The sequence below is a fragment of the Carassius gibelio genome, chromosome A12 (assembly GCF_023724105.1).
Source record: "Carassius gibelio isolate Cgi1373 ecotype wild population from Czech Republic chromosome A12, carGib1.2-hapl.c, whole genome shotgun sequence".
NCBI classification, from domain to species: domain Eukaryota; kingdom Metazoa; phylum Chordata; class Actinopteri; order Cypriniformes; family Cyprinidae; genus Carassius; species Carassius gibelio.
Genome location: NC_068382.1, coordinates 7,914,777 through 8,025,881, shown reverse-complemented (window position 1 = coordinate 8,025,881; position 111,105 = coordinate 7,914,777). Strand labels below are relative to the sequence as shown.

Below are 111,105 nucleotides of genomic sequence, written 5' to 3'. Positions count from 1 at the left end.
AATATCACTTCCGGGGTGTGGCACATCATATTTAACAACCTTACAGTGAACTGTGATGGTAAGTAAAATGACATAGCATTCTGAGGTAAATCATGTTAAGGTTATAAAAATAAAACAACTCATGGACGATTTATAATTGTTACATATTTTGTTATAGGATGTAATGGTGAATCAGAATTTTAAAAAATCACATTCATATTAATCTTCTTGGGGTTTTTTTATGCTATTTTGACACTGTCCCAGTTTGCCAATAGCATATTGTTAAATTGGGACAGGGTATTGAATTTGCTGTACCTGCACCCCTTCTTAAAAAAAGTGATGTTTATATTATTGTTGTTGTTGTTGTTTATATTGTTGTTTATATTGTTATTTTGTATTTAATTTATAAGGCCGACACTTGAATAACAACTGAATGTGTTTTAAGTGTCCCAGTTTTCCAATAAAGGTGTCCCAGTTTGACAGTAGCGTCTTGAAAAATGTGGTTTGGGGTCATTGTTTGTTTGAGGAAGAGTCATCCATCCTGTGTTTAATGCTTCTTTCTTTTTTATTGTCTATAATGAATACATAAATAAATAAATAAATAAATAATCTTAACAGGAAAGTGATATTACACTGGCCTTATTTTACCTAAATGATTTACAATTTATTATAATATATATAAAAAATGTATAAGATGTGCAATGTTGTTGTGACCTAAATGAACACATTACAGTTGTTTTTATGACTGTAAGTCATTTTCCTCAAATGCTATTGATGTTAGAAAAGTATATACCAATATCGCATGTAACTTTAGAGACGTTTTTTTTTTTTTTTTTTACTTTCGTTTTCTTTTCCTTTCATCGGGTTTCTGATGTGTTTTAACTGGGCATAGATGTCCATCCATCAGTTATGAACATTCAGCCGCAAACATGAGGTGCGAGCAGTAAGCGAGCGCGGGGAATGGCGCATGTTTCGTCTTCACACACAGACGAAACTTACTAAAGAAATGTGACATAATTTACCTCTATAAATAAAGACAATGTAATTTTTTTCAAAAATCTGTGTTAGTGAGCACTTCATCGTGAGAGATAATCCATCCACCTCACAGTTGTGGCATATCAAGATGCTAATTAGACAGCATGATTATTGCACAGGTGTGCCTTAGGCTGGCCACAATACAAGACCACTCTAAAATGTGCAGTTTTATCACACAGCACAATGCCACAGATTTCACAGGTTTTGAGGGAGCATGCAATTGGCATGATGACTGCAGGAATGTCTACCAGAGCAGCTGACTTTGAATTGAATGTTAATTTCTCTACCATAAGCCGTCTCCAAAGGCATTTCAGAGAAATTGGCAGTTCATCCAAGCGGCCTCACAACCACAGACCACGTGTAACCACACCAGCCCAGGACCTTCACATCCAGCATCTTCACCTCCAAGATCGTCTGAGACCAGCCACCCAGACAGCTGCTGCAACGATCGGTTCGCATAAACAAAAAAATTCTACACAAACTGTCGGAAAACATCTCAGGGAAGTCGTCCTCACTGGGGTCTTGACTAGTGTTGCTTTCATCAATGAAAATTATGACTAAATATCATCGTCCACAAACCTTTATCACTTGACGAAAATGAGACAAGACACAACGTGAATGCTGGTCATGTGACGATGACCATAATTAAATGTATAATGCAATATTATAGACGAATAAAAACGAGACTAATTGGGGGTTACAAAACTTGCAGCATTATGACAACAAACAAAGTTAAAGGGATAGTTCACCCAAAAATGAAAATTATGTCATTAATGACTCAACCTCATGTTGTTCAAAACCCGTAAGACCTCCGTTCATCTTCTGAACACAGGTTAAGATATTTTGGATTTAGTCAGAGAGCTTTCTGTCCCTCCAATGAAAATGTATGGACGGTATACTGTCCAAGTCCAGAAAGATAAGGGGTCAGTTCGAATTTGTTGAAGCATCGAAAATACATTTTGGTCCAAAAATAACAAAAATTATGACTTTATTCAACATTGTCTTCTCTTCCAGGTCTGTTGTGAGTGCGTTCACGACGCTGCTGACGTGTTTTCTGGTGCACCCAATAACAAAGATAACATGTCAGCAGCATCATACGTCTGCAGCGTCCCTACAGTGTTGTGTTGGGATTTATACTTTCGCCTGGCTCCGCTGACTGCGTGCTCACCCTCACAAATGGAAGCAGCTTTTATACTTTTCGTGTTCGCCGTTGTACTTTTCTTTGAAACGACGGGGAGCAATGAGGAGTAATTGTCCTCTAAAACCATCCAGAAGTCATTTGCCAGTACAAGTCTTGGGATGAATGAGTTGATGAATTAATTATTTATTTACAAACTTAAAACAACCTTAAACTATTGGCTGTAGCCTATTTCGCATCAAAACACAAGACAACTGTAAGCAAATAGTGTATAATTAATATCTAAATGAATTCTTATTCTGTTTTATACAATAAAAATAACATAACTTACTTCAAATAAGAAGCCTTGGGCGAACTATACAAAAAAAAAAAAAAAGCCCATGATTGAGTTTGAACTTCACATTAAACTGTTTCTGTTTCACAGCCGGCACAGACTTGCATGTTTTGCTATAATTGCTCTGAACTCGTGCATGTTCAGATGCGAAGCTATGCGGAAAGTTAAAAAAAAAGTTATGCACTCCGCCACGCGAAAGCAAACTTCTGGCAACACAGCATGTATGGCGTCGTGACTGGTTTTCGGACCCCCCAATACAGTACAACTTTTTTTAGAGTGTCCTTTTATTGTGGCCAGTCTAAGGCACACCTGTGCAATCATCATGCTGTCTAATTAGCATTTTGATATGCCACAACTGTGAGGTGGATGGATTATCTCAGCAAAGGAGAAGTGCTCACTAACACATATTTAGACAGATTTGTGAGCAATATTTGAAAGAAGTCCTTTTGTGTACATAGAAAAAATCTTAGGTTGTACTCAAACTAGGTGTTTTGATCCGAGCGCGTTTGACCTTCAAAGCCTGGTTCAACGTCATTTGTTAGATAGCCCTGTCCCGGTTGGAAGAGTGGGCCAGGGCATGGTTCGGTTGGGCTCGGGTGCAGTGCGCATGCAGTGTGAGCGTTAACTGCTATTTTGTGTGCACTACTGTCATCATTATGACTTCAAACATATTCTATTACCACTACTACACTACGCTTTTCAATAAATTTAATTAAATCAAGTATATTTAGGTTTATAATGGGTCTGTTACTTACCTTATTGATGAACAGGAAATGTAGTTTGCAAAAATAAGCTCTCATAAAGCTACAAATTATTTCATCAACCTCAGCTCTCAGTAATAATTTTCTGATACATACAAGTGAAAATCAAAATCAACGGCATAAATTATAAATTAAGAATTATAAATTATTCGGCAGAATATTAGTGAAAGTGGTTTTCTTCATCATCCCATACATGACGTAAGCGTGCCTGGCCAGAAAGTTTAGGGCATGTGTGAGTGCAGGCCAGCAGGGGAGTGTGGAGTGGGGATTGGGGATAATCGCGCTCGGTTCAAGGCAACTTGCCTAGTGTGAGTATACCCTTAGATATTTGAGTTCAGCTCTTAAAAAATGGGGGACAAATTGCGTTTATAATTTTGTTCAGTGTATAAACCACAAGGACATAATTAAGTTCTAGTAAAAAAATATGTAAATGCCAGGCTCCTTTTAGAAGGCTCTTCAAATAAAATAAAATAATAATACCATTAAATTAAAAATACATTATAAGCTTAAACCAATTTGAATGCATTTCTTTAAAATGCCAGGATGAAGAGATAAGTTTCTTTTCACAGGTGTAACACGTGATTTCAGCTCAGAGTCACTATCTATATCAGTTTGATCTGTTTTCATCTGGTGACTGAAAACTATTTAAAAACTTGCATAATACTTTTGTGAGCTGCCTATTTGCTGCACTGCCTACGCTCACCTGACGTTTAGGCTACCTGTTTTTTTTGTTTGTTTTTTTTTTACCACTCAGGTTTTTCTGGTTAGCATTATCCCATTAGCCCTTCTGACAGATGATGTGACTCCCACCATCTGACTCTCTCTTATATATATATATATATGTTTTATTTATTTTTTTATTTTTTTTTGCAACAATAAATAAATCTCAAATACTTCATAATGGTATACAGATACAGTATTTTGAATGTGAAATGGTCTTAAAATTTCCAGTCTGTTGCCTTCACAGCTCAAAATAGTCTCTAGTCTCACATCACAGCTCAAAATAGTCTCTAGAGTTTGGCTGTGTTTGGTTCTTTTACTTTTTTGATGGCAAATTTAAAAATTGTATATAAAGGAATCTTGTTACCAGTGAGAAATTGCTACAAGGTGTTTAGGCATGAACAATGCCTCCGCATATTGATGCCCAAAGGAGACTAAAAAGGTATAAAAAGGTTTACCTCTTAAATGGGAGGTAACTGCTTTCATGGAGGTGGTGTACAGTTTTCTGCATTTAAATCCTTCACTTTTGTCCTCACAGTTGTCCTTTAGAAGATATTTTAAGGAAACTTGCTTGGAAAAAAATTTTTTTTATATATATATTTACATATTGGTATAAAAGAGTTCATCATTCCTTGAACTTTTGTTTCAATTTGTGCATCTGGCTGTAAACTGTAAGTTAACTTACAGACATTGATTTGTCATGGCCTAATGGTTAGAGAGTCTAGCTTGTAACCCAAAGGTTGCAGGTTTGAGTCAAGTACCAGCAGGGATTGTAGGTGGGGGAGTGAATAACCAGAGCTCTCTCCCACCTTCAATACCAACTGAGGTGAGACCCTTGGGCAAGGCACTGAACCCCCAACTGCTCCCTGGGCGCTGCAGCAAAAAATGGCTGCCAACTGCTCCGGGTGTGTGTTCACAGTGTGTGTGTGTGTGTGTGTGTGTGTGTGTGTGTGTGTGTGTGTGTGTGTGTGTGTGTGTGTGTGTGTGTGTGTGTGTGTGTGTGTGTGTGTGTGTGTGTGTGTGTAAAAAATAAAATAAGTCTTTCAAACTCTGATTACTTTCATTTTATGAATCTCTATCTTGTCTTGCAAGATGCAGTGCATTTTTGTAGGGCTGTGACTTTTAATGATCTGTATCAACATTATAAGCGTTCTTTCTCTGAACAACATTTGTCATGGGGTCACGTAACATCTATATTTTATTACTAAAAAAATCTTTGATGGATGGATGATGAAATTATACTGATTATATTAACTACATCAAATGTTTACATCAAATTTACATTTACTGTATTCTGTTTATTGGTTGGTTGTATTGTTTTTTTCTAGCAATTTCAATCACAGCCAAGTGTTTAAAACAACAAAAAGTTTTGTAAGTTGAAGTTATGTCAGCTGGCATTAAACTCACAGCTCTGCCAGGAATTTTTTTTCTCTCTCTTTGTCTTCTCTTTCAATCTTTTCATTTTGCATGTATATGCTCATACAAAAGGAATAAGGTCATGTGCTTTCAGTCTTTGATTTGCACAGTGGAGGGTTTCAAGTGACCCATAAATATGTTTGTGAGTGTGTCAAGTCAAGTCAAGTCACCTTTATTTATATAGCACTTTAAACAAAATACATTGCGTCAAAGCAACTGAACAACATTCATTAGGAAAACAGTGTGTCAATAATGCAAAATGATAGTTAAAGGCAGTTCATCATTGAATTCAGTTATGTCATCTCTGTTCAGTTAAATAGTGTCTGTGCATTTATTTGCAATCAAGTCTATGATATCGCTGTAGATGAAGTAACCCCAACTAAGCAACCCAGAGGCGACAGCGGCAAGGAACCGAAACTCCATCGGTGACAGAATGAAGAAAAAAACCTTGGGAGAAACCAGGCTCAGTTGGAGGGTCAGTTCTCCTCTGACCAGACGAAACCAGAAGTTCAATTCCAGGCTGCAGCAAAGTCAGATTGTGCAGAAGAATCATCTGTTTCCTGTGGTCTTGTCCTGGTGGTCCTCTGAGACAAGGTCTTTACAGGGGATCTGTATCTGGGACTCTAGTTGTCCTGGTATCTGCTGTCTTTCAGGGCAGTAGAGGTCCTTTCTAGGTGTTGATCCACCATCTGGTCTAGATACGTACTGGATCCGGGCGACTGCAGTGACCCTCTGATCTGGATACAGACTGGATCTGGTGGCTACGGTGACCTCGGAACAAGAGAGAAACAGACTAATATTAGCGTAGATGCCTTTCTTCTAATGATGTAGCAAGTACATCAGTTGTTATGGGAAGTGTTCCCGGTTCCGGTTTACCTAATTAAAGCAGCCTAAAAATCCTTTAAGGGGATTTGGATATTAGAAGCATATTAGTATGTTATGTGTAAACCAGGTTAAAGAGATGGGTATTTAATCTAGATTTAAACTGCAAGAGTGTTTCTGCCTCCCGAACAATGTTAGGTAGGTTATTCCAGAGTGTAGGCTGGAGGAAAAGGACTCAACATTAAATATGTAGCTTATTCAACTTGTCTTGCAATGTCCTCCACTACTGGCACCCTTGGTAAATAAGTGGAAAAAAACTGCATTTACTGTTATCTTATTTGTCTTTCATTAAAGAAAATTTGATTAAAATTTGCTCACCCTCAGGGCATTCATGTATTTTTGGTTGGTCAACTCTCTAAAAATTCCTCTAAAACATGCAATGCACACCAGCTTAACCAGCTTTGTCATTTCATGAAACCAGATAACCAACTTTTTTATAGTAGGGTAAACATATCTGTGGCGAGTGGGGCGGGGCCGAGAGGCGTGGGAACGAGGAGTGAGGCCAGGTGTAGTGATTGAAGATGAGCTGCACCTGCGCCCCACCGCCAGTATCGAGTCCCACGTAGGAGATGGAAGGATATTAAACTGGAGCGACGACCGTGAAGGACGAGAGAGGATCAGGTCTGGGACATTATTTTATGTGTTTGCTTTTTATTTGTGTGCACCAGTCGTCCGTGAGGGGCTGGTGCGCCGTTTTGTATTTATTTTTGAATTATTAAAGTGTTTTGATTGTGCGCCGGTTCCCGCCTCCTTCTTCCCGATGAGTATGGAGATTTTATTGTTACAGTGGTGCCGAAGCCCGGGAGAAGGAGGGACGCGCTGCTGAAGATCCCTCGCCGCTGTGGTGAATCCGAGGTGCCCTCGAGCAGGCGATGTATGTGCCGCCATGGACGCTCGAGGCGGTGGGCTGGAGCGAGTTGCCGGGGACAGGCGAGCTCGCTGCCGGCCGCCCACGATATGGAGGGGCGGCTGCCGTCCGTGAGGGAGCGGAGGAGTCGGCGCCGTTCGCCAGGGGGCCGGAGCCTGCCGCCTCCGTGATGGAATCCGGAGGGGCAGTGAACGAGGGACTTCTGCCGCTGCCCAAAATCGGAAGAGCCGTTGACGTCCTTTGGGCGGCGGAGGAGTGTCGTGCCGTCCGCCGAGGGCCGTCCAGTGCCAGAGAGAGAGACCAGGCCTGGGACATTATTTTATGTGTTTGCTTTTTATTTATGCGCACCAGTCGTCCGTGAGGGGCTGGTGCGCCGTTTTGTATTTATTTTTGAATTATTAAAGTGTTTTGATTGTGCGCCGGTTCCCGCCTCCTTCTTCCCGATGATTACGAAGGTTATATTATTACAATATCAAATGCAATATCTTTAGAGCAATGTCTTTGCTTTTCTTTTCTTTAATCTTTTTGTCCTAGAATATACTAAAATACATCAATAATGTAACAATATTTTTTAAATTGGCAAGAATTTCTGACTGAGTAAAATAAAAGCTTTTGTATTTAAATGACATGCATAATTTTCAGATTAGGGTCCCTGATTGGATGGGTGCTGTAGGATGTGCTCAGTTGTTCCTGTGTGACCTGAAGTAAATATGGAGGAAAAGACAGGTCTAGTTCATTATAGGTCTCTAATTCATCTTATTTATGGCTCACACTATACTGCATACATTTCAAATGAACAGTCACCTGCGGTTGAGAGTGGTGGAAGAATAGACCACGCGATTGTTCAGCTGTTGCTGTGGCCGGTACACATTGTCAAAGGAAATTTGTGTTGGGAACCTGAGCAGCTGCAGGAAAAAAAAAAAAAAAGTGAAAGAGAAAAAAAAGTCACAAGGAGCTGACCTGGAAAAAGATATGACAACATTCATCATTTTACTGATTGCACTGATTTAGCAGAGGCGCGTGTGCATGTGGTCACGTTCAAATCACAAGGGCTCTGCACCTGCTGCCAAAGGAATTTGGTTCAGATGTGTAGGATTCTTTAAGAGATGAGTGTGATAAAAGTCAATGACAGAGGAAAGAGAGTGTTGAAAGAGGGAGGGAAATGGGGGATATGTTGGAGACAACATGACGGTAATATGACAACAAGATAGAACAAATGATATAGGCTACACATCACCTGAGCAGCAAACACATGTGGACCTGTCAATCAAGCAATGTTATGTAAGCAGATATGAGATTCCCTCTGTAGGCTAAAGACTGGTGATGTGTTTAAACAATTATTAACAATCAAAGTTTTTTTTATATTTCCGTTAAAAAAAAAAGGTTTATTTATAAAAAGTATATATTTACAACACCACATAAATGAAAAAAAAAAAACTATTTCATATCTTACTCTCTTCTGACCACTAATGTCAAGTTTAATTCCACTTTAGTTCTGCTAAGTTTATTTATTTATTTATTTTTATTATTTATTTATTTTTAATATATTTTTGCAATAATAACATTACAAATGTTGGATGCCAGCATAAAAACCAAGAAAAAGATTTTTTAAAAAAAAAAGAACAAAACACTCAAAGGATACAAGTACAGTAAGTAATTCATACTTCAGGGTAACTTAAAAGGAACATACAAATAAACCCCAGCAGCAAATTGTCATGGTTGGTAAAACCGTCGTCTCTATTAATCACTGTGTTGGTGGAGTTTTGTGTGTCTCTCCTCAGCCCAGATCATTTCATGTGGGCGTCTCCGTTAATTGTTCATCAGCCACAGCTGCCACTCGTTACCTGCTCCCTATATATTGCCCTGTCTTTCATCTTGTGTTTGTCAGGTCATTGTTTGAAGCTCCCTGTGGTATACCTGGTTTCTCGTTCCTGATTCTTCCTGTCTCATCTCCTCACTGGATCTTTACCTATTTGGAGAGATAGGCCCTACCGGCTGCTTGTATCGGACTACGTGATTTGGGGCGCCCGGTCGGGAGGGCTCGAGCCATAGCACAACCGGAGCACCTCACTGCATTGGAACGGATGAGCCCTACCGGCCGATAGCGGAGGAGCAACGTGATTGGATAGCCCGACCAGGAGGGCCCGAGTTGCCTCAACTGGAATAGGTCACAGTGTTGGCGTACGGGCCCTACTGGCTGATGAGCCCCTGCTAGTCAGTGGGCAACCAGGGCAGATAACTGACCGAGAGGACCCATGAAGCCTCCGACTTTAGATCAAGTCTCAGGACGACGGATGTGTAGGTCCTCTCAGTTGAGCAGATAAACAGGCTTTGGGCCGCCGACAAAGAGGACTCTTGCAACACCCGACGGGAGATCAATACTCACGGCATCAGATGGATAAGACCTGTTTGTGGGCAGCAAGAAAAGAAAACCCAACCGGGAGCACTCTCGCCGACACCTGACACGAGCACAATACTCAACTGCATCAGACAGGTAAGCCTCGCCGGCCGGGGAGCGGGAAGAGGAAAACCCGACTGCGCGGGCTCTCGCAGCATCCTATGGGACATCAGGATTCAGAACATCGAACGGGTAAGCCTCACCAGGCAGGGGGAAAAGATTTGGACAGAGTTTAGCGGGAGGTGGAGACTCTTGTCGTCGTACAGCGAATACTGTCACCCGTCAAACAAGAACCAAAAGTTAAGTGGCCGTGAGACTCTCGCCGACATCCGATGGGAGCTCAGTAATAAAGGCACCGAACGGGTAAGCCTCCCCGACCATAGCATGGAAAAGTAAAGTTTATGTGGCTGGGAGACTCTCACCGACGTCCGATGGGAGCTCAATACTCAAGGCACCGAACGGGTAAGCCTCGCCGACCGTAGAAAGGAAAAGGTAAGGTTGTCTAGCCGGGAGGCTCTCGCCGACGTCCGATGGGAGCTCAATACTCAAGGCATTGAACTGGAAAGCCTCTCCGGACGTAAGACGGAAAGGGTAAAGTTGTGTTGCCAGTAGGCTCTCACCGGCGTCCGATGGGAGCTCAATACTCTAGGCATTGGACGGGTAAGCCTCGCTGACTGTAGGAGGAAAAGGTAAGGGTGTGTGGCCTGGAGGCTCACGCCAGCATCCCATGGGAGCTCAATACTGACGGCATCGTATGGGTAAGCCTTTTTTGACCAAGGGATGAAAAAAGTTGTCTAGCCGTGAGACTCTTACCAACATCCGACAGGAGCTCAATACTCAGGGCGTCGAATGGGTAAGCCTCGCCGACTGTAGAAAGGAAAAAGTAATGTGGTCTAGACGGTAGACTCTCACCGACGTCTGATGGGAGGTAAATACTCACGACATCAAACGGGAAAGCCTCTCCGAACATGAGACAGAAAGGTAAAGTTGCATGGCCAGTATTTGGCCAGACAGTGAAGGAGGTTTTTTTTTTTTTTTTTAACGGAAAAGGCAAAGTTTGGATCAACCGGGAGCACTCTTGCAGTGCCTGACAGGGGTTCAATACTAAGAACAATTTGGTTGTCTAAAGGGTAGATGCTATGAGGATTACTGCATAATTGTTTAACGAATCCCATGAGCTGCTTCCGATATCAACTCAGAAAATCTTGGTGCAGTCATTGTATTTGAAAAATGAAGTGTACAAAAAATAAATAGAATTTCCTGTGCCAGTATACCCCAGATGAGTGCCATGAATCAGCGATATGGCCATTGTCAATCGTCATCTCGTCGGTACGTGAGATCGACAATACGTATCGACGATGTAATCATGCTTCGGTGGAGGAAGAGAGAGACTCTGTTCTTGTCATGGCATGACTTTTTGCTGTTTTATACCATGCAGGTGAAAGAAAGAAAGCCTATGGAATCACCGATAGTCTAAAAGAATATATACTTTCAGATGCACTGATAAACTGATGTTAAATATAAAATTATTATATTTAAAACAGCTAGTTCATGTAATCGTGTACTACTGTCATCTCGCCTGTCTTGTGAAAAATTTGCCGCATCTGCACATGGAAGTTATCTATCTAAATAATCTGGAAATCGGTCAATGGTGAAACAATAGAGGATTTCATTTAAAGTTCAACAATTAAACCCTAATATGGACGTAAACGAACATGTTAAATATGGTATTCAAAACAGGTAAATATATTTGGAGTAAGGTTTAGTTGAAACTGATGTATTGGGCGTACGCGCTCTGGACCATGCGCCTCATGATGAGACTGACACAACACCACAGAAACAAAAGAATGAGATACATTCTAACATAACTGTGGCATTAAACTTAGTTAGTGAGGCTTATTTAAAATATTGCGCATACCAGATAACTTGTTAAAGTGCAATGAAATACCTTGTATCTGCAGACGATGTACGTCTGTTTGTGGATTGAGACTTCTTCACCACCTACAGGCTCGAATCATCCTTGCAAGCACGGGCAAGCATGAAATGAAAGTGAAGTGACATTCAGCCAAGTATGGTGACCCATACTCAGAATTTGTGCTCTGCATTTAACCCATCCGAAATGCACACACACAGAGCAGTGAACACACACACACACTGTGAGCACACACCCGGAGCAGTGGGCAGCCATTTATGCTGCGGCGCCCGGCGCCCGGGGAGCAGTTGGAGGTTCGATGCCTTGCTCAAGGGCACCTAAGTCGAGGTATTGAAGGTGGAGAGAGAACCGTTCATGCACTCCCCCCACCCACAATTCGGTCCGGCCCAATTGTGGGTGGGGGGAGTGCATGAACGGTTCTCTGGAATAACGGAGCAGTTTGGTAGCTGAATTATAGTACGCCGCCTAATAATGATAATAAAATACAATAATAGGAGAATGAGTCTAATATCATCTTGACTATAATCGATACGTAATACTATCACCACCACCTAGGATGAATAGGCATAACTTCGAAGCAGAGGTGACGTCGACTTTTGCCAGAAGAGAACAACGATCCATTGAATAATTTTGGGCACCCCTGCTCTATTATTATTAGGGATCAGTCGATTAACTTTTTATCTAAGTAATTACATTATTTGGCAATTTATTAATCCAATTAGGGTCTATTTGGTTGACAGCTATTTTAACCTTTCTTGGTATTTTCTGGAGATAATTGGTCCGTATTTAGATTACAGCCCGCAATGTACCATGTAATTAAACAGAATTTACAGCGTACCTATTTGTAACTATGGAGTACCTCTACAGTACCAACTCTTAGCTATAAGGGAACAATATGCAACGTTTGGGGAATAAGGGGTAATAACCTAAAAATTTTTTTTTTTTTTATTGAGTTTTTAAGTTTTTTTAAAGCTAATCGGCCCTAATCTGAAATTACGTGGTATGTAGAGACCGTGATTTTCCGCATAAGCATAACCTACAGATGAGCACACGTGTACGTAAATGGAAACAATGTGCAACGTTTGGGGAATAAGGGGGTATTGGCATGGAAAATTAAAAGTATTAATACTGTAATATTTCATTAGTAAGGTAACTATTCTAAAATTACGTGGTATTTATGACCTACTGTGTTAGGCAACAATATTATTTAGAACACATTATTGTTACAACACAAAATGATGCAGCATATTTTTACACCATGTACTGTGTACTTATGGTATTATTACATCTTTCATTACATTCATCTTAACATGAAATTGATATAAATAGTAAATTATAGTATACCATAATTAAGTAATTATAGTGAAGTTAAAAACCACTGTAGTTTTTATAAAACATTATTAAAGAATATAATATATAGTATTTACTTGGTTGTTGTTGTTGTTGTTTTTATTTATTTTTTTTATTTTTATTTTTTTAAGAGGGATCATGGAGATTACTGAACAACTCAGCTGAAAGTATGGGGTAATTTTGCAATGAGCTTCTGATATGATTTGGTTTAAAAATTTCCATATGATAATTGACCTGATGAAAGAGTATTACTTATGGTCATCTCAGCAGCGTGTCACGTATGCAGCATTTTATTGTCCAGGTGCAGTATACAGTGGAAACTAGATTACCTGTTTCCACCTACTCCCAGGATATAGAATACAAATATAACATTATAATACACAACACATATATGATTACTGTATAATTGATGTTTTTTGATACCTGTAGTGCTGTTGGTGCACATTGGGCTTCCATATGTTGTTTGAGGCAATTAGAATAAAATGTACTACAACATTTTTCTTAACCACTGTGCAAACATCCTTTTTATGCATCCTTTTTATATGTAGTTATTGTGTAAGTATAACTTCTGGGGGCTGTAATTTAAAGTGACCCCTTGTTACCTTCTTGTTATGTGTAGTTACTTTGTAGGTGTAACATCCGAGGGCGGTAATTTACAGCGAACCCTTATTACCTTCTTGTTATTTGTACTTACTGTGTCAGTGGAACATTAAACAATTTTAGTTACGTTACAATAGATGTGTTTCAAAGTTAGTAACAATAAACTGTTTTACATCGTTTATATGCAAGGTCCAAAGAACCTAAATTAACAAATAAATATTTTTATTATTTAAATACATTTTTACGAATTTAAAAAAAAAATAGAACTAGAATGCAGAAAAAAAAAATTTTTTACATCCACTTATACAAAGAACAGTAAAAAAAACTAACCAAAAAAAAGTGCATCATATTATACATTTATTTTTAATAGGCAACAGCCTATTCATGCTCTCTTCATTCTCTCAATTTTTTCTTTCATCTGTGGGCAGGAGTCAAGAAACTTCTGTAATTCTTTGGCATATACTTGCAAAGTTGTCCCTGCACTGTATGATCCCCTGTGATCACAATTACAGAAAAATACATTGCAAAAAAAAAAAAGAAAAAGAAAAGAAAATACTGTTAATACATATCGAGTTTCATAATATAAAGAAGTGTTGCACAAAGCTTATATTTAACCAAATTAAAAAAAAAAAAATAAATAAATAAAGGACTTCTGTGAGGACTCTGTGTCAAAGAAATGTTCCAAGGCAAATCTGTAGGTATTGCAAATTACAACACTGTGATACAGTAAAGCTATAAACAATAAAAGAACAAAGGACTACAAAACTCCAGTCAACTCCACTCTGATGGGCTCTGACTTACGTAAACCCTGGGTATACCATACCAGGACTTGAAAACTAAAAATCGGTTCACTCCGAGCAGAATCAATATTTTTACATTTCTGTTCTGCATTCCTCTGATATTATTACCATTCCGAAACCGGTTCGGGTGGAAGAAATGCCAGTTAATAATATTATTTTTTAATAACAATATTCTTTGCCTATAATTTGCCTATAATAATAATAATAAGTTATAGCGTTTTCTTTACTCAAACAGAAAAGGAAAAAATAGAGATCTAACGTTTAGTCACAACCAATACAGGATCATCTTCTCCAGATTTTCGCCAAATGTAAGCAACTTAAAAACATTTTAAAATGTTTGCTGCATTGTTAAAAACAAACTAACACTTGTATACAGTTTTTTACAATCACTTTGTTACTATTTTCAGAACCTTGATGTCATTTTTCACAACTCTAGGCACAAAACTCACAACCAATGATCAAAATGCATATTTTTCAAAACTCTAACCCTTATCTCAATTGCTTGGATGCAATCCACATAAAACTTAGATCATTTGTTCATTCAACAAAAATCACCTGTTCAATATGACACAACTTAACATCAAAGTGCTACTATTTCAAAAGGCAATTCACACATTACATTTCAAATGAGTGTCTATTCATTTCCTTACAATGATAACTATCAATTGATACAACTGCTCAAAATGATAAGAAACTGTTGCATTACTCTTAATGCATAGTTGTATGGAAACAGACAAATAATCTGCCATGTTTACTGTAAATCATGAACGTTTCAAGATAAAGAGATTCATTGTCACCAATTAGCGCGGAGCATAAACCAATTAGACTACAATATCCATGGATGTAGCCTAATATTTCATCATAATGCTTCATCAGACACTGTGTCTATCGCCCCAAATACTGTACCACTTTTTCAGACTATTTACAGTATTGACAGTACTGCACTGTATAGATGCAGGCCCTTGTAATTGCTTGTCCAATTCTGCCAACTCTGATTGAGTGCACACTGTGGAATGAGTAAATAGTGAAGAGTTGATTGGGATCCAATTCCAAGAGTATAGTTATACGTAACATGGAGCCAACAGGTGATCCAGGTCACAATGGAGGTCAAGCAGTGGTGGGAGGAAGACGAGGAAGACGTGTTGGTCAAAGGAATGGCAGGGGACAGGCCCCCCTTCTGAGAGGTGGTCATGGGCCTCGTTTGAGAGGTGTGGGGGAACGTGGCAGAGGACAAGGCCATGGACCAAGACAGTGGAAGCAACAGCCTGAAATGAAATCACAGCAGACCAGTGTCAGGCCTTGATTCACCATGCCCGAAGGTTTTTTCCAAGATGTTTGACTAATGAAAACATCCATTGTGATGTAGATGAGAACCTGTGGCCAAATCCACAACACAGAGTTGATGACAGTGTAGACGTACAGTAATCACTCCTGTTTTGTTTCTTACAATACAAGCAAGCAAGTTGAAGAACTCTGCATTTGATGTTTTACAGTACTGTCTTTTCTCTTCTATTTCAAAGCTAATTATTTTTGCTTTGATTCAAATAAACCTATGGTGTGATTGTACTGTAGTGTTTTGCATCAATATATTACAAACTTTGTTCAATGATTCCACTGTGTCTATAGTATTCTCTCTACTACTGCAGTACTTTTACAGAGATGTATTAACTGTACATGTAGTACCATAATGAAACCTGTATCACCTCTTTTGTTCTACAATATTTAATGACTGTACGAACAATGACACAGTGAAACCATTGGTTGCTTGTGTGTGGGTGATCTATAGTTATGTTTCAATGGTATTTCACAGTAAATTTGTGTTTTTAACCAATGATTGTGCAAGTGCAAGATTTCTTTAAAGATGTGAATGCGCAAGGCAATGTTTTGAACATTAGACAGCCTGTGTTACAAGTGATAACCATTTTGAGTTTTGTGTCTAGAGTTTTGAAAAATGATTATAAAAAGTGATTATTGAAAAAGTGATTGTAAAAAAACTGTAAGATTATGTTTTGAGAGTGAAAACAAAAAACAAAAAAGACAACCTTTGCTCAAGTCGCCCTATTACTTTCCGAAATAATGAAGGCTAAAATGCGTGTAGTCTAAAGTAAAATGTTTACAAACATTCTAAAAACAGTTATTAGTTTCTCTCCAAAACAAATCCTCTAAAGTTTAGGCTATGAAAAAGTCAATCCAAAAACAAATTAATCTAAGGTGAAGCTGATGCCTACATCTCTCATTCGGCACGAATCCAAATGTTTCCATGTTCCCGACGTATCTGGATGCTAAAATTTTATTTATTATATAGTGTTTTTACTTTCAATTATTATTATTCAAAATAATCTTATCGGTAAATGGTTAATAATGGGTTAAGGAGCATCGGTTAGGAAAAATAACTATTTTAGTTCCCCTCACTCCACAACAAATCATTTCAATTAAGAGTATTTAGAAAATAACAAGAATTACAACTATAAGAAGCTAGCAATATTAACGACAAACCAAAACTAATTAATTTAGACTAAAACTAAACTGAAACCAACATTGGGTATCTCATTCGACACAAAATCAAATGTTTCCCTATCCGCGATGTATTTCAATGCCAAATAGCCTAGCTACTGTATGTTTACAGTGTTTATTATAGCCTAATATTTGTAAACATTCTGTGTCTACATTTGTTATGTCTATTCTGAATGAAATAATATTTTTCTCTAAAAAACTTTTGTGAAATGAAAAAAATTTGATAATTTACTGAAAATTAATAAATTACTTTTTTAACCAGCTCATTATGCAGGCCTTTGTCTTCTCAGGTGTAAATCACAATAATATTCATGATAGTTGACACCTACACGTATATGACTTTTACAAACAAAAAGGTTCTTAGAAAATTTAAATCAATCTATTGTTTTCTGTGAGTGAGTAAACAAGATGATTTCCACATCATTCTGAAGTGAAAATTCTAGGCTAAAATCTCCAGGTGTGACAGTCTTGTGAACAAATGTTCTGTATGTGTTGTATTATTTCAGTGACTTCAAAATTTTAGTTTTTCATTAACCAAGCATAAACGCTGTTTTCTCTCTATATATATATATATATAATTGTAGTCCAGTTTATGCTGAATACAGTGTTTTCAGATTTTAGCCATGAATATATTTATAAGCAACTTAAAGTACAAAAGTCAAGGCATGTCAAATTTTTTCCAGGCCCCAAAAACCCCCTAGACTTCAGAGGGTTAATCCATGGAACACAGGGAATATCAACACAAGAGACAGCAAGAAAACACATCAACGTCACGAGCAGACCCAACAAACAAGAACTGAATAGACTAGGCTTTTAAAGGCAGCATAATTGGGGAAAAACAAGGTACACCTGGGATCAAATTAACACAATCAAGAGACAGTCACAGGGAGCAAAACATACACAGACATGTCCATAAACCTCACAGTATTCAACAAAATGGCCTAAAACATGAATTTAGGATTTGGTTAGAGTAATGGCTCTAATTTTTGCACCTATTATTTTCTGTGAAGCTGCTTTGGGACAATGTGAATTGTAAACAGTCCTGTAAAAATAAAGAATTGCTAATTAAATAATTAATAATTAAAACAATTGCATTGCTATTCTGCTACATTGGCTATTCAGGTCACAGCTTAGTGACGTGACATTCAGCCAAGTATGGTGACCCATACTCAGTGTGCTCTGTGCTCTGTGCTCTGCATTTAACACATCCAAAGTGCACGCACAGAGCAGTGAACACACACACACACACTGTGAACACACACCCGCCGTAGTGGGCAGTCATTTATGGTGCGGCGCCCGGGGAGCAGTTGGTGGTTCGGTGCCTTGCTCAAGGGCACCTCAGTTGTGGTATTGCCGGCCCAAGACTCAAACCCACAACCATAGGATTAGGAGTCAAACTCCCATTAGTTAGTTGGGCAAATACAAACAAATAGACAACAAATAAATGAACTGACTTGTTTTTTCTGACTTATTTAGACCTCTAGTATAAATTCAGTACCAAATATAAATGCTAGTATATCCTTACTTATGGATGAATGTGACTGCTTAAATAAGGGAATTGACAAGATGAAGTCTGCTGCCATGTCATACATTCATACTGCTCCTGCAGTGTCAGGTCCTTCAGGTTGGTTTCTTGCATTCCTTTCAGAACAACATGTTTCTTTTACAGCAAACAAATCAATGAGGAGAAATTATCATAGTTTTACACCAGCTAAAATTAGCTGAAATGCAGGAAAACTATTTCACACTATACGCAGCCTATGCTTAAACAATTTTAGATGCATTATAAGAATTCTCACAATGAAATTTCACAACAAAAAGTGAATCAAGAAGAATAAAAAATAAGGAATGTAAATGCAACTTTTATACAGTTTAATTTAAATGTAGAAGTGTATGTCTGTTTTAGAAAACATTCATGTTTCCAATAAAGTTCATAGAATCTAGGTGGTTTCTGTTTCATACACATACCCAGTAACTACATGTAACAAGAGGGTAACAAGGCATTACTTTAAATTACAGCCTGCAGATGTTACACTTACACAATAATTATATATAACAAGGATGTATGTTTGCATTGTAGTTAAGAAATATGATATAGTACATTTTATTCTACAACTTGCCTCAAACCACATACAGAAGCCCAAAGTGCACCAACAGCACTACAGCTACATAAAAACATAAATTATACAGTAATTATACATGTGTTGTGTATTATGATGTTATATTTGTATTCTATATCCTGGGAGTAGGTGGAAACAGGTAATCTAGTTTCCACTGTATACTGCACCTGGACAGTACAATGCTGCAGATGTGACTCGTTGCTGAGATGACCATAAGTAATACCCTTCCATCAGTTAAATTTTCATATGGAAATTTTTAACCCAAATCATATCAGATGCTCATTGCAAAATTACCCCATACTTTCATCTGAGTTGTTTAGTAATCTCCATGATCCCTCATTAAAATAAATAAATAAATAACTATTCCATGGTGGTTTTTAACTTACTAAATTATAGCCTACTATAGTATACTACAGTTTACTATTTTTATCAATGTCATGTAAGATTATTGTACTGCAATAATACAATAAGTACACAGAAGCCTACGTAGTGTAAAAATATGCTGCATCGTATATTTTATGTTGTTACAACAACATGTTCTAAATTATAATACTGTAACCTAACACGGCAGGTCTTAAATACCACGTTATCTTAGAATAGTTACACCTTACTTATGAATTACTAACAGTATAAATGTTTTTAATTTTCCAAGTCAGCCCTTATTCCGCAAACGTTGCACATATTTCCTTTTACCTACACGTACGATTAGCTGTCAATTATTCTTACGAGGAAAATCGCAATCTCATACCACATAATTTTAGAATAGGTATCCCCATTTTAGTTATTAAAAAAAAAACTTACAGTATAAATAATTTAGAATTTCAAAGGTTATCACCCCGTATTCCTTAAACGTTGAATATTGTTCCCTAACAGCTATTATTGGGTACTGTGGAGGTACTCCATAGTAACAAATAGGTAGACTACGCTGTAAATTCTGTTTAATTACACGGTACACTATGGGCTGTAACCTAAAGTGTTACCAAAAAAAAAAAAATGAGTGTGATGTATTGTTGACAATTTTCTCTGAGATCTTTAACAAACAGTTTGATTACATTGGGTACACTTACAATAGGCAGACATGGCAAAATGTTGAATACTTCCTAAATAAATCATAAATAAGTCATTTAAAATGGTAAAACAGTACTTCCCTTAGTGGATAAACCCTGTAAATGGGACTCACAATAAAGAAGCCCATCACAGCAAAGCCATCTTGAACTTTTGCTGTGGTGCTGTCATTAAGATCACTTCTCAAAATCTTCTATATATTTTACACACACACACATATATATATATATATATTTGTTTTTTGTTTTTTTGTTTTTTTTTTTTGTTTTTTTTTTTGTTTACATAAATACAATTAAACCCACTAACCGGAAGTTATAGCTCAAATATACTCCTCATATATTCTGATTAATGAACTGGAGGGCACGGGAAAGAAAATGTAAAAAAATAAAAAAAAAAGCCTAGTGTAAAGAATAACAATAAATACCTCATTTTTTGAACAAGTTTGGAAGGAGCCATATACGTGGAAAATATTTGAGCTATAACTTCCTGTTGCAATGAAATGACTTCGGGACACACTGAAAATGTTTATGCTGTCTCACATGTGAGAATGTTTGAAAGTGCAGTCTTTGTGCAGGCACAACAGTACGTGGGTATTACAGGTTATATGCAAAGAGTTTCTATGTAACCGCATGTCTTTCATATATTTGCAAAGATATGTGCAAGTGATTCACTTGTATGCACAAGTATTTCAGTGTGTATTGCAAGTGTTTCAGTGTGTATCGCAAGTGTTTCAGTAAGTATCGCAAGTGTTTCAGTGTGTATCCCAAGTGATTCAGTGTGTATCGCAAGTGTTTCGGTGTGTATCGCAAGTGATTCATTTGTACGCACAAATGATTCAGTGTGTATCGCAAGTGTTTCGGTGTGTATCGCAAGTGATTCATTTGTACGCACAAGTGTTTCAGTGTGTATCACAAGTTTTCAATGGGTTTCGCCTCAAACGGCCTCCCATATATATGGAATTATATACATAACAAAAAAGTGTGAAACAACTGAAAATATGTCATATTCTACGTTCTTCAAAGTAGCCACCTTTTGCTTTGATTACTGCTTTGCACACTCTTGGCATTCTCTTGATGAGCTTCAAGAGGTAGTCACCTGAAATGGTCTTCCAACAGTCTTGAAGGAGTTCACCGAGAGATGCTTAGCACTTGTTGCCTTCTGTCTGTGAAAATGAAAATGAAAATGAAGAAAACTCTTTGAATGAGAAGGTGTGTCCAAACTTTTGGTCTGTACTGTAAATATATATATATATATAAATCATCAGTATTAAAACAATAAAAGACCTGAAATATTTCAGTTGGTGTGCAATGAATCTAAAATATATGAAAGTTTCATTTTTATCATTACATTATGGAAAATAATGAACTTTATCACAATATGCAAATTTTTTGAGAAGGACCTGTATATATATACTTAGATTGTTTTAGAAGGATTCACTCCAAAAAAAACTTTTTTTTTTTCATCTGAATTGGGGATTCTTGTCAAAAATGATGTTTGGATATCCCAGCTTTTTGTTTTGGTCATTGGTTCCCCTTTTGGTTAAATATTTTTTTTTTATTAAAATAAAAAGCCTGTGTGTGCACACAAAAAAGCCATGAATATACTTTTAGGTTTGCATTTTTTTCAGGATGTAATTAATGTCATGCTCACCTCAACGAAGAATCCAAGAACAGCCAATGCTGTGCTGTCTTTGGCAGCTAGAGCAGCTGACACACTCCCGTTGTATTTTGAATGGACATTTACAATGTGCAGCTATGAGACATGAAAGAACACACAGTGAATGAACACAAACTCTTAAAAATAAAGGTTTTTATTGACATCAATGGTACCACAAAAAACATTGAACACCCAAGGAACCTTCCCTTTGTACAGTACAACATTTTCTTCATGGTGGAAAAAAATAATTTAGATTTTTTAAATGTACTTTAGACTTTGAAAAAAAAAAAAACATCTTTGTGAAACCAAAATTGTTTCTTCTGTTATAGAAATTTCAATACCATATGTAAGCGAGACGTTCCCTTTCAGTCGGTCACTGTTGATGTCATGTCGGATGACCGACAAATTGGGATCCCTACCAAAGCACCACAGCGACTGACCCTTCCATTGTCCTGTTTAAGCCACCTGCACCCCTATTATCTGGTGCAGGCCAGGGCTCAGAACAAGAAGACCAGCTACCGCTACTATGACACTACCTATTCAGTAAGACTGGATAACACTGGGAAAATGTAACCACCACTCCACTTGGAACAGGGATGCTGCGTCGGCCCCAGCCTTCCCGAAGGAGGTTTCGGATGTAATTACACATATGAACAACCGTTAGGTGGATATGGAAGATTGGAGGTGATTGTAACCCTCTTAGAACTGGCAGAAGTCTGCTGGGGAAATACAGGTTCTGAGGCTATACTGTGGACTTTACACATATGGGATGGAACCCAACGAAAATGCATATAGGTCCCCTACCCTCTTGATGGAGGCCAGGTAAGCAGGACCAGAGTCTTCATTGACAGAATCTTCAGCATGACTGTCAAAATGGCTCAAATGGGCCCTGCTGTAGTGCTATGAGCCCTAGAGTCAGGTCCTAAGAGGATATAGAGGGGGGCTGTGGAGGATTTAGCCTCCTTGCCCCCCTAAGAAACCTGAAGACTTAGTGTTTACCTGGATAAAATGAATATACTCATTCCAACTCAGTATAGATTTAGGAAAAAGAGCTCTACTTTTTTGGCAATTTTGGATCTCATCGAGAAAATCAATGATGCTATAGATAATGGTGAGACTGGTATTGGTGTATTTTTAGATTTATCAAAAGCCTTCGACACCATTGATTTAGAAATTTTAATTGGGAAATTGCAACACTATGGTGTGAGAGGGAAGGCACTCAGCTGGTTCAAAAGCTACCTAACTGAAAGGGAGCAATTTGTCCAAATAAACAGTAGTTATTCAGAGTGCACAGAAATTGTTTGTGGAGTCCCTCAGGGCTCCATATTAGGTCCACTTCTTTTTATTTTCTATGTAAATGACATTATAAGTTCATCAAATATTTTTCATCAGGTTGTCTTTGCAGATGACATCTCTTTTTGTCCCATAAAAATCTTGACATTTTACAAAAGCTTGTTAATGAGGAATTAGTTAAAGTAGATAGTTGGTTTAAATACAACAAATTATCTGTAAATGTATCTAAAACCAAATTTATTATATTTCGTTCAAATAGAAGTCAGACAAACATTGAAAGTATACAAATCAAAATACATAATAAAGTAATTGAAAGAGTAGAGAACATCAAATTCTTAAGAATTTATTTGGATGAGTCCTTAAACTTTAAAAAACATATAGAGTTTTTAATAAAGGAATTGTCAAAATATGTTGGTCTGTTTTATAAATTAAGATATGATCTTCCTTTTGATGCTCTTCTAACATTGTACCGATCACTTTTTGAATCACATTTAAATTATTGTAATATTATATGGTGTAACACATACATTGAAAATTCTATAGGAACTACCTTCTGTTGATATATTTAAAAAGCATTTTAAACACAAATTGTCACATTATGCTTGATATACACCATAAGGCTGAAGGTTTCATATTTTATTGACAAACTTGATGTTTGAATACCCCTATTATTGGCTTTGTTTGAGGGATGGGTGAGATGTGTGATGTATGTTGACTGGTTGGAGGATATCTTGTGGTGAATGGTGTTGTTGTTGTTGTGGATGGGTATTGGGTGGGTGGATTATTATTTGTTGTTATTAGTGCTGATTATATGTCTTGAAGGGCCCTATTTATAAGCCGGTATGGCTTCTGGGTAGTCCTTTTTTACAGGAACTTGTTGTGTACTGTGAATAAACTGTGAATAAATGATCAGGTCATGCTTCCCCAACATAAACTTTAAGAGTGAACAGTTAAGTTGAAAAGCATAAAGTGACCTCAGATGCTTCTGACTCCGAAGGAGGAGGTGGCAGACGAATTGCAACATGCGACAGGAGGGCAGACCACCTTGTCGGTTAACGTATGCAGCGGTCGCAGTGTTGTCCATGCAGACTAGTACATGCTTGCCCTGTAAGCACCCTTTGAGATGGATCAAGGCAAGGTGCACCGCCATCAACTCGAGGCAGTTGATGTGCCAGTGCAGTTGGGGGACCTTCCAAACCACTGAAACTCCAAGCCCATTGTACGTAGCCCCCAGCCAGTGGTTGAGGCATCTGCATCTGGAGATGGGTCTAATAGATAGATTTAAACTGCAAGAGTGTGTCTGCGTCCCAAATAATTATGTAGGTTATTCCAGAGTTTAGGCGCTAAATAGGAAAAGGATCTTCTGCCCGCAGTTGATTTTGATATTCTAGGTATTATCAAATTGCCTGAGTTTTGAGAATGCAGCTGACGTGGAGGATTATACTGTAGCCCTTAAAGACAACCATCCAATAAAGCATTACAATATCTTTGTAATATTACAAAATCTAACCTTGAGGTCATAAAGGCATGGATTAACATTTCATTATTTGACATTGAGAGCATAGGCCGTAATTTAGATATATTTTGAGATGGAAAAATTCAGATTTAAATAGCACACCTAGGTTCTGATGAATTACTGTTCATCCAGTTTTTTTATATCCACTATGAATTCCGTTAGTTTTTCAAATTGGTATGTTTCGCCGGACCACGAAGAAATATAGAGCTGAGTATCATCAGCATACCAGTGAAAGCTAACACTATGTTACCTGATGGTGTCTCCCAAGGGTAACATATAAAGCATGAAGAGTAACAGCCCTAGTACTGAGCCTTGAGGTACTCCATACTGCACTTGTGATCGATATGATGCCTCTTCATTCACTGCTACGAATTGATGGCAGTCATATAAGTATGATTTAAACAATGCTAATGCACTTCCATTACTGCCAACAAAGTGTTCTAGTCTATGCAAAAGAATGTTGTGGTCAATAGCGTTAAACGCAGCACTAAGATCCAATAGCACTAATAGAGAGATACAACCACGATCAGATGATAAGAGCAGGTCATTTGTAATTCCAAGGAGACAATACTATGATACTATGAATACTATCAATACTATGATACTGTTTTAAATCCTGACTGGAAATCCTCACAGATACCATTTTTCTCTAAGAAGGAATATAATTGTGAGGATACTACCTTTTCCAGTATCTTGGACAGAAAAGGGAGATTCTAGATCGGTCTATAATTAACTAGTTCTTTGCGGTTTTTGATGAGAGGCTTAATAATAGGTTTTGGTTTCATATCCTAATGACAATGAGGATTAATAATAGTCAGAAGAGGATATGATTTCTGGAAGCTGCTTTTTTAAGAGCTTAGATGGAGTAGGGTCTAACATACATGTTGTTGGTTTAGATAATTTAACAAAATGTATACAATTCTTCCTCTCCTATAGTAGAGAATGAGTGGAACTGTTCCTCAGGGGATCTATAGTGCACTGTCTGCTGCGATACTGTAGCTGACGGCTGAATGGTTACAATTTTATCTCTAATAGTATCGATTTTAGAAGTAAAGTAGTTCATGAAGTAATTACTGCTGTGATGTTGGGAAATGTCAACACTTGTTGATGCTTTATTTTTCAGCAATTTAGCCATTGTATTGAATAAATACCTGGGGTTATGTATTTTTTATTCTTTTTTATTTTTTTTAAAGATACGAAAAGTAATCAGATCTAACAGTTTTTAATTATTTTCTGTAGGATAGGTTACTTTCCCACCAAGCAATAAAAAAACCTCTAGGTTTGTTTTCCTCCTGCTGTGCTTCATTTTCCAGGCTGCTGTCTTTAGGGTGCGAGTGTGCTCACTATACTATGGTGTCAGACTGTTTCCTTTAACCTTCCTTAAGCATAAAAGAGCAACTAGATGCTAGAAATGCTAGAAAAGAGAGAGTCCATAGTTTCTGTTACATCATCAAGTTGTTCTGAGGTTTTGGGTATGCTAAGGAATTCGGATACATCAGGAAGATTACTTACAAAGCAGTCTTTTGTGGTTGAAGTGATGGTTCTACCATATTTGTAACAAGAAGTAGAATTGACAGTTTTAGCTATATAAAGTTTGCATAAAACTAAATAATGATCTATCATCACTTGGCTGCATAATTTCAACAAAATTTCATTTTGAAGCCTGCCCTCTGAGAAATCCTGAAAACATTCTTATAAATTGAAGCAACACCTCCCCTTTTACCTTTTGGACGCGGCTTATGTTTATGACCGTAATCTTGGGGAGTAGACTCATTTAAAATAATGTAATCATAGGTTTTTTAGCAAGGTTTCTGTCAAACAGAGAACATCAAGCTTATGATCAGTTATCATATTATTGACAACCAGTGCTATCGTAGAAAGGGACCTGATATTCAATAAGCCAAGCTTTATCATTTGTTTATCCGCATTGCATCTGTTTTTTATTTGTTGAACCTCAATTAAATTGTTACTCTTAAATTGGTTTGGACGTTTTTTTGTATTTTCTAGTTCAGGGAACAGACACAGTCTCTATAGTGTGATATCCAGGTGAAAGAGTATCCATTTGCTGAGAATTAACTGACTTCTGTGACATGATGCGGCTAGCAGAGGTGGATTAGCTAGTCTGTCTGCTTCCTGAACTGGGCCCAAGTTAGTACAAACTCTAATATTATGTGCCATATTTCTAGAGACGAGAGCGGCATCACCCCAGGAGGGATTAAGACCATCTCTTTTCAGCAGGTCAGGTCTGCCCCAAAAGCACGTCCAATTGTCTATGTAATCTATGTTATTCTGCAGGCACCACTTAGACATCCAGCCATTGAGTGATGACAATCTGCTATGCATCTCATGTCCATGGTAAGCAGGGAGGGGACCAAAACATATTAATGAGATTTTGGTTTGCACAAGGAGTCTGATAGCAGTCAATCTGATCTCATCATCATATAGTCTGTCTTGAAAGGAGACTTTGCCACAGTTCTTCTGGATTTAGTCTGCCTCAGTTTATTCTGTTTCTTCATGTTATTCCAGACAGACTGGATGATTGTGCTCTGTGTGGAGCACTGGCTATTGTCAGACTCACTGTGCACACAAAAATCTCACTGGATTATTACAATTAACTGCAAAATGAAAATATAGTGTCCTAAGACTTACACAGTACTGTATACTTACGCTGTGATCAGCAGCAGCTGGATGCAATAATCACATACCAATGTGCATTGGCTCATTTAGTTTACACTCAAAGTAGATATTGTCTATATTGTCTTGCAAGATGCAGTGCATTTTTGTAGGGCTGTGACTTTTAATGATGTGTGCCAACATTATAAGGGTTCCTTCTCTGAACAAGATTTGTCATGAGTCATGTTACATTTATATTTTATTAAATAAAATAAATAAACGGGAAGTTTGAAGAATAGATGGATAGATAATGAAATTATACTGATTATATTAACTACATTTACATCAAATTTACATGATCCATTATTTATTATAAAAAAAATGTTGAAGTTATTAATCATTGTGTATCTGTATTTTGTTTATTGCTTGGTTGTATTTTATTTTATTTTTTAGCTACTTCCATCACAGCCCAAGTGCTTAAAAACAACCAACTGTTTTGTAAATTTAAATTATATAAGCTGGCATTAAACTCACAGCTCTGCCTGTAATTTTTATTTTTTATTCTTTGTCTTCTCTTTCATTCTTTTTCTTTCGCATGTATATGCTCATACAAAAGGTCATGTGGTTTCAGTCTTTGATTTGCACAGTGCAGGGGAGGTTTTAAGTGACCCATAAATACGTTTGTATGTGTGCAACTCATCATTAAATATGTAGATTATTCAGGAGTTACCATTTTAGATGAGTTTATTTCTTCATCTGAGCATATTTAAAATTACATCACTTGCTCACTAATGGATCTCCAGTGAATGGGTGCTGTCAGAATGAGAGTCCAAACAGCTGATAAAAACATCCACAAGCTGCGTATTTGTAATGAATGATGCACTGCATCATGATATTTTTTACTTCATACCATTGCTTCCAGCTAAAATGAGTCCTCTGTAATATAATTTAATAATAATAAATCAATCAATCAACAAACAAATAAATTATTTAGTTTTTCTCTCAGTCTGGCTTAGCTGACATTTGTATGTTTAGTTGGTCAACTAGCTAAAAATCCCTCTAAAACTTGCGATACACACCAGCTTAACCAGCTTTGTCATTTCATGAAACCATCTTTTTTTCAAACAACATATTGAATGCATTATCCATATTGCTTCTTTTATTTTCTTTAATTGTTATGTCCTAGAATATAATAAAATACATCAATAATGTACCAATATTTTTTTTAATTGTTGCAAAAAAATAAATGAGCATATCTTTTTCTGACTGGCAATGAGTAAAATAAAAGCTTTTGTATTTAAAATACATGCATAATTTTCGGATTAGGGCCGATTGGATGGGTGCTGTAGGATGTGCTCAGTTGTTCCTGTGTGACCTGAAGTAAATATGGAGGAAAAGACAGGTCTAGTTCATTATAGGTCTCTAATTCATCTTATGTATGGCTCACACTATACTGCATACATTTCAAATGAACAGTCACCTGCGGTTGAGAGTGGTGGAAGAATAGACCACGCGATTGTTCAGCGGTTGCTGTGGCCGGTACACATTGTCAAAGGAAATTTGTGTTGGGAACCTGAGCAGCTGCAGAAAAAAAAAGTGAAAGAGGAAAAAAAGTCACAAGGAGCTGACCTGGAAAAAGATATGACAACATTCATAATTTTACTGATTGCACTGATTTAGCAGAGGCGCATATGTATGTGGTCACATGTCCAAATCACAAGGGCTCTGCACCTGCTGCCAAAGGAATTTGGTTTCGATGTGTAGGATTCTTTAAGAGATGAGTGTGATAAGAGACAATGACAGAGTGTGAAAAAAGGGAAGTATATCGGGGAGATAAAGGCTAGACAACATGACGGTAATATGACAACAAGATAGAACAAATGATATAGGCTACACATCACCTGAGCAGAAAACACATGTGGACTTGTCAATCAAGCAATGTTATGTAAGAAAATAGCAGATTGTGAAACATACAGATTCCCTCTGTAGGCTAAAGACTGGTGAAAACAGTTTTTACAATTTTTTCGCAAGTATATATTTATCATAATGAATCTGATTGACAATATATGGTTCCAATCGTAAAACCAATTCCAGCTGTAAAAAAAAAAAAAAAAAAAAAAAAAAAAAAAAAAACTTCCCTCCATTATATAAACATGAAACATCAATATAACATTACACATCCAAAGTTTTCAAAGCTAAATGGAATGACACACAGCAGGATTTTTAGAAGAAGTCATTTTAAAAGAGAATGTAGGTTATGAATAATTTGCTGCCATTGTGTGAAATGTAATCATGTCCATAAAAAAGTCACTGTAATCTGATTATAAACATGCTGTTCTTTAAAAAAAAAAAAAGTATCCTTAAAAAAAAGGTTTTCCACAAAATATGAAGCAGCACATTAAAATGTTTTTTTAAACAAACAGCATTTTAAAATGATTTCTGAGGGATCATGTGACACTAAAGACTGGAGTAATGATGCTGAAAATTCAGCTTTACATCACAGGAATATATGACATTAAGAAATATATTACAATAGAAAACAGATATTTAAGGGCCAAGCACCGAAGGTGTGTAGGTAACTATTGTATCCGTTGGAATTCTTATTCTTCTTCCGTTTCAGTTTCTTGAGTCTATGGCAGCCTATAGATCCGGTTGTGGGAAAGTTGTGAAATTTGGCACACTGACAGAGGACAGTCTCAACATTAACCACAGTGAATTTGAGTCTCAAACTCTCTAGCACCACCACTTGTCCAAAGTTTCCCTCATGTTTATGTTAATAACTTTTAAACCATATGGCACAGAGGGACATTTTTTCCTCTGAAACCTCGGCTCATGCTAAGTGGAACAAACAACAATATCACAAGGTTTAGTGTTTTCACTATTTTTAATTGTCCAAAAAACATACTTTTTCAAACTCATCCTAGACGGTTTGTCTGATTCTCACGAAAATTGGCTAAGATTATCTTTAGACCATGCTGTCAAAAAGCTACAGAATTCAAGTTTATTGCTTTCTTGAATAACATGCAAAAGAATTCGACAAAGAAGCATGCAAAAATGGATCTGAGACTGTATCTCTGCCACAGTTTGGCGTATTGAGAACAAACTTGCATGGTGTGTGTTATAACCAGCATGACCTGAGACTACCTGCAGTGTTTCGTTTCTGTGCCACCTAGTGTTCAGGAGATATGACAAATTGCTATTTTTGCCTATAACTTCTGAATGGTTTGGTCAAAAATCACAAAATTGGTCTCTTTAGATTCGTTGCAGCATGACAATTTACCCAATGTTAGCCATTTTGGGCGTCAGCCATTTAGAATTTCGTAGTAAAATGCTATATTTTATGAAAACATTGACGTATCATTACAAAATTTGGTATGGGTCATCAGCATAATGCCCTGGAGGAGCCTGAGAAGTTTCAACCCTAAAATCATATATTCATATCCTTATAACTTTGGGTGTGGTTGAATTATTATCACAGGAGTCACCTTTAGATACATACATTCTTACCAAGGTCACCAATAACAAAACAAGTTTTACCTTATGGTTTGTGCAAGGTTAAATTTTAGTACTTAAAAAACATTTTCCAATATACAAACCGTTACTCCGATCGGCACGAAACCACCGTAGGAAATTCAAAAAACATAGTGTGTTGGCTATAAACTCATGCCCAATTGCCAACATGCAAAAAATGCAAACAAAGTCAGCCATCAAGTCATTTTTTTTCTCTTCTCATATACAAAATTGTCTATAACTCCAAGACAAAGCAAATGTATGGTCACACTCTAAAGACACATACAAATGTGGTGGTACAGAGTATTATGATATATTTTGGTATAAATTATATATTTTACTAATTCATCTGTGTACTATTACAAAACTTTGTATGTACCATCAAGAATAAAATTTCAAATAAATGCTAATAGCTTTCTGTGAATTTTGTCTATAATAATGAGACTGGTATTAATAGATTCCTTGGGTCATGCTGGGAACAGTGATACAATCTTGCCATAGTGGACCAAACTTCCTGTCTGCCATTTAGATTTTCTTTAAATACCTACCTTTTCTAACTTCTAGACCGTTGGTACGATTTTCACCAAAATCGAATCCTATCATCTTTAGACCATGCTGACAAAAAGTTATGGATTTTGTGTTGATAGACAAAACCGTTTTTGCATACCACATTAATGGATTTGAGGCATGATGCCAAAATGACACTTGAGGCTGTATCTCTGCAATGCTTTGACATATTGACACCAAACGTTGTGTGTGCCAAATCGATTTAACCTATTGGTCAAACATGATAAGCCAATAAATCATATTACTAGAGGTTGCATTTATGATTTTTCAGTCGTTTTGACTAAAATCATCAAATGGCTTCAATTAGTCATTTCTGTAGTGCTTGGCCACGTAATTGCTGCTTGCAGCTATATTTAAAATTGAAATAGTACTGTTTTTACTGTATTTTTAACCAAATAAATGCAGCCTTAGTGAGCAATGCAGTTTGGGCTTGGTAGATATTAATTTATAAAAGTGGAATTATTTGGAAACAGAATTGAATTTGTCTGTACCTGATCTTTGCTGATCCTAATTGGGTCCTTAAAGATGGTCCAAACCACAGCTTCATCACAGGGAGGGGTGGTCAGTGAGCCATTGTAGCGGTAGTACTTGCTGAGATCAACCCCCTTTAAGAGCTGATGCATAGAAAAGGGCTCCATAATTCTGACTTTGTCTCCTAGCAGTAAAATAACAATGAGACAACAAAATACACAAAATAGGCTATTTTAACAATACAGCAATAAAGGTGGGGTCTCATTAGGGAAATTTCAAGGACAAAAAAATTCAAATCTATGAAGTCCCGCACTTTCACAAGCAAGCGGCTTTCTGTTCGTCACTATGGTGAATTTGTGTCAACAAACTGAACCAGTTGCGAAATCTGCATGAGAAAATCTTTTGTGAAATTCTCAATTGAGTAAAATCTTAATGAAATTACTGCATTTCACCCGCAACAAAATTTGCCAAACAATTGTAAATATATATAAACAAATAACAAATGCAATCACTTATTCTCAATCTGTGGTACATTTATAATGCAGGCGTATAATGCAAAAATATATAGTTACTATATTATTATTATGGATTTTTTAATCTAATTAATTGCATTATGTGGCAATTTATTAATCTAATTAGGCACTATTTGGCTGACAGCTATTTTACCCTTTCTTGGTATTTTTTGGAGATAATCGGTGAAGCTTTCCCAGACTTGTGACATGTCCTTTTGCTTTTCGTTTTCATTGCTCTCCTAAAGGGTAAAAAAAAAATGAGTGTCATTTATTATAACAAACTGTTAGATTAGGTACCTAATCTACATTGGATACACTTACAATAGGCAAATATGGCAAAACGATAATAAATTGTCATTTAAAATGCCAATGCTGCCCTTTAGTGGATGAACCCTGTAAATGCGACTCACAATAAAGAAGCCCAATACAGCAAAGCCATCTTGAAGTTTTGCTGCAGTGCTTTCATTAAGATCACTTCTCCGGCTGACAATGTGCATCTGCATAGGAAAATACAGCACGTGATTCTAAATGCTAGCAACATTTTTGATGTCTTTCACAATTTGATCTTGCAGGCCCCATCTCTAACTTCTAGAGGTGATCTGTGTCCGTTCAGAGAGTGCTCGGATCCTGGATGGTTCACCAGGTCCTTTCCACCCCAGTGGAAGTGAAACTGCAGGACGGTGTATTTGTGCTTCAGACCTCCTCCTTGAACTCCCACTGCTCCTGCCTTCAGCTCACACTCAACTGCAGGGACAGCATGCAGGAGAAAGCAGATTAGACACGCAGGTGTGTTTCTTATGTGCATACAGTAGACTGAATTACTGATTCCAAACCTGTGTGTCCGTTATTCTTCAGCATCTTCATGGTGTGAGGGAGACTGAAGTTAATCAGGTCAACAGATGCCAACTCTTGGTTTTTAACGATTTTCTGGGTGTTGATGTTGATTGGAGACTGTTTATGCCCATTACATTTGGGATAGTATTTGCCCCAGTGTGGGAGCGATTTTTCTTTAAAAAATAAAATAAATATATAAATGAGAGACGCACCGATCTGATATTAAAATCGGGTATAGATACTCCGATACTGCCATTTTTCTCTGATCGGCCGATACAAATACGAGATCCTTTTTTTTTTTATTAATAAAAAAAAAAAAAAAAAAAATTTGATTGTGTAAATTATTCTGTGTTACTTCTGAAGCCTTACAATAGCTTTCCCCTGTTCTCCCTTCCAGTCCTCGTGGCCCCATGGTGGATATTCCACCATGATTCCGAAGGGAAATGTAGGCTATATGTTCCACTGAATTGTGTGAGACGTGAATTTAAACTGTTACTTGTTACTGGGTGTCTGTGAGAACAAAACACGGGCGTAGAAAAGACTATAAATTGTTTTTAACGTGCACAGTAACTGAAATATAAAACTGTTAAAAGAAAGACTCAGTATCTGTTGCACATATATCATACACTACGCATCAATGTCTAATATGCTAAACATTTAAATGTATTTTAAATTGATAGTATATACTTATATATAAATACACTCATGAATGCTTTTAATGAATGGATTTTATAATAATACAAACAGCAATGTGTTACATTTTACTATATTTAGTGGAACACATTTATTTGTTCCCCCAAAAGTAGTTTTTTCACTTAATGTCTGGATTTCTAAAATTATTGTGCAATTATTTTTCTAGAATAACTTTTGCTGCCGAATTATCCACTAACCTAGTTTATTATATATTTTTGTCATTGATTATGAATATGCATAGGCCTATATTTTTCCATATTTATTATTTTATTTTTCTTTATAATATACTAGTCGGTATCTAGTTTATTTAAATGGGGGGGAAACTTCACTGGAATTGGATCGGTATCGTTATCCGCCAATACTTAACCCTAGGTATCGGAATCAGTATCGGAGGCAAAAAGGCGGATCGGAGCATTCCTAATATAAATAAAAATAATAAGTACTGAGTCAGGAGAAGACAAGTTATTTACATTTCAAAATAACTATATAAGCCTATAAAAAAATAATGAAAATGAATCAATGACTCAAAATAACTAACTCATAAAAAACTATAATAGCATCTCTGATATTAAAATATGGCAATATGACAGTCATAATTACTTTCCTTGTATGTATTAAATACAAGTATTTAGGGTTCATATGATGCGTTTTCAAATTGTCCTTTCTCTTTGGAGTGTTACAAGCTGATTGTGCATAGATAAGATCTAAAGTCTGAAAACCAGAGAGATTTCAGTCTCAGAGTCTTTATCAAAGTTAAGACCCTAACACCCCCCCCCCACCCCCCATTCAGATACACTCCCACATCTCTACATCACTAAGTGGAAATATTTGCGTAATGTCACCCAATTGTTCACGCAAAGAAAGAAGGCATGGTTTCAGTAACACAGTTAGGGTTGAAGCAGTCATGCCAAATGTGGAGTTTTGCGCATCACGTGTGTCTGTATGTTTGTGCTCGCGCAAGCGTGTGTGTGAGAGAGAGACAGGGTCACACACCGGAGTCATCTGTCTTAACCATCCGTGGCTTGTGTACTGTCTGCAAACACATGAGCTTCATCGCAGAGTCTGTCACGTGACTCTGTTCCTCTTTCGGGCTTGAACTGATGGTAAAACTTAAGACATTATTAACTGTCTTTACATTTATTTTGAAAGAATAAGCTTGTGATTATGGAAAGGGACTTTGTAGAATACAATGTGTTTGAGAGAGGCGGGGCATAGAGGACCTACAATAATCTACAGTATTTGAAAAAGAATGTTTTTTGAACATTAAAGCTTGTCAGCATATTATGTTACACCAAATACACCAAATAATGATCTTTTTTTTTTTTTTAAAGGCATCATAGTACCCCTTTAAATGTCTTTCTATGGAAGTATTATTTTTTACTATATTACTCTAGACATTACTGTAGACGAGGTGGGGGATGAACTTTGCACTCTGGATTAGAAGCGGCATTGTAATGCATGATAAATGTACAAAATCCTTGTTGTTGTACTACATAAAGTCTGTAAGATTGTATGTTTTACATTATAGTTTTTTAAATAGGCTATTAGAAATTAATTACGAATGAGTTCGATGCCAGATATTATTTATTAAGCTTTGGCTCTGGATAATAGATTTTTAGAATAGAAATCACCATTCTACCATGATTCTGAAAACAAAACATTAGACAAAAACTAAATAATATAAAGGCTAATTCACTTACGTGTCTTACAAAATGCTTTTTTTATTATTGTTATAAATGAGTAAAAATATAATATATATATATTTGATATAAATGAATGAATTAGATTTGACTGTTTTTTAACAGATCTATTTATTGAATAAATTAGACATCAAATGCATTTCAACAGTCCCTGGTCGCTAACTGGCATAATATAACACACAGTCTACAATCTTTATTTGAAGCGTAATGAGTTCCAAAGGTCAGTTTGGACTATAACCTTTAATCCCAATAGTTTCGTTATTAGTCTTTAATGATTGCAACACAGAAATGTAACCTACTGTGCAGACTGTTTGTGAAGCTGTTTCAAATATAAAGCTTACATGATGACGCTGATCTCTCTTGGTCAGCGGCTGCGCGAAAGCAGGTTTAAATATTCCGATGTGATTGTGATTTCAAATGTTTAATATAGGCTACATAGAGGAATCGTCGTCATAGCATGATAGCAATAAGATGATGATGATTAATAATGATTAATACACGTGAGCCTATAGCCTGTGTATATTGTATGTCATAATTTGGACCAGACCTCCAAGTTGAATACAACTTGGCATGAGTACACTTGAAGACAGCAATGTGTAGGCTACTACTATAGAAAGAAGGGGCAATTTTTCATTTTAACTGAACAGCAATAAATAAAGTCATTTCATGCAGCATGACAAATGTTTTTTAATATAATTTTGATATATTAAAATGGAGGTAACATTTAATGATCTTTAAGTGTTTTGGAGATCACAAACTTTGGCATTAATTGGACAAATGGTCTAGGACAGGGATAGGTAACTGGCAGTCTGCTGGCCGTATAGTGACTTCTGGATCATATTATACTCAGTATAATATGTTCAATTTTAAAACATTTGAAAAGTAAGTCATGGAAGGATTGCTTTCGAGGGTAATGGTGGCTTCATGACCAATTTGAATGTTCTGGGCAACTGCCATTAGGTGGAGAAATGCGACAATCATATCCAAATATCAGAGACTGAGGGAAGGCCGCTTCACTCTCTTCACATGATCATCGTGTGTGGTGTGGAGCAGAGCAGATGTTTCAGAGGAGACCATGACCACAAATGGTCGCAGTCTAGGATTCTGTTAGGGTTTCTTTAAAAAAACTTTAATTATATCAAATTTAAGATCATAAACATTTCTAAATGGTACAAGAAAGTCTTGATTATGATTTCAAAATGTCTTAATTTTGGGCACGGAAAGACAAAAGTTGCGATATAGCTTAATGTGGTGATTAAGCTTCAAAATGCTCTGATTTCACTGCTAAATAAGTCACGTGCTGCGCTGCGTTGTTTACAGTCATTACTGGGGAAACTGCTATATTTCTGCCATTCCAAAAGTGCCTCCTGCTGGCAGATAATGAATTTGCATTTTCAACAAACCAAAAGTGAAACTTGACCCATATTTCTATGCAGCAAACACGCAGTTGTTAATGTGAACTGGTCGATCAACAAATAGATAATGCATTATAAAGATCTGAACAATTAAGACACTAAGATATATGTATAGGTTATTTAATTAATATAATAATTGATTGATAATAATTATTTAAATTTCAATAACTGGAATGTTTGAGTCATTTGACCATTTTCTTTAAAAAAATGTTTTAATGCTGAAATGTGAAGTTTATAATTTTAAGTTTTTATGAAAACCTGTATGTGAACTATAAATCATGCTTTTTACAGTCATTTTACAGTTTAATAAGTTAGCACAAACATTGTCCTACCCTGCTCATATGCAATTCATTTTATTTGTGCAGGTCTTAAAAAGTCTTACATTTGATTAAACAAATCCTGCAGATACCCAGTTATATTATGTATCACGTTTTGTTCCACTTGACTCGGAGAATCAGAGGAAAATAACATTGGAATTGGAACCAGTTTGCTTGTGGCGATATTAACTTTTTATGTGTATGCACCTTTTTTTAGGCCAACTTGATTTGGGCCAAATTTGGTGTTTCTAGGACTTAAAGTTTTGGTTGGCCAGACACTTTTATGACAGAAGAAGAAAATCATTTGAAACATTAGGGTACTGGCACCTTCTGTGCTTGAACTCCTAATAATAATAATTGCAGCAAAACATACAACTTCCCCTAGCAAATTTAGAGAGTAATATCTTATGACAAACAGTATAGAAAGATGAGCTGATGTCAAGCAATAGAAGAATTGAAAAACTGACAGAGTCACCAAAGAGTAAAAGATCATTGACCACCTTTACAAGAGCAGTTTCAGTGCAGTGCTGTAAACAAAAACCAGACTGCATCATTTTATACACAATTTGTATACAAATGCTAAGTTAGATATTGGACGGTAGGTTTCCAGCATCCAAATTAGATTTCTGTATTAAATCAGTAATTAGAGGTGGATTTGTCAAGGAAAAAATTGTCAATGAATGTTTGCTCAAAATTGGTTCCTCATAAAAGGTCCCACATAAAGCCTTGAACTTTCCCTGAAAGTTTCATATTGAGAAACATTATTTTAAGCATATTTTAAGGAATGAAAATGTAATGTTGCTCACCACAGCCAAAATAGCACCAATCTAAAATAGAATTGATAGACAAGGGAAAACAAGGTCAGCTCTATGAACTGCTTAAGACTCTTCTTCACACTTGGTTGTGATGAAAGTGAGAGTGCTGAAAGAAGAGACATGCCAGAAGGAACTGTTAAATCAACTAAAGTATACATTTGACCTGATTTCCCTATATACTCCTGTGTTCTGGGACATGTTGTTCTTAGAAATAAAAATTATATGAATAAATATATTTATAGCTCTATTCAGTGACAAAGAAAATAAAGCTTATTCAACCACCACAACAAGAAAGCGACAGACAATGCTCACCTTTTGCAGTGCTGAAGTCAGACAATAAAATAACAACCACACATGTCTTGAAAAGCATCTGCTTGTTAGAAATAAGCATTTTTAGCATATTTCCACATTAAATCATAAGATATTTAATATTTTGTCAGTGAAAATGTTTCCAGGGTTTCACTACATTCAATTCTTAAAACATTTTAGCTATTAATAAATGTTGAAAACATGTAGTAAAAAAATAAATAAAAATTTAACGTGGAAACTTACCTTTGCACAAGCTACAGAAGCTGTTATTTATTTATTTAACAGACCACAGTATAACAACCGGTTGGGCTATTCAGACTGTCTCTGCCTCTGAATGTATGTAGGCTATATACCAGTCCACAGAGTGAAAAAAAAAATATTTCCTGTGAAGGAAATGGGTTAAGGTTTATGCATTCACACATGCAGTTCCATATAAACATTTGACATTGTCACTCACATTTTTGAACATTGACTTTGTAGTGCACGATCCAAACTTAAATTTGTATTATTCATGAATGAAAATATTTTGTAACATGATATTGATGTACCATTTACATGGTAATGCGATGTCTGATTTTAAAATGGGTTTTAAAGGATGAATTGGGAGATTTTAAGTTTTCAGTCGACATATGATTTCTGATGATTTCTAAAATGTTAAAATGTGCAACAAAGAAGTATTTTTTTTAATTAATTACATAATTTTTAACAAAAAATATCGGTAAAATATATATTTGGGAGACCTTTCCAACGATATATAGTTTGTCAAGATTAGATTAGATTGAAATGATATGCATTGTTAATTCTTGAAATGCTCAGTCATAATAACAAACAGCTTATTTCAGAGCACTCTCCATTACACGACTTTTAGAGAAGGGAAGAACTCAGTTTCCACTCTCTAACCAAGTTTTCACACCTTGAGAGGGAGGTTTGTGTTGTTATGAGCAGAGCATGACAAAGTGCAGCTGTTAGTCATTTAGTTTTAATAATCTGAATGAATAGTGCAGACACAATTGCATTAGAAGCTAAAAATAAGTGTATAAAAATATGGATGAATTAATATGCAAATGTTGAAGTCATTTCTTTATTACTTTTCCTCCATTTGAAGATCACCAGTCGTATTACCAGACAGCAGTGCCTTTTGAAGTACAGCAGTGCAATGAAAACTACTACAGTATTTTTGCCTCTATTCAGAAAACTGTGATATGTCATTTTCCTGCATTTGTTTCCCAACATGAATTATTTCCTAAATTATAGTTATAGTTTACCCCCAAAAAAATCAATTCTGTCATCATTTACTCATCCTCAAGTTGTTCCAAACCTGTAGAAGAATATGACTAACCAAACAGTCGCTGGTTCCCTTTGACCTCCGTTTGGTTAGGCATATTCTTCAAAATATATTTTTTTGTGTTCAAGAAGAAGAAATTCATGCATGTTTGGAACAATGAGGGTGAGTAAAAACGTATTGAGTATATTGTATCTGTTTATTCACACACTCATAAATGATACATGTTTATTTAAATTGACACTGATTAATCTGAAACCAGAATGCCATTTGATGATTTTAGCTGTACAGACAGTATTGACACATTCGTGTTGACCTGAACTTTTGTTATAACTGTTATTATTCAGTGTAAATTACTCCATACATGTACAAAAGTTTGGGGTCAGTAAGATTTTATGTTTTTGAAAGAAAGTTCTTATGTTCACCAAGACATTTATTTGATCAGAATACAGTCAAAACAGTAATATTGTGAAATATTTAGTACTTATATTATATAAATAGTAAATAAGATAATTTGCATGTAATTTGTTATTCATTTATTGAAGCTTGTAAAGTCACCTTTAAAATGTCATTAAATAATGAACATGAGGGTCCTGACTGTCCCTCAGTTATATTTAAGATAGGTTTTCTACCCCCATCCTTGGCCTAAGGGTGAAAATCCCAAGATCTCGCCAGCCAAATAGACAGGCCTACAAGTGAATGATCTGCATCCTAGACTGTAGTTCCTCTGTTCACCAAAGATGGCGCTGTGAAGAATGCGGAAAGTATTCAGAGCAGCGTGCTCACTGTGCTGGAGGTCAAGTTGAGGACAAAAAATAAACACAAATAAGGCTCAACATAAAACTATGCTGATAACAGGTATGAATACATTCATAATATGATTATTTGGCAAGTATTGTTTTGAACAGATGTTGTATCCTTACTGGTAGAAAGAACCACTCAGTACATCAAGAATTCCACCTAAAAATAAACAAACAAATAAACATTCCACAAATATAATCCAAAAATACTTTACTTAACACATATATTGCTAACAAATAGTGTTTGAATCTGCATAAGCTACTTTTTTTTTACTTTTTTTTTTACTTTGGTACATTTGCATTAAGAGTGTGCATCCTATTAATATCAGCTTTCTACCTGGCTGGCAGACTGTTTCACAGATCACAGGACAAATGAAACAGTAGGAACAATCCTGTGAAAGAGAAGGCAAGAGGATAGGTCATTTTTTTAATCAACTTTAAAATTCAACTTTAAGATTTGAAGTTAAATTAGGTAGGCTATAGTGCTATAGTGCTTGGGTGTCCACATATACTTTTAACCTTTATTAATATGAATTTTGATCATATTAATAAAGAAAAAAGACCTACGTCACAGTGATTGCAGTGTGTTGACATGTCTCCTTCATCACAGGGACATTTGTCACAGGTACCGCAGTGCTGTGAAGAAAGAGAGAGGCGGACAGAGATATAGTAGTAAGCTACACCTCTAAGGTTTAGGAAGGGATCACACCAAACCTATACTTTCATTAAGTTCATGGTGAGACTACCTCATGCACTGATCATCGTCATGATGTCATCAGGGTCAGATAAGAAATTATTATATGATCTTACTTTTGTAAGTGCATTTTTTAGGATTACCTTATTAAATCTATTTGTGTTGTACTTTATACTGTAGACTGTTTTACATTTACACATAATATTTGTGACCCTGGAGCACAAAAGCAGTCTTAAGTCGCTGGGGTGTATTTGTAGCAATCGAGAAAAGTACATTATAAGGGTCAAAATTATAGATTTTTCTTTTATGCCAAAAATCATTAGGATATTAAGTAAAGATCATGTTCCATGAAGATATTTAGTCAATTTCCTACCATAAATATATTAAAACTTCAGTTTTGATTAGTAATATGCATTGCTTACAACTTCATTTGGAAAACTTTAAAGGTGATTTCCTCAATGTTAGATATTTTTTTTTGCACCCTCAGATTCCAGATTTTCAAATACTTGTATCTCTGTCAAATATTGTCATATCATAACAAACCATACATCAGTGAAAAGCTTTACATCATTTATTCAGCTTTAATATGTAGTACAAATCTAAATTTTGAAAAACTGACACTCATGATTTGGTTTTGTGGTCAAGGGTCACATTTTATCAACATCAACAAAAGTATCTTTACACTGCAAAGGTGGAAGATCATTTATTTCATTCTGCTTAAGTGAAGTGACATTCAGTGACATTCAGCCAAGTATGGTGACCCATACTCAGAATTTGTGTGCTCTGCATTTAACCCACCCGAAATGGGTTAAAGGTGGCATGCATGTATTTACACAAGTGCAAAATGTTGAAAACTGTAAATAGCCTACTTAAAAGTATATACATTCTAGAATTAAAGGAATTCATTACAGAGCAGAACTGAAGTATTATGATAAATTGATAATATGATAAACAATCATATTTTTAATTCATTTTCTCAATACATTATAATAGGTTTTGTTCAATTGTGCAGAGGTCATTTTTGCTTCCTTATCTTGAATTTGAGAGATATTTTTGTTCATTTTGGTGGCATATTTGCCCAAAGCCCAATTGAGAAAACTCTCTAATGTGTAAGGACTATGGCATGTGTGAGTCAGTAATGTAAGAGCAGTGTGGTAGAAGTTGACTTACCTCACAGACTGAGCAAAGAGCACAGAAAGAGCCTGAGCTATACTGTATGGAGACCAACTCTGCATCTGCATTTTCTTCCGTGGCAGTTTCTACAAAGAAAGAAAGATTAGGTTTAACAAAGATCTTAATTAGTGGATATCATTGAACTGTTGTGTTTTGAACACTCTCACAACAGACACGGAAGAGAAGAACATGCTGAATAAAGTTGTAGTTTATGCTATTTTTAGACCAAAATGTATTTTCGATGCTTCCAAAAATTCTAACTGACCCTCTGATGTCATATGGACTACTTTGATTATGTTTTTCTTACCTTTCTGGACATGGACAGTAGACCGTACACACAGCTTCAATGGAGGGACTGAGAGCTCTCTGACTAAATCTAAAATATCTTAAAGGGGGGATGAAATGCTATTTCATTCATACTGAGTTTTTTACACTGTTAAAGAGTTGGATTCCCATGCTAAACATGGACAAAGTTTCAAAAATTAAGTTGTACGTTTGAAGGAGTATTTTTGTTCCCGGTTTGTCACAAGATTAGGAAAGTTTTTTCCGAGTATGGCTCTGTGTGATGTTAGATGGAGCGGAATTTCCTTATATGGGTCCTAAGGCACGTCTGCCGGAAGAGCGCGCTCCCGTATAGCAGAGCACTGAGAGCACAAAAAAAAAAAAAAACAGCATTAAGGGACCAGTGGATGGAGTTTATTTTTACAGAGCATCAACGGAGTTGTGCAAGTGTTTTTGTTTGTTCCCTGCATTTCGAAGATGCTTGTTTTACAAACAAGGCCCAGTTTGATGCCGGATTTGCACATTGTTTATTTCTTAAGTATGATGCAAAACCCAACGAAAAAGGGTCACGATCGTGTGTTGGAACCGCAGGCGGTGAGTAAAACTGCTTCAAATATCTCTGCCTCCTTGTTAGTGCGTCCGCCTCCCTTGCCGGAGAACCGGGTTCGAGCCCCGCTCGGAGCGAGTCGTTGCTGCTGCTGCTTTCGTTCAGTTTCTGCCTCGCGATCTGATTCTGGATCATAAATAAATGGCTGAATCTGACTGTAAGCCATGGTTTGTTTTGGATGATGGTTTTTTTTCCTCACGCTAATGTCACAACTTCCAAACGCTCTCAACGCAAAAGCCTACTGGCGCTCGTGATTCTTTAGCTCCGCCCACACGTCATGCCTCCAGCCGGTCGTGTTTTTCCGGGAAAAATCGGCACAGACTATCTTTCTCTTATGAATATAATAAAACTAAAGACTTTTTGGAGTTATGAAGGATGCAGTACTACTCTATAGGTACTCAAGATTAACAGGATATTTAGTGAAAACGAGCATTTCACCCCCCCTTTAAACTGTGTTCCGAAGATAAACGGAGGTCTCACCGGTTATTAATGTTATTAATGACATAATTTTCATTTTTCGGTGAACTAACCCTTTAAGCATTTTTCCATATAGAATAAACTGTCTACAACTCGTCTATATCACTGTCTTTGTCCATTAAAGCTGCTGTAGGGAACTTTTGACGCTCTAGCAGTTAAAGGGGGGGTGAAATGCTCATTTTCACTCAATATCCTGTTAATCTTGAGTACCTATAGAGTAGTACTGCATCCAAAAAGTATTTAGTTTTATTATATTCATAAGAGAAAGATAGTCTGTACCGATTTTTCCCGGAAAAACACGAGCGCCTGGAGGCGTGACGTGTTGGCGGAGCTAAAGAATCACTAGCGCCAGTAGGATTTTGTGTTGAGAGCGTTTTGGAAGCTGTGACAGCTGTGAAGGCTGAAACTGAACGAGAGCAGCAGCAGCAACAACTCGCTCCGAGCGGGGCTCAAACCCGGGTCTCCGGGAGGGGAGGGGAACGCACTAACAAGGAGGCAGAGATATTTGAAGCAGTTTTACTCACCGCCTGTGGTTCCAACACACAATCGTGACCCTTTTTCGTTGGGATTGCATCATCCTTAAGAAATAAACGCTATGCAAATCCGTCGTCAAACTGGGCTTTGTTTGTAAAACAAGCATTTTAGAAATGCAGGGAACAAACACAAACACTTGCTCCGATCAAACTCCGTTGATGCTCTGTAAAAATAAACTCCATCCACTGGTCCCTTGCTGCTGTTTTTTCTTTGGTAATCTGTGCAGGGTTGTCTTGCCCTGGCAACTAAAAACACACTCCTTTTGTGACATTTCGCGACGCTCTCGCTCTGATCAGTGAAGTCTGTTGTGCTCTCAGTGCTCTGCTCTACGGGAGCGCGCACTCTTCCGGCAGAAGTGCCTCAGGACCCATATAAGGAAATTCCGCTCCATCTAACGTCACACAGAGCCATACTCGAAAAAAACTTTCCGAAACTTGTGACAAACCGGAAGGAGTATTTTTGGAACAGAAATACTCCTTCAAACCTACAACTTAATTTTTGAAACTTTGTCCATGTTTAGCATGGGAATCCAACTCTTTTACAGTGTAAAAAACTCAGTATGCATGAAATAGCATTTCACCCCCCCACCCCCCCTTTAATAAACAGAACTGCTTGTGTCTTGCGGAAGAAAATCGTAGCCGGAACTACTTCTCTCTGTTTATGTCTATGAAGAATCACAAAGGTACTGGGTTACTCCGCCACGGTAACCCCGAAGCAATCTAAAATAGTCTGAATATAAACACTTATTATAGGTGCACCCTAGTGATTCAGGACAAGCTAAAAACACGGTTTGGAAAATGGATTCATGGTGTACTCGCTTATTATATACATTTTTCTACATTTTGAACACAAACAAAGTTACGGACCGCAGCTCTGATTGGTTGATTTCTTACCGGGAGCGGTCCGTAACTGCAAATGGCAATAGGACCACTGGGAGGAGCCAGAGGAGCTTGATTTTTTTCACAGATTATCTGTCTCATATTCTACTGTCAGGACATAATGACAGGTATAACAAATATGTAAAAAATATATATTTACAAAAGTTACCTACTGCAGCTTTAAGCTACATTATGTTCTTTATTTATAGTGATTTTCTATAGGAGGAAAATGTTTAATGTACAATTTAACGCAATGCATTATGTACTCGTCTGCTTGCCTGTATGGAGTTGATCCTTTTAAAATGACGTCACAGATAGCGGAGAGTGTAAGTGGCGATTGCAAGTGACATTGTAATTTAGTTTCTTTTTTCTTGTCTTCATGACCTGGCTACTGTTGTAAAATGTTGAGAGATTCAAACAAAAATGAATCAATAAATAGTACAAAACAAAGAAATAAAGACTGCAATGATGTCGCTAGCGGAAGTGCAAGTGTCTGTGAGTGCAAGTGCAAGTCTACAACCAGACCCTTCTCGAATCCTGACTCTCTAACCACATTCTGCACTCAAAGACCAGTACGTGAGTTAAAGAAAAAACAAGGACCTTCGTTTTACAACATCTTCCAACATAACTCACCACCCGTGCGCTGCCATGGCGGCAACATCCTGGCGTGGATGAGAATTATAACACCTCGGAGACTGTCCAGAGATACATGACAAACACCCGCCCTTTTCACTCACGGCGCAATCACACATTCCACTGAACAGACACACACATACACAAACAGGCACGAGCATTTTTGACTAGCACATGGACCTTTTTCGATAAAACTACCTCTAAATGCATTTTAATGTCTCCCTTTATGTGCTCAAATGTATTTATGTGACATAGTGGAATAGATGAATGTTACTGTGTGTTTAATCAAACTTTAAAAGCATGTAGTTAGGAACAACTCTGTATCTCTGTATACATGATTTGCAAAATCATAGTTTTGGTGTCTGTGTAATCGTAAAAACCAGACTGTAACGATTCTTGACTGCAAATTACAAAAAGATGCATTGTTCCAGAGGAACAGTCTTGCTGAGGAAAAATTTTTAATTTTGTCATCGCCATAAATTAGACCAGTGGGTGGAAATGAGCAAACAAAGAAGTTTTTTCCCGCCTCAGTTTCTCAAACTTCATTGGTTCATACGGAAAGATAGGTGTAAACCTACTTTTCCATAAAAACAAAGCGGAACCCGTGTTCTTGGCATTCCACCAGAGAAAGAGGGGGTTCTCACCTTCGCGACCGGACTTCTCAAGAAGTCTCTCTGTTTGTTCTTCTTTACTTTTCGTTTCATTTTAATATTTGTAAGCAATAAGCCCATCATATTCATAGACTCATGAATATTCCCTTCATTGGAGTTAATTATTCCCCAGAAAGTGATTGTTGCTACATACTGTAGGTCCTCTATGCACCAAATCCCCCGAGCGAGCTCAAAACACAACAGTTCAATAATATCCTGTTCGCAAACGAATCACTCAATGTAAATCTTCTTGAACCAGTTCACCAAATCGAACTGAATCGTTTGAAACGGTTCTCGTTTCCAATAAGTATTCATCCACAAATGACTTAAGATGTTAACTTTTCTAATATGGCTGACACTGCCTCTGAGTTAAAACAAACCAATATCCTGGATTAATACATGTACTCAAACAGTACACTGACTGAATGCTTTGAAGAGAGAACTGAAGATGAACACCGAGCTGAGCAAGATAATGTATGAAACATTGACTCTTTCTCAAGTCAAGAACCGTTTCTGTGGGATGCGTCCGATTCAAGAACCGAGGAGCTGATGATACTGCGCATGTGTGATTCAGCGTGAAGCAGACTAACACACAGATAATCTGAACCGAACTGGTTGTGTCTGAACTGAACTGGTTCTTTTGGAGACTGATTCTGAACTAATTGTGTGCTAATGTTATGAGTGCGGGTAAACCAAAGGCTTGAATGAAGGGCAATCATCGCCAATGACGGCATTACGTCGAGCACAAAAAGAAAAGGTGAACCGTTTTCTTTAACTGGTTTATTGAACCGAAATGTCCGGAAGAATCGGTTCGCAGAAAAGAAACAAACTTCCCATCACTACTGGTGAACCGAAAACCAATGCAACCGGTTCTTGACTCAAGAACGAGTCAGTCTTTTGTTCATTATCTGGCTCGGCTCGTTGTTCATCTTCAGTTCTCTCTTCACAGCATTCAGTCAGTGTACTGTTTGAGTACATTAATTACTCCGGGATATTGGTTTGTTTTAACTCAGAGGGAGTGTCAGCCACATTAAAAAAGTTAACAGCTTAAATCATTTGTGGATTAATGCTTATTGGAGAAGAGAACTGATTCAGTTCGATTTGGTGAACTGGTTCAAGAAGATCCGGATACATCGAGTGATTTGTTCGCGAACCGGATATCATTGAACTGTGTTCTTGTGTTTTGAACTTGCTCACAACAGACACGGAAGAGAAGACAATGCTGAATAAAGTCCTAGTTTTTGCTATTTTTAGACCAAAATGTATTTTCGATGCTTCCAAAAATTCTAACTGACCATCTGATGTCACATGGACTACTTTCAAGATGTTTTTCTTACCTTTCTGGACATGGACAGTATACCGTACACACAGTTTCAATGGAGGGACTGAGAGCTCTCTGACTAAAGCCCCTTTCACACTGCCATTCCGGCAAATACAGGGGTAAAGTGTTCCTGTAATTGTTCCCTGGTCGCTAGATTTGGCACTTTCACACTGCCAGTGATGACCCGGTATATGTGCGTGCTTTCACACACAACCCTTGAAGATCCCGTAACGACACGTGATATCAGCGCATGACGTGTAATGTACGAGTCGACAACGCTCGGCACGTTATACTTTAACTGAAGCAAGCAAATGATCTCGGCGTCAGCGCAGAAAGTGAGCAACTAACTGATCTCTGCTTCATTAGAGTTTGCACATATGTTTTTGTCGCTAATGTTGATCTTCCTTCAAAACAGCCGGTAAAAGAGTCGCGCGATAACGCGCATCATCACTTCGATACGGAATTAGATCTGGCTTTTGTTCACACAGCGCTCATTGCGGATCGATTACTGCAATGTTACTAGGTCCCCGACCTGGGTTCAATTCGGTAATCAATTCTGGGACGTGGTTGCTTTCACACAGAAGGCGACCAGGCAATGTTACGGGAATATTGCGGGTCCGACGTGCAGTGTGAAAGGGGCTTAAATCTAAAATATCTTAAACTGTGTTACGAAGCTGAACAGAGGTCTCATGGGTTTGGAACGACATGAGGGTTATTAATGACATAATTTTCATTTTTCAGTGAACTAACCCTTTTAGCATTTTTCCATATAGAATAAACTGTCTACGACTCGTCTATATCACTGTCTTTGTCCTTTAAGCTACATTATGTTCTTTGTTTATAGTGATTTTCTATAGGAGGAAAACGTTTCATGTACAATTTAAGGCAATGCATTATGTACTCGTCTGCTTGCCTGTATGGAGTTGATCCTTTTAAAATGACGTCACAGGTAGCAGAAAGTGTAAGTGGCGATTGCAAGTGACATTGTAATTTAGTTTGGGCGGCAGTGGCTCAGTGGTTCATGTAGGTTGTCTACAAACTGGAAGGTTGGTGGTTCGATCCCCGGCTCCACCTGACCAAGTGTCGAGGTGTCCTTGAGCAAGATACCTAACCCCAGCTGCTCCCGACGAGCTGGATGGCGCCTTGAATGTTGAAAGCGCTATATAAATGCAGTCCATTTACCATTTTCTTGTCTTCACGACCTGGCTACTGTTGTAAAATGTTGAGAGATTCAAACAAAAATGTATCAATAAATAGTACAAAATAAATAAATAAAGACTGCAATGATGTCGCTAGCGGAAGTGCAAGTGTCTGAGAGTGCAAGTGCAAGTCTGCAACTAGACCCTTCTCGAATCCTGACTCTCTAACCACATTCTGCACTCAAAGACCAGAACGTGATTTAAAGAAAAAACAAGGACCTTCGTTTTACCAGTGGTGGACAGTAACGGAGTAGCTTTACTTCGTTACTGTACTTAAAGAGCCAGTAAGATGAAAATTCTAAGCTTCATATCACTGTTTATAAGTCCTGTACATTAGGTTTAAATCCATCCAAGGTTAAAAACATTGTCATTTTGTCAAAATATCATTTTAAAATTACCTCAATTCTCAGAGATCCCCAAACGGTTTGCGCGAAGCATGGGGGATTGTTTACTTATAAGCCACTCTTTTATAAGCCAATCAGCGAACAACTCACTTTCCTCAATCAGCAAACGACTCACTTTCCTCAGCGAATGATTCACTTTGCTCACGCAGCAAACGACTCACTTTCCTCAGCGAATGATTCACTTTGCTCACGCAGCGAACGACTCACTTTCCTCAGCGAACAATTCACTTTCCTCACGCAGCGAACGACTCCCTTTCCTCAGCGAACGACTCACTTACCTCACGCAGCCGACGACTCACTTTGCGCAGCAGGAGACTCACTTTCCGCAGCCGGAGAGTCACTTTCCTCTCGCAGCGAACGACTCACTTTCCTCATCGAACGATTCACTTTCCTCACGAGTCGCGCAGCAAACGACTCACTTTCCTCATTCAGCAAAGTTGAGCGAATGATTCACTTTCCTCGCGCAGCGATCAAGTCACTTTCCTCAGCTAACGACTCACTTTCCTCACGCAGCCGGCAACTCACTTTGCGCAGCCGGAGAGTCACTTTCCTCTCGCAGTGGACCACTGACTCTCTCTTCATGTAGGGACTGAATATTATAATAAAAGTGACTTCTATATTACATCCAAAAGAATATTTAGATATATTTAAATATTCAAAAAGGTGTAAAAACATTTTTTTCCTTTCATTAAAATATTTCAATAAAATGAAATAATTGCCTATTGCAAATTTATGAATCCATGGTTAACTTATTTTCTGCAGTCACAGTCTGGGCTATATGTATTGAGATATTTTTTAATTTATATTTTGTAAAAAATTATAAAAAATAAACCTGAATTGTAATCTTAACAACTGTATTTTCATAAAATTTCATAAATAAGTAGGCTATAATATGCCTCACCCCAGGCAAATTGCGCTGTGTGAATGCATTCATGTGATTGGCTTATAAGTAAACAATCCCCCACTTGGAGTGCGTTCTTGTGATTGGCTCAAACAAGGGAGATATCTGATTGGTTGCTGATCATTCCATGCATTTGTGTGTCGAGCCAAGTCAGGGGAGTCTCAAAATTCACACACAAATGCAGTGAAGTTCACAAACTGCAAGCAGTTTGTAAATCAAGATATGTGTGTGTGTGCATCAGAAATACATTTCTGAATCTTGTTCTGTGCATTTGTGAATCTTGAGTGCATTTGTAAATGTTGTTTGCATTTCTGAATTGTGTGTGTATTTCTGAATTTTGTATGCATTTGTGAATCTTCTGTGCTTTTTAAATTTTGTGTGTGCATTTGTGAATTTTGTGCACATTTGTGTATCCTGTGTGTGTATTTATGAATCCTGTGTGTGCATATGTGAATGTAGTGTGTGCATTTATCTTTATTGAGACTCTTTTGGCCCCATACACACCTCCACGGTAAACTATGCGTTAGCATCTGTTTGGGGTGAATTATGTCTTATTCCTCTCACCGCGAAGCAAACAGTAAAATAAAAAACCTGAACAGTCTCGCTGCTTTTTCTTCTGTGTGGGTGTATTCAAGCCGCGCGCTTCAGTTTGAATCTGAATAGCGCGTTCAACGCGGGGGCGTGGTCAAATTACATATAACGAAGGGAGACATGAAAAACAGACATCGCGTTGTTTTCATATGGATCACTTTATCACATAATATCTGTTTTCGGCAGCACTTGTTTAGTTTTAAAGTAGACATGTCAACCTTTCTATAGATATCTCTCTCATGTCTCTTCGTTGAGTATTCACAGAGTTACACTTCATTTTAATGACGTGTTTGTACATGACGATCAGCACAAACAAAGGCTGCAGACAGCACACATACTGATAAGACGCTCGGGAGAAAGCAGACACATAACTTCATAATCATACTTCGCGTTGTGATTCGGAGATGCTCGTTGTTCTAAATAAAGTTGGTAATGAACCATCTTTAATGGCCAAACGCTTTGAAAATCCCGCTGTACTCATCGAGATTAGAAAAGCAGTCATCAGTGAAATGTTGTGAACACAACAAAAGGGATTTGTTGTTCTGCTCTGGTATTCTGGTGAAAATGAATTTTAGCCATTGGTTCTTCTGATTTTCATTCTTTGGCAGTGAAAATAAAACAAACTTGCCTTTACGATTAAAAACACACTGTCTCCTCGACATGATGCTATCACACCAACTACAGCGTCTGTGTGTGTGTGTGTTGGGGGGGGGGGCAGGTCAGAGTTCGTTTCTCTCAAGACGGTAGGCGGAGATTATTATGCAAAGTTCTCCTAGTGACGTACATAGAGATGGGCAAAAGATTTGAAATCTATAACGACTAGTTACAGCGATTCACAGTCGACTCCTTACTTTAGAAGCCAATAACTTTATAAATCGTGTACTTTTTGGTTTAATTATTTGCACATTGTTTGCACACATGGACGACTACATCATACACTGTAATACAGGTAATTTTTTATTTCCCATCTGTGTGGCTCTTTAAGTACATTTTTCAAGTACCTGTACTTTACTGGAGTAGTTTTATTTTGAGTAACTTTTACTTTTACTTCACTACATTCGGAAGCATAAAACCGTACTTTTAACTTCACTTCATTTCATAAAACATATCGTTGCTCCCTATAATATATCACGTGCTCCGATACACAGAAGTGGTGTCTGATTCATTATGAATGAACTGAGTCTTTTCATAAGAAACTTAAATCGGATCGCAAACCACACCAAACGATTCGTTTACAAATTAGAATGATCCGATTGCAGCTGTTCTGGAGTCGACCACTCACTGATTCAAATGAACCATTTAGTGCAACTTAAAATAACACAGATTAAATACAATAACTCATGCACGTTCAAATTCCCCGCTGCTGTAATGTTAACAGTTTTTTTTTAAATGGTACCATCCATGTCCTATGTGACGTCTGTTTTTATATTGTTTATCAACAATAACGTTATACATATGTATTTTGTATGGAATAACTAGACGAGTAGACAGACATGATTGTTTATTCATAACCATACTGTAGCAGAAATGAGTCGAACCAGACAAATCAAAGAGTCTATCAGAGCTGTGTGCATTGAAACGAGAGCCGAACTCCTCAGGAAGTCATAAATCAGTTCTAGTGCCACAAGAACCAAGCAAGATAACCAACCAACCAACTTGTTCACACAACAGCTTTCAACATTAACACCAATATAACAATTATTGACAATTTTAATTCGAAGAAGAGATTGTCAAATTTATTGTTCGTGATTGGAATGCAACGCTGGACATCACATGTAAACCCAGGAGATCAAGTTAAATACTTGCATTGACTTCCCCCCCAGCCAGTGAAACCAGACTGAAATTCCTAAGGGGGAAGGGCTTTAAACCTTTGTCTTCACAGAAAAGTCCCTTTGCCAGAGAATGGCAAAGAAACTGCTTTTTATACATTATATATGGACCAGAATGAACTCAAAAAGACTTGTAAATGAATCGTTCCATTGCTTAACTCCATATTCATTTATGTGTAACCCACACATTTGCCTATCATGTATAATCACTTATTGTGTATGTCTTTTGATAACTATAGGATACATAGTCATGTCTAGTATTGACATAATCGATTTTTCTTGCTTGATATTGTCCTGACAATCATTTATTTGTAAAATATATCATAATCATGTTATAGGAATCATGTCCAAAATTAGACCCTGTGAGGCAAGAACCACATGCTTGGTAAGATAAACAAATGATTTATGATACCCCAGACTCAAGACCATATCTGATTGGTCAAGGCAACATTTGAGGGGTGGCCAACAAGGAAGTTTAAATACGTTGGACCCCATGAAATTTTGCTTTTAGTCTGCTTTTAGTTCTAGCATTGCTTGTGCTATCAGTCTCCGACGCCTGACCTCGGATGCCCGTTCAACTTCGACCAGCGCACACGACTCTGCACTTTCAGCCAATGCCCAACAACCACGGGCTTCCCAAGAAGTCACTTCACTACTGAACTTCCAGCCAATCAGCGACACCGGGATACCCCTTTCAACGGGAGTCCCTTTCACAGGAAACTAAGGCAACGTATCCCCAGATATTTGTTGTGCTGGTGTATCTAATATAATTTTAGTCACATTGAGGAACTCAATGCAAGGGCTAATTACGTGATTGATGGTTGTTCATGTCTATGCAATTTAACGTATTGCTGTAAACTTGGGATTCCATATTTCCATTCTCTTAAACTCATCTTTCCTTAACTTTCGACCTTCCTGCAACTTGTGTGAATGTGTGTGTGTGTGCGTTTATGTGTTAGATTAGTTTATATGTCTTAGATTTATCTAATAAAGCCTTATTCATATTGAAAGAGAAGTATCTTGTGTTTTGTGCTTACAAGTTAATGTCTTAAACTGCCGATTTTGTTACTGTGCTAATTGATAGTGTTTCACTATAGTTTGGATATTAGTATCCAGCGCAGATTTGATGTTAAACGGCTAGTTCACTGAATCGCAGGGCGTCTCCGTGACCAGCCGTGAAACAGTGATTCTGTTCAAATTCCCTTTAAAATCTTAAATGATTCCCTTTGAGCTAAATTGACCTGTTTCCCTTACAATACTTAAAATAAGTAAATATTGTTAGCTGATGCTAACTAGCTAAAAAGCTTGCTGGTGCTAAGTTGAGGTAATTTTTATAAATAATGTACAAATATTTTTATTCAACCACATATATAATTATCACCACAGACATGGTTTGAGAAGGAAAAAATCATTATGAAAATATAATTATATTTTCCTTAAAATGTTCTTCCTAACTTTAGGCCTTATTATCAAGTCATATATAGGCCTAACTGTGATGTTCTGTAAAACAAAACTTTAAAATACTCTCAGGTACATCACAGTGTAAGCTTCACAGTTAACATCACTCTCATCAGCGTAGTCCATATAAACAACAAAAATATATCTTGACTCCATATAGTGGTTATTTTTGAACAAATCCCAGGTATTTTGAGCAGTAGGATTATTAAAAATATGTGCTGATATAAAATTTAATTAAGTAACCTATATAAAATGTCAGTACTTTTTTTACTTAAGTAGCTACATAAAAAATAGAGTACTTTTGTACTTTCACTTGAGTAAGATAGAAAAAGGAGTACTTTTACTCTTACTGGAGTAATATTTTATTAAATGTATCTGTACTTTTACTCAAGTACTTGATTTGTGTACTTCGTCCACCACTGCATTTTACAACATCTTCCAACATAACTCACCACCCGTGTGCTGCCATGGCGGCAACATCCTAGCGTGGATGAGAATTATAACACCTCGGAGACTGTCCAGAGATACATGACAAACACCCGCCCTTTTCACTCATGGCGCAATCACACATTCCACTGAACAGACACACACACATACATTTTTTACGAGCATTTTTTACTAGCACATGGACCTTTTTAGATAAAACTACCTCTAAATGTATTTTAATGTCTCCCTTTATGTGCTCAAATGTATTTTATGTGGCATAGTGGAATAGATGAATGTTACTGTGTGTTTAATCAAACTTTATAAGCATGTAGTTAGGAACAACTCTGTATCTCTGTATACATGATTAGCAAAATCATAGTTTTTGTGTCTGTATAATCGTAAAAACCCGACTGTAACAAATCTTGACGACAAATTACAAAAAGATGATTTTTTTCAGAGGAACAATGTTGCTGAGGAAAAAATTTTTATTTTGTCTTCGCCATAAATTAGACCAGTGGGTGGAAATCAGCAAACAAAGAAGATTTTTCCCGCCTCAGTTTCTCACACTTCATTGGTTCATACGGAAAGATAGGTGTAAACCTACTTTTCCATAAAAACAAAGCGGAACCCGTGTTCTTGGCATTCCGCCAGAGAAATAGGGGGTTCTCACCTTCGCGACCGGACTTCTCAAGAAGTCTCTCTGTTTGTTCTTCTTTACTTTTCGTTTCATCTTAATATTTGTAAGCAATAAGCCCATCATATTCATAGACTCATGAATATTCACTTCATTTGAGTTAATTATTCCCCAGAAAGTGATTGTTGCTACATACTGTAGGCCCTCTATGCACCAACCAACATGTCGTTTTCTACAAAGTCCCTCCCTCCAACAAGAGCAGTCTGCTCTGATTGGCCAACTGACTCAGTTCATTGTGATTGGCTGATTACTGCAAGCACTGGACGGAAATGTAACACCCCTTTCCATAATCGTGAGCTTCTTTTATCTGAATAAATGTAAAGACAATTAATAATGTCCTTAGTTTTACCATCAGTTCAAGCCCGAAAGGGGAACAGAGTCACGTGTCAGACACAGTGATGAGGCTCATATGTGTTTGCAGTGCACAAGCCACGGACGGTTAAGAGAGATGAAGATCTCTCTCACACACACACACACACACACATACACACACACACACACACACACACACACACACAGATTGTTGTAGCAAAGCCAGAATTACCTCCTCTCCTAGGTTCACGAAACGGTTGTCCAAAAAATGCTTTGCTGTTCTGTTTTCTGTTTCCTAAATGCATCTATTTTCGGAAGGCCAAATAAAGTGCTTTTGCTTTTGCCTAGATACACACAGCATCTCCCTGACATGACTGCTTCAACACTAACGGTTACTGAAACCATGCCATCTTTCTTTTCTTTCTGGGGAAGTCGTGGCCTAATGGTTAGAGGGTTGGACTCCCAATCGAAGGGTTGTGGGTTCTAGTCTCGGGCCGGACGGAATTGTGGGTGGGGGTAGTGCATGAACAGCTCTTTCTCCACCTTCAATACCACGACTTAGGTGCCCTTGAGCAAGCCATCGAACCCCCAACTGCTCCCCGGGCGCCGCAGCATAAATGGCTGCCCACTGCTCCGCGTGTGTGCTCACAGTGTGTGTGTGTGTTCACTGCTCTGTGTGTGTGCATTTCGGATGGGTTAAATGCAGAGCACAAATTCTGAGTATGGGTCACCATACTTGGCTGAATGTCACTTCACTTTTTTTTTTTTTGTGTGAACATTTGGGTGCAATTATGCAAATATTTCAACAGAGTGATGTAAACCTGGGGGCGTGTCTGAATGAGCCATTTTAGGGGGGCATGGCAAAGTCTTAACTTTAATAAAGAATATCTCTTTGGATTTGATACTTTAGTCTTTGCAACGTTACAGATCGTCTTCATGTACCAAAAGCTTGTAACACTCCAAAGAGAAAGGAAAAATTGAAATCGCATCATATGACCACTTTAAAATGTTTTGGTCTGACCAACATGGATCAGCACAGACAAAATGACAACTCCCTAAATCCTCTCTACCAACTTTTATCTCCAACTTTGGGAACCCTCTCCTCTCTTCTCTCTGCAAAAACACATCCTTAAAATATCAATTACTGCTGAGACTTTCAACATTCACCTCGAAAAACCTTGAGCAGCTGACTTCCTAGAATTTATGGCCTCATACACCACTGCAGCACACAATGCAAGCTCACCCATTACTGTATCCCTAACAATAAGCTTGTCACTTTATTGCATCTCTAATAAACATTTTCACCAGTTGTCTTTAATTCTCTCTGAATCTCTGCTGACTTGAGCATGTATCAGCCTCTCATCTCCTCCTTCTCCTTTAGTTGATTCTGCTGCGAAGGTCACTTACTACTGAAACAAGTTCAGCAACACTTCAGACACCTACAGACTATTCACAGGATTTTGTACAAGAGATCTTTCCTACTCCACTCAGCCACCTCAGTGCGTCTTTTACTACTGGATATTTTCCCACAATATTTAAGCAGGTTTGGATGACTAAAACAGTTAACAGTTAACCCAACAGCAGTTGTAAGCTAAAGTCTAGTACTGTAAATTTTTCTGTCAAGTTCTTTAAAGATTTATGTTTAGTCAGGCCTAAGGTTTCCTGGACAATATGTGTTCAAGTCACATTGGCTAATTATTGGGGTGCAGGGTTCAGAGTTTGGTCCATTCTTATTCTTAATGTATACTTTCTGTTCTGTTCCTATATAACAGGGAAACTAATTTAAACTTCATATAAAATGCATGCTGAAAATTTGTGTAATTACAAGAACACAACTTTAATTATTCTGTTTACATTAACTCATTCTCATACCATCTAACATTAAAATGAATCACATGGACTTGTCACTCTGGATCACATGACCTTGAACCATACAATTACTTTTAAGTTACCCTTCACTAATGAATTTGTGGAATGGCCCATTGTGAAGGACCCATTCACTTTGATTTGGAACACCCCTACAAATGGTGCCTTTCAAGGGCACAAAAAGGAAATTTGGTTATTCATCTGACAGCAGTTGGTTAAGGGAAAACTAGTTGACATTTGCCACTGAGAAAGATATGGTTGCTTTGTTCCATGTCAAATGGCAGCTAGAAAACAAATGCATTTTAGTGTTTGTGAACTTTAACTTGACAATAGACCCTAGGTTTCAGTGGTGGCCATACGGTTGTGATACCATGTAACATATATGCTGTGTGTTAGGTTAGGTTCAGCTGCTGTAGCTGTTCTGATGTAGTGTGCTATTTTAGGGCCAATGTGTGACTTCATAGACTCACTGAGAGACATTCACAGGACTTTGCAAAGCCAAAAATGTCCCTGTCCCAAAACAGCATTTCAACCCTGTAAGCTCACTGTATCATATTTGATATGCAAATATTTAAGATCTCTAAATTATCAACATGATCAAAACTTGAAAAAAAGCTGAAAAACATGTCTGATGTGATCTACTTCATGCCTTTTCTTGTCTGATTGATAGTTTTTACTTTAGCAAATAAAAGGCTAAAGTTTGTAAAATTGTAAAAATCTCCACCTTAAGGTTTTGGAACATGTATTTTGCTGTGAAATATATTATCATTATTAATGATTGACAAATTGTAATAATATTAAAATATGTTTTAAACATTACTCAGGAACTTAAAAGGTAGGGTTAGGTTAGGGCTAACCCTAACCCTAGGGCAGAGCTAAAGTCACAAGATAATATATATTTATATATATAGTGTAAGAAAAAACGATTAACATTAAAGCTGCAGTTGGTAACTTTTGACGATCTAGCGGTTAATAAACAGAACTGCTTGCGTCTTGCAGAAGAACATCGTAGCCGGAACTACTTCTCTCTGTTTATGTCTATGAAGAATCACAAAGGTACTGGGTTACTCCGCCGCGGTATCCCCGAAGCGATCTAAAATAGTCCGAATATAAACACTTATTATAGGTGCACCCTAGTGATTCAGGACAAGCTAAAAACACGGTTTGGAAAATGGATTCATGGTGTACTCGTTTAGTATATACATTTTTCTACATTTTGAACACAAACAAAGTTACGGACCGCAGCTCTGATTGGTTGTTTTTTACCGGGAGCGATGGAGTTTCTGCAAATGGCAATAGGACACTGGGAGGAGCCAGAGGAGCTTGATTTTTTTCACAGATTATCTGTCTCATATTCTACTGTCAGGACATAATGACAGGTTTAATAAATATGTAAAAAATATTTTTATACAAAAGTTCCCTACAGCACCTTTAATACTGATTCTCTGTAAAGGCTATTGGATTACGAATTCAGTAGTTACCTTCAACATTATCTTCAACTATGGTCTCTTCATCTCCAGCCTCCTCATTATCTTCATTAGAAGCTACCTTTTCCCCATCTGCATCTTCATCTTCCTCTTCCTCACCTGGTGCTCCCTCATCCTCTGCTGCAGTTTCTTCTTCCTCTGTTGTCTGTTGTGCTGATTCCTCTTCTTCTGATAATTCTTCTTCTACATCTACCTCCATCTGCTCATCCTCCTCTTCTGCTTCTTCTACCTCTTCCTCTGCTGCTTCCTCTTCATCCAATCCTTCTTCTGCCTCCTCCTCTTCCTCCTCAGAGTCATCCACTTCAGGATCAGCTGCTTCTTCCTCCTCAGTTATCTCCTCTTCTGGTGTCACCTCTTCCTCAGAAGCTTCCATTCCATCTTCCTCATCTTCAGCTTCCTCTGTTTCCCCGTCTCTTCCTGCATCTTCATCAACTTCTTCAGATATATTTCCACCCTCCTCCTCATCATCATCCACCTCCTCTTTCTCACCTCCAGTAGGGTTCAGACCCCTCAGCACCTCGGCATCCTCACTTTGTGGTCTTTCTTCAGCCTGCACAGAATTCCTTAACGATCCAGTGGAAAGCAGAGCTACGATAAGCCCCAACAGCCAGCTATTTGAAGCTACCATCTTGAAATCACTCCGTCACACACAGACGCACAAAAACAGTTTATAAAAAATGTGTTTGTATTCACCCAAGAGGAGCAGTTTCTTATGGGGTTCTTTGGATCTTTGGACCAAGTACTTGGAAGTGCAGCCACTGGATCCACCAAAGAGAATTAGAGAGGGAGTTGAATGACAGAGAGGGGGCTGGTCTCTGTTGTACGGTCACATGTACTTTCACACCATTCAGAGAATGGTGTAGAACAGAGGAACATACTGAGATGATTGACAGGGCCACATGCACAAGACACACTCCTAATGCCCTTTATTATTACTTTGTCTATGTGAGAGAAAATGAGATAAATAGAAGTTCTCATGAGTAATAGAAGATTATTGGAAGGAACAAATGAACGTTAATACCAACATCACACAAACACAGACACCACAGAGTAAATACAGTCCCATTTGGACCCTCCCTATAGGCCTGACTAGGTCTGTTGGGTGGGAAACTATACAAAGAGTCTCTTAATAGTAGCAGTACACTCCATGATCTGACCTTCAATAGATCACTCAGCTGCTGAACCTCCATCCCTCCCTCCCTCCCTCCCTCACTCTCACTTTCCCTATACCGGGTACTTTTCCAAAGGTCACCTCTATACATCTTAATCACAGCATACCCTTTAATCTACTGCTGTCTGCACCTGCTACCATTTACATCACTGGACAGTAAAAAAAAAAATGAAATGGATTTGACTTCACTTTTTAAAAGATTTTTACATCTAAACTCCAACCAGTGGAGTTCTCCACAGGCTCCTCTTGCAGAAGTCTTTTCTGACTCGTACCGGAAAACTAGAGGACTTTTTGTCCACAAAATGAAAAGAACACATTTAGTATATACCACCTTTGGGGAGTATTTTAACTTAAGAGCTGCAAACCATGCTTGATTTCTCTCATCAGTCTTTGACAGAATGCAATGCATACTGGACATGGACATACTTTTTGGGGTTGCTGGTGCTCAAAACAAGCCATTTCCCAAAAATCCTTACTTGCAAAACATTATAAACACTGGTTTATAATGCAAACAGATTTACCATTCATTGCACGTTGTTATTCCCTATAGCGGCTAATGAACCCGAAGTCTTCCCCACAGGCTTACTTCCACGTTGAAGAAAAAGGTGGATAGCTCTTTATAAAATGGTTAGTTCCATTCCTTGATTCTGATTGGTCAGTTTTTTATTCAAGACACATCAACAGCTATGACCGCTTCAATGGTTCATTTATTATGTTTTTCGGAATAATTAACTGTTTGTTATTTATGTAATAAAGTATGAGTTACCCCTGCTGGCATTATGCATCTTACATCTTTAATTCTGAGACCCACACCCAACAAATGTTGATGTGTGCGCGTCTGTGTGGAAGCCTACAGTTTCCAGAGTAAGGAGGAATTAATATTACTTTATTTATTTTCTATTTATTTGTTTCTATTTCTATTATCTGTATTGATTAGTTTTCTGTTTCAGGTATGATTCTGTATGTTCATCAGTTTACACTGTAATGACGCTTGTAAACTCGTGCTGTTACCGCTTGCTTAAATTAAGGAACATTTCAATGCATACATTTTTGGTTCTAATATTTTTTATTATGTGGTAACTGTTTTATAAAAGCAAAAAGGTACTCAAGGCTATGCTGTATCGTGAATAAATCACGGCTGAAGGGTTCGCGTTGTGCCTAACAACTTCAGTCTTGATTTATTGACAATATAGCACCGTCTCTCATACATTACTGCTTACATAAAAATGAGATACTATGAAGACAGTACTATGACCTTATAGTAAAACCTAACAATAAAAGTAATCTGTGAATCTAACATGATATAACTGAGCTTCAGTGTACAGTAAGTTCAAGGACATTCTGTGCCCTGTTCTCTTCTCACAATCACAAGCAAAATGAGGAAAGGTCATTTGGGAGCACTAAACTTGTAAGAGCAGGATGAACTGTGAAAAGTCAAGGGTGAACAATCTAAAAATGGAAACCAGAACAATACAGGTAGTTTTTTGACATGTCATTTCCCCTCCTTTCACTGACTCTCTCCAGCTGCTTGGTTCACGTGTCCATGAGAGTGAGATGCAGAAGACGAATACAGGAAAGAAGATTTTTTTATTTCTCAATGGATGCTGAAATGACTAAGGCCAGGTTTCCCGATAATGATTGCTCTTATCACTTAAATTAATTTTAAACCTTTTAAATGTGTATGAAATGTGCTATATTAATCAACTTGTCTTGCCTAAGCTACCATTGCCTCACATTTACAGCTAATATCCAAAGGGGAAATATAGTTAATGTGTCTTGCTAACATCCATGACTCCTGAGAGCTACCATGTAAATGAGCTAAAGTTTGCTAAGGCAATAGTCTAGTAGGATAGACCAGTGCGCGTTCTTTTACCAAATGATTCAGTTTATTAAAATGCATTTATAATCATCACAAAATTCAAGATATGGTGGCAGAAATTTATATATTTATATAATTTCATATAGTTAATCAGTATCACGTGAAGACTGAAGTTTTTCCCACCAAAAAGCAGCATGATTGATTACAAATAGATTTCAATAAGCAGCGTGTAAATGCATCTAAATTCCACTTCTAATTCCACTTAATTTCACTTCTGTCTTCTCTGGATTGCAAAGATTAATTTTGTCAATACTGATTTAATTTGCTTTGTTTACAGCCTAAATGATTTATTCAAAATTTCTAGTTCAATTTAAGAATTTGACTGAAAAGATGATGCGCATTTTTAGAAATATGGCTTTATAGGTAAGAATGTCCATAAAAGGAAAAAAAAAAATCATAAACTCAAACTTATTGGAAAAGATTCATTTGTATCACTGCTGTGAACTGAACACCACACAAAATATGCAGAATGTCAAAAAACTTTAGGAGTCAGCTGTCCACGGTAGTCCTTAAGATATCAGCACAATAACACGCTCAGCAAAATATCATCTAATTATTGTCATCGATAAAATCCTAGAAAATATTAAGATATGTTTTTTTTTTTTGAAAAAATAAAATACATTTGAGAAGTGCCCTTTTTTTCCACTCCTGCCCCTCAAAATGTCTGCATTTCCCTGTTGCTCATTATATTTCATCTTGATTAAGTGTATAACGTCATGTTTTGATCTGATGTTTTATATATATATATATATATATTTATATATATATATATATATATATATATATATATATATATATATATACACAATAATATAATACATATGTGTGATTTTATATTTAATAAGCAAATAAAATATTTAATTAATAATTATATTTATATCCAGTATATATATATTCTATTAAAATTAGTAACACTGTTTTTGCTTTAAAAAAAAATTCATACTCATAATAACACAAATATAGACCATAAAGTAGTTCTATGTGTTATTTATTCATTCTAGTGTTTTTTTTTTGTTTGTTTTTTTTTTTTTTTTACATTCATATACATTTTTAAATAGAATGCTTACAATCTTTATACAATAAGAGCAGCCTAAACAAGGTCTATCAAAGACATGCAATATTTTAGTTAATTTGTTAATACAATATATATTTGAACTATTTTTTTCATAGCTTTTTTTAACATCCTGAGCAGTACCAGTCAAATAGATTCTGTTCATTGATGAATGAGCAGAAGCTCATCTGTGATGTATATTCTTAGCGTCCATAACCTGTCGGGTCATTTGCATTTTTGGATTCTTCTTTTCCGTTGCTCTGACCCATTCGGTATAACTTGCTCGCCAGGTTGTGTACCTGACATGTCCCAAGCTGACAACCTCTTTGAGCTGCTCGCCTTCTGCAGAGAGACCAGACAAATGTGAATCTATGTGTGTAAGTGATAATCCATATGAACTTACTGTAAATCCCAAGAAAACAAAACAAAAATATATTATTTGTTATTTATATATGTAGACTTATGTTCAAAGGTTTTGGGGTTTGAAATAACATTATACTTATATTCAGCAAGAATGCATTGAATTTATAATTAGTTACAGAAAAGATATTTACAAAGACATTTACAAAATATTTCTACTTCGAATAATACATGCTGTTCTTTTAAAACTACTGTTCGTCAGAAACCTACTGCAGTTTACACAAAAATATTTCGCTGTTTTCAACATAGATAGTAAAAAGAAACATTTCTTTAGCAGTAAATCAACATATTAAAATAATTTCTGAAGGAGACTAAAGACTGGAGTAATGGTGCTGAAAATTCAGCACTGATCACAGGAATAAATATCACACTGACCCTGAAAACTCTCACTTACTCTCTGGCTCTTTGAAGGATGGCTTGTAGAAGCAGAGAAGAGGTTGTGTTTAGATGCGTTTTTCTGGTGGTTTTGGTCACAACTGATGGAGTCTCTCTGTCAGTGTCCATCAAGGTCATGTCTCTTGACCTCTGTATGCTCTTCACTAGTAAGAGGCTTTCTATCTGTGTCCTGTTCAAAAAATACATGTGACAGTGAATATACTTTGTGAATACGTGTGTGTGTGTGTGTGTGTGTGTGTGTGTGTGTGTGTGTGTGTGTGTGTGTGTGTGTGTGTGTGTGTGTGTGACTGTGAGTGTGTGCGAGTGGTGAAAGTGCACACACCTCTGTGTCTGTCTTACTGCTGTGGTTGCGCTCACTGGTATAGTCAACAACAACAAAACAGCCACTTCCATAATGGCATGACCTACAGAGATGTAAAATACACACAATAATTAATATAAATGTATATATATATACATATATATATATATATATATATATATATATATATATATATATATATATATATATATATATATATATAAGCATTTAGGCCTCAGGCCAAAATATATAGGCTACTGTTAATTCAGTATCATGACATAGTTTTATTTTTAATTAGATTTCATTTTCTATTTTCAATTTTATTTAGTTTAGTAATTTTGTTGAGTGGTTTAATCATTTGTATTTATTTTGTATTTTTTTTTTATGTCTATATCAGTGATGCACGGGTTGATCCAAAATGAGTGGTTACGAGTCATACAAAAATATTTTTAATGATATTCGGGTCGCGGTCAGTCGGGTCGTTTGAAAGAAAAATGCCAATTAAACCTTAGTAAATTATATAGTACTAGACACATTTCTGAAATACATAGGCCTACACTTTATAGGCTGAATATCTGGCATGAAGATGACGCCCAAGCTCAGTCTGCAGGTAGAGATGGAGGCGGCAAAGAAGTCTGCATGGGGAGCAACGTCGCTGTTTTTGGTAAAACATGATTTTTACGACTTCATTAAGTTTTTTTTATAGAAAACTCTTTTTAAAAGATTTTCGTTTTGTATAAATTGTATCTTAATTTTGATCAATGTTTTTGTTCTTTTAAAACTTCTGTTCATCAGAAACCCAGCACATGATATGCAGGAAAAAATATTAGGCTAAATATCGTTCACGATTTACTAATTCGTTCCCTCACTGAACTAAAACGTGCACACGATTACTATTGTGTTTCCCTCTATTTACTATTTTGTTCACTCGATTTATAAATTGTGTGCACAATTTGCTAATTCGTTACCTCAATTTGCTAAATCGTGCGCACGATTTCTTTTTTTTTTTTTGTCATGTGCCTGGCTCCGTACCTCCTCATGTTTGAGTTTTCTTTTACTGTTGAACACAAAAGCAAATATTTAGAAAAATATTGGTAATGAAACAGTTGTCCTTAGCCATTGACTTCCATAAAATGGAAAAAAATATCATGAAAATCAATCGTTACTATTAACTTTTCTGTTTCCCCTCATTCTTCACAATGTCTTCTTGTGTGTTCAACAGAAAAAAATATTTACAAAATGAAATGAGAAATGATGCCTTAGCAACTAACTGAAATAAAATAAAATAAGATTAAGTTTTTGCAAATTGTAATTTATTTCAGTTTTTTATTTGTTTATTTTACTTTAAGTAATTATAGTTTATAGTTAACAATGATAACCCCAATAAATATGTAAACAATATTACAATATAAAATATTACATATTACAAAAACATACCCTGCATGGAAGGAAGACACTTGAGAAAGCTTCTTGTCCTGACCATCAATCCTTAAAAGCAATATCGCACTGAGAATAATTAAATATGATCCACTCTCTCTATGACTTTCCTTTGAGAAAAGCATGTAAGCTCTGAAATCTCCTTGTGCCACCTCTGTATTTAAATAACAGAGGAAAGGGGTGTGGTTAAGTAAGAAGATGTGTCCTCAATGTCAATTACAGAAGAATCACAATCTCAAAGCTATATATATAGTCTATATAGTTAAACCTTCCTCCTTAACAGACAACTTTGCATCTCTGTTTAAACTGGTACAGATAACATTAACTGTAGATAATATGTATTTTTATGTTTCTTTCTCTTACACCAATGCACTCAGACTTTCAGTAGCTCCCTCTTCTTATGACTCACCTCCTTATAGCGCCTCAACTGTTTGTTCCTGAAAGGTTTTTTCAGTTCTCTCACCTGCCGGAAAGCCATCTCTTAAAATAGTCCCTCCTCTCACACAAGCTTTTCTTTATTGCTCCACTTTTCCTGTCGTTTTGTTCCCCTGACTTGAGTTACACTTTTTTCCCATGTTCTTGGCACTTCAGATCCCCTCCAGTTCTGTTAACTCTCAAAACTCCCATCTGCCGTCCCAAGTGAGTATTTTTTTCAGATGACACGAGGTCTCTCTCTCAACACGGTCTCCAGATAAAGTCTTTTCAGACAGCCAGGAATTTCCAGGGATTTTAATGTGTCATTTGAATTCAGCTATACACTGTAAAGGAGATGACTGCTCAATCAGGGTCCATTTACCCTATCCTCATCCTCTTTTCTGGAATACCTATTTCCCCCCTCGTGCTTGTTCACCGTTTCCCTATAGACTCTATTGTGCACTTTTCCTGCTTTGGACATCTGGAGTTGTTTTCCCAGTCTCAGGAGCCAAGTACCAAGAAACACCTGCAAACATTTATGTAATTTATGTATATGTTTGTATTTGTACATGTAGTGGTGGCTTGTTAGATAAAAGACAGAAATGCAAAATTTACCTGACTTAGTTTACATTATTATTATTATTTTTATTTTTTTTTAGTTTAGAGATTCATTCATCCCCTTGGGGCAATTAATTCAGACTGTGGTGGTGCTTCACAGATACTATTAACACTTAACAAACACACATACAAGTACTTAAAATACACAAATGCATACAAATATATAGAAGGGAAAAAATCAACTCAATTTTTCGTCCCATCCTCATCACTTGCTGTTCATGATAAAATGTATGAATTCTCAAGGAAACACCTATTATTTTTGAACACACATTAACAATTAACAAACTATTTTGGTACGTTATAGTCAATAATGAAAACCTACAGATAAATGAAAAGTTCTAGTTTGTATATACTTCCCTACTGTTTTCTTGTGACCGTGACATTGATATGCAACAGGTCATGGAATTTTTTTTTAAATTGTAGCATGCATCTTAAGGCCAAATGTGGTCTTATTAACAGTATTAATAGTATCAATTTGTGGTTTAAACAAACTCAAAAACTGTTTGATATTAAATATAGATCTTTATAACATATACATTCTTAAAGATAAAGGTTCCACAAGGGTGTTTTTTCAGTGATGCCACAGAAGAAACATTTTGGGTTACTCGAACCTTTCAGTGAACATTTTCTCGTTTTAGTAGATTTCTATGAAAATAAATGTATTTCATCTTGGAGTAAATAATATGTTATTATGATCATGTTAAATATATGTTTATACATGTTTTATGTATTCACTTTTTTATTTTCAGGGAAAAAAAACTTGCAAGACATTTACATTTAAAACATCAGGTAGAGGGCAGGTGACCAGAGTCCTTCAGGCTGGCACCGGTGATAATCTTGACCAGGGAGGAGCAGTGTTTCTGAAGCACCCATGTAAGATCCAATAACCAATGAATCCAGGAGAGCCAGCAGAGATGCGTACATCTGCAAAGTCAGAGGAACGGATGATTTCTGGCAGGCCGGTAGATTTAATGACTTCTGGCTGACAGGAAACAGCCTTAATAGCCATAATGAGGGAACAGGGAGTAGCCTTGGTGGCCATGCTGAGTGAACTAGGAACATTCGAGTTGGGAGCGGCTTCCGTGGCCGTAATGAGGGATGGGAAACACTGGAGTTAATAACTAGGAACTAGAAACACACATCATCATGTCAGTTATTTCGCAAAACACTCTCATCACCTGACTTCTACAGCTTTGTACTGCGTCTCCACATCCACATCAGATCAGAATAGATGAACACAAAAGGGGAACTGGAGACTGGAGAGGATACCCGGAGAATCAGAGATGAGAGTGAATGATGACAGATGTGGGTGATGATGGAGAGCGTGCAGGTGGCAGCCACTGTGACAGGTGACTGGAGATCATGACACAAATATACAGTGCATACAATTAAAAACAAAACTAAGTAACTGAAAAAAATAAAATATAAAAGCTAACACAAAATATTAATATATACTATAATAGTTTATGAATAATACTTAAATAACACAGGCTTCCAATGAAATGCAAACAACCTTCCTGATACCAGTATTCTTGTGTTCTCATATTTCAGTTTATGTATATTTTGATGATACATATTTACTTTTCTGTATAGATGTAGTCCTGAAATGCACAATTTGCATTTTATCTGTTGGCATGACACTTGTATGGTCTGCACGTTGGCAAACATCAAACATTTTCAAGTCAACTGTTGTCATTTTAAAACACAGGCAGGCCAGAATTGATTAGGTATAATTATAACGTCTTGGTTACGTATGGTAACCCTCATTCCCTGAATGAGGGAACGGAGACGCCACGTCGGTGACCGACGAATATGGGATAACGCTTCGATAGACCAATGTACTTCGAGTGTAAACTAAACGAGCCAATGCACATTGGCATGCAATTACTGCATCCAGCTGCCGCTGATCACTGCGTGAGTATAAGAGGGCAGCAGGTGCAATGCATTCCAGTTTTTCGCTGAGGAGCCGAGCCGGGGACCCGGCAGCTCAGCGGCAGTACAGCAGCCATGGCGACGGGACGTGGCATCTCCGTTCCAAGTTACACCGGCTTGTCGCCAAAAACCCTCATTACATGGTCAGATCAGATCAGGTCAATTCAATGAAATCAGAGTCTTCAAAAAGGTCAGCAGAAGGAAACATGAAGTGCTCCAAAATTTCTTGGTAAACGGGTGCAGTGACTCTGGTTTCCAAAAAAACACAATTGGCCAACATCCGCAGATGGCATTGCACCCCAAATCATCCCAGACTGTGGAAACTTAATACTGGACTTAAAGCATCTTCGGCTATGAGTTTATCCAGCCTTCCTCCAGACTCTAGGAACTTGGTTTACTAATGAAACACAAAACCTGCTCTGAACCACCTCCAAATCAGCTGGACCGTCAGGGGATGGAGTCGCCATTCTCCCGTGAGCATTGCTCGAGACATCTTGTCGGCTGTAACGATTGAGCAGGCCTGGAATGTGAACGGCACGAAGTGACCTCATAACCTTCTGACTCCAAAGGAGGAGGTGGCAGGCGAGTTGCGAGATGCGACGAGAGTGCAGACCACCTTGTCGGCTGATGTATGCAACAGTCACAGTGTGGTCCATTCAGACCAGCACAGGCTTGCCTCGTAAGAGACCTTTGAGACGGTTCAAGGCAAGGTGCGCTGCTAACAACTCTAGGCAATTGAGGTGCCACTGCAGCTGCGGGCCCGTCCAAACCCCTGAGACAGCATGCCCGTTGTAGGTGGCCCCCCAGCCGGTGGTGGAGGCATCAGTGTAAACCACAGCATGCCTGGAGATCTGCTCTAGGGGCACCCCTGCCCAGAGAAATGCAAGATCTGACCACGGAGTGAGGGTTTTTGGCGACAGGCCGGTGTAACTTGGACCCGGTGAGTGCCGCGCTTCCACGTCCCCCTCGGGACTCGGCCATAAAGCCAGTGCTGGAGCGGTCTCATATGTAATAGGCCAAGCGGTGTAAGTGCCGCCGCGGCCGCCATATGGATTTAGTGCTCTTTTAGTGCTGAGGCGCACAAGGGAATTGGCCGTTAGCAAAACGACAGGGATAGTGCAGCCTGAAGTGTGCAATCCACTCGACACAGGAACGACCGCCGCTGAAGCGCAGTCTCGCCAACACACGAAGCTTCCAAGAGTGTACTGAACTCGTAGTTCACAACAGACACAGCTGAGCAGATCGATACTAACGCTCGGCTCCGAAGCGAAAAGCTGGAATGCATTGCACCTGCTGCCCTCTTATACTCACGCAGTGATCAGCGGCAGCTGGATGCAGTAATTGCATGCCAATGTGCATTGGCTCGTTTAGATTACACTCGAAGTAGATTGGTCTATCGAAGCGATATCCCATATTCGTCGGTCACCGACGTGGCATCGAGAGTGAACGACTGAAAGGGAACTGTGATTCCTATGAGAAACCAGAAACAGTAGTATTGACTCAAATGGTTATAACCTTCTCTTTGGAATCTTAAATATATGTGTGTGTGTGTGTGTGTGTGTGTGTGTGTGTGTGTGTGTGTGTGTGTGTGTGTGTGTGTTTGATATATTGTGAAGTCTCTGGTTTTAGAATCAATTTCATAAAAATAAAATGAGAAAAACTAAAGATGCTAAATTGTATTTTATAGTGTTATTTAAGCTTTGTTCCTGCCTCCTGGTAACAGTTAACAGTTGTTTTTGACTTTTAATTCGATTCACCTCTACTCATCTTGACTCGCTGTGAACACAATCACTTTTTGGTACACTGGAGCTTGTCAACAGGATGTACATGGCAGGTGTGGATGCAGGATTTGAGTAACACTTGATTAATAGTAGAAGAGGCGCTGTTGTTTGAGCACTTATTGTGATTTATGCTTGTGTGCGTAGTTTGTTGGGATAAGGAAAGGTGACTGGTGGGGATATTCTCATGTGAATTGTTCTGTATATAATTTCAAACATTGCCCTATATTTAACAGACACATCCTGTTGTTGAGTGCCAACCAGTGCTACTGGGTACATTGTGTGTGTGTGTATGTGTGTGTGTGTGTGTGTGTGTGTGTGTGTGTGTGTGTGTGTGTGCGCGTCTGGGGGGACATTAGGACTGCCTATGCATAGGGCCCGGGATCTTGTGCAGTGCCCCTGGACAGTGGCCTTCTGCTCATCTGCATTGTTTTGTCTCTTGTTTCTCATCTTCCTCTTGACAATAGCCCATAGATTCTCTCTGGGGTTCAGGTCTGGTGAGTTTACTGGCCAGTCAAGCACACCAACACCATGGTCATTTAACCAACTTTTGGTAGTGTGGGCAGGTGCCAAATCCTGCTGGAAAATGAAATCAGAGTCTTCAAAAAGCTCAGCAGAAGGAAGCATGAAGTGCTCCAAAATTTCTTGGTAAACGTGTGCAGTGACTCTGGTTTCCAAAAAACACAATTGGCCAACATCAGCAGATGGCATTGCACCCCAAATCATCACAGACTGTGGAAACTTAATACTGGACTTAAAGCATCTTCGGCTATGAGCTTATCCAGCCTTCCTCCAGACTCTAGGACCTTGGTTTACTAATGAAACACAAAACCTGCTCTCATCTGAAAAGAGGACTTTGGACCACTGGGCAATAGTCCAGTTCTTCTCCTTAGCCCAGGTAAGACGGCTCTGACACGTCTCTGTGTGTGGTGGGTCTTGATGCCTTGACTCCAGCCTCAGTCCATTCCTTGTGAAGTTCACTCAAATTCTTGAATCGATTTTGCTTGACAATCCTCATAAGGCTGTGCATCTCTCGGTTGGTTGTGCTTCTTTTTCTTCCGCACTTTTTCCTTCCACTCAACTTGCTGTTAACATGCTTGGATACAGCACTCTGTGTTTTCTTTTCTTTTTTCAACAATTGAATCTTTTGTAATAGAATAACTGGTACTTTAAATCAACATGGATACATTTTAACTATGGCTTAGAAAAGGCTGAAACTATGTTAAAAAAAAATTTGTGCATGTCGAGTAGAATCAGAATCAGAAAATAAATATACAAAAAGACAATTTGTGACCCTGTCTGTGAAATCCAGGCTAAAGTCTCAGAATCTAAATATGAGATAACAAGCATCAAAGTTTGATTTGATTTCAACCATTAATTTCATTAATTTTCATTTCTATGATTTCAATCTTTGACATGACCTTACTCAGTATGAAAGATATAAAGGTTATATTTTCGCAGAATATTCTACATCTTTATGAAGGATGATTTTATGTAGAAAACAGTAAATCACAAAAAGTCTTTATCTGGGTTTTCAAAGGCAGGGTCACACATTCAGTATATGTACAGATATTCTATATACAATATTATATAATTAACTATATCATAATTGAATTTAAATTGAACAATGATAAAGCAGCTTTGTCTGTTTACAGTTTATTATCTTGCATTTAGGTTATTCATATTTTTTGGATTCCTAATTCTGTTTAATTTCACATTTAGACCTTGGAACAGTCATTGGTCATCATGTCACTGTTTTCTATCGAGCTGCCACATTGTGGTTACTGTATGTCACTGCACATCATCTGGATCTGCTGTAAGGTTATTTATAGTGAGAGTGAATAGAGATGAAGTGAAAAGACATTAAAGGATTAGAGCATAACTAATGCACTGCAGGATTACAGACAAACGGGGGTAGAGACAGAGCTGGAGGTAAACAGAGACAGAAAAAGACTGAGAGAGAGCTAGATAAAAGATCTGCAGGTAAAGAGAGAGAATCACAGCAGCCGAGCAAGTGATTCAAATCCAATAGAAATTAAAGATTTCAAGGCTCCAGTGCACTGCATCCTGCATGGCATGCTCAGGTGAAGACACGCTCACAGGTAAGAGGATAAACTAACACAGATATAAAGGAGACAACTGCTTTGGTTGGAGTGGAAGGAAATCTGGAACCGACTAATATGCTGGTTTATATTTGTGTTTTTAATATGGAAATGTCATATATTTTTGTCTTGATAAGGATTCTTTTTGCCATTTCAATTATATTATATTATATTATATTATATTATATTATATTATATTATATTATATTATATTATTCCTAAATGCATACTTTTAGATAATGTTTATCTATAATATTGCAATTAATATAAATAAATATTTTATTATATTAATTGTAATATTACATTTATAAAATGACATTTTATGTAAAATGACAAATTATTACTTTTATTACATAATTTAGTTCATGTATTACCTTATGAATTTTGATTGAAATATTTCAATGTAATTTTATAAATGTAATATTGCATTTTATATGGTAAATAATATATATTTGCTAAAATATTTAGAAATTACATTTATGTAATTAATTAATGTAATGATTACATTAAATATGAATCATTACATTTATTATATTTGATAAAATATTTAATCAAAAATGTTTTGTTTTTAGTTTGTACACTTTTTGGTTTAACAATGGATTGATTACACTGTTCAATCATTTATTACTTTTGATTAGTGAATTAGAAAAATAATTAATAAATTTTTTACATTAAAGATGTCTTTGATTTTGATTTTTTTAAATCACAGATTTTTAATTGTTTTAGACGCATATACCTCATCTTAGATGTTTTTTGACAAACAGTTGTTTGTTTATGTGTGTGTGTTTGTGTTTTTGCGCAGCGATGAATATAGAGAGGATTATCGAGTGTATCCGAGAGGATGATCAGAAAGGACTGAAGGCAGAACTACAGCAATTTAATCGAGAGGTACTTACAATTAACTAAAAACTGATTAAATTCAGTCCAGTTGCCCCAAAACCAATGTATTAATAGCATCACGACAATACATGAAATTACAAAACAATCTACTTTGTTGTGTACTTAAAACTCACAGTTTATGTAACTACTCTTTTCTAATTCAATATTTTCGCTCTCTCCTAGTATGCACAGTGTTTCTTCTATGATTCGGAGGAGAGGGAGAGAAGAAGAGTAAGAGATATATGAGTGCAATTACACATACACATTCAGAAATGAGGTTTCCTCTAATTCTTCTCATATTTAAGATTTCTGAATATGAACTCCATAGAGTTCCCTGAGCCGTGCTGTTTTCCTCTGGGAAGGAAATATTCCTGCATGTCCTCAGCTGTTTGCTGATACTGCAGTTGATGTGATCCTCGGCCTGCAGCTCATTAATATTTAGTTCATAAGCTCTCTACCAAATCCATCCCAGAGAGCAAGTCAGTGTTGATCTGTGTAACGTTAATATTACAAAGTGATGTTGGTTTACTATCATTTGTGCATCCATGTTCCAAAGAAAATGAGCTCTGTTATTGATTGTTAAAACACACACTAAGAATAAATACACACATTTGTCAGAATACATATTTTCTTTGTCTTATCTTTTCATATGGTTTATTTTTTATTTTATTTATTTTTTTCTGTTGTCTGGCTGTTTGTTCAATCCGAAAAGAGGCTGGAGATGGAAGAGGTATTAATTTCTTTTTTTTTAAGATGCAATGTTGTATTTTTTAAGACTACATTCTGAAAAGGATTTGACAATTGTTAACACCTTTGGTTGTCTTCAGACATTTTCAAACCGTAAAATCTTACCTTCTGTAAGAATATAAGAACGTACACACAGAGATATTTATTATTAAACATTTTGGTAATTAATGCATAAAACTATAATGCATAAAACTAAAATTTTATTGCTCTTTTAAAATGTAATCAAATTAATTGTGAACATTTTCATTAATTTTTCGAAAAAACAAATAGCTTTGCTATATTTGTAACTTTATGGTGCTGTATTAATTCAAAAATAATTTGAAGTAACCCTAACCCATTTTATGCATAGGCATAAATATATAACTTAGAGATTAATATTGTTTAGTACCATGAAAGTGAGGAAACCAAAAGGTTAAAAGTGCACATTTTCAGCATTACTAGCGGCACCCATAATTGTTCCCGTAATACTCTGTGTTGTTGTTTTGGCCACTGCAGTTCCGAAAGAATAAAGTGCGGGATTATATGTCAGACTCTGATTCAGACTATGATGAATCCGGTAACCCAGATGTCATTCTGAGACAGGTAACCTCGGCTCTTATCAACAAATACACAACTTAACCATTTTAAAACCAGTTTCTGCCTTTGTTTAATTAGTTTTATTCCCTCAGGCTCTGGCTATGGTTTTGATCAGGTTCCTCCAGACTGAACCGCAAGGGCGTCTGCTGAAAGTATGCCTGAGATCCATCCGGATTCTCTCCAGGGACAAAAAGGTTTTGGGCCCTCTGATCACTGACAGAGCGCTTCTCACTCTTGCACATCTGGGTGACATCAGCAATGCACCTGTTCCCAAAGAAGACAGCGACGGTGACTCTGACCCCTATAATGACATCATGGAGGCTATTTCTGAGAGCAAATTTGGTCGAGCGGACGAGGATGAGCGCGGCAGTGAGGAAGACGATGGTTCTGAGGCAGTTAGCGGTGATGTGAACGACCCTGTGGTCTGGGGTCAGAGTGATTGGTGCGGTGAGCGCAAGGCCAGCACTTTTTCAAACATGAGCCTCATTCCTTCTCGCAGGAGGAGCAGCGTTTTCAAAGCTCTGACGCGAGGTAAAAGAGACAGCAGAGGAAGCCTTGGGGGAGGAGAGGAGGAGGAGGAGGAAAAAGAAGAAAAAGTTGATGAAGTCAGTAGAAAGGAAGTCATGAAAATCTTCTGTAACATTGTTTACAATAGTGCTTGGGCACAAGAGAGAGCCAGCGAACTCGGGTATGAATCAACTTACACTTTCAAATTCTAACATCTTTCCTCATGAACTCTATGAAAAATGCAAATAAAAGAGTTTTTTTATTTTTTTAAGGCCATACTATGTAGTTACATTCATCTACCAGCAGGAGTTTATCTCAGGGCCGTACGAAAAAAATTCTAAATTCTTAATTCGAAAGTTCCGTTTTCCAGGTTCTGATATGATTTCAACAAATTTTGATCATCATAAGGTAATTGAATTAAATGATCCAAAATGAGTTTAACTGAATCAACTTAATCATAATCAATTGAATTCATAAAAGTTTGGCAATTTCCTAATTTATTTATTGTTTTAAAAAAAGGAAGATTTAATAATTTATTTTACTTTTTCAGAAATTCTGTGCCATCTGTTTTAATTTTTATGAATTCTGTATTTTAAAATTTAATACAAAACTTATTACTAAAATATTGGTAATTCAATTAATGCATAAAACTTAGCAATTTAATTAGCCTTTTAGAATGTAATCAAATCTCGTTTTTGGCAATGATTGCAAAATTTGGCACAACAGAGGTTTACACTTTAAATGGAAGAAAAATTATGATATTCTTTAAAATTATTATAATTTTTACCATTAGTATTATTACAGTGAGAAGCACATTTTAGTATACAAAATAATTTATTTGTGTCATAATTTCATCAAGATAAACCAAACATTTATTTTGGCGGGTTGAAATGCTGATGAAGTGACTCTCATCCAAATTTTACCAAATATTTACAGTATATTTTATGTATCTAGATTCCATCTGTATTTTCATAAATTCTGTCTGCTAAAATCATAGGGCCCTATTTATGCTAACCGGTGAAAGATTAACCACTTGGTTACAAGTAATAGCAAAAAATAACGAAGTCAGTTTTGAAAAGGGTTAATGCATTGAAATTATTGCATTTTATTTGTTTGTTAAGTGCCACTGTATTCACTGAAACCGTGTTTTTCTCTTTCTCTAACTGTTTGCTGTGTTTCAGTCTCCTCTGTGGTCTGACAGAAAAGCTAAGTAAGGAGTTTCAGTCCGCATCTTCCCCCTGTGGTCAGTTTTACACACTCCGGTTCATGTTTTTACTGACAGCGTTGAGACCTGAACTCAGAGCACAGCTGAAACAAGTATCTACTTTTTCTTCTTCTGTTTTCTAATATTTATTAGAAGTTTCGAGCCGATCTCCACTATATTATATACATTAACATTATACATGTTTAGGGTCAGTAAGAAATATTAAGCAACACAGCTGTTTTCAACATTTATAATAACAAGAAATGTTTATTGTGCAAAAAAAGCAACATATTAGAACGATTTCTGATACTGATGCTGAAAATACATTCAAATATAAAGCATCAATTTAGATTTGTAGTAATATGTTCTTACCTTTTTTTGTATTAAAAAAATGCAGACTTGACAAGCATTTGAAACGTAAAAAATATTTCTGACACTAAACTTATTAATGTCTATATTATAATGACTTTTTCTTAATTTGTAGGAGGGAGGAGTGCCATTATTAACATCGGTGCTGGAGAAGAGTTTATCAGTCCAGTGGAAGGAGCAATATGAAGTGGTGCTGGATCCTACAGCGCCTCCTATTAGTGTGGAGGACTCACAGCAGGCTCAGGAGGCCCTGAAGATTCTTTTTAATATAACACACAGCACACACACTCAGGAACCAGAAGAGGTGAGTGCATGCAGAGATTATCATCACACTCACCTCCCTAAACTATGGTTGCACCACGTGATGTGTCAGATCCCAGACAGCAAGCATTTTCGGCCCAGATCCGGCCTGCATGGATTTCATCTGGACCAACACTTACAGTATGTTGCTGTCTGGGATGGTGTTACTATAGGACTGTGTTTAAAACCCCACACAGTGCACTGAATAAACTGATATACTGTAACTGTTCATGTCAAGACTCTCTTTGTGTTGATCAGGAAGATGCGTCTCTCTATCGCCACCTGGCGGCAGTTCTGCGTCACTGTCTGATGCTCTCCTGTGAGGAAGAGGAAGCTACAGATGAATTAAAGGGGTTAGTGTTGATAAATATTGTTGTTATGTAATGAAAGCAATTTTACAGCATCTGTAGCATTAATTATCCACTAACTGAAAAATGTTGGCATTTACGATGCATTCCACTCAAAAGTGGAAGTCAAATATAATTTAAATGTCAAAACACTTTATTGGCATGATTAACATGATCAGGAGAAACATACACAGAAGGAAGTGAAAGATAGCAAAAAATAGTACTAAAATATATTAATAAATAATATTAATAAAATATGTTATAAATAATATCAGTAGAATAATAAGTGCAATATATTAAATTACATGTAATTAAATTAAAATGCATCATGTCTACATTGTTGTACTTCAATAGACGAGTGAATTTGACAATTAGATCATAGTGCACTTATTAATTTGTCTGAAAGATAGAAATACTTTCTTGTCATTATTGACAAGACAAAGACACACACACACACACACAGACAAAGAAGTGAAAGATGATAGAAAAAAAGAAAAGACATTATAAAAACAATAACATAATAATAATTGCAATGTAAAAATATAAAGTAAAATAAGATAATTAAATATCAAACCATATTGAGACAGCACTGTTGTGCAGGCAATTAACAAACTAGTGAATATTAGTACCGGATCACATGTGTAGAGCATATATTAAGTTGGCTGATAGATGTCTAACTGTCTTCCCTCAGTAAAACCTGCATCTAATAGGTTTGTGACAGTTTATAAAAAATAGGAATTAGATGTGACTTTTTCAAAGAATATCTCTCTATCATATCTCTAAATGTATCCTAGTATATTGGCCTCTTTAGCCAGTGTACCTACCAGTGTCACTTCCTTCTTCTGGAAGTCATGTTTGTCTGTGTCTGCTTTTCTCTATGGATACACTGTCATCTCCACTCATATAAGTGATTCATGTAAATACTTTAATAAGAATATGAGATATACATTTCTGCATTTTAGTTCATTTTAAAGTGAACAGATTTGAGCATAGACTTGTCCTCATCTCTCTCTCTCTCTCTCGTTCTCTCAGGCATGCAGCGAATATGCTGTCTGCTCTCCCACTGAGCTGTCTAGACGTTCTGGTGTCTGTGCCTCTGGGTCCAGACTCACACCAGATCAATGGAGCCAACATGGACTGTGTGCACAACCTGCTCATCTACATGGAGAGAAAACTGGAGCAGGTAAAGAGAAAGTGGAAGAAACACATATGGAAAGGGAAAGAAAAAAACAATATAGTGAAATACAATTTTAAAATAGCTGTTTTCTACTGGAATATATTAAATTGTAAGATATTCCAGTGATGCAAAGCTGAATTTTCAGCATCATTACTCCAGTCTTCAGTGTCACGTGATCCCTCAGAAATCACTTTTAATCAATGCTCAATGATTAAATGCAGTTTTGTTTAGCCCACTATTAATTTCTTTCAAATAAAAAGAAATATCTTATTAATGCCAAACTTTTGAACAGTAGTGTACATTGCACTTTTTAAATAAATTACTAAATTATTAAGTATATCTATTATTATATAGTTTTTCAGCATGAAGACCTGGTCTTTAATAGAGAACCCCAGGAGGGAATAAATATGTATGTTTGCAAAAGCAGCTTTTCTAACACCGTAGTGTTTCACATGCAGGGAGAAAAGGTCAAAGAGAGACTGACTCCTGTGCTGAACTTGCTGACCGAATGCTCCAGAGGTCACAGAGACACGAGACACTACCTCAGACAACAGGCATGACTGCGGTTTGACATTTCAAGGAAACATATTGTCTAAAAAAAAGACTTGTTTTCATCAAATGCTAACAAATTTGATCTCTTTGTTTGTTGAGTGCAGATTCTGCCTCCGTTAAGAGATGCCAGCACTAAACCTGAGGAGGGAAACACCATGAGGAATCGTCTGGTCAGACTGATGACCCACCTGGACACTGAGCTCAAACACTGCGCTGCTGACCTGCTCTTCGTGCTGTGCAAAGAGAACGGTAACGCATAGAAACACTATTAACCACAAATAACACTCAATATTCTGTAAAAAGACAGAATATTCTTTATAAAAACAGCCCCCCCCCCCCCCAAAAAAAAAAAAACATACTACATTCTTTAAAAGAAAGTTTTAAAAGGGTTTTTGCTTCTGTGCTATAGAAGAACCATTTTGGGTTCCCTGAAAAACCTTTTAGAGGACAGTTCTTAAACAGATATGGGAGCCTGTTTATGCAACGGAATAAAAACATCAAAAAGATAATTGTGACATTTTATCTAAAAATTCAGAATTGTTTTTAATTACTCACAATTTTAAGAAAAAGGTCAGATTTGCAAGATATAAAATCTGCATTTACATCTTGACTTTCTAATTTTTTTTTTCATTGAGTTCTGAATTTAAATCTTGCAATTCAGTTTTTTTTCCCGCCATGGAATAAAAAATAAAAAAGGTACCTGCGACTTTTTATCTCAAATTTGACATTTCACAAAGACCTGCCCCCCTTTATTACTGTTGCAATGTCTGAAAAGCCTTGGCTCTCTCAGGCCACACATCGCGTTCTTACGCAGTGAAATATACATCAGCAAAGAGGACACAATGCGCCAACAGACAAGACAAAGCAGGTTCCTTCTGCACATGGACCAATCATCTCTTTACTAGATATAGCACAAAATCAACATGAAGGAACATCAGAAGACACCTGTCTGGATTTATTTCAAACAAATAGCAGATTCTGCATCATGATTGGTCAGATCACCTGTCAATCAAACACCGGGCCAAGTAGTAGGTTTGTTTGCACATGACGTCAGTTCTGTAACGCGAATGCAACTGGAGGTGATTTTTCTACATGGGAATCACTAGCAGAAACTCCAAATGCCTATGTTTTACGTTGTTTATAGATCGTTCAAACTGAGAAACCCTACGGAGTTATTATTGTGTATGAATATTTGTTGTTCATAAGGGTGGAAAAGTCAAGAAATTGACTGCATGAAAAATGCAGAAAAAGGTATCTAGTAAACCTGCTTCTGTGGGCAGGAGGAGTCGAGTCCTATAAATGCTTGTGTGTGCAAATGGTTAATAAAAGATATAATTATAAATTAAGATATTAATAAAGAAATATATAAATAGATACAGGGCTGTCAACTCTCATGCATTCAACATGAGACAATCTGAATTCACTCAACTAAATGCCACATGTAGACGTATCCAATCCACTGCTTCAATGACAGCCAAGTATTTCAGTTTAGTTGAACATAAGGATCACGTCCAACATATGTTGTGATCTTCTGTTTATACCTCTCTCTTGTAAGAGTGTCTAAACCAGTACAGTACAGACTTTCCTCCATCTCATCCATTCTCCTTTCCACTTCCTGTCCTCCGTCTGAATTCTGAATGTCATCAGAATAACGTTTGCAAACAAGTATGTTTATAACTCACAATTTTTTTATCTTGCAATTGAGTTTATTTCTTGCAATTATGAAAAAAGCCATAATTGTGATTTAAAAAGTCAAAAGTGTGAGGAAAATAGGTTGCAATTACCTTTTTTTATTCCTTTGCTGTAACAGGCTTCTATATAAAAGAACCATTTTTTTAACCATTGTAATAATTTGAAAAACCTTTTCCGCTACAAAAAGTTCCCTTTGTCCAATGGAACAGTTACATGGATGTCAAAGGTTCTTCATAGAACCATAAATGCCAATAAAGAGTCAAGAGTCTATGTGTTTTATCTTTTATTTTTTTATCGGCTACTCCAGTCAGGCGTTTCGTGAAGTACACTGGATATGGAAATGCTGCTGGGCTCCTGGCCACTAGAGGCTTGCTAGGAGGTCAGAGGTCAAAGGCCACATCATCAGGCACGCAGTACTCTAGCGATTCAGACTCGGACACCGAGGAGTACCGGCAGATTAAAGACCGAGTGAATCCAGTGACGGGACAGGTGGAAGAGGAGCAGCCTGATCCGATGGAGGGAATGACAGAGGAGGAGAAAGAGGAGGAGGCTCACCGGCTCATCAGTCTTTTTAACAAACTCTCAAAGTAAGGACCTTAAACCACGGAAAACACCAGTACAGATTCACACATACATACTGCTTTAACACTTACATCTTTTCCTAAACAGGGATAATATGATTCAGCCGATGGGACTGGACGAAGAGGGTCAGCTGGTGCCTCTGTCGGAGCTCAGGGACCTTTCAGAGGAGGAGAGGAAATCAGAGGAAGAACATGATGACCTGGAGAATGTGGAGTAGAACTGACATAGATGTGGTGATCAAAACTGACTAGATAAATAATCATATTTCAATATGATATAGTTTGAACAGTTAGGGTTATCACATAACACCACCTAGACATATTACCTGAATATATCTAATTAATTGAAACACTTTATTCATTTAGTACACATCTGGTCAAAAGTTTGGATCAATGAGATAAAATAATAATTATAATAATAATATATATATATATTGTTTGTTTGTTTTAGCAAGGATGCATTAAATTAATCAAAAGTACAACAGTTAATACATTTATGATATTACAAATATATATTGATATAAGAAAATGCTGTTCTATTCATCAAAGAATCATGAAATTAAAAATGTATCACACTTTCCTCATAGATATAAAGCACCACTGTTCTCTACATTGATAATAATCTGAAATATTTCTCAGCATATCAGAATGATTTCTGAAGATCATGTGACACTGAAGACTGTGTCTTGATGCTGAACATTCAGCTTTGCATCACAGGAATAAATTGCTAAATTACTATTATTTTACAATAATAATATTAAAATATTCAAAATAACTTTAAAACAGAAAACAGTTATTTTGAACTGTAATATTTCACAATTTGTACTGTATTTCTGATCAAACACGTAAATGCATCTTTGGTGGGTAAAAGAGACTTTTTTCCAATAGCATTACAAAATCTTACCAAACTTTTGAAAGGTAGCGTATGTATAAATAAGTTTATATCACAATTATTCAATTAGTGAGTGCATTTACTGTATGTGTTGTCAAGGACTCTGTGTTCTTTAAATATTAATTTGAATGTTCATTTATATTCGTGAATGTAGAATCAGTGGTATGAACATAGTTTCCATTTAATGTAAGTTAGTTGTGTTTCCTAAACAGATTGCAGGACATGTTGTGGTAGTCTTTGTTTTTATTTGTGTTGTGTGGCACTGAGAAGCTCCGCCCACAGTCAAATCTTATTGGTGTAAACCCCTCTCCACATAGCTGAATAATAAATGTTAAACTGATGTGTGAACTGCTTTGGTTGATTCATTGAATATAACTCAAATGATTCACTCACAAATCTGATACCATGGCTTGCAACCGGTTTATTCTTTAAAATCAAAATGCTTTTAAGTTTTTCTTGCTTCTTAGGGTTTACATTATCTTAACAAGCAAAGCAATTCATCATTAATTTCACGGTGTGTCTGTGAAATGTTGAGGAACCTTCGAAGTGGCAATGTACAACACAAAGTACCTCACAATAGAAACACTTAACACAAAATGAACATAACTAATGTAAATCAAGCATGCTAATATTCATAGGCCACGAAGTGTTAGCAAAATAACACATTAGCAGACCAGAGGGAATAATCTGGAATTTTTCCCAGAAAACTTTTAAGGAAATGTATCTATGTATATTTATTTAAAAAAAAAAATTCCAGTGCCTTGAAATTATTATCATTTTTTTTAAGACTGACAAACTTTCAAGGATTTCAAGGACCCGTGGGAACACTGTATTAACTTGCATGCTTTTCCAGGCCTGGAAAACACACAAACATCCCTGAAATTCCCCGGTTTTACATCACTGGAAAACATTATACTAAGTGCAAACCTCTTAGTTCATATCAGCTGAAAAAGAGGAAGAAAAAAGGCACGTCAGTGGAACAACAGCTCACATTCAGTTCAGATTAATGTCAAAGATATAACAACAATGAATTCAGTCCAGGAAAAGACTGAAGAAATACAGTAATAAGACAGAAAACCGACTAGTGCAAAAACAGACTCCAAAAACATTAGACTTAGATTTTAGCATTATTAAACGTTTGTCTTGTTCTTTCATGATAGCACACAACTATGAAACCCATCCATTTAAAATACAGCACTACTTGTAAACTCAGATTGGTATTTTTATCCATCAAATCATACAATTCCTTTGTACCATTACTGAAATTCTGCTCTGCAATATTAGTACACACACAATTATACACACATCTCCCTGACATGACTGCTTCAACACTAACTGTGTTACTGAAACCACGCCGTCTTTCTTTGTGTGAACATTTGGGCGGTATTACACAAATATTTCCACATAGTGATGTAGATATGTGGGGGCGTGTTTGAATGAGCCGTTTAAGGGGGGCGTGGCAGAGTCTTAACTTTGATAAAGAATATCTCTTTGGATTTTAGATTTAGCCTTTGCAACTTTACAGATCGTCTTCATGCACCAAGAGCTTGTAACACTCCAAAGTGAAATATATTGCATCATATGACCCCTTTAAGAAATCATTTTAATTTAGGAGTGCTAATATGTGTGCAGTCAAGTCTTTCTGCTCAGTCATAGGAGATCTTTCTAACACAGCTCCATCATTTGCTCCAGAGAGAGCTGGAGCTCCACCGACTGCAGAGAAGACGCCCCGTTTGCAACAGCAATCATATTCAAATGCTCCAGTGAAGTCAGAATAACCTAAAAAAAATGAGAAAAAGAGAGAATGAATGGGGGAAGTTAAAAATAAATCATGATACTTACTTTTCAGTGGAACAGATTTATGTACCTGTCAACAAAATAGTTTATTTAAATATATATTTTTTTTATTTCTCAATTGTGTATCATAAATGATACATAAAGCTTTTATGGCCCATAGAGTATGTTTTAGAAAAAAAAAATTAAGAAATGAGGAGAGAGAACACCTCGATATTAACTATAGGCCCAAACTGAACAGAAATATGCAATTTGGTGCAAATGTCATTTATATGCTCAAAAAGATGTGAATTAATAGTAAAAACGTTAAATGAATAAACATTAAATCTATATAAATCAGTTGTCATTTAACATGCCCTAATAATATGTTTTAGTAAGATGACATTTAATGCTCACTTTTATGATCAAAGCTCTGTAATTTTTATTGTTGGGTCAAAACATTTAATGCAACAATTTTACAATTATACTAAAAGGCTTTTTACTTGCTATTAAAGTACTGACTATCAATCAGACATCAGAAGGCATATAGTAGATGGTGTACAACAGGATTTACAGCCAAACTGATCATTTTGATCATTTAGAGGCTCTAGAAATTTGTGTATGAAATATGATACATTAGGCTTCATAGGATAAATATAAAAAATCTAAATATTATAATTTTCTTGTCAATATAAAAACTATTGAAAACTTAATTTGCCCGGTCCTAACCTCAATCATGATGAGTTTCTTCTCCCACGGCTTCATTTTGGGGTCGGGCCACTTCTCTCCCAGAAAGAAGTACAGAGCGTAAGAAGGAGATTCACTGTTTGTCTGCATAAAGGCCTTCAAACCTACAGGAATGACAAATTATAAACTAAATATTTTGCAGCCACCAGCTATCAACCATATTGGTTTAGTTTTTAATGTATTTTTTTATTACATTCTTTTTATGAAAAAAACATTGTTTTGTGTGTAAATTCCATAATAAGGCATTTTCCTACTGTTCTCTTATTTTTGTTCATTTATGGGGGGGGGGGGGGGGGTATGGAAAAAGGCAATAAACTGACATCTAAAGTCAGACTTTTTGTAATGTCTTTTCAATGATCTATGCAATTACAGGTGCTGGTCATATAATTAGAATATCATCAAAAAGTTTATTTATTTCACTAATTCCATTCAAAAAGAGAAACTTGTATATTATATTAATTCATTACACACAGACTGATATATTTCAAATGTTTATTTCTTTTAGTTTTGATGATTGTAAATGACAACTCAGGAAAATCCCAAATTCAATATCTCTGAAAATTAGAATATTACTTAAGACCAAAACAAAGAAAGGATTTTTAAAAATCTTGGCCAACTGAAAAGTATGAGCATGTACAGCACTCAATACTCAGTTGGTTCTCCTTTTGCCTGAATTACTGCAGTTATCACATCTTCCTCTTCACAATACCCAGAGATTTTCTATGGGGATAAGGTCAGAGGAGTTTGCTGGCCAATTAAGAACAGGGATACCATGGTCCTTAAACCAGGTACTGGTAGCTTTGGCACTGTGTGCAGGTGCAGAGTCCTGTTGGAAAATGAAATCTGCATCTCCATAAAGTTGGTCAGCAGCAGGAAGCATGAAGTGCTCTGAAACTTCCTGGTATACGACTGTGTTGACCTTGGACTTTAGAAAAGAGTGGACCACCACCAGTAGATGACATGGCACCCCAAACCATCACTGACTGTGGAAACTTTACACTGGACCTCAAGCAACGTGGATTGTGTGCCTCTCCTCTCTTCCTCCAGACTCTGGGACCCTGATTTCCAAAGGAAATGCAAAATGTACTTTCATCAGAGAACATAACTTTGGACCACTCAGCAGCAGTCCAGTCCTTTTTGTCTTTAGATGCTTCTGACGCTGTCTGTTGTTCAAGAGTGGCTTTACACAAGGAATGCAACAGCTGAAACCCATGTCTTGCATACATCTGTGTGTAGTGATTCTTGAAGCACTGACTCCAGCTGCAGTCCACTCTTTGTGAATCTCCCCCACATTTTTGAATGGGTTTTGTTTCACAATCCTCTCCAGGGTGCGGTTATCCCTATTGCTTGTACAATTTTTTTCTTTTCCTTCCCTTCATCTCTCTATTAATGTGCTTGGACACAGAGCTCTGTGAACAGCCAGCCTCTTTTGCAATGACCTTTCGTGTCTTGCCCTCCTTGTGCAAGGTGTCAGTAGTCGTCTTTTGGATGACTGTCAACTCAGCAGTCTTCCCCATGATTGTGTAACCTACAGAACTAGACTGAGAGACCATTTAAAGGCTTTGCAGGTGTTTTGAGTTAATTATCTGATTAGAGTGTGGCACCAGGTGTCTTCAATATCGAACCTTTTCACAATATTCAGATTTTCTGAGATACTGAATTTGGGATTTTCCTTAGTTGTTATAATCATCAAAATTAAAATAAATAAACATTTGAAATATATCAGTCTGTGTGTAATGAAATGAATACAAGTTTCACTTTTTGAATGGAATTAGTGAAATAAATCAACTTTTTGATGATATTCTAATTATATGAACAGCACCTGTAATTGTCTGGCTTTTTCAGCAAACATTGTGATCAATCTTATTAATAATCAGCATATCATCTAACGATTTGATTGTAAATCTTTAATCAATCAATAGCTGTTGATTCAACACGAGGATGGGAGAAATCTGACCCAATATAACTCACGTGATATGTAATCTTTGAAGTAGTAGACGGCTTCAGGTGTGTTTTTGGCGAGCTCTCTGGGTGTTTGGCTATTTTCATGTTTGCTTATACCCCAATAGATCCTGCTTGATCCCCAACGGTGACCACAGACCACGGCGTCCAATTTCCTGATCTCCAGACCACCCAGATTATTCAGAATGTCGTTCGTATGCTTGGCCTGGATCTGATCCAGAATACCTTCAGGAACAGGAAGTGTGACCACTGGAAGATCAGCACTGCCCATGGATTCGTCCCTGCGGGTGTTAAAGGAATACTGTTAAGTTTTCATCTGTATTAAACATGGTGCTACTTTAAATAACAGTGAAGAGCAAAAATACCAACATGTTTCCCTGATACATCAGTCTGAAACCAGCAACATTCTCCACCAACTCTTCTTTCACCATCTTCCCTTTGTAAAAAACCTTAATCTGAAAAAAAGTGTCTGTGAAGAAAACAGATTAATTAAAAAAAAGCTGTGTGAGTAAATAAACATCAACACTTGATGTGAACATGTGATGACTTTGAGAGCCACTTACCCAGTGATACCACAGGAACGGTCGCCTGATGACCCTCTCCTTCACCGACTGGTTGATATTCTGGGGGATGATGACCCGCAGCCGTCGCCCCCTCAGACGCCGGAATCTGCCCCAAACCACCGACTGCCCCCTCAGCTAAAGGAAATGGTTCACGAGTGTCCAATATTTGGTAATGGAACTCATTATATTGGGATTCGGGACATGGGTTGGGTTCCTGAAAGAGTATTTGATCTTCAAGCCCCATATACATCTGATCTGGATTCCAGACTTCATGAACTGGAACAAGAATGAAAAGGCTGTACACAATGCACTGTCCTTCAAATCATTATTTACTGTTTATCTCTTCTGCTCACTCATGCTGTGTTTATTACATAAATTAAAAGCATCACCATTCTGAAATATTATTGCAGTTTAAAAGAACTGTTATCCATTTGTATATATTTCATAATTAATTCAGTCTTTAGTGTCCTATGATCCTTCTTATATGCTGACTTGCTGCTCAGGAATTGAAATTTGTTATATAACATTTCTTTTAGCTGATTACTATTTTTGAGGAAAATGTGATGCACTTCCATTAAAAGGTTTGGTGTAAATAAGAAAAAAAATTAAATAAATAATAATACTTTAGATTCTTTAATAATAATTAATTACTTTTCAGCAAGTATGCATTTATTTACTCAAAAGTGACAGTAATGACATTTTTCAATGTAACAATATATTTCTATCTTAAATAAATTAGATCTTTTGAACACCCTATTAATCAAAGAATCCTAAAAAAAAAAATTATTTTGGTTTCCAGAAAAATTATTAAGCAGCACAACTGTTTTCAACATTGATAATAATAGGAATAATATAAATAAATTACATTTTAACATATATTTACACGGAAAACAGTTCTTTTTAATGGTAATATTTCATAATATTATGGTATTTTATTCAAATAAATGCAGCCTTGTTGAGCAAAAGAGACTCCATGCAACTTTTTATTTTTAATATTCTAAACTTACAATGCATATACAATAAAACAATTATTTTTTTCATCATAATATAACAACAGTACCATATAAATCATTACCCAACCAAACAGAGACCAAAGGTAACTTAAAATAAAGGTACTCAAATAATCGAGTTGATGCAGATTATATTATGCTTTGTACCACAGCCTGCTATAATGAAAATACATCATCTTTTCTGTTCTTTTCAGTCTACCTTGTGAGGAACTGTCCAGAAGGTTTAGTCCCGTGAAATCTTGCTCCAAACCTTGAGGTGGATGTGCTAAGAAAAATAAAAGTAAAACATACTGTCATCGCCATGAAACAAATTCTACCTAACAAATTAATGGCTGGGTATAAAGTGCGGTCTTACTAGGGGACACGTCGCTCTCCTCAGCACCCTGTTCTTGTGAAAACTAAAAATGAAGAAAGAGAAACAATTCCCAAGTCAGTGTGTGTATGTCATATCTCATGCAACACGTGGTCTATTTGAGAGTGTTTTAAAGAAGAACCAGACAAACACGGTTTAAACGCGATGAAACAGATACTCACATCAGTCTCTTGAGAGCCCTCGGATCCTGAAGCTGGAGAAGAGAGAAAACAAATCTCAGATTCAACAGTTCAATCAATCTTCTTAATGTCATCAACCACAAATGTAATGTTTCCTACCTGCAGAATGAGGTTCAAATGGAAACTGATAGACTTTATGTGGATTAGCGCCATCGTTCTTGTCATCATATATAACCTTGAAGCCTTTAACACGAAGAGCGCTACGGAAGTTTCTCTTCCAAACAGAGGGATCTCCGTTGATCCTGCCATCTCCACCGACGCTCGTCTGAGCCCAGGCCTGACGGGAACAAAGTACAGATATCAGAAGAAAAGTATGCATGCAAAAAAGTACCCTGGTATAACATTATGGTAAATGCTTCTTTGATATATTCTATGGTACTACTTGATTTATATTGATAAAAAAAAAAAAAAAAACTTGTGGTATGGTGTTGCTTGGTTGTAATGAAAGTGTAGTAGTTCTTTGGTAAAAGTATTTTCAATAATATACTAAATATACTATTGAATTATAGTAATTTCATTAGTACCTTGGGGTACTTGCAATCATTTAATAATACTTATTTTTTATTCATGTAAAATACCATCCCTTGGTAAAAAAAAAAAAAAGAGGTACTCTTTTGCATACTTTTAAAAAGAGTGCTTATGGAAATGATACATTTCAAAACAATACAGTTGAGTGTGAACTGAACATAATGTTTTTGGACACATAACTGCATGTTATTTACACTTAAATCAAACTGTATCATAGCTTAAACTTACATTAAATGCAATAAGTTGAAATTAAAGAATGCTTTTTGACCTCATGAGGAGGATTTAAGTACATCTTATGTGTAATTCCATAATAACTTATGTTACTTTATATTGTTGAAGTGTAGGCTACTGCCGAAATATACCGACAAGCATTTATGGCCAACTAAAATATTTTAATAATTACACATTTGTATCAATGTTACAGTAATATTATAGTGTATCAGTAACAAAACATACACTCTGATAAAAGAGCACTTTATGTGCTTTACTATGTTAGTCAACACATCTAAATAAGTGTACATCTTTAAAGCAATTATTACAAAATAAATTTTTGACTAAATGCACGACTTGGAAGTGTGTTTAAGTGTGGTAAAAGAAACAGTCATTAAGGTGTAGCCTTATTTAAATATGAAATATTATATTTTAGTAATATTATATTACCCACAAGTAAAAAAAAAAAAAACCTAGACTTGGAAGTACTGCAAGTAGTGCACTAAATAAACTCTTTGGTGAATAAAATGCATGACAAACAATGTTGTATTCTCACTTTGAATATGAGGACATCATCACTGTTGGAGTCCTGTCTTGAAGCGTGCTTCCATGGAATGCTGAACTGTCTTTGTTCTTTATTGATCCAACACACTCCGGGATAACGTCCACTCTGGATTTGTTCAGTCAACCAGGGTATGAAGAGTGGTTTTGGTTGGGCCATGATGCAATCAGACTATACACACCAAACCATCAATACACTGCACAAATAACTCAACCAAAAACCATGCTGAAAATCCTCATAGTCATAGGCTATACAAACTTTCACAACAAAATTACATACAGTACTTTCTACTGTCAATGTTCTATTGAATTCATGCGCCTAATAGGATTACCTAAACAGTATATCTGACATATATTGGGAAGACATTCTTTATGAATAATATGATATCTGGGTTTACGTTACATAACAAACCGTGTAAGTATAATAACAAAAGCGCCATGCCTACCTTGCTTTAATCGTACGATACAAACGCGACCCTGGGTTCTGTGGCTTTTCTTCAGGACGATAAGAAGGTCTTGTTTGTCAGTGCTGCTTTAATACCGCACTTTTTTCAGATATTGTGCGTTACGTTCAGGTGTTAAACATTACTCTGGAAATCCATGTCAGTTTCGATTTCCCATTTTGACGTCATTGCACACGTCACTCCAGTAGTTTCTTACTCGAGACGGCCACTAGATGGCGAAGACGACCATAAAAAGAAAACTGGTATCCGGTTATGACCAGTCTATGGTTATGATACGAATATTAAACTGTTTTTATAGTCTATGGTATTAAATAACGTGGGAAGTTTGAACAACGTGAAAATCAGCAACGACATTTATATATGTGTGTGTGTGTGTGTGTGTTGTATTAACACAATGACTTTGGCACGTTCCAGATCAGTACATTTTACATTTCTCAAGGATTAAATTTGTTTATTTTAGAGGGAATGTGGTGCAGAACAGAACTGAAGTGGTTAATACTGTAAAACATACAGAAATAAAATAACCCGAACCCGCCTACTTGTATTTCCTATCATTACTGTTTTCCACATTTTAGAATAATCATCAAAATTATGACCAAAAATGTCAAAACAATCAAAACTGCCGTTAAAAACCTTCTAATTCTAATTCTAATTCTAATAATAATTCTAATAATAATAATAAATAAATAAAAGAATGTAAGCATGTATTTATTTCAAAAGTTATTAGGGTCATGATAAATATTATTTACATAATATAATTATTAATAGGCATATATTTATATAACAGACAAGCTACTTTTTGACTTGGTATATTTGCAAATTGATATAAATTTCAGGTCAAGAGTTGTACATTCTGAAAATATTCCGTACCATTTCTGACAATTTATTACCAGAAAAGCTCGATATTGTTAAAACACTGTCTGGAAATACCCAGCAGTCAATATAAGGAATTGTTAAAGAGAAAATAGAAAGAATGAAGCATGAAAAATAAAAGCAATAATAAAAACAGCAAAAAAAGGGAACTCTAATGAAGTCACAGTCGAAGTTCAAGAAAAAGTACAAACCTTTTCATTTAGTTCTCTAAGGTTCTGTGGAAGTCAAAAAACAAACCGATTTAACTGTGATCATTTCACCTGTCAGACTTCTCACCGTAAACCTGAGGAGAAAAGCAGCGTCTTCTTGAACACAGAGCAGTCGTTGATGGTTTTATTTGTTTGTCAAATACAGGGATAGTCCATGTACAGAAGAACCAGAAGATTTCTGTCAAGAAGCTGTACAATATTTACACAAAGGCTTTACTTTTGAAAGTAGCACAGTATTAGATTGTTCCAAAATAAGACTCAGAATACAGACAAAAGACAAACAAATAAAAACAAATTTCCATTTTAAATAGTACTAATACATAATCCCTCCCTAATGGGAAACAGATGCATCGCTCTCACTTTATTATCTCTGTAGAATGCATTGCAATAATACCGCTTCGCGTAGCTCGAAATAGTTTTGTTCTACTCTGTCTTTCGCTTCTCTTCTGTAACAGATAAAAACAATAATACGTTTTCCATGGAGTCCACCCACCTTTGACGAGCAAAAAGGAAGACAGTTCAGAAGATCCATTAATAACATCTGAACAACCATTATTTTATATGGTTTGTATTGTATGTGCGAATTCCCAATAAAAATGTCTTTATAAATAATAAAAATGTATTCCTTTAGCTCACGTGTGGAGACTAATGCGTTGAATGTCATCACATGTGGTTGCACGCATCTTCCCATGACTGCATTCCCTTCTGCACTCGTTTAGAAAACACAACCGTCACTCTCTCGCTCTCGTTTCAGAAAACTGATATCGTCTTTAAAAAATTATTCATGTAAAATTCAGTAACAGTTTCCTCCTGTCAGTTAGTCCTGTGCCGAATCGGTCGATCCGAAAGTATAAAGACTTCACACAGTATTTTCCTTCAACTGTAGCTCCATGGGTCTGTGTACCATTTTTTGAAAATTCGGTCAAATCTGATCTCAGTTTGGTCACATCCTGAGATCAGATATGCCTGAACGCTCAGGAGGGATCCTGCATGTTTGCAGACGTTTGTAAAGAGTTAATAAGAGTTATTCCTGCTGGGCTCGTCGCCCGGTCCTCTCCTTTAAAAGAAACATTTCTGTAAAACCGAGGTGGACAAGGAGGCAACAATAAATCCAGCTTCTTTGTACATCAATGCCTCCATGATTCCTCAACGATTCTCCTGTTTCGTGCTTTTCCTCTCTGTCTTAAGCTTTGGTGCTGAGGGTCATCAGCTCTAAGAAGGAGTTGAAGAGCATCTCCAGCCAGCTCTGATTGGCCATGCACTGCTGAACAACTTCCTCTTGTCCAGGATCTTCTGAAGCCTGCTCTATAGTGTTCGTCTAAAAAAAAAAAAAAAAAAAGAGAAAAAATTTCAAAGAAGATTTGCATTGCATTTGTTGACTGCAGCTGCTTATGGGAAATGTAGCTGGATCTTTACCTCTTTCTTACAGTGTAAGAAGGTATGATATTTATAATGATGCAGTGAATGGTAGAGACTGTAGAGCCGACATGTTTCTGTTGACAACTTCAGGTCCTGGAGGAGACAGGAATGGGGACGTTTGTATTAGAATTAGACTTTTATTGCTTCTACATTGTCCCTGTTAATTATTGGGTTGTGTAACTGGATTATTATATGATGTCTCTCTCTACAAGTAAAACCAAGTGGGATACTGTTACAAGTATACATTATTAAGTGTATAAAATACTTTTAATCATTCAAACTCAAATATTGCACATCCATTTATTGACTAATAATATATGCAACAATTCAAAAGACAAGGGTTGCTAAAATATTTTTGAAGGATGTCTCATATGCTCACAAAAATACAGTAAAAAATGGTAAACATTAGTACTGTAAAAATTTCCAAGTAACATTGTCAAATATTACAATTAAAAATAAATCTTGTATTACTGAATATATTTTAAAATGTAATTTATTTCTGTGATGCATCATTACTCAAGTCTTCAGTGTCACATGAAATCTTTCTAATATGCTGATTTGCTGCTCAAGAAAACATTTCTTATTAATATCTCTGTTAAAACAGTTGTGCTGTTCAATATTTTAATGGAAACAGTGATACATTAGAATCTAGAATGGTCACTTTTGATCAATTGAATGCAGCCTTGATAAATAAAAGCATTATTTAGAAACAATAATAATAAAAGATGTATTACAAATGAACAGCCCTATTAATTCTGTTTTAAATGAAGTGGGTGGGGCTGTGGGAAGCTGTCATAATCAGATCAGATCAGAAATGTAGGTTTTGTTGACCTGTGGCTTGGGAACACTCTTTTTGATGCGGTTCAGGGTTTTGCGGTTGTAGCATTCACCACCCAGTCTGACCCTCACCGTCCCCGAGTCTACGGGCTCCGCTGTTATCTGAGGGAAAGTGTGAAGAGCTTCCTGTGGAGCAGAGACAGAAGAACAGAAGGAAATTAAACTCTTCATTTACATTTAAAAGGAACATGTGGATTTAGCTTCATGAAACTAATTTATTTCTGTCATGACAAATCTCTGAGAGTTTAGCATGATAATATATAGACCTGGGTTTGGACACAAATTTCTAAATTAAATTGATTCTGATTCACAAGCTTGTGTTTTAATTCAATTTCCAATTGGATTACATTCAATTTCAGTTATTTTGGATATAATTTTGACATTTGTGACTAAAAATAGATGTGTGCGAACTGTAAAATGTATGTAGGAGCAAAAAAGCAAAATCCCTCATTTATTTTAATTTCATAAAAAAGTCATCACTACATGAAATGGTAAAACAGACATCTTGATTATTTCAAGGTGTCTTATATTTGAGGATAGAAAAACTTAAATTGAGATACAGCCTATTGATTATTAAACTATGATTCATAATAAGACTCCTGGTGTTTTTCAGGCTTCTTTTGAATTAAAAATCAAGTTTTTTTTTTCATTTTTTCTGGGCGTTACTGGTATTTTGTTTATGCAAAAAATGGTATTTAATTTAATTTCCATTTAATCCATAGTAAACTTTTGTAGTTCCTGGAAGAAAAGTCAAAGAACATTATTTGACATATTATTCAAGATATAGATTTGACCCATTCGCTTAAAATGCATATATGCAATAATGTATAATTTAAGTGTAATGAACCAGAACTCGACATGGGATCCATATGCAGGCTTTATTGCAGAGACTCGTAGTCGTACAGGCAATGGTCAATACCAGCAATATCAGCAACGTAGGAAGAACAGAGAATCAAAATCCAGTAACAAGCAAGGGTCGGTAGGTAGGCAGCAAAGGTACGTATTCTCTTCTTAGTGTGAATTCTTTTCATACATTATATTCTGTTTATTTTATATGAAGGATGAAGAAAACATGAGAAATGAAACTAAGAAAAAATTTTATGAAGTCCTAGGAAACAAAAAAATGCTGCTGGAAAAAGTGCTTGAAAGTCCTTGATTTTCAAAGCGCGGTCCCTGTATGAACCCTGTTGCTAAGGGACACGAAAGAGAAACTGAGCAAAAAAATAATAATCAAGCAAGCACAAATATTAAGGTGAAGTACCTGGTGCTGAGAGTTCATACTGACTCGTTTCAAAAGCTTCCTCTTCTGCTCACTGAGAAGACTGTCAATCTTGCGCATTGGAGGAAGATATAATTCATCTGAAATAGCCAATAATACAAAAAGAAGTGAACTTCTTCTGGTTTGGTAATGACAGAGCGCTACAGTAAGTTTGAGAGGTAATCACATTGGCTTACCTTCAGTGTCCTCTAGAGCCTGAATCATGTCCGGGTCGAGTGCTGTACTGACCAGCATCTCCACGTAGCTCCGGTACATCTCACGCATTGCTCGTGTGTTCAGGCCAGCTTTGACTGAGACTGCTGGACAGACACACATAGAGTTATATTCACATCAACACACTATCATAACTGCACACTGCCTGCTATTTTATGCCACATGACTGCATTTATTTGTGTGACTTAAAAGTCATTTTGCAATACAGTTGCACAAAAACAAGTGACACTTCACTCCAAAATCAAAAGAAAAAAAAGAATTTATATTTTACAAATTAACCAGACCAAAACCAATTTTATATTTTTCAGACATTATTTTTATGACAATTATGACATCAACAATTCCTACAAAATCCTTATAATACTAATGCAGTTTTACAATTTTATATATTTTTTTTAAATATGTGATTTCCATTATTCTTTGAAAACGAAAGGCGGTAAACAATTTAGAAATAAAACATCAAATAATAAGATTATATATTGAAAATTAAGATTTCGTATTGCAATAATGAGAAATAAAGTAAAAGAAAAATAAATAATGCGAATTTCTTTACAAATGATTTATCAAATATTTTATTTACAAAGTGTATATGGGCCTTTAAAATTATTATTATTTTTTTTTAATGGGCCCTATCATACACCTGGCGCAATGCAACGCAAGGCGCAGCACAAGTGTGTTCATTAGTTTTAGTCCAGCGCCATTCACATTTTCCCGTCAGCGCCATGTCATTTAATTAGCAAATGCATTTGCACCCATTTGTGCACCCGTGGGCGTGCTGGTCTAAAAAAGAGGTGTGTTCAGGCACATTGCTGGCGCAATGCTATTTTTACGAGCTAAAAATAGATTGCACAATAGACAAACTCAAACCTGGTCTAAAGTCTGGCGCAATGTTTTTTCTCCAAGAGGTATGAGAATGCAGTGTAGATCCCAGAGTGTTTGTGAGCATGATTTAATATTTTTATCTAATGAAAAATGCTGTCCCTTTTATATTTAGTTGGAAGAGAAAGAGGTAGAGAAGACTGGTTTTGTTGCCTCGTTTTTGGATTTTCTAAAGTCCGGAAAATGGCCATCAGGGTTGTCAACAGGGTCAGCTGACAGCACTGGAAATGAAGATGCCTCTCCTCACACAGACATGCCAAATATTACAAATTAAAGGACTGCAATGCATAAGAATTTTTTGTAGGCTAATTAATTACCCATTACTCATTAAGAGAATAGGGACAAACCGTTTAGACCATGCGCCCAGGCGCATCAACAGTTTTTCCGTCGTTAAAATAGCAAAAGTGGATTTGGACGCGCCCTGAGTGTACCTGTGCAGTCCACTTTACACTTTAAGTTTAGATCGTTAAAATAAGGCCCTACGTGTTACAATGTTGCATGTGGCACACATTAAAGTTGAACTGAACTATAGGCTTTTCTTTTCTATGCAAAACATAATTTCCACATTTTTGTCTTTTGATTTAAGGGTAAAATATAATCTATGAAAATACAGTTTAAAGAAAATTATCTATTTTTATTCAAAACGTTTACAATACAGATGTCTTAATGATAAATAAAAATGCACATTCAAGATGACTGCAATGTTAATTTGTCACATCAGAAATGTACAATGCACATCTGAGTAAATGGATGCCATACATTTTAAAAGTAAACTCACTTTCATCCTCACTTGCTGAGGAGTCGGAGTCTGAAGACGAGGGTACTTCCTTCAGCCACATCCTGCGTTTCTTAGGCGGAGGTTCGGCCTTCACCTTTGGTGGCTGAGGTTTGGCAGAGCGCTCGGTCTTCTTCTCCTGTCCACCGCTCTTCTTCTCCTCCTTCACCTTCCCTCGTTCTGTCACCGCTGCTCGTTTCTCAGGCTTCTGAGGTGCCGGAGGAGGAGGTGATGCTTTCTTTTCTTTCTCTTTCTTTTCTTCCTTCTCCTTGGTTTTAAGCACTTTGTCTCTGTCCCGCTGTTCCTTTAGCCGAACATTGTTCTTCTCTCGGCTTTCACGTGGCTCTTTAATCTTGTCTCTGTCTTTTTCAGTCCTCTCTAAAGGAGTCTGGTTGTTGGGGGGTGGCGTTAACTTCGGAAGAGGTTGAGACTGTCTCCTAAAAAGTAAAAAACAACACCTTTATCACGCATGTCAACAGTACAAAACATGCAAATTACCTTACCCTAGATGAATAGACATAAGGGCTATATTGGCGTCCACACTAACATACCACATTTAATGCTCAAGCTCTTTAACGTTGGGTGGAAAAATTGGGAAACACTGATCTAGACAACCGTTCCCTGCTATTATGAAGCTTGGAAGAGACAGACATTTATTTGGTGGGATTTTTAAGAGATATCATATATGCCAGTGATTTCTTACAATCTGGTGCATGCAGTTCAAAGGCAAGTGGAAAATATATATATATATTGCTGAAAGGAGTAAAGTAACCGTATGAACAAAGCTCATTTGAATCTGTTCTAGATCATTAAACATAATTTGTTGTCATTGCTTCTTTGACTTGACAACACAGCAAGATAAAGGGGCTGAAATACCTCAGGTTGACAGCCCTGTGCCAGGGCTTACGGGAACAGACCCTCACGTAGTCTTTTTTGTTTATGTTTTCCAGAAACTTCACATATAGCCGCTGATAGCGCTTTTTGGCATCCCCGAAGTAACCCAGATACTGAGAGGAAGCAGAGAGGAGAAGGAGACAAAAGAGGACACAACATTTAGAAACTGACAGTGACACAGCTTAAAATACAAAAACAGGGGACAGACAAATCACTTAAAGTTGTGCTGAAAAATACTGTACTATCCAATAAGCACTGCTCACATTACTCCCATCATTTACATTTATGCATATGGCAGATGCTTTTATCCAAAGCGACTTTCCATTCAAGGTATACATTTTATCAGTTCATGCATTCCCTGGGAATCGAACCCATGACCATGGTGTTGCTAGCACTATTCTCTACTGTGAAATACAGGAATGCTCGATTTTAACAATTTCTGAACAAAATACGAGTGATTCTTAATGCCACAATGCTTGGGTGTTGCCATGATGTTGTTTTGCGATTACAAAGGTGTTATAAATGGCAGTTTGATCAAGTGCTGCGTAGGTGAATAGGATCAGCCTGTTTTATTTTCCATCAGACAATAATAGAAAGTCTGATCATTCTGAAAATGAATAGTAACTTTACAAGTAGAAGGTAGCTGAAACATTATGTGCTGCTTTTTACAAATGTTGTGATTGGTCATGACTCACATTACTAGTGGCACAAAACTGTCTCTGTCCATCCTTAATCTCGGGAGAAAACTTCTGTAGCAGAGCTTTCTGTACACGCCAAATAGGAGGAGACTCTCGTCCTGTCTGCAGGGCCAACTAGAGAGACACTCAAAATTAAACCTACATACCACATATTTATCTGCACATATGGATTATACACATACTGAATAAGACCTAAAAAGAAAGAGAATTGACTGCTGTACCTTCAGACTCCTGATGTCCTCAATTCGCACCACAAACTCATCTCTCTCTCTGAAAATACCCTCGCCTCCGCTCTCGCTCTCATCCTCATCAGTCTCGCCGACTATGGCAGCACCGCTCTGTTTCTGTGCCAAGTGCAACGGTAGAATTTGAGGGGCCGGGGGCTCTTCAGGAGAGGCGGGCTGTTCAACGGACTCCTGTACGAGAGGTGTACTGGGCGAAGACGGGCTGGAGGATAGAGTAGACTCTACAGGAGGAGCAGGTAGAGGACACGGGACAGGCACAAAGGAAGTCACAGGACTGGGTGGATGCGAGGACTGTTGTGGAGGTGATTTCTGTGAGGGAGAAGGACTGTCCACCTGTGGAGGAAGAGGAGAGGGAACGGGTGGAAGCGGTGATGGCGAGGAGGTGGAGGAGGGAGCAGGTGATGATGGGGAAACTGGGAGAGAAGGGGGAGCTTGGGCTTCAATAGCTTCTTTGGGTGAGTCTGCAAGAGAGAACGGTACTCTTAAATTTTCAACCACCCACAGTATTAACAAAATAAAACATAAAACATGTTAAATTGTGTCTTAATCATGCAAGGTTTTAAAAGCAAGGCACAGGTGTTTGTGAAGCTGCTTAATTCATCCTATTTTCCAAAAATGACCCTCACCTTCAACATTGGGGACACTCAGCAGCTCCATATCTGAGACTTTCTCTTTCTCTTCTTTGTCTTGCTCCACTGCCTCTTCTAGATCTTTCTCTTTTTCTTCCTTTTCTTCTTCCTGCTCTTCTCTTTGCAATCTTGCAGGCTCAACGGAGTGGGTGTGGGTGTGCGAGGGCGGGTGTGCATGCAGTGGTGGTTGAGGGCTGAGGGCTGGTGGCTGCTCTGTTGGTGTCAGTGGTTCGGGAGGAGGTGGAGGAGGGGGTGGTGGAAGTGAAGGAGGCTGCATTGTGGAGGTGAGTTGAGGAGTGTCATACAGGGCAGAGATTGCAGAGGAGATGCTCTTTTGCAGGTCCTGGTTCTTTCCGACGGAGTCCTCCTCATCGGACGAGAAGGAGGGCAATGTCTCAAGGTTCCTTTTCAGCTCTTCATCCAAACGCTTGCATGGGCTAGGACAGCCACCCAAAGACAGTCCTCCATCACTTTCACCATCTCCATATCCAGATACAGCTGCAGCAGCTGGGGGAGGTGGAGGTTGAGGGGATAATGGGCGAATGCCTCCACTTTTCCCAGGAGAGGCATCTTCATTTCCAGTGCTGTCAGCTGACCCTGTTGACAACCCTGATGGCCTTTTTCCGGACTTTAGAAAATCCAAAAACGAGGCAACAAAACCAGTCTTCTCTGCCTCTTTCTCTTCCAACTAAATATGAAAGGGACAAAATTTTTCATTAGATCAAAATATTTAAACATGCTCACAAACACGGCTCTGGGAAACACTGCATTCTCATACCTCTTGGCATTTGGACTTCTTGTCTTGAGGTCTGTTCATGTCAGGCACTCCAGGAGTCCCAGGGCTCAATCCCAAAGAGGGTGCTGAACCAAGGGAACCATCTGAGAGAGCCGGATCAGTGCCTGACAAGGAATCTGTCCTCAACAAGGCATCAGAAGGTGGCATGGTTCCAACAGGAAGCTTAATCTAATAAAGAGAAATAAGACATTATCGAAAATTATCTAGAACATGATCAAAGCAGATGTCCCATCATTCAAAAACTAATAGAGATGCACCGATAATAAAATTCTGGGAGACTTATAAGCTGATTAGAGGTTGACCGATATTGGAATTTTTTTTTTTTTAAGGTTGGACCACACTCGTCAATAACGATTAATCGATTCATAGTTTTTAAAGTGGATACTGTATGAAAAAGTATTTAATTTTTTACAAAAATGTATATTTAATATAAATTATAAATTATATATTGATCATTAAAATGAATTAATAATTAATTAAAGGGGTTCTATTATGCCTTTTCAACTTTAGTCTGTAATATTGCTGTTTGAGCATAAAAAAAGATCTACAAAGTTACAAAGCTCAAAGTCCACTTCAAAAGGAGATATTTTATTTAACAGAAATCACTTTTCAAAAACTACAACAAATGATTTGTTTGGACTACAACAAATATTTTCCGGGATTTTTGATAACACAAATATTGACGAATGAAAAAAAGGCTGCTTTTCACAGCACATTTTGTATTACAGAAGACGGGCCTACATTTGATACAGGAACTATTCGAGTCGTTTTTATTTAATTTTATTAATCTTTAAATATCTACACAAAGGCCATAGTATTGAAATTGCATACATACGGATATTGTTTGTATGCTCTCACACTTTGACTGTTTCTATTCTAGAACACTTGATGATTATCTAATAAAAATAAAATACGGCAGTCGCACGCTGGGCAAAAGCACAGTGCTGCGTCTAGGAGAACTCAGGCATCAGGGATCACACACAAGAGACGCGTCACGTTCAGTTCAAGCAGTGGCCTAAAACAGTTTATTTAATCACCAAATGCAGAATCTAGTCAACAAATTAATTACTTTATAACGATATAAAAGCATACTGTAGTATGCTGTACACGCACTGCTTCTTTGTTGGTCTGAAATCCTTAAATCTGAATTGTTCCACGCAGTGCAGTGTCAGTTGTCAAAACAAGCAGAAAATGGTGTCAGTGATTCCACCTCTAGAGGCCACTCTCGCTCTCATACTGTATAATGACAGCAAGCCTTCTCAGCCACTCCAACAACTGACACAAACCGTAAATAAAACTATCAGCAAGGATTTTTGCGATAGCCAATAGTATCGGCAATCAACTATCCGTGCCGAATAATCGGCAAAACAGATAATCGGTCGACCTCTAAAACTGATAATTATCTTAATGCTAATGGGTCATAGATGGAAATGAGCATGTAATATTAAATATCCAATACTGAACAAAACTGTTACAAAAAAACTCTACTATCACCCAATAACTGATTTTGTCCCAATATATTGTTCATCTTCAACTACAAATGTTTGAACTCACATCAGTATATTATACGTTTTTACATTTGAACTGCTTACCTTGATGGGTTTGATTGGCTCCTGATGCTGTGGCTGCTGCTGTGATTGGTGATGCATTTGCTGCTGCATGTGTTGTTGATACATCTGATTTGGGTCTTTATTGGCCATCTCCATGTCCATCGTAGATTCATCCCGTCTGCCCCTGCCTCTGCCTCTTCCTCTGCCTCTGCCTCTTTCAGGAACATATCCTGTTCCATAATCTCCCATCATACCCCTAGAGTGGTGAGGTTCTGGCAATGGGCGTATACGTGGGCGTCCACGTGGCCTTGGAGGTCCTTCTCGTTTAGGCTTTGTGGGCTTTCTGCCTCTTTTTTTCGGTCCATCTTGTGGCATCAACTGTGGAGGGGGACCAAGAGATGGGTATCCAAAATCTAGATCACCCATTAAAGGGCTTAAAGTTCCCCCTCCCACACCACTTGTTTTGCGACAACTGGACACAAGGTCTGGTATGAGATCAGGAAGTCTGCTTCTGCTGTTGAGGCGAATGTCAGCTGGGATGTCAGCCTTATCCTCGTCATCTTCAAATTCATACTCCTGTGCATAGCTCTTCTTTGGCATGGAGTTGGGATCAGGTCTCTCCTTCAGTAGATGGAAGGAACTGGACTTAAGGAGCTTCTTTGGGCGAGAGGAACAGAAAATAGGAGAGGTAAGACCACCTGATCCAGACCCAGATCCCCCAGTACCTCCCATTTTGGCACCAGATCCTTCCCCCACTGTTCCAGTTGTCCCCATTCCAAGGTTGGCTGGATGAGATTGGATCAGTCCAAGCTGCTCTGTATTGACTGTAGATGGGAGCTCATGGGTCTTCAAGGAGTCAAGATCCAAATGCATGGTTCCATTGTCAGGCTCTGAAAGATCATGGCAATATTGCCCAAATCCTTGGTCACTGTGATGACCAAGCATATCATAGCTTGAACCTGTATTGTCTCCTCCTCCGGGCGTTGGTTTAATTCCTTCCATTCCTTCCTGCACTGCTTGGCCAGGTGCGACCCCATCTTGACCCTGCCCAGTTCCTCCTGAGCAAGTGGATTTGTACTCCTCTGTGCAGAACATATCCTCCATTCCAGGAAAGAATGAACGGTCCTCATCTGGGAGAAGAGAATCAGGAAAGCAGATGGATGTTAAAGGAACAAACCTCTGGCCCTGTTGGTTTTGATTATGGTTTTGATTTGATTTCACTGCTGGATTCCTAGTGTCAAAGTGGGGCTCTCCTTGATGCTGGTCAAGCTGAGATTGAGGAATCTGGGAGGTATGAGAGGGGTGAGATTGCTCTTGTTGCTGAGAAGCTGCTGAGGAGGCCTGTGGAGGAAGTTGATGATGGCTCTGCTGATTAGGATGGGAGGGATGAGGGTGTTGATGGTGGGAGTTAGAATGTGGAGGACCTTGTGACGATTGTTGCTGTTGGTGGTGATGGTGGGATAGGTGGTGTCCATGAGAAGTAGTTGATAAACTCATGTCTGGCTCAGGAAGATATGAGTGTAACTCTGAGGCATGATGCTGCGTTCGGTGGTGAGATGAAAGTCTTTGTTGCTCCTGGGATTGGTGCCTTTCTACACTTCCTGATGTTGCTGCTCCAGAATTCCCCCTGCTTCCTTCACCTCCTGTAATCTCATCCACCATTGCTCCCTCTTGGCTAGATGTCCGAGAGAGGGAATGCTCCAGCATGTCTAGTGAAGACACTGTGTTAGACTTAGGGCGGCTCTGGTCTTGCTGCTGGGTACCGTGACCATAGTGACCAGCTGCTTCTAAAGCCTGGGACTGAAGCTGGAGTTGGAGCTGGGATGTCTGGGGCTGGGAATGGGTCTCTGCTGACACAACTCCCCCAGCAGCTTCCATAAGGGCCTGCTGACTAACAGAATGCTGCTGTTGCTGAGGGTCTGTTTTGCTGCGGGTGTGGGACAACACAGACTGCAACAAATGAGGGGGTTGGCGAGACTGGTCAGTGGGAGAGTCCATAAGCGACTGTGACTGGGAGTGACGTTGTTGCTGGGGTTGTTGTTGATGTTGTTGTGGATGTGACTGATGATGTTGAGTCTGCTGTTGATGTGCCTGTTGATGCTGATGGTGATGTTGCTGCACATCAGGTGTCTTACGTAGGTAAGCCATATCTCCTGAATCTTGAGTTTTTTTCTGAAGATCCATGTGTGGGTGAGAGTGTAGGTGCGAGTGCGTGGGTGTATGTGGTGTGTGTTGATGGTGGGAGGTGGATTGTTGAGGAATGGAGTGTTGGGAATACAGGTCACCCCGACCATAATGTACCACAGATCCCAGAGAATCATGATGAAGGTGAGGATGGGAGTGTGTTTGATCTGAACTCCCTCGTCCTCCATCACTTACAGTTCTGTTGCTTTTCTGCTGTGGTTGTTGTTGCTGTTTATGCTGCTGTTGCTGCTGCTGATGTTGTTGTTGCTGTTTCTTTAGGGACATTTCCAATTGACTGTCCAGTCCAGCTCCACTCCCTGTGCCAGCAGCATTAGAGGTGGCACTATGTGTTCGAATAACACTTTGAAGGTGGTACCTCTCTTCTGAGCTTTTGCTCATCTCATAAGCAAGCCCCTTATTTCCATCCTGACCTGGAAGGACTGGAGGCTGCTGGGTGGGTTGTATGGAATGATGGCTTTGAGGAGGATGGTGATGGGATGCTTGAGGGGCAGGACTCTGGGCTTGAAGAAGGTGCTGGATGAGGAAATCATCATCAACATCATCGTCCTGTTGTGACCTAGATTCTGTTACACCAAGTATGCTGTTATCAGACTTTGTTTTGGGAGGAGCAGAGGGGTGATAGGGTTGTGATCGAGGTCCTCTTGTGTCTGGGTACCCTTGTGGAGAAGGAAGAAATGAAGGCGAGAGAACAGAAGATAGATATTTGTTGGATCCTGTTCCAACAGGTGACTGAGCAGGTCGTGAAGGTGCAGGAGAATGCAGACCAGGGCGGATGATTCCAGAATTGCCAGATGGAGATGGACTTGAATCATTGATGTGGTAAGATCCACCACCTCCTCCACCTCCCACACTACCACTGGCTCCAGTTCCTGTACTGCCTCCACTACTACTACCACCAGTTGTTCCACCACTTGCTCCTGACCTAAGAAGGGCAGGAGAGTGTCCTGATGCACCATAACCCATTGAGGGACTTCCAGCACCCCCTAAAGATGATGGCAGAGATCCATAACCTGAATCAGTCCCATATATTGATTCTGATGAAAACGACTGACTTCCCAAATTCCCATACCCTTTACCCACTCCAGAGGTCCTAGCTGAAGGAAGATCATGAGTCTGTGGAGAACTGAATCCCCCATATGACTGGGAAAGGTGTGATGGGGGAGGCTGACTTGGAGAGAAAGACTGGGGTTGTGGATGAGGAGGGGTCTGGCCCGTTAGACCACTCGATGACTTGACTGGAGCCACTGGGGATCCATAACCCGAGAGGCACGACTTGGGAAGGGTTTGCTGGGTGGAATTAGAGGAGCTCTGAGGGCCCTGGGAATGTGACTGGGGTGGAGGGGGTACAGTCTGGGTTGGTGGCTGTTGACGAGAGGATGCAGAGGCAGAAGTGGAGGTTGGAATGGAATTAGACTGACGAGCACTAGCAGATGCAGAGGAGGAGGAAGAGGATGAAGATGAGGATGAAGCAGAAGAGGCAGAAGGCGGTGTGTGGGGGGTTCTGGAAGAGGATGCAGATCCAGCAGAGGAGTAACCACTACTGGAGCTGCTCTTTGTCCCTTTTCCAGCCCCAACAGAGGATGAGGATGATGATGACCCATAAGAAGGTTGGATTATTGGTCTGTACTGTTCTGTCCTGGGGGAGGGTTTATGGTCTGAGGAAGGACTGTGTTCACCTAGGGGACTGCAAGAGAGGCCAGGATGGCGAGTATGAGTGGCTTGCTGATATCCTGACACTCCACAGCTAAGGTAGTGCTGGAGAGGGTGAGGGGTGGATGAGGGGGCTTGTGCTGGTGAGGGACGCTGGTAGTGTTTAATTACACTGTCTTGTCTTGGTACTGTACGCTCTTGGGATGTCTGAGGTGGAGCAGGGGTAGAGGAAAACACAGAGGCACTGTACAACTGGGAGGACTGGTCTTGAAGCTGGGAGGACAATAAGTTGAACTGGTGAGACTGTATATGGCGGGCAGAAACTGAGGCTGCAGAGGAGGCTTGTGCAGATGTGACCCCACCCCCAGTTGGATCATGACTTCCACGGTAAGCCGCAGCTGCACCCTGTGATGACAACAGGCGGTCAAAACCCAGACTTGATTGAGAAGGTGTCTTGATGTGGAGTAAAGGATCATGGGGTGACAAGAGGCCATTGGAGGTGGGGCTGAAAGTGGGCGTGTCCTGTAAGGACAATGAGGGGGTCACACCAGGAAAGGACCGCCCTGAGAATGGCGCTGGGTGCTGATAGGCAGACAAAGCAGAAGAGGATGGAAAGGATCCAGATCCAGGAAGAGCACTAGAGATGAAAAGCTCTGCAGGGGCAGGTGTGTGCATGGCTAAAATTTGTAGAGAAAAAAAAAACACACACACATAAAACAGAAGCTAAGTCTAATAAAACATACTAAATTAGTAATTTTAAACACATAATAAGTAAAAAAATTATACTGACTTTCGACATCTGTGCACACTGAGTTATTACAAGAGCCAATTAATATTTTTTAATATGTGGCTTACAAATTGTTGCTATGGCAACAGTGTTGGCAGTGCTAGCTGAATGCACTTACAGTTTACCAGAATTTCCTTTATATATTCAGTACATCTGATGCAAACAGTGACAGTGCATTTTTGATCTGATGCTTACAAAATATGTAATATTATTTTGTTGTACATTATTCAAATATACCTATGCAAACTTCACACAACTCAGTAAGCCAACCTTACCAGTCTGCCATGATGGAGTGCGAAACTGAGATAGGAGGGATGAGGCAGATGGAGGTGGCTGTGGACCCCGGGACTCTAGTGCAGATATAAGGTTCATAACCGATGGATCTGGGCCTGATGGACTTGCATGGTGCAGCCCTGCATCAAAAAGTCCAGACAGGCCTAAGAAAAACATACATGGAAAAAAAAGCATTTAATGAGCGCATTTTGGCATCCAAGACTACTGCAGACTATCAAGTAGTTTTAGCAGATCTCTTGACCACATTACAGTTCCATATCACTTTGCATAGTTAACTGTAATAAAGGTCATGCAGTTTGCACAAAAAGGTGATGTCAGTGCTGCCCTGACGATTTTATCAGTTAGCCTATAAAGTGTAGCAACTTAAAGCCTAAACATGACATTTCTCCCTAGCAAGGTAATAACAGTGCTGTTTAGAGATGCACAGAGGTAGCCTAATTCACACAAACTCTGTCTCTTTACCTGTCTCTTTCTTTTTGTGAAAATTTGGTATTGTGTGTGACAAGCCTAGTCTTGACTTATACATTATTGATTCAAATCAATCATGGTAGTAAGAAAGAAGGATGAGATTATTTGATGAGGTTTATGATATAAGCTACTTTTGGGCAGACTGTGTTTCAAAACCTCAGGAATGCAGTCCATCATCTTTCTGCAAGTGTGTCCACATCACAACCATTAAAAATTAACTGCCAAACAAGTACACATCTAAAACTTTTCTGGGGCTTGCTGTGATCAACAACAATCTGCAATCACTTCATAAATCAATCACTACATCAATTAATGATCAGCATTCATCATAAACAAAAGTTAGATGTCCCACAAGTGCTGTGATACTATACACTTCAGTTTTCTAGAAAGAAACCAAACCAGATGTTTGAACGTGAAGTCAGAGTAGTGTCACTCACCCAGGCTCCTTCCAGCTGCACCCCAAGCCCCACCTTGGCCAGATCCACCAGGATGGTGATTGGTAGCATAACCCTGCAGGGGATGGGGAGTGGCGTAGGCTTGGCGATGAAGAAGTTCAGACTCTGGATGTGATGATCTAGAGCTGCCGTACACCAAGCTGACGAGAACAGGGATCACCAGTGACTTAAGCATTGATTATCAATGATGCTTGCAGCAAGTGTAAAAACCTAGACAGATTTCAGTTTTCCTATGGTAATCTCTGTACAGTGATGCAAAACCAAGTTTCTTAATAAGCAATATTTTAATAGGTATTAAATTGGTATATATAACTTGTCGCCTAATTCAATTTTATTAAGTTTCATAATTAAAAATAAGTACAAAATGCAAATATATGTATATATATGTATATATATATATATATATATATATATATATATATATATATATATATATATATATATATATATATATATATATATACTTCCGCAAACAATATATCTATACATTTATAATTCACTATAACAAACCTGAACAGTATTTCTGAGTTATTGAACTAAAAAAAAAAAAAAATTGTATTAACACAAATTTGAATTCCATGCCATCAGAAACGCCCCAGTAGTATAGTGCAATAATGTTTTATTTTTTAAATATCTTTTATATAGTAAATAATTAACAATGTTTTATTAACATTTTTATTATTAAATTTAGATATTGTGAGTTGTATTACAGTGGCATTCTTAGTTAATCCTTATCTTATCATGGGGATTTAATTTAGGATCTCATTTAAAGCATCAAACTTCTCAGATATTAAAATATTAATATTGAGATATTAAATTATACTTACAAATAAAAAATGAATGCACTAACCCAAATGTTAATCCGAACTATATCCCATCAGACACCAGCCACTGTCACAATGCAGAATAATGCTTTTTGTTATAAATACAGGCCTATTCCATGTTATAAATTGTTAATAACGTGTTTCATTAGCAATACTGGATATTTTTATTATCATCTTTCCTGTTGGTTATGGTTCTGTACTGATGTATGAAAAACAATGTCAGTAAAGTAGAAAGAAACTGAAAATATTAAAATGTCAATTATTTTTAAATTAAAAACCAAACATGTTTTTATGAAAGCAATGATTTGTTGACTGGAATTCATGTCCTAATCTGTGACAGTGAGCTTTAGCATCTGAGGCTAACTCGTTAGCAAAGAAACGCAGGTCGCTCCCATCTTCAAGAGCTAAGAGCTAGCTTAGGCAAGTCTTAGCTAACACGAAGGGGGGAATAAAATCTTACATCGGTTTTAAAATGTTCTTTTTGTTTTAGTTTAAATCAGTATTAGGCCCACATGCTACGACAACGTCAGCTGAACGGGAGCCACTCATCATCAGAGGCCGCGTAGCATTGTTTCCCCGATTTATAAAACAACACTAAATAGCAATACGCTCTAAACATGCACGTGCATTTCCAATGCAACTGTTCTGTTTAATGTTCACGTAGTGTGTTTTTATTCATTGGTGTCGTTAAAACTGTAAATAGGTAGCGTTAACGATAAAGCTGAAGGGTCTGCGGGTCGCTTCCTTTTTAACGATTTCTCGCTGTTTTCTCAGTGGACTTGACCCGAGCACCTCAATCATCAGGGATGGATGCTAAACAAATCTACGAGGCGATCTGTAATCAAACCGTGCGAGGAGACGTCACCCCGCCCCCCACCTCCCAAAACCGCACATCAGTCCATCAATCACACTTGAATTTCCAAAGCTGCAAGCCCTCGCTTATTTGAATAACAATGGCTACACTAACACCTTTTGACATCCTTCGCAAACGCATCGTCAGACGCAAATGCACGGGTTTGCTCGGTGTGTCTTGTGTTTTCAGCACGGCTGCATGCTCACCTCGCTTTGGCCGATCTCTCGTAGCTCCATCCGGCTCCTGCGCCCAGATCACCGAAGCCAGCTCCCGGGTAATTTCTGTCCATCTCTCCGCAGCAACGCGCGGCTGGATGCGAGCGAACGTTCTCGGTGCAAAACTGTTTAATGCACTGCAAGATCGCGGTTCCCCCGGTGTCAGTTTTTAATCATGCTTCCTGGTGAGAGACGACTAAGTCCATAAGAGTGAAAAAAATGGCATATTGAAAAGGGAGAGGGAAATGGAGGGGAGGAGGAGATGAGTGCGTGATAGAGGGGGTGTTCACCACAGAAATAACTCACCTCCTTTTCAACCTTTTCTCATTTAAAACCAGTTCGAGTAATGCCATGCTCCTGGCGGGCTACGAGGAATTCGGTTTGACCGATAAATTACTGACGGACGCATATGACCGTACACGTCCTTTCCCTCGTTTCTCCTCCCCTTCGGCTACTTTACTTGTATGAAATATGCATCAACCGAGCTACATTACGCATGCAACGGTTTTGCGAGCGAATCTCAAAAGCGATGTTTAAATCCCAGCCACAATGTTGTTGTTGTTGAGAGCCAGCAGCGAGCTAGCCCTGTCGACGCATCAAAATAAGATGGTGTTGCTGCCGTGTTCTCGGTAAACCGTAAATCCCTTTCCTTCACTCGCTTCGGCTTTGCGTTCGACTCAACGGTTTCACACACAGACGCTGCGCGCGGACCCCGCACGGTTCGCTTGGACGTCAAACTCGAGGCCTCCTTTTTTCATAATATTAGTCATTTTCTCTCAAAGACGCCATATTTGAAGGCGGCCGTGTCTCTCTCTCTCTCTCTCTCTCTCTCTCTCTCTCTCCTCCCTCCCCTCTCTCTCTCTCTCTCTCTCTCTCTCTCTCTCTCTCTCTCTCTCTCTCTCTCTCTCTCTCCCCTCTGTCTCTCTCTCCTCGCGCGGCGTCTGGTCCTCCTCACCTCCGCCTCCTCTCGGCCTTCACGGTATTACCGGAACACTCTGCTCCCTCGTTTTCAACCAAAATGGTCAGAGGAGGGGGAGGCATTGGGAGATGTCTATTTGACGTCTGCTTTTACATCTGCACGTTTGCTTATCTGACGTTTATAAGATGCCTTTAAGATGCTTATGATTTGTGGGTTTGCATGAAAATCATTTAGCATGTGTTTTTACATATCAGCCTGCTGCCACACTCTGTATGGAATGGATTTGTAATCGCAGGCCTTGTAATAATACAGTTATACCAACAGTATAGATATTTCTACCTGTTCTAACATTTAAAACCCATTTTATTGGTGTAATCTAATGTAGTAGTTACACAATGATTGTTAACAACATTCATTGTAAAAAAATAAAATAATAAATAAATAAAACCTAATCAAACCCATCTGAAACCTAGTTTATTTATATGTTGCGACAGAATATGTACAATGAAAACATTAGTTTTGGTGTTTTTCGAACTCAAAATTTACATTTTGTGTTTAATTGAATATAACTTGCTGTAATTGTGAAAATTCCTAGCAGTTTCAGAGTTAAAAAATAATAATCTGCACAAATGTAGTTTTCAGTTTACACATAAAAAAGTGATTTTTTCAAAGCTGTTAATAAAAAAAAGACTACTAGAGTTAAGTTTTACAAGAAAATACTATTTCAGTCAATTGTTTTGTTGTTGTTGTTGTTTTTTTTTTTTTTTTTTTTGCAAAATTTGCTAGCAATTTAAGATTTTCAACCCTGCACCATT

At 37.5% G+C, this 111,105-nt stretch overlaps 5 protein-coding genes across 11 annotated transcripts; 1 reads left to right on the top strand and 4 right to left on the bottom strand.

Annotated features, from left to right (window-relative positions):
- Positions 1-7,731: 7,731 nt before the first annotated feature.
- On the bottom strand, positions 7,732-38,476 carry si:ch211-173d10.4 (putative carbonic anhydrase 5). Of its 4 annotated transcripts, none has more exons than XM_052611030.1 (10): positions 38,378-38,476; positions 38,138-38,195; positions 37,817-37,837; positions 32,885-33,058; positions 32,638-32,795; positions 32,462-32,548; positions 32,206-32,290; positions 31,560-31,723; positions 28,472-28,572; positions 7,732-7,832 (listed from the first exon to the last, which is right to left on the bottom strand). In XM_052611030.1, the coding sequence occupies exons 2-10, from the start codon at positions 38,193-38,195 to the stop codon at positions 7,814-7,816; spliced, it is 867 nt and encodes a 288-aa protein (XP_052466990.1). In that variant the 5' UTR covers positions 38,378-38,476; the 3' UTR covers positions 7,732-7,813. The 4 variants fall into 4 exon arrangements, with proteins under 4 accessions (XP_052466990.1, XP_052466991.1, XP_052466993.1 ...); XM_052611029.1 differs by lacking the exon at positions 7,732-7,832 and adding an exon at positions 27,702-28,366; XM_052611031.1 differs by lacking the exons at positions 7,732-7,832; positions 28,472-28,572 and adding an exon at positions 7,904-8,038.
- A 1,154-nt stretch (positions 38,477-39,630) lies between these two features.
- On the bottom strand, positions 39,631-59,388 carry LOC128025103 (sarcoplasmic reticulum histidine-rich calcium-binding protein-like). Its single transcript, XM_052611112.1, has 6 exons — positions 58,627-59,388; positions 42,081-42,169; positions 40,784-40,852; positions 40,554-40,608; positions 40,340-40,376; positions 39,631-40,206 (listed from the first exon to the last, which is right to left on the bottom strand). The coding sequence occupies exons 1-6, from the start codon at positions 59,258-59,260 to the stop codon at positions 40,185-40,187; spliced, it is 906 nt and encodes a 301-aa protein (XP_052467072.1). The 5' UTR covers positions 59,261-59,388; the 3' UTR covers positions 39,631-40,184.
- Positions 59,389-71,940: 12,552 nt separating this feature from the next.
- Positions 71,941-82,302, top strand: si:dkey-94f20.4 (synembryn-A). The gene is made up of 14 exons (XM_052611026.1): positions 71,941-72,131; positions 72,934-73,019; positions 73,194-73,241; positions 73,723-73,740; positions 74,253-74,339; positions 74,426-75,021; positions 76,022-76,157; positions 76,529-76,717; positions 76,972-77,066; positions 78,093-78,243; positions 78,696-78,791; positions 78,894-79,038; positions 80,789-81,068; positions 81,151-82,302. The coding sequence occupies exons 1-14, from the start codon at positions 72,101-72,103 to the stop codon at positions 81,278-81,280; spliced, it is 2,088 nt and encodes a 695-aa protein (XP_052466986.1). The 5' UTR covers positions 71,941-72,100; the 3' UTR covers positions 81,281-82,302.
- A 400-nt stretch (positions 82,303-82,702) lies between these two features.
- irf3 (interferon regulatory factor 3) lies at positions 82,703-90,491 on the bottom strand. 2 transcript variants are annotated; one of them, XM_052611027.1, is made up of 11 exons: positions 90,307-90,491; positions 89,856-90,057; positions 88,661-88,838; positions 88,544-88,575; positions 88,365-88,407; positions 88,209-88,274; positions 87,000-87,275; positions 86,806-86,905; positions 86,446-86,717; positions 84,457-84,578; positions 82,703-83,733 (listed from the first exon to the last, which is right to left on the bottom strand). In XM_052611027.1, exons 2-11 carry the CDS (start codon positions 90,018-90,020, stop codon positions 83,620-83,622), a joined length of 1,368 nt encoding a protein of 455 aa, XP_052466987.1. In that variant the 5' UTR covers positions 90,021-90,057; positions 90,307-90,491; the 3' UTR covers positions 82,703-83,619. The 2 variants fall into 2 exon arrangements, with proteins under 2 accessions (XP_052466987.1, XP_052466988.1); XM_052611028.1 differs by having other exon boundaries at positions 89,856-90,032.
- Positions 90,492-91,516: 1,025 nt separating this feature from the next.
- Positions 91,517-110,210, bottom strand: prr12a (proline rich 12a). 3 transcript variants are annotated; one of them, XM_052611023.1, is made up of 16 exons: positions 109,678-110,210; positions 109,363-109,553; positions 107,462-107,619; positions 106,538-106,699; positions 101,663-106,152; positions 100,053-100,238; positions 99,272-99,962; positions 98,622-99,106; positions 98,398-98,514; positions 97,685-97,815; positions 96,812-97,245; positions 95,118-95,240; positions 94,924-95,021; positions 93,657-93,788; positions 92,823-92,918; positions 91,517-92,724 (listed from the first exon to the last, which is right to left on the bottom strand). In XM_052611023.1, exons 2-16 carry the CDS (start codon positions 109,443-109,445, stop codon positions 92,590-92,592), a joined length of 7,521 nt encoding a protein of 2,506 aa, XP_052466983.1. In that variant the 5' UTR covers positions 109,446-109,553; positions 109,678-110,210; the 3' UTR covers positions 91,517-92,589. The 3 variants fall into 3 exon arrangements, with proteins under 3 accessions (XP_052466983.1, XP_052466985.1, XP_052466984.1); XM_052611025.1 differs by having other exon boundaries at positions 95,118-95,237; XM_052611024.1 differs by having other exon boundaries at positions 109,363-110,210.
- Positions 110,211-111,105: the final 895 nt, after the last annotated feature.

Coding starts and splice junctions, on each gene's coding strand:
- si:ch211-173d10.4 (XM_052611030.1), bottom strand. CDS start 38,195: ATGCTTTTCAAGACATGTGTGGTTGTTATTTTATTGTCTGACTTCAGC. Junction 33,059..37,816: donor TTGGTGCTATTTTGGCTGTG/GTGAGCAACATT, acceptor TATTTTTTAAAG/AAAAATCGCTCCCACACTGG. Junction 32,291..32,461: donor CTGTATTGGGCTTCTTTATT/GTGAGTCGCATT, acceptor TTTACCCTTTAG/GAGAGCAATGAAAACGAAAA.
- irf3 (XM_052611027.1), bottom strand. CDS start 90,020: ATGGCCCAACCAAAACCACTCTTCATACCCTGGTTGACTGAACAAATC. Junction 88,839..89,855: donor ATGATGTCCTCATATTCAAA/GTGAGAATACAA, acceptor TGTTCCCGTCAG/GCCTGGGCTCAGACGAGCGT. Junction 84,579..86,445: donor CTTCAAAGATTACATATCAC/GTGAGTTATATT, acceptor TCATTCCTGTAG/GTTTGAAGGCCTTTATGCAG.
- prr12a (XM_052611024.1), bottom strand. CDS start 109,445: ATGGACAGAAATTACCCGGGAGCTGGCTTCGGTGATCTGGGCGCAGGA. Junction 100,239..101,662: donor AGCCAATCAAACCCATCAAG/GTAAGCAGTTCA, acceptor TCTCTTTATTAG/ATTAAGCTTCCTGTTGGAAC. Junction 95,241..96,811: donor CTCAGCAAGTGAGGATGAAA/GTGAGTTTACTT, acceptor GTGTCTGTCCAG/CAGTCTCAGTCAAAGCTGGC.
- si:dkey-94f20.4 (XM_052611026.1), top strand. CDS start 72,101: ATGGCATGCTCAGGTGAAGACACGCTCACAG. Junction 73,020..73,193: donor TACAGCAATTTAATCGAGAG/GTACTTACAATT, acceptor GCTCTCTCCTAG/TATGCACAGTGTTTCTTCTA. Junction 74,340..74,425: donor CAGATGTCATTCTGAGACAG/GTAACCTCGGCT, acceptor TTATTCCCTCAG/GCTCTGGCTATGGTTTTGAT.
- LOC128025103 (XM_052611112.1), bottom strand. CDS start 59,260: ATGGTAGCTTCAAATAGCTGGCTGTTGGGGCTTATCGTAGCTCTGCTT. Junction 40,609..40,783: donor CACACTGCAATCACTGTGAC/GTAGGTCTTTTT, acceptor TCTCTTTCACAG/GATTGTTCCTACTGTTTCAT. Junction 40,377..40,553: donor TGAAACAGTCTGCCAGCCAG/GTAGAAAGCTGA, acceptor GTTTATTTTTAG/GTGGAATTCTTGATGTACTG.